A 117,577-nucleotide genomic window follows, 5' to 3' on the forward strand; every position below is an offset into this window, starting at 1 on the left:
GTTGCTTATTTGAATCAATAAAGTTATTTTGTGTTGGTTATCATCCATTTTTGTTATTGCCATGTGTTTGTTTCTTTTACATGTTCAAAAGAAATATCTATCTAAAAATACCTCCGTGATGTTCTGCGGTTCACTTCAAAAACAGATCAGAATAAAAAAAAATTTTCTTTTCCAGGATCACACAAAAGTAGAACTTTTGTACATTTGCATGACTACAAGTGTTGTCATTTTTAAATACGGTGTGAGTTTAGGGAAGTCTTGGACTCCCAGGACGCCCTGTTAGTGAAGACAAACCCTGCGTATATAACAGAAATACAACTTTGGGTTCTTGTAGCTCTGCAGGCTCCTCACTAAGTTTGAACAGCACGCTTAGATGCTTAAAGGAAGTCATTTCATGAAGGCTCAGGCGCCTACCAAGTCAAAGTCAAAGGTCAAAAGACCTTGCACTGGTTTATGCTGAACATCCGCTTCCTGGCCTGTTTCCTGGCCTGGTTTACGGCCGTCCGCACCGCATGCTCAAACACTTGTTGCACGCCACGGTTACTCAAGGACGAGCACTCCAGGTAGCCTTTAGCGTGGACCTCATGAGCCACGCGTCTCCCCTCTGCTGCTGAGATGCAGCTGCCCCGATGCACCCCCACCTCCCGCAGATCCGTCTGGGTGGCCACGACAAGCACCGGCACCTTGGGCAAGTTCTCTCGAACCTCAGCGATCCACTTATGCTGGACGCTGGCCAGAGAGTTCGGGTTGGCCACGGAGTAGCAGATGAGGACGATGTCGGCATGCTGGTAGGATCTCGGGCGGATCTGTCTGAAGTTGTCGTTGCCTGCAGTGTCCCACAGCCCCAGGCTGATCTGAACCCCATCCATGTACACCTCCACCCCTGTGTTCTCAAAAATCGTAGGCTTGTAGGTGTCCGGAAAGGTCTCTGAGGTGAAGCGGACAAGCAGGGCCGTCTTGCCCACGGCACTGTCCCCGACCAGAACGCACTTTATGGACATCTCTTCCAGACCATTCATGGTTGCCTCTAATGATCCTCAAGATGTTTGTGGAAAAAGTCTTCGGGGTAGTGTCTCTGGAACTTATTGATCAGGTAGTCAAAGGCAACGATCACTCAACTGTGTGAGCTCTACTTCCGGGTGCAAGTGAAAAATCCATTCCTGGAGATTTCAAGTATCAGCTTGTTGAACTGACCTATAATGTCTCTCGCCTCTCACGCAGAGCAGGTATGTGGTCAGCAGTTCTTCAGCTTCACAAACGCTTCACATCACGTCTTTGCTCTTCAGGCCTCTCGGCTCGTCTCACCTCTGCTGGGTCTCAGCAAACATTGGTCCTTCTCTCTAATAATCATTCCGTCCAAACAGATCCAACCTCTCAGAGCTGAGGATGGAAATCTGTGAGGAAGAGAGGATATGTTAAAAACATGAAATATCTGATGTATTCATTTTAACAGAAACTGAGTTGTTTCAGAAAATCATTTAGTGAACTAGTGATGCCGTATACCCCTGCTAGGCCCCTCAGGTCCTCTAAACAGGGCCTGCTGCACTGTAAAATCTGACTAGTTGTTCTTACTTAAAATAATCTGATTGCCTTGAAAAAGGAAAGTAAATATAATGATTCATCTTAATTTATGTTTACTTTTTTTATCTAATTGTTAGTTAACTTAAAATGCAACCGTATTTACTTAATTTTGTGAAGTTGTTAAAACTTAAAATGACAAGTGGAAGTAGTAGGTGTTAGCAACTTCAGTAAACCAAGTTAGTCTGACTTAACTTGATCATCACAAAGATAATTTTGCAAAACATTAAGTTAGGAGATCTAAAAATTCTAATTTTTTTAAACTAAGAAAATAGGGGTGCCTGGTGGCTCAGTGTATAGAGCGGTGCCCCATGTGCAGGGGTTGTGTCCTGGCCACAGTGGCCGCGGATTCAATTCTGGCCTCGGCCCTTAGCTGCTGTCTCTCCTCTCTCTCTCCCCTTTTACGCTTAAACTGTCCTGTCCATTAAAGGCAATAAATACCCCAAAAAAAATCTTAAAAGAAAAAAACTAAGAAAATACAAACATGACTGAGTAGTTTGCAACCAGAAGAATATAGATATATCGCAAAGTAAACTTGGTTTACTGAAGTTACTAAAACTTACAAAGACTGATTTAATTAAACTTGTCATTTTAAACTTGCAACTTCAAAAAATGTAGTACATATAACTAACTTTAAATCAACCTTAACAATGAGACATAAACATAAATTACATTTAAAAAGGGAATTGTTAACCAACCTAAAATAATTTGTTCAATTGTAACACATAAATAATAAAGTTAATTTGTTTTTTCAAGTTATCAAGTTTGAATAACACAGCTGCTTGGAAACGAGTTGAGAAAACTTAATTCATTTATGTGTTATTGACTGAAGTAATTATTTTAAGTTGGTTAACTCTTTTTTCAATGTAAAACTTACAGTTATATTCATTTACATTTTTCAAGGCAATCAGTTTCCTATATTTTTTTTTAAGTAAAATTAACTTTTCAGATTTTGCATTGTAGTTGTATCTCAAGAGTGAAAACATGAGGGGACTGCACGTTTGTTGTCCTGGGTCCTAAACAGTACCACCCCCCCCCATTATTTATGCATATTATTTATATTTTATTACAGCACTTTTTTTCAAGACCTTTCCTGTTTTTATCCTTTTTGTTGGTGCTAATTTTAGGACATTTTCTTATAACTTTTTACTACTTTCTTGCAAATTGTTGCATCCTTTCTTGTTAGGTTACTTGCTACCTTCTTGCCATGTTTTTGAAAGAAATCAAGCCCATATGCTCAGGTTTCAAAGGGTTATGTCATGTATTCTGTTTTGAGCTGTGATTCTGACCATTTTTTATGTTTGTCTGTTAGTTTATGTTTATTTTTAATGTTTCTTTTCTCCTGCTGTAATGCCATTGTTGTACTCATACTTTGTTCATTTAACCTCTGTCATTTGTACAGTACTTTCTTGAAAGGTGCTGTACCAAAAAAAAGATTTACTTTATTTCATTTTTACTTTATTTCACTGAAACCTTATTTATATGTTTCTCAAGATAGTTGAGAGATTCTCACAACATGCAGCCTGTCGTAGAAAATTACAGCAGCATGACTCTTCATACATTTTGTATGACAAATAAAAAGTATCTGTTAAACAATACTGAGTAGGCCAACTATGTGTGGCAGATGACATCCACTTTTGTTTTTGTAACAGATATATTTCAAATTTACAAAGAAAGGTTAAAGCGTGAAATGTTTCAAACACGGAAGTAGAGATTTGTGTGTTAGGGTGTGACCCAGAATTCACAGCTTGATCCTGAAAACTTAACAGAGGGTAATTAAGAACCTATCGATGTTTTCTTTAATATCAAGCTCATAAGTATGACATGTCTGTGTCCATTTACCCTGTCTTCCTCATAACCAGCCCTCATTCTACTGTTTGCACCATAAACAAACATCTGACAGTGGAAGAGGAGGTTACTGTATGTTATTGTTCAGTTTAGTAATAGACATCGATTTTAATGGTTTTCTTCATTATGATGAACAAAGTACTGCTGATAGTGTCTCGTGGTCTCACTGGTGTGTAAACTTGACAGTTTGACAGCTGTGTTAAAGCAGCAGCAGTAAAGAACCTCAAAACCACCTGCCATGACACACACACACACACACACACACACGGAAAGACCTCCATCACGTAAATGGGACACTTTAATCACTGTGTTTTTTCCACAATGTAAATGTCTAAATTACAATCATCGGAGGAAATCTTTTGTAATCTCATTCTGTCAAATAAATAAATATGAAATTAAAAAAGTTATAAAAGAAAGTTCAAACCCTCAAGGCAAATTGATAAAACTCTTCTTTCTGCATGTAACATGGTTTCCTTCTAGTTTACATACAATAAAATGTTTTTTTTACACATTTATAATGATCTTTTTGTTCAAATGTGAGAGTTAGAGTACACCTATGAAGTTAAATGTTGAAACAAATTTAGGTTTTTGCCCACATTATGGAATTTATTACATTTGCAAGGCTAGAATTAGAATAGAATAGAATAGAATAGAATAGAATAGAATAGTAATGTCAGCAACTCGGCATTGTATCAAGAAAAAGAAGAAGATAATTACCTTCCTTGTCAGTTTTGTCGATCTATAACAGGCGGATGCTGCTGCCGCCTTTGAAGCCTCACAGCGCGGACATAAAAACACACAAAAAAACCTTTAAACTCCAAGCTGTTATTATTTTAAAAAGTCAAACTGAGTGCCCTAAAATGCCATTTAATAAAATATAAACTGATTAGTTGCTGGTTAATATTTTGACACTTGTTGAACAATGCTGAGGCTGGTGAGAAGAGGAGAAAAGTGACAAAGTAGGAGAGAAACGAAAAGTAAGAGACATCCGCTCGCTGCAGTGTGGAGGAGTGACTCCTATCTGCTGCTCACCTCCCCCACACCAGCTGCACATCACAATACGGCTGCTTTTCTTCTGTGAATTTGTACCATTTTATCACAGAACAGCAGAGCTCACAGCTGGCACTAATTAAATATTTAAGAAGATTTTGTGCTTGTTGCTCTGTTCATACAGATGATGGAATCTGAAAAAAAAAGCCACCCCGAACTTAAGATCTGATGATTGTATATTATTGGATTTCTAAAGGATAACTCCACTGACTGATAAAAGTCTGTTTGTAGGTGTTATATGTTAACCCTTTGAAAACTAAGCAATCTGGCTTGCTTCTGTCAAAAAAATCGGAAGAAGAGATGAGCAACTTATCAAGAGATGAGCCAAAAAGTTGCATGAAATTTGTAAAAAGTTACAAGAAAATTATGTGAAAATAAGCTAAGCAAAATATTTCTGTCAAAATATATAATTTTTAATATATGAAACTCCAGCACAAAACTTTGTTTAAATGTCTTTAGCAAATGTTGAAATCATAACTGAAATGTTCAGCATCATATACAGAAACTTCCAAGCAACCAAGTGAAGTGAAAATTTAAATAAAAATGAATAAATTAAAATAGCTCCTTGAGGTTTTACAAAGTAAAAGTTCCTCCCATGCTGACACTTTCTTTGCACTTTTTAATTAATCAATTTTATTGGTGATCATTAAAATAAAATGCCAATACAGATAATCGGCAAAATGCCAAATATCAGCACCAGTAATCAGTCAGGCCGATAATCTGTTGACCCCTTACTTTTTGGATGATAAAAAATAATAATCCCATAGCTAATTTTCTGGTCTTTTTTTGTCACCTTTTACTAATTTATTGCCAAGTTTCTTGCTCAACACTTCTTGCCAAGTTGTTTTTTTCTTTTTCCCATGTTTTAACATAAAATCCAATAAATTTTCTCAGGTTTCTGAGGGTTAAATGCTTGTGAATGAATGCAGCACATGAATATTGATGTCGATCCAGGTGTTAAAGGTTTAATATTAGGTTTTTTTTTAAGCAAAACTGTATTGTGTTTTCTGACTTCAGAGAGAGATATAATGTAATCGGATAAACTGCCTCAAGTGACATCACTTGAGTCAGTTTCAGATGGGTCTAAAGACTAAAAATTTTAAGAGGAAACAAATCTGGGCGCGTAGAGTTAGAAATAAGTGAGCTTACCAGCCCTCTGTAGTCTGCTCCTTCTCTCTGCTTGAAGGAGGCGCTTGAGGCTACCATGGATGTATTAAGAAACCTGGATACAGCATTTGTGACAAGACACTGTTGTCAATTGTCCTAAAAACTATTTTTCCGTGGTATGTAATTACCTGGATCTAGAGGAGCACACTAGAGAGTAATGGGATCCCATTTAGTCACCTCTAAATCGAGAGTATTTCCCAGGATTTCGCAAACTTGTCAAGTCCAATAAAAGACATTTTGGTCCTAGTGAGAATAAATGTAAAATCTGGCTTTATACAGAAATTGTCCAAATTGTATATTATGTAGAAGCTATGAAACAGTCGCTATCATGTGTGATCTTTTTGTAATTTCTTTTTGAAAGCATCTTTGTAAATTATTCTGATTACTCTAATTTGCCAAGCATTCACTTGTGATGCACTATTTTGTGGAGTATTTTATTGTTTTAAAGTGATGTGTTTTTTTTTGTAGTTTTATGTTGTATTGTCTGTCTTGTGTCTTCTTTTTTTGTATCACTCCATATCATGTGCTATTGTGTTACGCTGTGTATTTGTTTCGACCTGCCGAGGGACTGCAGATGTGAATTAGTTCTAGGCTATACCCTGATACAGTGCATCAAATGGTAACATTCATGTATTAAACTGTACATGGTCCTTTATAAATAAAATAAAAAATGATTAATTAATTCATATAAAATGACTAAAAAAGGTTATCACTGTTCTGTGATGATTGTTTTGTTAAAATGGCAGTATCACAGGCTTATTTCTTCCACTATGATCCATACACATCGATGTAAACTCATACATGCGCAAGTTGTAAACTGTAGACAAATAGTTTATTTCACAATACAATATCCTCTTTAAAACCATTTGGACAGATGAATAAAAAAATACAATATTTTCTCTTCATAATTCATGTGTTCACAAAATTATGTACAAGAAGTAAAATTTGTCAACATTGTTGTTGCATAATTATGAAAAATATCACAAAGAAATACAGAAGCTATTTTAAATCTACAAAAATAGAGTAGCCACCTCATGAATACAACTGCTACATGTAAATTTGGCACAGTGGGCTAAAAAGAAGCTAGCAAGAACGGGCTGGAAACAATCGACATGCCTCGAAAGATAAAACCTTACAGTGAATTTTTACCTGAGTTTGACATTTTGTTAGCAGCTAAGCTGGGCCTTAATTAAATGAACAGTTGCAGTGTGTTGCAGAGGCAGCTGCTGAAACAAAGGAGACCGACTGCTGCAGATGTGACAGCGGAGGGTGTTCAGACTATTTAATGAGGTTGCTCAACCTATTTATTGGCCTTTTCATCATCTATCATCAAGAGTTTCAGTCTCGCCTCCTGGTGAACAAAACGCACTGAAACACTGCAACCAAAAGAGAAAACTCTCTTCCCTTCTGAGCATTTGGTAGAATTGGCGTCGAATAAAACGCTTAAATTGTGTCTCAAAAAGGACTCCATATTACTTAAAATCCGACAGTGCAACCTCGGCACAGACAGCGAGCAATCAAATCAAACTTTCATAAAATCCTCACATTATGTCTCAAACATGACTCCAGATTAGTAAATGCTGATGATTAGCGAGGATTAAGAGCACCTTTTTCAACATAGTGCCTTCAAAAGAGGGATTTTTCTTTAAAAGGCATGAAGATAAATGTAAAGCAAAATGTGCCAAAATATAGAATATTTTTTAAATATAAAATTTACATACATTCTAGCTTTGCAGCTGCATTAAAAGACCTTGTTTGTGTTTCACACCTATGCAGTTATCCAGTTTTCATTAACACAACAGAAAACGTTTTTTTTTTTTTTAAGATCTGAATTAGGATTTTGACTAAAATTAACCTTAATTTAAAGATGATTAATACTGGGATCAATTAATTTTAATTTCTAGTGGGCACATGACTGATGGAGAGAAAGGGAGAGAGAGAGAGACAGAGAGAGAGACAGGGGGGTTAAAAAACTGACAGAAATAGGAAATGAGAAGTGTACTGTATATACTGTAGTGAATGTATATCTGGCATTGTAGAAGGAGAGAGAGAGAGAGAGAGAGACAAAGAGACACGTGTGTGTGTGTGTGTGTGTGTGTGTGTGTGTGTGTGTGTGTGTGTGTGTGTGTGTGTGTGTGTGTGTGTGTGTGTGTGTGTGTGTGTGTTGTCCCCCATAGCAGCTTTAGCTTGAATCCAATAAACCAGGCTCTCGTCACTTCAAAGAGACCAACATGAGACCCGGCTTTGGCTCAGTGAACCTGACAGATGAAGAGATAAAGGAGAGAAGGTGGGTGACAGTGAACATGTTGTGCATGTGTGTTTTGCGTGTGTGTGTGTGTGTGTGTGTGTGTGTGTGTGTGTGTGTGTACCTGTAGTGTTTGTTGGTGAGGTAGTCTATAACAGCGGGGCGGATGCGGGCCACGCCCCCCTGGCTGTGGTTCCCTCTTCCTGTGATGACAGAGAGCTGAGGTCGACACAGACCCTGCTCGTAATCTACACTCAAAGAGGCCAAAGAAGGAAAAAAAAAAAAAAAACACACACACACACACACACACACACACACACACACACACACACACAGAAGACAGTTAGGAGGAGCAATGTGCATAAAGTTTAACAAGGAGACAGAAACACCAACTTCTGCAAATGTATCTAAACATGAAACAGTCACATCCTTAGTTTGACTCTAGACTTGAGGCGCAACACTGCTTTGCTAATCTCTATAGACAAATATCTGCATATGTGTGAAGAATCTGTAGGTGACAAGCTTTTAGTATCAAAAGTGTCCTAGTCTCTTTTTGAGGTGTGTTTGTAGTCCAAGAAGTACTGTACTAACCAATCACTTTTGAACAGGTGTAAGGCCATCCAGTACCTTAAAACTTGATCAAGCTCTTTGACATCCAAGCCTTAATATCTAAAATACAGTTCAAAAGTTAGGCAACATTGAGCTCTATGTGACTGTGATGCCATGCCTCCTGATGACACTGCCTGGGGGTAGCATGTATAAATTAAAAAGTAAAGGTCCTAAGATTGATCCTTGTGGTACACCACAGGTAACCTCATAATGTTTGGAGACATTATTACATAGATATAAAAAACTTTCTTCCACAAAGATATGAGGTGAGCCAGTTTAAAACAATTCCAGACAGGCAGATACATGCACTTGATCTATGTACATGCACTGGCCGCAATGAATCTCAGACCCCATCCGCTAAGTTATTATTATTATTATTATTATTATTATTATTATTATTATTATGTTATTTCTATCTGCTTATAGAGATGTATAATAATGTAATGACTGGCAAACAGAAAATAAAGTCTTGGTCTGGATATCTGCTTGCCACACTGGATCTGCCTGAAATATTGGCCGTCACCCCCAGAGGCTTTATCATCAAAGGACAATAGCCAATGGGCTGCGAGATTACTCTTGCTGTTAGGATTTTTTTTGTGCTTTAGACATAACTATAATGCCAGAGGGCATAAAAACCATCAAAATATAATTTAAATGACAAAAAAAGTGCCAGGAGAGGATCCCCCAGACCCCACAACAGAGGTCTGGTCTAAGCTCTAAATATCTTCCCACGCCCCTGCATACACCTGACCTCTGCTGGGATGCTGTGTCTGGCCCCATTTGAATATCCCTGATGTAAGACTTTCGGACATATATTGTGCAGTATATTATCCTTTACCAGTGGTTTTTTCTTGTAAGACCTTGCCCAGATGCTCTAGGGCTTCATCTACATGCAGCCCATGGAGGTCCAGGATGTTCTTGGGCAGCAGCGAGGAGTTGACCCTCTCAAAAATCTGAGCTGCTGCTCGGTGATTGGCCTCATGCATCAGCTGGCGATGCAGGTGTCCCTATGAAAGATGTGATGCATACTGATGAGTAAGAGGGACACTGAATGATTCTGTTTACATTAATTCAAATGCAGTGTATGTCACCACACCCAGAATTTCAAAATACCTACAAAGTTCTTCATAGTACTACAGTAGGACATTCTGCTCCTCACCTGTTGTGCATAAAATGAGGCCACTTCTTTGCGTCCTTGCCTATAGGCTTCGGCAGCCTTGGAGAAACTCTCGAGCTGTCGTCTCCTCTGCATGCTGGCCTCGGCCCTGAAGTCCTCATACTCTGGATCCTCCGTATCCTGATAGTCCAGTACAGTGGACTCGAGGGGCTTCTGCCTCTGACACATTCAATAAAGGACAGAGTAAAATTACATACTGTAAAAACAATGCACATAGCCACCGTGAAGTCACCCATAGGTTTGCGGACCAAAGAGAGTGGATCTGACTGAGAGGACACTATCGGCAGGCAGTCTTAGTCTTAATAAAATGTAAACAGGTGAGTTATATGAAAATTTATCACCCATACAATTGTCATGAATGTTAAAATTAGCTATAGAGAGAGAAACCGATTCTTAAACCAAGCTGTATCGATTGATTAGTTTATTTAAGTGTCATGCACTTAATTGTGACCAGCCCACATGGGCTTATAAGAAACTGATGATACCAATACAAAAAGGATACAAAGATGCTTGTGAGCCGTTTCTAATACGTCCACAGAAAAAAAAATTATACAATGAGCATTTCATAATGTACAAACCAATAATAGACAGTTATACCAGATGCAGTGTTTTCTGGTGTAATGTCCATGCATTTTATTCATTACAGACCCTAATGCTTTCCCTGCTGACTCTGCCAGTGCCTTCCTTCCCTCTGGAAAAACTCATATTTTAAGTAAAAATAAAACCAGCTGTAAACACATTTATCACTGCTGTAGAATTGGACATTTAATATGGGTACCAACTTTAAGTGATCATTCAATGAGATGCAGTTTTTGGCAGTTAGGCATCATTTTTCAGCTATCGAGGTTGCAGCTTGAGTGAAACATACTAATAACTAACCAGTGATGCTTTCTTGCAGATGCACATTTACAGTGATGTTTCTATTTTTACTGCAGACAAACTCTTACATTTTCTACTTTGTCCTAAATAGCAGCCATAATAGTTAACATGTTTGACATAGTAAATGGAGGTGTACATTTATTCTTTTTCACTGTTTGTTTCTTTTCACTTGTATTAGTGAATACCTTCTCCCTCTCCTTGCTGGCTGCTCTGAGGTGGTCAGAGTGAGGGGCCTCTGGGGCGACCACTGTTTTGACGGGCTCCTCGTCCAGTAGAGAACGAAGAAATAGCACCGTCTGCGTCAGGCTGTAACTACACAAAGAAAAAACACATATACAAGTCAGTCTTGGGTATAGAATAATGCTTGAGCATCTCTGTCAAACAAATCAAAGTGTCAAAGTTGTTTTCTCACTTGTGGTCTCTGAAGATGTCCTGCAGGAAATGCCTGTCGATGGTGGGGAAGAGGGAGTACAGCTGGTCCTCTTTCAGCGGGGTGGCTCCATCACGCCGGTCGAGGTCTGCACGACTTTGTCTGGTCTGAGAGGAGGAGGTTTGGAGAGGGGTTAGAGTGTGAGAGGAGCAACATTATTCCATAATCAAGTCCACAGGTGCAGCAGGTGTATACGTTACCTTCTTCATGTTCTCCTGCAGAGCCTGCTCCTCTTTTATAATATCTCTTAGAGACACATGTGGATGGGACACATTCCAGTGGTCCATGAACGGCATCTGACCACGGGCCTCTGGTTGACTGTCCAGAGACGCATCTGCACTCATTAGGAAATGTGCTGCCTGTGTCCGCTCTTGTGATCCAGTTCTGGCCGCCTTGGACTCACCCCAGTGTGCTGAACCTACACATTTAAAACAAAATGTGAAACAAATGAAGTCATGTCTGAAAAATGTTGTTCCCATTAGCATTTATTTGCTTGACTGGGACAAGACAGATAAACATCTGTAATGTATATGGGACATATCTTGAATCTAGGAATTTAGGATAACACAACATAACAAACATAAAGTTGAAACAGGTTCAAAAGTTAAACAACTAATATGAGAAAACCGTGCTTGTGTTTACATGCAGGTTTCTGTGTGTGACTGTAACACACTATTGATCATTTTCTGAGCAAAGGTATCATTACTTTATGCTCTATGGATTTTAAGTTTGTGTCTAAGATTGTGTGTGTGTGCGCGTGCATGTGTGTGTGTGTGTGTCCATGTGTGTGTGCGTGTGTGTGTGTGTGTCTGTGTGTGAACTTACTTTCCTTAAGCAGGTTAAAGGAAAGAGTTGCTTGTCTCTGCTTTTCCTGTAAAACAGATTTCGAAGTTATTTTAAGACCCACTCACAGTTATCAGACTATCAGGGTGGTACTTTATATTTGCATTGACATAACGAATCAGTCTTTCATCATGTTTAAAAGGAGCCATGTTTCACCCTTTAACCAGAATTGTGAGCTTTTCTTCTAGGTATGCATGTCTACCACAGCCTTACAAACTGTTTTCTAGTTGGTCTGGGTACAATGTATTCATGATAATAAAAACAATATAACCATGATAATAAAAACAATTTATCCATGATAATGCACAATAAACAAACAAGAGGCTGTGTGTCGCAAATCACAGTAAAAACCCAAAAGAGACACATATTCTGAATGTGCTGTAAGTCCAAATAGGGCTCCTGAAAGCTGGATAATATCAGCATGTTGTAAATGGAAAACGCTTAATTTGCATTTGTATTAAAATGGAAATATTTTCATATTCATAAAAATACTTTTAAAAAAATGACTGGTGTGCATGTAAAAGCGGTCACTGCCAAATAAATAACCTACAATATTGCTTTTTTGGCCACTTGGGGGCAGCAGAAAGAATTGTGAACACAACAAAATTGGCATATAGGACAGCTGAACAATGAGCTGAAATTAGCTGTAAAGCTCTATGGAGCTGCAGATTTGGGTGATTCTTCTCTGTAGCTTCATCCCTACAAGCAAACTTTTCACACTGTCATTTGATAAATTGTTTGGATAAATGTACTGATTATAGTGCCTTTAAAGAGCTCACCTGAATGGTTTCCTTCCACTTCTGGTGGAGCAATTTAGCCAGGTTCAGGTCCATCTGCACTGCATAGTCATCAGAGGGGCATGTGCCTGAATATTATGGACCGGAGTGGACATATACCGTTATGATACTTCTGAGTACAAGGGAAGTATAAAAATACTTACTTTTATTGGTCCAGCAATTCCTTTAATGAAAACAATGGCCTCAGTATGTTTCCAACAAGCTCTTCAGGTCATCTAATAGTGTGTTAAAGCTCAGTTCAAATTTGCAGAATCTCAAGGGCTGCACACAATATGTTTTGTAATTTTATAAAACAAACAATAGCACCCACATTATGTAGTGACTGGCCAGTTATGGAGATGTGAAATATGCAAATGTTACTGTCTGCAGTGGAAACACTGAACAGATCTACAGACTAGATGTCTGTATGGGTTACATACCGGTTCTAAGGGGACTATACTGAAAGTGTTTGGTGAAAACATGGCTTTACTTACCTAGGTCTACTCCGACAGGACCGAACAGTTCAGTCAGCTGCAGGGCCAGCTCAGTGGGTAGTTTAAGCTCCACACACTGAATGTCCAAGTGTCTGCTCCTTCTCTCCTCCGTGTGCCTCCTTTCAGTCTTCTTCTCCTCCTCCTTCTGTTTTTGCTCTCTCTCCATCTCCTCCAGCTCGGCCTGCAGCAGCCGGTGAACCTCATCCATACTTGCCATCTCCTCCTCCATCTCGAGTCTTGACTCCTCAATAATCACTCCATCATCTAAGCTCCCACCCCAAGCGCCGTCTTCCAGATCAGATGTCAATTTGTGTTCAGTGTCACCACATCCGTTTCCTTCGTTTGCTGCATGAGGCAGAGTAGGGTCTGTTTGAGGAGAAGCTTTTGAGTTTGAGGTTGTATCTAGATGATCTTTGTCTCTAAATAGAACAGCTGCACCTCCAAAAGAAAGCGCATCATCATTATTGGGGCTCTCATCCGATTCACAGGTTAACTGCTGAGGCGCCTCCTTAAACGCAGTTGGCTCTCCCTTTGGCTGACCTTCAGACTGATGCTCATCTAAGGTGATGCTCATCTTGCCTAAAGCTCCACCCAGATTGGATGTACTTTGCCTATCTCCCCACCCTGCACCATCCTCCTCCTCATCTCTAAAGAACCTCTCTCCAGAGTCCAACAGCAGGTTGGTGGTCCACTCTAGGTCCTGATGGCATTTATCATACAGATCCTCTAAAGTATCAAAGCTAACCAGTTTAAAATGCCGGCTGAGAATGCGCAAACTTTCCAGCCGGTCTTGTGTTGCGCCAAGCTCTTTCTCCTCCACCTGAGTGCCTTTCTCGTGCACCACGCGGTAGGGCACCTCACTATGTCCGCACGGGTGAACTGCGACTGCTGCGGAGACGGCGGAGGACAACTCCGGCACAAAGTGGGAAGAGTCTCCAGACAGTACTGTGATGTCGCTGGGGTGGCTGCCCGCAGCTGCATCGTCAGAAACGTCTTGATGATTGAGGCGCCAAAGAAGAGCGAAGTCTTGAGGTTCTGTCTGGGTGGGGTTGCCTGTGTCTATAAGGGGAAGTGGGGAAGGAGGCTGCAGTTCGTCAGGTTTAGATTCAGTGAACAGGTCAGGTTTAAGGGTAAAGTCAGTGCTACTGTGAGTGATGTTTATACATTGGACTGTGTTGTTAGGACATTCGAGAGGACTCGTTGAAGAATCAGGGCAGTTTTGAGTGAAGGTGAGGGCTAGTTTGCACTGTTTTCCCGATCTTCGACCCTGACGCTGCTTCCTCTCCTGACTGCCTCCACTGAAACCACCACTATCTGCCTCTACAGAGCCCTCACACACAGGACTCTCACTAATGTGACTCCCATCAGCCTCCGCTCTTGTCTCTCTGCCATGCTCTGTGCAATTATTCCTGTCCGAATCAGCATGTGCAGCAGCAGGCTCGGTCACACCTTCGATATTGTCGCTTCCCTCCTCATCATGGCATACATTTGTCTCCACAGTTTTGGAGATACCTAGTGAGTCAGCAGTAGAAGTAGAAAGATTTGTTGGATTGGTTGATTTCAAATCTTCAGACTGTGTTTCTCTGCTAATCTCTAACACAATCTCTGTGGTAGCTCTCGCTTTATTTTCAGTTTTAAATGCCTCCAAATTATCAATCCTCTCCTCTCTGACCTTACAAGAGTCAGCTGCCTTCCAGTCTAACACACAGTCGGGTAATTCACCTCTGCTGCTGTTAGATCTACTGCCGTGGGATTCCTCAATCCTGCCACCTGCCTCCTCATCTTTCTCTAGCTCCTCACCAGAGCTCACGGAAAGAGATGACGAACGGGACGACCCAGCGTGAATGTCAGCTACTCCTGTCTGGATAAGATCAAGAAGCTTCTGAAACTCTGTCACATTAGGTCCTGACTGCACTGTCTTTGGGTTATTTTTAGCTTCTTGAGACAGGCCTTCATCCTCTTTCCCATTTCTGTCTTTATCCCTTTTTCTTCTCCTAACCTGCCGCTGCTCAAGAGACCCTTCACTGGGCCAGTCTCCAATAAAATCCAACATCTCGGGCATTCCCGTCTCTTCCCCATCCCTCGCCATCTCACCCACTTCTGTTTCTTTTGTCATTTCTTTCTCCTTCGCTTTGCTGTCTGACTGGTTTGTGTCTTTCACCAAATCTGCAGGCTCCAACCCCTCAAAAGCAGACCTCCTGCTCGGCCTCTCTCTCCTGACTCTTTGCGCGATAGACTCAGAGAAAGCCACAGGCATTTCATCCCCATGATGATCTTCGCTCATCACGGATTCCACGATGCAGTCGGGGATTCTCTGATCTCCTCTCGGACGGTTCTGCTCTAACTGGGTGTCCAACTCAGAATCCAATTCCCCCAAATCCATGTCGTCATCGACATCAGACATTTCAGCGTTTTCCGAAAGTCTTCCGGTTGGTTGGAAATTGAGGGACTCTGTAGATTTGTGGGTGCCGTCTTCCGGAATTCCCATGTCGCTTGAGCGACCAATAGATGACACGTCGGGGAGGGAGGAATACAGCTGATGGCGGGGTTTCTTACACCCTTCCATCAATCCAGGCTGCCCTACAAGGTCAGGATGAGGTGTTACAGAAGACACCGGCCTAAAGGAAACAAGAGAGATATGAATGGTAAAACTGACATAACTAATAAATGTGCAACATATCAACAATTTGTCTGATTTAGCCCAATGATGTTAGATGATTCATGTTTATGAGATGATCTTAAATGTCATAATTTCCATTTATTTTAACCACAAAGTGTTTCTATTTTTCCTTTATACTAGAATTATCTATTATTTGACAACTATAAAAACAATTTTTCACTTAAAGGAATACTTCACTCATAAAATGATCATGTATGTATGTATGTATATCGAGCGCTAATTCCGCGTTGAGCTGAAATGGTTAAGAAAGCTTTGTTTTTCTTGCGTGCCCCTTTGTTTTTCTTTTTTTTTTAAAGATTATTTTGGGGGCATTTTTGCCTTTATTGGATAGGACAGAGTGACAGTGTGAGAGGGAGAGAGAGGGGGGGCAACATGCAGCAAAGGGTTGGCTCCAGGGTCGAACCCCACGGCCGTTGTGGCAAGGACACTGCCTTCATACATGGGCCGCCTGCTCTTTCCACTGAGCCACCAGACACCCCGAAAAAAAAGGTGAACATTCTTGATGAATTTAAGTCATGGGGGTCTGCTTTTAAAATCAACAAAACTATATAAAAACATCTGTTGGGAAATACTGAGCATACAACTAAATTAATCAAACTTATATTATACTGCACCAGTTGTGTGGGACTTAGATGGATGTTTTGATATGTTTGATGTTGTTAAACATCGACCCCATTTACTTAAATTCATAAAGATTTCTTAAAAGTTTTTGGATTCTTTGGTCATCCAAGATATGCGAGAAAAACAATGTTTTCTTCATCAATTCAACTTAAAGTATACAAATGATCATTTTGTGGGTGAAGTATTTCTTAAAGGTAACAGAGTGATGAACCTGTGGTGGAAAGAAATGAATACATGCCAAATTAAAAAGTAATAATAATAATAATTATTATTATTATTATTTCCATAACAGACATTTACAGTTTAAGTCCCTGCTAGAAAATAGATGTGAATTGAAAATAATCATACAACTGGTACAAATTACTTTTTGTAATTTTTATCAGTTTTATCAATTTAAAGTAAAAATAAAAATACTGTGCATCAATAGTCAACAGTCAGTCAATTCCACTGTGTTTCAGCTGTATAAATGTCTCATATTCACAATTCTAACCCCTCACGCTGAATTAATTCCATCTACACATCAACAAATCAACACATCTTGTGCAGCTTGCAGTTAAGTCAGTGGTAGTTTTGCAGTATTCCACATTGACTTCAAATGTCATTCACAGAATATTGACATGTATTCTTAAATTGCTATGCTTCTCCCCGTTATGCCAGTCACAATCGGGTACATAAATACAAAGAAGCTGACCGTCCTCAGACAAACGCTCATTGGTGAAACTCACTGTGAGCTTGTGTTCTCCACAGGAAGCTGCTGTCTCATCACAGGTATCTGTGAGCCCATGATGGACTGGACTGTGACGAAGCGCTCGTATCCACGTAGCATGCATCGGATCCTTTCCAATGGCACGTTGTGTGTGTTACGCCTGCATAGACATAGACACATAGACACACACACACACACACACACACACACACACACACAGATATTAAGCATAAAACTGAAATACGCATAATTGTCTCCAACATCATCTCGCTCTTAATACGTAAAATAGTAAGTGACATTCTACATTAAAAACAGATGCTGATGTAGTCCCTGTCTCTCTCACCGCTCCAGTTCTCTGGCCTTGTTCTTCCACCAAGTGTCCGGCTCTCTGAACAGCACCTTATATCCATGTTTCAGTGCCTACAACAGAAAGAAAGAAATTTTACAGTTCATAACTATACGGTCCGGTGAAATGTTATGTAACCCCACAACATTTTTGTTTAAGAAACTAAATGCTTCTGTCATACTGACCAGAGCCACATAGGGTTTCATCTCCCAGCCCTGCATGTTGGTGTTGTCAATGATGATGGGGTTGGTGCCCCTTTCAAAAGCCGCCTTGGCTGTGGACAAAGTTGGCACAAGAGAGATAAACCATTTAATTTTTACACACAAAGGAAAACAATAGCAATCAATCACATAGATAACACAATCTTTTCACTCTTGACTCTCCTGCTGCATCACTTCTTATCCCAACTGTGTGTGCGCGTTGTTTACCTTGTTGATGATTCCACTCATGGGCCTCCCCCAGAGCATTGGGGTCAAACTGATATTTTCCATCGCGAGTGAAATAGTCGTCAGTGCTCAGTTTTACTCCACCTGGGTTATGCTCTAACAAGGCTCTTCAGAGAAACACAGAGATAAAAGCAGCCTTCAGGTGATGTAACACAGCTTGTGATTGCAGCAGTAAAAGTCCACGACTTTTGAGCAACGATGTCTGTCACAGAGTTTCTAAATATATCACTGCCATCTTGACAGAAAACTACTTTTTTATATAGTTAATCATCTCACCAATGACATATCGGATCTGTTCTATATGATGTGATGTGGTCTTGTTTGGTAGCTATCTGTTTGGCAAATCATCACTGATAAAACATCTCTGGTTTGAACAGGGGCCCAAGGCACTACACACAGGTTACAAGTGTGTTAATTTTAACAGTACACTGATTGTTGCAAGGTTAAACAGAAAGTATATTTCCAGCGGAAAACTACACACTCGAACAGCATACACTATTAAAGAGTATCGCTAGTTGGAGTATCTCAGCATTCTTACCTTGCCAAGGTCGACTTGCCAGATCCTGGAGCCCCACGTAGCAACACCAGGACCGTCCCTTCCAAACGAAGCCTGCTGTGCTGGGCAGGAGGATATGGAGCAGCAGGCAGGGCCCAGGACTTTGGAATAGTAGCAGAAGGTTTGAGAGGTGCCTGGCTGATGGGGCCATGACTCAGCCAGGGAGAAATAAATCTGGGCTGGCGGGGCCAGTTAGGAGGCGTGTGCGCCACAGGGGTAATAAAGGCTGGCCCCAGGTTTCCATGGATACGGGGAGCAAACACTGGTGCCTGCAGATTCCAGGTTGTCGGCATGCATCCAAGCGGCACCTGATTTGACGCCTTAGATCTTGCTCCTCCGCCGACTGCAGCATTGTCTGACGCTGTGTGTGATGGCTCTAGTTTTTTATACACCTGGAAAGCCGAGGGACGTCCTGAAGCTGCCAGGTCCAAAGGAGGTTTCGGCTTGTCTTCGAGCGTCTCCGCCATCAAATGTGTGAAATCCACCATTGACTGATGCTCTTCAATGCGCTTGTCCTCCCAAGTGCTGAGGTGGTCGAGCGGAGAAGACGTTTCGGAAACATGCTCAGTCAGGCCACCTTCAGATGGCCCGCTAGATCCAGGCTGCAGGCTGGACTGGAGCAGCTCTGGGAGGACCTGTTGTGGGACTGGTGGTGGAGGGAAAGAGGAAAGGTTCATACCAACAGATAAATACTGGCTGCCAGAGTGCTCTTCCTCACCGCATTGTTGTGCGGTTAGTGTCTCTAGCTCCTGATCAATTAGCAGGTCCAGCTCTGCCGTCAGGAGGTTGGGAGAGAGAGGAGAGGAGGGTTGCTGTGATGGTTTAGAGAAGTCCGGGCCTGGTTTGGGTTCAGAGAAGTGACCTGGGCTGAGCAGGGCTGCAGCAGTGCGCTCAAAGCCGGAGACAGGAGACGGTATCGGGGCTGCAACTTCTGCCGCCACAGACAGCTCCAACAGAGAGTCCATCGCATTTTCAACTAAAACACAAACAAAAACCACAGACACAAAGAAAAAGAAAAGAGAGGTTGAATTTTCAAGTCATGATTCAGTGTTTCAAAACATAATTTTGATTGCAGTTGATGGCAATTTGCATTGATGAGCTCACAGTACAATAAAGTAAAAACACTAAAGGTCCAGTATTGTAAAAAGTCAGATTTCAATTTCTTTTTTGACATAAAGCAAAGTAAATGGGCTACATAAAAACTGTCAAAATGCTCAATCCACAGAGAAATGCACACAGTCTGAATAAAGAAACTGTGCTTTTAAACAATCGGTCAGGACCTCTATGAATTTTTGTGATTCCACCCATATACTACTATCTAAAATACACATTTGTTTTCCTGCCCAATTTATTTGTGTATCATGATGTAAAACTATTTTGGAGCAAACAGGAGCTTGAGATGCAGCTGCTAGACAGAGCCATGATCTGTTGGGAGACCAATGACAAGGAAAGTGAAGGAGCATATTTAGAATTAAAAAAAGAAAACATCAGTAAGCATCACGCAATGTGCTTCTTTTAATCTGGTGGGAGGATTTCTCTGTCAAAGTGGAAACATCAAAAATATGATGGGTTATAGTGTGATTTGCATTGCTCGCCCCACTGTTGCTAACTCAAGACCTCTCCATCGTTTGTATTTTGCTTGTTGGAATTTTTTGCAGTGTGTGTGAATGACATCAGCTGACAAGAAGTAAACATTGACTTACTGTTGCCTTGAGATGCAATTCCATTGAAAATCTATCTATTAAGATATTAAGTGCCAAAACAGTGCCATTAAAGTTATTACTCAGGCTGCAAAAAACATGCAGATGTGGAGTACCCAGAAAAACTCATCAATCAGAGCAGACTGGGCTTTTTCAGGAGTGGGTCTCAAAGAGACAGGCACTAAAACTGAGAGTTTCAGACAGAGGGTGATTACAGGTATATTCAGACAGCCAGTATGAGAAAAATACTGTGTTTTTTGAACATTAAAGCATGCAAACATGTTATTTTGAAAACTTAAATAAAGGTATGAGCCTGAAAATGAGCATCATATGGGACCTTTAAAATTGAAAAATAAAGAGTATGCAAAAGAAGCCTTGCTGCAGCAATGCTCTCATCATAAGTCAACTATGATGAGCATCATTTCAAACATACCATTACAATGACAAGAATAACAACCACACAATTGTTGGTTTTGGAGTTAAGGACAGGGGCACCCTCTGAGTAAGTGCTGTTACAGAACCTGGCTGTGCTACTTCTAATACTTCTCAGACTTTTAAAGAACTTTGCTGCCACTCTGCCCCTTATACAGCAAGCATGATAGCGCTTATGCAAAGAAACTGATTTTTTTGTGAGTGTAATTTTGTAAAATATACCTGACCTGGGATCAGTGACTGGGCCATGGTTACATGTTCTCCGTTGTGTCCCCCAGACTTTAAAACTGCCTTTTACTCTTCTATTAGCAATATAGGCAATTTGAACTAGTCTCTGCAGCTTTTGTTTAGTCTACTTCTGTTTCTATTCCACATCACTGTCTTGACAATCAATTGGTGAATCACTTGATGACACTTACTGGTGCTATGCAAGTAAAATGCAGACACAGGGATAGGGACACAGGGACTAGTGGCTCATCTGAACAGGCACAACAGGTGGAGGACTGTGCGTGGGTTGGCCCGCCAAGGAATGCAAGGTGCAGTTTCAGATGACTGCTGATACTGTCAATAATACACATGGGACCTCCACGATACACTAATGCAGTAAAATGCTGTTAGAAATACACTGCTAACAAGCTACACGGCTAACAGGCTAGACATATCTCCACGCAGGAGGCTGGATAACTGGTGTTCCGTATTTGGTGCTACCTTTAAAGTCACACTCGGACAGCACGATGTAAATAACTTCGGGGTCCAGGTGTGAGAACATCTCCTGCATGCTTTTGACGATTTTCTCCTTGTCGGAGCTGGACAGCGAGGTGCTGGAGGGAAAGTTGTTCGCCATGGCTCCGTCAAATCCCTGAGGTAGTCGGTAGTTCGTGTTGTGACCAAGGTTTCCCCCCTCTGGCGGTCCGCCGGGGACTCTAGCCGGGCTCTGGCCGTTTTTCTTCCTCCGAGGCATTCCGTGACCGGGCTGTAGCCGGCGGTTGCTCTCATTAGCGGCTACACGGAGCTAAGTAAGTAGCCGAGGAGCTGCATCGGGGAGTCTCGGAGCTGAAAACATGGTACTGTAGAGTAACCAAAGTGCAGTAACTCAGGGTTATGGTTTCTAACAGCACTCCAAGTGGTGAAAATACATCAGAAAGTGTGAACCGTGCCAAGTCCGCTAGAGAGGTTAACACCGGAAGTCAACATAGTGACTTCAAAATAAAAGCTTGTCCTGACACATGGTCCCTGTTTTTTTGTTGTTGTTTTGTCTATTTGTTGTTGTTTTTTTTAACAAAACAACTACTGTATATATTTCCTCTGAAAAGTAGTTAATTACAACGCAGTAAGTAATTTTTATCAGTAAATTCATCTGGAGTTCCGTCTAGTTTTTAAATTGGTTGATGGAACAACTTTGTGATTTTAAGACATGGTATATGTTAAATACATATGTTAGAGGCTGTTACTGAAGGAAAAAATAATCAATACTTTAGAATTATTTTTTATTAAATTGAACTCCGATTTTATACCACTTTGTGTTTACATATTACGGGTTGTGAGATTACTGTGACCCACACCCCAGTCATTTATTCTTTTTTTTCTGTTCCTGATGATTTAGGAACTTAGTCCTTTTTACAGGTACAGTAGACCCTACCCTATGAATGCACATAAGCAGCTAAACATTGTATATTATGTCAGCTGCTACTTAAACAATGAACCCCAACTAACGGGCGTTAGTTGGGGTTCTTTGCGGTAAATAAGCTTATTCAAATAAAAGCAGATGGTCTGCAGCATTCATCAAATGGGTAAAGTTGAACCACATTTTGATATTGTCAATAACTATCAATTGACCACCAGGTGTCACTATTCTCACATTTCATCACTTTGTGGAGAAAGTTAAATCGTTGAATTCATTTTAATCAAAACGATATAAAGCGATATCAATAGATGTATTAGTAGAAAATAATATTGCCGAACTGCCACTTAAACTACTACAGTTATGATAGTGATTAATATTGATAGATTAATATATTTTCAATTGTTTACCTGGCACCAAACGATTGAAAATTGCACCTCGTATATGTGAATGTAGCCTAGTCCTTAAAATTCACGAAAAAAAGTTGAGCAGTTTGCTAGTTAAATAAAAAATAACCCCACATTGTGGTGAAGGACAGAAGGTGATTTGAGTGCGCGAGCTGTTTGTTTTCTGTCTCCCGCCATGTATTTGGTGCTGCAGTACCTCTGAGAGACCGAGGGGGCGCTCTGCACCCAGCCTCCACACAGACAGCACTGACTGAACGGACAGAGAGCTTTGTGCCGAAAACTAAACCCAACCTGTGTCAGACTAATGAATTAAAACGGCCCACTTGAGAGGTAAATACAAAGGAGGAGACGCTTGGCAAACATCCTGCGGTTTTAGTCGTAGTTGTATACTTCAAAATAGATTCATTTTGCATTTGCTGGGTTGTTAAAAAATCATCTTTGGGGGCAAGTTGGTGGTGAGAGAGGAGGGCTCAGGGCGACGGTAGCAGCCCTTCTTCGCCTGTAAACTAGCGGCAGTACGGAGCGATGCGTTGAAGTTGAAAAAAGACAGTAACAAGTAAATTAGCTTGATTTTTAAACTTCATAAAGTAGTTGCATTTGTTGTAAACCACAGGAACTGGCCACGAGCATCGCTATTTCGGGCAGCAATGATAGGATACTTTACTTCCTCTGTGATTGTCTGTAGCTGGAGATGTGATGGGTACCTCAATAGTTTGCGGCCTAAGTTAGCAAAGTAGGCTAACCAGTGAGCTAGCACGGCTAACGTGCATTAGCCGCTCGCTGCTAGCATTACTTCCCGCAAAATGCTAGCTGTTAGCCATTGATGTTTGCACTGCAACTAGCTAGCTAGCTAATTTGATAACCTGTATGACAGTAGACATACACCGGCTGCTCTTGTGGTGTTATTAAAGTGGTTTTCCAACAACTTAGCGGTTCAAATAGCTGTAAGGTTACCGGAATAGCAATTGAGGTTGTTTCTGTAGCGATACCATGTTTCATGAGAAATTTACGGAAAATATGGAGCTGATGTTTAGCTGGGGGTACTTTAGCATGTGAGCTAATAATATGCACAATGCTGGTTTAATGTTGGCTTTCTGTCTGAAAAGTTTTCGGGATTAGAATATCGTTAAATATACAGGTGCGCTGTTGTAAATTTTAGTGCGCAAAATGTATGATTGGCAAATGAGAATGATGCTTAAAACAAGGTTTTGGTAAGTGCGGTAGCATGGTTGTGTTGAACTTTTGTTTTCTGACCCATAGAGGCCAGTAGAAGACCGTGTGGACCAGATACCAACAAGCATGGAGTTCCCGCAACAGCAGAAACCGGCGGGGGACGGAAAGATCATTTATCCTCCCGGAGTGAAGGAGATTACGGACAAAATCAGCAACGATGAGGTGGTCAAACGGTTGAAGGTATGTTGATGGAGTTTCTTGCTGTCAAGATGCATTTTCTGCCAGCCCCAATCTCATTTATCAGTGTCCAGCCTCTGGCACAATGCCAAAAACCCTCCTAACTTTGTAAACTGCTCCACACTAAGTCATGAGAGGCCTTTCTCCTCCTATGACAGTTTTCCAGTCCCCATTCTTTTCGTTGAGATCCTTCAGTCTGGAATCAACACTCATGTAATTACCACCAGTATTATGTAAATTGTTGTGGTATGATGCCGGGGAATCAGTTGTTCAAAAGTATTCAAGTCTTCAAGTTTATCATTAGTACATTTTATCCCCATGGGACTGAAAGAATGGGATGATCCCTAAATGTCAACACAATAAAAGCAAACATTGCACACTGAAGCTATTTTTACTGCAAATGAACAAAACAGTGAATCATGTTTGGATTTCTTTTTCAAAGAACGATAACATTTTATAACATGTAATATATATAATATATAATATATGTATGTATGTTTATGTATATATAGTTGTTTATAGAACTGTTATATTTAACAGATTTTTTTGTTTACCTAGGGGGCAGATTGGTACAACAATAATGATACTACTCATACTAAATTGTCATTTTGAATATTGATTCTAGCATCAACAGGATCAATTTCCATAATAGAGATTACTCTCTGTCTTCTACATTGTACCTATTTGTGTTTCATAAGGAAAACAGTCTACAAATAATGTCCCATTTCCTCTAATACATCTAGTGCATTTTCTCTTTGCTTCTCCACTGCTGTGTGCACTTTAACAATGTATGGTTGTGCGTGCATAGCGCTCTGTTCCAGTGAGGCTTAGGCAGAAGAAATGTACAGGTATGTAGTAGCCTAGTTTAACTAAAATTTGATTCCAAGTGGATCTTCAGCATTGATTAGTGATACATTTCAAACTGTGATTGTGAACTGTTAGCAGTTATTTAATTCAATTCAATTTTGTTCAAAACTTTATTAAGGACTCAGCTAATTGAGAGGTACATACACAATAAAACAAGAAAAAGAAGTCTTTAGCAGCTCGATTATTCACCTGACACATTGCTTTTACCCATATGTAAGTACATAGGACACTTGTAGTATTAACAAGTATTGGTATCAGTATTGATACCCGCTATTCTAGCTCCATAATAGTTGATATCAGATTGAAACCACATTTTATGGTATCATTTGCACCTAGTACCTAGACAAAACAAGTTGTGACCCTAACTTGATGTGACACTGTTAGGAAGCACTCGCTTGTTTACACATCTACCAGTTATGGAGCAACATTATCGTTCATTTGGAGTCGACTTAAAGTCCAGTTTGCACTTTGTTTAGCTCTGTGTTTGTTCTCTATCAATTCCTGGGAGATATATCTGGCTCATTAGCCTCTAAATGCGCCTCTGTGATCACCAGCTAGTCGCTGTGTCTGTCTGCTGTTGCTTAGCGTACAAAAAAACTGTCAGTGCTGCCAAAAATGACGCAATGAGAGCAGTGAGAGTGAACCAAAACAGTAAAGTTAAGGCTGCTAAACAATGAGCTGAAACTTGCTATAAAAGCTTTGTAAAGAAGAGACAAGCTTCAGATTTAGGAGCTCATTCTCTATGGGTTCATCACTACAAGTGATTCCTTTCACATTTTGTCATATTGTTTTCACATTGACTTTTGAAATATTAGTCGTAAAAATATTGATTATAGTCACTTCAAACATGGGTGTAAAACAGGGCTGGAAGCTAGCATCAGCTGAACACTGGTAAAATATACGCGTGGCTGCTGGATGTGTTTAACTCACCAGCCACAAAACAATTGCAATATTCTTAGTGGCTGATAGATTTTTGAATCCACCAGCCATAGTGGAAGGTGGACAAAACAACTTAATTTCTAACCCTGTTTGACATTCTCACCCTGATATCCACATCTCCACTTACCTTCCATTCAGACCCTCAGCATTTGTGTATCTGTTTTTACGGGGATGTTCTGAATCTTTTTAATCTAATTAGATAGTTTTCTATCTGTCTTTCTGCCATCCTAGAACTGTTTATAGAGCAGCATTGTGACCATAAAGCACACAACCCTTGGCCTTGGCAAGCAGGACAAATGTGTTGAATGGCACGTTGTTGACTTTGCAAGACAGATGTTCACACATCCATTTAACCTCTGCTGTATACTGCTGTGAGTTGGAAAGGCTGACATTAAATGCGTGTGCAGGAACCTAGCCGATTGAAGGAAGAGATTGGAGATTCCTGTTGTACTGCCAGCAGAGCAGTTAGTCAAAAGACGGCTTATTTTTTAAACTTCATGTCCCAGTTATTTACTCACTTTCATCTACACCCAGCCAGTATCATAAGGCATTCTGTGTTTTGGTGGAATGCTTGTGGTAGGTCAAAAAGTGTCGATATAGCACCAGGTAGGTCACAGTTCTCATTTAGTCCTCCCTATTCAAATTAGTACTCATGTCAGTATTATAACAAGAAGCAAGTAAGTCTTTATTTTCTTTTAATTTTTCATGAGTATCAACTAGAATATGTTTGAGCTCAGTGGAAAAAAATCACTTCTTTGTTAGTGGTGCACACACACATATATGCACAAATATATCAGTAGTCTGCAGTTGTTTGGGCTGACAGTGGAAAATTTTGTCATATTGCCCAACCCTACTTTGTGTGCTGCAAAATTCAGAATGCATGGAAGTCGTTAACAATCCTAGACTGTGGCAGAAAGGCATTGAGGACTAAATAATTGCAGAATAGGTATTTTATCTTGTGATAAATCACAAGTCAACTTAGTGAATTTCATTATGTGTTTGTGGTCAAACATCTACGGATGGATTTACATAACAAGCCAAGCTTAATACAGAGCATCATAATTTTTTTTGACTAAATTAAAAGGAAGAATTGGTACTAGGGACTATTCTTTTGAAAACATTTAATAGTGTACACATTTAATTACAGAAGGCAGGAACTCACTGTTGTTTCTTTTGAATTTAAAGTTAAATGTGATAAGTATATGTTTCGCATTATAGGCAAAAAGCAAAATAGTTTTTAATAACATTGAAAAAAAAAATACGAACCCTCATGGCCACTGCAGGAACTCTTCCAGGAAAGTCAACCCAAGTCCAAACCTGCCAACTGCCTGATTGTCAGTGGTGATTTATTAGTTGGTGATGGTTGGTGGGCCCACCCATTCTTCATGGTAGAGGAATGAGGATGAGTGAGAAATTGATCCATACAAGAATCTTGACTGTTATTCTGTATGAGTCTGAGCAATTCACAAATGCGTTTCAGCTGAGCACGAGCCCAAAAATAATGCTCTTTTATTGTTTCCATTGAGAATTGGTAATAATTGAGATTTGAATTCTTACCCAGATAATTAGATTCAAATTAATTTGTAAGATTGCTACCCCGGGAGCGAAACTCTGAATATTAGCTGTGTGTTGGAAAAGGTTTCAACTTTGTATACTTTATAACAATAATTTATCTTGGCTGCTTTCAAACTTCAAATGGAAGCATACAAATAATGCAGTGGATAAACATGGCAAGATAAAGATAGTTCTCCCAGAGCATCAATTTTCATGACTTTGTATATATATAGTTTTGTAGGAATGATGGTATGTTGTATGTATTATAATCAAATGGTAATTGTGGGTCATAGATCACAAGAGTAGTGTATAGTGAATAACTGTCATTCCCTCCCTACATGCAAGTAATGTAATAAAAGAGATTATTTCAGGCACCAACAGCCGTCATCAGAGCTTACATTGCTGGTGAAATAAGTCAAAGAATATTGTTTTATAGTTTGGAAAGTGTACTAGCTAACTGGGCCAACCCAGTGGCAAAGTATTTTTACCAGCACAGACTGGTCATGTACTCTTTGATCTATCAAAGAAAAGCTCTGTGTGCAAAAACAGAAGACACAACACAACATCTGCTTGATCAAACTGTGTTTTGTGGAGATGAATGTTTCAAACCAAATTTATTTCTCACAGGGAAAATCTGTTCATTTCGCTACAAGAATAGTTCAACATTTTAGAAATACCCGTAACCTTGCTGAGAGTTAATGAAAAGATGGAGCCCACTGTTGTTTTTAAACGGTAAATATGTCAAATTGAAGCCACAGCCGTTTGGAATCTCGTCATCACAGTGAGTTTGTGGTGGAGACTCTGCTGATTGCTGACACCATGTAACCTGCAGAGACTTCAGGAAATGACGGTGCCTGGCCATGAAATAATCCCCTGTGTAACCCTCTAAAAAGCTATTACTTGTTATTATCCCTCTTTGGGTTTTGCATGGTTAAAGGGGCTCCATGTGAAATTCAGAGCATATTAGTTATTCAGACACTGTTCTAAACATGAAAATGGCTGAGCCGGTGGCTAACTGCTGACAGTTTGAACTCCATGAACAGCACTAAACAACATTAACAGTGCTGACAGAGTTAATGGTGTTAATCAGGATCTTAATGTCCACAGTAACCACCTTTATAAGAGTGCAAAGCGGCGGCGATGAGCTAGTCAGTGTGATACAAGCACCTGAGTGCATACACGTCTAGACCGGCTTACTTCAACAAACCACAGAGAAGCTCGGATTCCAACATACACAAGCTGGTTCTACACACACATCACACCAAGCGAGTCCCCCCCCCTCCGTATATCTCCTCTGTAATTTTACACAGAACCAAACCTTGGTGGCATCATGACGCTGTGTGCATCGCAACATCCCGCCATCAAAAATAGACATGACGGGTGTGACATTTAACCACAATCTTTTGCCTCTAGCATTACTTATAATCAGTGCATTGGCAACAATAACAAAGACATAACATGACAGTCACCATCGTTTACTTTACTTTCTGTTATATTTCTGCTGATCTCGTCCTCTGAACACAGGGTAAGAAGCTCCCAAATCTCGTCATTTTCCCAGTTTGTGGATATTTATTGCTGCTGTTCTTCTTAGTATTAGCCGCTGTGCTAACAGCTGCTTTTTTAATATCTATTCTTTAATATCGGTGGGTCACACACAAACACGTCGTCAAAATGTCACACCTGTGCCACCTACAGAACAGTTAGGTGGCATAACGGTTTGATACTCCTGCTTTGAACAGGCAGTGTAAATGTAGCTACAGAAGTAGCCTGACTTAATTTACTCCTCAGGACACCAGTACTCCACTGTATCTTTGCATAGCAAATAGTGGTTTGGTGCAATATCAATGATCTGAAGGTCCCATATAGAACCTTTAAAGAATCAAGTTCTTGTTAATCAGTAAGCTTTTGAGGTGCTGATAGGTATGTTTTGTAACCTCTGGACAGAGCCAGGCAAGCTGTTTACCCATTTCCAGTCACTGTGCTAAGCTAACATAACTTGCTCCAACTCCATATTCCCCATACAGATATGAGAGTGGTATCGATCTTCTCATCTAACTTTATTAGTCTATAAGTCTATTTCCCAAAATGGTGAACAATTTATTTGTGGCCTAGACTTGTCTACACCAGTACAACAGCGCTGGTCGCATTAAAATGACTGGGATCCTGGTTCACTCTCTTTTTTCTTTTTTTTTTTTTGTCATGTCATGCTGTTGCCTGTTTGATCACAGCCAGAGGCTTCATACCCTGGTTAACCTGTTTGAATGAAGGAAGAGGGGTAACATGGGATGTTTTTGACTCCACCTCGGGTAGAGGAATGTAATCAGAGCTGTTTGTATGAATTACAGAGTTAAAATGTGGCGTCATTTTGGTTAAACATTAAGCGGAAACACTGTAATTGTTGTTAAATCTCTGTGCATCAACAGCCATTTCAAAACATGTCAAACATATTTTCACAACGAACCTAAAATCTGTCCAAATAAACTACAATACACGTAAGGTGCACACATACCCCACAGCTCTACAGGCCCACTCATTCGCCTCTGTGGAGAGAGCCTTCACCGGCTTGGTTGTGACTATTTCAGCTAAGCTCGGCTGAGGGCTGGAGGACTGTGTGTGTGTGTGTGTGTGTGTGTGTGTGTGTGTGTGTGTGTGTGTGTGTGTGTGTGTGTGTGTGTGTGTGTGTGTGTGTGTGTGTGTGTGTGTGTGTGTGTGTGTGTGTGTGTGTGTGTGTGTAGGAGTGAGTGTTGTGCTCTGCAGTCTGCTGGAGCTATTGGCCCATCCCCCACCCCTGCCGACTGCCTGGCTGTATAGTGAGCTCCACTGCTCTGCTTCACCTCTCTCATATACACACACTCACTCATCACTGTCGTAGAGGAAGTGGTAGTTTAAACTAAAGCATGGCGTCCTAGTGCTTATGCATAACAGCTGAGATGTTTGATAAGATTGATGTGCACGCAATTTCTTGAGACATCAGAGTTTGTAGTTTAACCTAGAAAACTTCATAAGTAAAATATTAAGAATATTATTTCCCCTTTTATTTTGACCATTGGGCCTTATTTGTTTGGTATGATGTAATCCAAATGGACAAAACTAGATGAATAAAATAGACCAAAGGAAGATAGACAACATCACATAAAAGCAGGTCTATAAAGATGGGCTGTAAGAAGTGATTTAAAGGGGTCATAGGTTTTGCTTAACAACATGAAATTTGGATCTAGAAGAGGTAATGTGAAAGGGGCTACAGTTGTATGTGCCTAGTTTCTATTTAAATAAAGTTAGATACAGTTAATTATGACAGCCAGAATCATGTACCACTATCTCAATGGCCTTTTGCAGGTGCTCCCAGTTCACATAAAAGTGCTGCTGTTGAAATTTTGATATTTTAGCTAGAGATGAAAAGAAGCTTTGAATCAGTCAATCAATCAGTCAGACTTTATTTGTATAGCACTTTTCATAGAAATGAACTGTAACATAAAGTGCTTCATACAATAACCTGCCCCCCCAATGCACACACTCACACACAAACATGCAAGCATGTGAATAAAAAAGAAGAAAAGAAATAGCACTCATTAAAACCAGGAACTGAGGAAATGCCACCATAAGTGAGGAAACACCAGAGGCAGGATAAAACCAATAATCAGATAGATTAAAAGTAAACAAATAAATAGATTGATAAATAACACGATAATAGCATTAAAAATAAATAAATAAATAGATGAGTAAATAAGTAAAATACTCAAACTGTAAATAAGAGGTAAATTAAAGGATAAAAGCACTAAGTAAAATAATGAATACATATGGTAAAAATAATACAGTGACAAAGAAAGAAAGTAATGAAACTGTAAAACAGACTTAAATATATATAAATAATAATATATTCCTATATTCAAAGATACCTCACTCCACGGAGCATCTCGTCTTCATCATAATACACTAGACAAGCGCTACAGAAAACGGTCAAAAAAAAAGTTGTGATGCAGACTTTTTTTTTCTTAATGTCAAATATTCAAATTGCCTTATTCATTTTGACTAAAGCCTGCCCAAAATGTTTCCCCTCTCACCCTCGTCCTTTGTGGCTCTGCTCCACAGATGGTTGTGAAAACCTACATGGACATGGACCAAGACTCTGAAGAGGAGAAGCAGCAGTACCTCGGCCTGGCGCTCCACCTGGCCTCAGAGTTCTTCCTCAGGAACCCCAATAAAGACGTGAGGTTACTGGTGGCCTGCTGTCTGGCTGACATCTTCAGGATCTATGCTCCAGAGGCCCCCTACACCTCCCACGACAAACTCAAGGTTAGGAGCCGTCCCTGGGTAACTGTGCAATCCTCCATCAAGCAGCAGCGTTTTTTTCAGTGTTGCTCGTTACACCAGTTGCAGAGATTTTCATGTAGATTTTATGTGCCATAGTTAATTAACAAGGACATGAACATAAAAGGAAAAAGTAATTCTATTATGTTATAAAATGATTTTATAGCTACCTCTCTAAGTCATTAGTCTCCAATTCATTCAGGCTCATCTTTTGGCAGTGCCATGAAAAAATGCAATAAAAAATGGTTTTATTGTACAAATGGGCAGTAGTAAGAGACATTTGTAAGTTTGCTGCGGGATTTCCATATCAAAGTGGCATCTACATCTAACAAGTGTTTCAAAATCACAGCGAGATTTCTAACGTTGAGGTGAATGTTGGCTGACATCGTGATTAACTTTGTCTGTGCTTGTTCTGATCAAATCAGCTATGCTAAGAGCTTGCCAAGAACTTTCTTTTCTTTTCCAAGCACTCACCAATACTAACATGAAAACAATAAACTCCATTGGTTTCCTGTCTCATCTCCAGGACATCTTCCTGTTCATCACCAGACAGCTGAAGGGACTGGAAGACACAAAGAGCCCTCAGTTCAACAGATACTTCTACCTGCTGGAGGTGAGACACTTATTGTATAGAAAACACCAGGACCTAAACTTGTGTTTTGTTGATTGTGCAAGGAAACAGCAAAACGAGCAGCTGGTGACGGAATAACTTGTCGTCGTGTGTTTCTCTAGAACCTGGCGTGGGTGAAATCATACAACATATGCTTTGAACTGGAGGACTGCAACGAGATCTTCATCCAGCTTTTCAAAACACTCTTTTCTGTCATCAAGTAAGGCAATTGTTATTTGCTGCTGTGTTCTTTTGTGTGAAATCTCTCTATATTTTATAATCAGGGTTAGGGAGTAACGAAATAAAAGTAACTAAAGCCGGTTTTACCTAGAGATCACACTATAGGGCCATAACCAAGTCCCCCCTTTATACGACCCCTGCATTTTTACACAGAATCAAACAATGGAGGCCTCGTGCCACGCAATCAAAAGAGCCATGACAGGCGTGACATTAAACACATGCTCACGTGCCTCTTGCGTGACATATAATATACACGGCAGCAGAGCTCTATAAACAATAACAAAACCATGTCAGTGGTAGTCATTAATCTTCTCTCTTATATGACAACTGATCTTGTTCTCTGCTCGGAGGATAAGGAGCTCCTGAATCTCATTGTTATACTAGTTTGGGGACATTTACAGCCGCTGTTTTTCTTCTTTTTATTAGCCGCCATGCTATCAGCTGCTATGTAAATCTCCCACGGTGGGTCGCACACATAAACACCTCATCAAAACGTCATGCTCGTGCCACCCACATTCACATCTTTTCTACTACACATTTTACACAGATTTTGTTTTGGTGCTGTTACTACCTCAGTTTCCAGCTCAGAGGCGAGACCACTCTGTCCTCCCTTTCTGCGATTGCACATTATATACACAACAACGGGGAGGTATAACAGCGTAATAATTCCTGCCTTGAACAGGCGGTGCAAATGCCGCTTAAGTCACGTATTTCAAGTACAAATAATAAACTTTATACACTTACAGTTATAGTTTTAATGATTGGTATTCTTTTTTTTCCTTTTTTAAAGGCTCAGCCAAATGAGTGTATGAGTGATAGTGAGTGGCATTCTGAATACAGATACTGTCTTTAAAAATCAATTACTTGAAGGAATGACTTTATTTGTTTTGTTTTATTTGCTCAAACACCGTGCTCTGACTGAATGCGCTGCATGTCAGTGTCAGTTTGATTGCACTGTCTCTCTGTTGGAATATTCCAACTGCCAACAAGCAATGCAGTGCTGCTGTTTTGAGCTGAACTTTCGTCCGATGCCTTGTGTCTATTTATTCCTATGGTTCGCATTGAAAGCTCCATAATGGACAAAGATCAGTGTGTTCATGTAGTTGAAATGAGGAGTTATCTGCACAACACCTCATTTATCTGCGAAAACCTAAATAAGGTGGCAGCTGGCTGGAGGGAAATCACAAGGGGGCTGAAAGTATCTGCTAAATGACCATTACTAATAACAATAACAACCTATTTGCTGTTGGTATGTCACTTCCAGTAAATATTACAATAACAGAAGCATTTTCAATAGATTCAGTGTGGGCAGAGACCTACATTTGCTCGCTGTTAGGACACAGTATAAACTTCATATGAGGCACGAATTTCTTAAGAACAGATTTTTTATAAAGAGTGTGCTGTGCACCTGCATAACAGAGTAGATGCACGGAGAGGACAGTGTGATGTTTTGTGCGCATGAAAAATATTACATCCAGATAAATGAGCTTAGCGAGATGATTTTGAAGTATTCAGAATGTGTGACTTGGTTTGAGTAATCTAAATAAATACATTACAAATTACATTTTAGGGCATGCATGTAGTGATCTGTAGTGAAATACACTTCAAATGTAGCCCTCCAAACACTGTAATAACATTGTTTTTCCTTTTTATATTTCAGCGCATCCTTCTGATAGCGCTTAAATCTGTTATGTCGCGTATAGATGAGCTTCAATTTTGCTTTCGGCTTAACACGTTTTGCTTACTTAAAAACATGCTGACTGATAGAGGTCTAGGTCTATATTCAGTCTTGTTTCTGTTTTTCTTTCATTTTTGTGCCTTGCTCCACAGTAACAGCCATAACCAGAAGGTGCAGATGCATATGATGGACCTGATGAGCTCCATCATAATGGAGGGTGACGGAGTCACGCAGGAGCTGCTGGATACCATCCTCATTAACCTCATCCCTGCACACAAGGTGGGACACACATTCATATGCGTTAAGTTATTGTGTGTTTGTATTCATTTCGTAGGTTCATAAATTGAATTTAACTTAATGTTTATTTAAAAGGGACAAAGCATTTTAATGAACAGAAGTATAACATAGAAATGTTAACATAATACATTTACAGCCATAGTCCTTTGGCAGGTAACAGACAATAGAAATATCAAAAAAGAAAGAAAGACAACATTAAAGAAAAGGGGGGGGGGGCACTAAAGATCACCAGATGTAATTATACATTATCAATTCATAATTATCATGATACTTTAAATGATCAGATATAATCATGCAAGTGTGTTGTCTTTTCTGTAATAAAATGTGGATGTTTTATTTTATATATGTATAATAGGTTAAAACAAAACAGTGGATACAAATCAAATCAGATCATGAAATTACCATTTGCAGCACAAACACTGAAATTACTCTGGTTACATTGTGAGATATGAGCAGAACATTATCATTCTTTGGCATTTCTTCACACCCTCTTTGCTTCTTAGAAATGGAATCCTTTTCTGAGCACCCTTATCACTCTAAACTATCATGAACTGTGTCTCTTTTTTCCTTTATCTTGTTTCCTTCCCATTAAAACAATTTATTTTATTCTATTTTAGTGTAATTTTAGCTTATTTATTTGTGCACCAATTATCAGTTGATTTACAGTGTTTACAGTCTTGCACTGAATTACTAAGTGGTAGATGTGTGAAACACAGTTTCGTTTTTATGTTAAGCATAAAAATGACAAATTCGGGGCGCCTGGTTGCTCAGTGGATGGAGCGGCACCATATACAGGCGTTGTATCCTCGCCGCAGCGGCCGCAGGTTAAATTCCGACCTCGGCCGTTTGCTGCATGTCGCCCCCCTCTTTGTCTCCCCCTTTCTCGCTCACACTATCCAGTCAAATAAAGGCCATAAAAGCCCTCAAAAAATAATCTTTAAAAATGACAAATAAAAGGAATCTGAAAATCTCTTAATCGGTGGACAACAGCAACAATGAGCCTTGCATTCAGTGAATGTTTGAGTGAAATCTTCATTGACACTTAAACTAACTAATCAGTTTTAATCTTTCCTCTGAACAGAATCTGAATAAGCAGGCGTACGATCTTGCCAAGACTCTGCTGAAGAAGACCGTCCAGACCATCGAGACGTGCATCGCAAACGTGAGTAGCAGCATCACTCATTCGTTTCCAGTTTGTGTTTTTCTTTTCTTCACTCTCGTCTTCAGACTCTGTCGACGTAAACTGCCGTCTGTATCCAGAGTACATGCTGTTTGATTATGTAGTTATCTCATGCTGTGTTTTTTTTCTTCCTTAGTTCTTCAATCAGGTTTTAGTGATGGGCAAGTCATCAGTCAGCGACCTATCAGAGCACGTCTTTGACCTCATCCAGGAACTGTTTGCCATCGACCCTATGCTGCTTACCTCTGTCATGCCACAGCTGGAGTTTAAACTTAAGGTTAATACAACACACACACACACACACGTCTTACTCAAAAGATTACCATTAATCACACAACAGGTAGTTTTAAAAGTATGAGTGATGTAATTTTGTGTTGTCATCGTTGAACCATTTGTGGAGAAGTATTAATGATTAATGGACAAACTGACATGTTAAAGTTCAAGCAGTCTGTGTTTGGGGCCTTTTAAGCTGGTTTAACCTCTCAGTGGTGTCAGATAATACCCGTCTTGTGTTATTATGGTAAAGCGACCTTTAGCCAGGCAACCCAGAACATCTATTTTTAAGAGTGACAAATGTTTTTTTAGACTCACAGATTTGTGGCACAATAAATGCATTCATTAGTTATACCTGGATATCTTCAGAGGGGAAGCTGGAGCCGATCTTAACTGACACTGGATGTGAAGCGGGTGCACTCTTGATAGCTATTTAATCACAAAGCCGAAACATGGAGACAAAAAAATGTTAATATGTGTCAATTTGAATGTTGTTTTCTCTGATTCTGTTGAAGCTTCCCAGCTATGTGTGCAAACATGCTAGAGAGTTGTGCAAGTTCTCGATCAGAGCACAATTTTAACAGTGTCTCACTGTTTTGTTTGCTTTAGGGGAGTGAGCAGGAGTAAATAAACTGAGTTTGAAAAAGAGCCAAAAAAAAGGCAGCTTCTGTTTCTATGTTTGTTTGTTTTTTGCAGAGCAATGATGGCGAGGAGCGTCTCGCTGTTGTTCGGTTGCTGGCAAAGTTATTTGGGGCCAAAGACTCAGAGCTGGCTTCACAGAACAGACCACTGTGGCAGTGCTTTTTAGGACGGTGAGTTACATCAACACTACGCAGAAACACTAGGCAGACACACACACACACACACACACACACACACACACACATATACATTAAGTGATTATTTAAAGAGATCCAGTTCCATCAAAAGGGAGTCTTTAAAAAAAGTGATAAAATTTGTTATAGAATACAAAGTGGAAATTTCTATTCATGGATAAAAAGGTTTTTGTAAAGAAGTACCTCCTTGATAGCAGTTCAAGATCTGATAAACTCATGAAGCCACAGTAGGAATTCCCCCCCATTCAGATAGAAAAATGATAAAATTAGTCTGATTTTTATACCATTAAGTGGTTGAGGCAAAAAAGGAAAGCTGATAATTGATCAGGATTGGTTGAGGCAAATAGTTGGATGAAAAGTTGTCTGAATTGACAGCAAATATTGAAGGAGAACAGTATGCAAATGAACCCTAGTCTTCCTGGTAGAGCTGTTACTAACAATTGTTTTTCATTTGGCAGGTTTTCATTAAAACCTTTAATAGAAATTAAAGACATCAAATTGCATAAGTTGACTACCTGCTTTCTCTCAGTGTGTAATTTATTTAATTTTGTCATCTAATAACCGCTGTTTTCCTCCAGGTTCAATGACATCCACGTTCCAGTCAGGCTAGAGTGTGTGAAGTTTGCCAGCCACTGCCTCATGAACCACCCAGACCTGGCCAGAGACCTGACAGGTGTGTCTGCGCTTTCCTGTCTCGCTGTGTCTTCTTCCCTCTACTCTTTAATTCAGTGCTTTCACATTTAACTCTGAACAAAAAAAATGTATTTACACATGTTTGTCTTTATTCACAAACAGAGTATTTGAAGGTACGCTCTCACGACCCAGAGGAAGCCATCCGTCACGATGTTATTGTCACCATCATCAACGCCGGGAAGAAAGACCTCAACTTGGTTAATGACCAGCTGCTGGGCTTCGTACGAGAACGGACCTTAGACAAGAGGGTGAGACAACTCTGCACTCACAGGTGGTGCATCAGTGGAGCAGATGTTGTGATAGCCATGAGGGAGATGAGTTAGATGGCATTTTGGGTAGTCTTGGAAGCAGGTGGATTTACTGATTTAAATTTCACATTGGAGCCCTTTACATCATTTATTCATATTGTTATAGTAACTATAACTACATTTTTTCATTCAGTAGTTCCTAACTTTGGAGGCATCTCACCCACAATAACATTTAGATTTGTTTAGTTTTTGGGTTTTTTTGCTAAAAACAGAGCCTCATCCCCACTGTACCACTCAACAAAGAGAGTAACATCGGTCACACAGAAGATCACAAGTACATAGAAAAAAATTCAATGTGACAGTGATAATAGGTAAGACACAAAATTAAACAAGTAAGAATTCCAAAATTTCCTAAATTTAACAAACAAAACAAAACACAAAGCAAAAAAGACAAGAAACAACAAAAATAACAATTTCAAGAAAGAGTTACAAAACAGGGGGGTCAGTATTGCAAAACTGCAGTATCAATTTCAATGTTTTGTTTTATGCATAGGTTAAAAAAAAGTTGCCATGCAGCATAAAATCTCTACTCTTGCAGAGTGGTAAATTTTCTCCAAAGTCAGGTGGTTTAAAGGGCTTTAATCCATAGCTTAAAAGTTGTTTTTTTTTTGTTTATGGCATAACTGTACAAGAATTTCTCTCTACACCAGGTTGCTTTTTTTTTCTTTTTAATACCTCCATAATTTTACATTTGCTTTCTTCTTCTTAATGAAGTTCTGTCTTCTGGATCTGTTTTTTCCTCCCTCTGCTGCCTCCCCCTGCAGTGGCGTGTGCGTAAAGAAGCCATGATGGGCCTGGCTCAGCTTTATAAGAAATACTGTCTGCACCACGAGGCCGGCAAAGAGTCCGCCCTGAAGATCAGCTGGATCAAAGACAAACTGCTGCACATCTACTATCAGAACAGCATCGACGACAAGTGAGCATAAACACGCATATGTAAATACTTGAATGTTGAAAAGAACATCATTTTAGCCCTATTTAGCATTACTTAAGGGTGCACTGCAGTGAGACACGGCATAAACGTTTCGAGAAACCACTAACTAGTCTTCAGAAAGCTGAAGGTACTTTGTGTCTGTTGTATAATACGTTTCTTTGATGCTTTTGTGAGACTTCCACTGAAGTTAGGGAATATGCTGAATGGTAAGACTAGTGATACTTCTCTGGTCTAGACTAGTTTATTTGTACAGATCATTTTTTCTCACTTTCACATCATTCACGTAAACTTTCCCCCGTTTGTTCAGGTTATTAGTAGAGAAGATCTTTGCTCAGTACATGGTCCCTCACAGTCTCGACACAGAGGAGAAGATGAAGTGTCTGTACTACCTGTACGCCTGCCTGGACACCAACGCTGTCAAGTCAGTAAAAACACCTTGTTAGAAAATATAAAACTGCACAATATCAAGCATAAACAGCATGAAAACAGACAACACACCAACAGTTCAAGAGATTCACATCAACGGGGCAATATATTTATCGTCGTCTATTTTCTCACTTCTCACCCGAGTCTTCTCTCTCTGTGTATTGTTTCCTCTCAGGGCTCTGAATGAGATGTGGAAATGTCAGAACATGCTCCGAGGACTCGTCAAAGAGCTGCTGGATCTCCACAAGCTGCCAGTGGTGCGTTGACACACACATTTACACACACGACTGTCCATCTCTTACATGTTTTTGATGCGACATATCTGACATGTTTCCCTGTCTCACCCCTGCCAGTCGGAGGCCAACAACACAGCCATGTTTGGGAAGCTCATGAGTATTGCCAGTAAGTGTGAAACTTGCTTTATTTATTTATTTTTACTTTTTTTTACCTCTTGAATCTTTTTATTTTATTTGTAGTTTTATTGCTTTCATTGCTTCTGTTGTGGTTGTTTTTGCACTATTTTTTTGTATTATTTAATATTGACATTTCCCATCCTGCATCTTGCATTATTTGTCCTCTGGTTTTAATTTGATCCTAGCTCTACCCTAGATTTGTCTCGCTTGTGTTCAGTAGGACTGTTTGGCTTTCCGTCGTTGTATCGCCATCTTCACTTTGTAAACTCTGGTTTTTAAGGTTTCATATAAAGTTATTATTATATTACTTTCAGTGTACATACTCTGCCATTTCTTCAAAATGGTAGACGTTAATTACGCTTTACGTCAGTGACATTATAATTTGTCTTTTCTTTCTGTTCACAGAGAATCTGCCAGACGCTGGAAAGGCCCAGGACTTCATGAAGAAGTTCAACCAGGTTCTCGGTGAGGACGAGAAGCTCCGAGTCCAGCTGGAGATGCTCATCAGCCCCACCTGCTCCTGCAAACAGGCTGAGATCTGTGTGGTGAGACAAACACGCATCCTATTATGTGTCTTCAAGTCCTTAAACTCTTAAAATGTCTTTAATTACATCTTTGTCAAAAAAAGGCCTTAAAAGTCATTAATAATCTTCAGTTTGAATTTGTGAGACCTCAAGCATTATCTAATTTAATGTATCTTATTATGTAGTTACCTCTTTTTGTCACGCTGAGTCAAGCTGCAGGGGACTACTACTCACCTCTGTTCTTACCTGCAATGCTCAATTAAGAAAAGAAAAAAAAAACTTAAATTTGGTTAAAAATTATCTTTAACTTCTTAAAAAACACAAGACTTGAGTGTCTTACAGCTGTATGCATTCTGCTTTAGCTTTACTGTCTCACAGACAGTCTGCCAGGCTCATTCTCTCTCTTTTACTTTAACAAAGACAACAGTGCTGTGAGTTTGTTTTTTAACTTTTATTTACAGGAGCCGGGTTTCCATTAACCCTTAAATTGCACAAATTGAAAATGTGAAAATAAAATACGCCTAATAGAAACATATCCATTTTGAAAAAAATGCTCATTTATCCCAAAAAAGTTTTTCCACTTGCATGAGGTGGTATTTCAGGCGATTCTAAAAAGCCAATTTTTCAGAACTGCAATGGAAATACTTCACACAGATTTCTATAGGTCACATGAATAACAACAAAGAGTCCCATGACATTCAGGCATAATGCACCAGGCGCTATACAAGGTGTTATTCCATCACATAATACTTTATGTTGAGCAGATCATCCGGAAGTTTTGAATCCACAATTCCTCTGTGAAATCGTGGACTTTCACCTCCCAGAAATCCCTCATTGCCTTTCCATTATTGCACATATAACACGCCTGTGTTGCCCTGGATTGGAAATAACGATGGCTAGTGTGGTGGCTGCAATAGAAATAAAGCTGCTAATGTTTTAAACATCCATCATGCTTCTTTGAATGTTATCAACAGCGGAGAAGTCGCAGAACAATGCTTACATTTTTGGCAAATCTGTAATGGAAACCCGCCTAATGTAGCTTTATATCCCCGAAGACGTGGTTTTTTTTTCAGTGATGTTTTAGAGACAGAAGGAAATTGTGGCAGTTACTGATAATGCTATATTTTACATATATTGTCAAGGTGCAGTCACATAATGAAGTCTATATTGTAGTAGCAGGGAGTGTTTTTAATCTCCATAATGATAATCAGCTATCACATTATTTTTAAAGACCTGTTAAGATGATCAGTGTTTGATTTTAAGAAGTCAAGAAGTCAAACTCTGGAATATGAAACTGTAATCTGAGCACACATTCAGGGTTAAACAATGAAGGTACTGTAGGTAGGCTGTCCTAGATTTCGAAACACAAACCTCAGAATAAATGCACACACAGAAAAATGAAATCCATGAATGCTGGTGTTTACGGTGTGCTGTTTGTACTGCGTGTAGAGGGAGATCACTCGGAAGTTGACGTTCCCCAAGCAGCCCACCAACCCTTTCCTGGAGATGGTCAAGTTCCTGCTGGAGCGCATCGCCCCCGTCCACATCGACTCAGAGGCCATCAGGTCAGAATCTGTCCTGACGTGTTCAGCACACTAAGTGTTTATAGTTCAGTTTTATTCTCTTAAATTTCACAACCGACCGAAAATATAAGCGTATGTTTAGGTCTTAAATATTGATACCAATAAAATAAAAATAGATTTGAAATATATTTTGTTTCAAAATAAAAGAGATAAAACTGGATTTTTTTTTTTTTTTTAATCCTTTCCATCAGATTGAGGCTTCTTTTTGCGCAGTAAACAAAAAAAAAAAGAAGCAGAGCAGCTCTCTGCCTCAGTGATAGGGAGCTTCATGTTACCCTGTGTCTGTGTCATTGTGTAATACCAGTAACAGGCTGTTCTCATTCACTGAGACACCTAGTGGTGGAGAGGTGTACCTGCAGGCCTGAGGCAGAGAACAGGTTTAACCCTTTCTGCTTTATGGAAAAACACCAAAAAAGAGGAAACACATACACTGAATCACTTCTCGTGCCTTAATTTAGGCTGCAATGTTGTCCAAAAGTGTCAGATTTGTTATGTAACACATACTAAGATTGTTTTGATAAAGAGATAGTAATTTCGTTTTTCTTTCAGTGCTCTGGTGAAGCTGCTGAACAAGTCCATCGAGGGCACAGCTGACGACGATGAGGAGGGCGTGACCCCAGATACCGCCATCCGTTCTGGACTGGAGCTACTCAAGGTACAGAGCATGAGTAAAGCACACTGTGATAATAGAAGTTAATACCCTGAATGTATAAAGTGTGTGATCAGTAGCACACTAATACTGAAACACAGTTCACTTGTATCCATTGGCCAGTTCAAATCTCTGATCACCAATAATTCTGTCACAATCTGCAGCTGTCTTCAATTAGTTTTTTTTTCTATTTTTTCTAATCTCATTTCAATTGTTTTAATTTATTTTAACTATATTGTTTTAATTACTTAGAATTGGTTGGATTATTTTGTATTACTCTTCTCATTGTGCACTTTAACTTTTTTTGTGTGTGTGATGTATTTTTCTTGACCAAATGAATGCTGTGCATACTGTGAATGCTGGATTGTGCTTTTTCTGTTGGCAACATATTAATGTTGGAATGTTTGTCATTTCTACTCTTTTTCACTTCTTTCAGGTCCTGTCGTTCACCCACCCCACGGCGTTCCACTCAGCAGAAACCTACGAGTCTCTGCTGCAGTGTTTGAAGATGGAAGATGAAAAAGTGGCAGAGGCAGCCATTCAGATATTCAGAAACACAGGACAGAAGATCGAGACAGAGCTACAACAGATAAGATCGTAAGATAGAAATGACATCATACCTAAAAGCGCAGATGATATATTTAAACAAAAAAAAAATCACACTTACTGGTCCACATCTGGATTGAATGAAAGAAATGATCTGCTCACTGGTAATCATCCAAATATGTATTATGTTTCCATTAGGACTCTGATTCCCATCCTTCATCAGAAAGCAAAGCGGGGAACACCTCATCAGGCCAAGCAGGCCGTCCACTGTATCCACGCCATTTTTAACAACAAGGAAGTGCAGCTGGCCCAGATTTTTGAGGTAGGGAAACATCTCTTAAATGACTGATTTGAAGGGATTCATTTTGTAAACAAATAGACGATAATGTTTTAATTTAACTGCATATTACATCATTTTCTTGTCTCCTGTTTATCCATCCTGTATGTCTTTTTTTGTCAGCTGACATTTATGCATTTTTCCTGCAGCCTCTGTCACGTAGTCTGAATGCAGACGTCCCAGAGCAACTCATCACTCCACTCGTCTCCCTGGGCCACATCTCCATGCTGGCCCCAGATCAGTTTGCTTCACCAATGAAGTCCATTGTAGCCAACTTCATTGTCAAGGACTTGCTCATGAATGACAGGGTGCGTGGAGATCAAACATGTGCATTAAAACAGATAGCTGGACACAGAATTGCACACTTTTTTAAAAATGTTATGGATATCTGTTTTTAAAGTACAACTTTCAACCAATAAGTAAAGAGTATGAATGTGACTTTTATGTGCTTTTAAATCTCCAGTCGGTGGGGAACAAGAACGGGAAGCTGTGGACCACTGATGAGGAAGTTTCACCTGAGGTCCTGGCTAAGGTAAGAGGCAAACACATCTGTGGCCCTTATTTCAATTCTAGTCCAATTTGATTTGTCATTTGAGGCTTACATATATATGATCTTCTGTTTTGTGTCTTGTTTGATGTTTTTGTAGTAATTAAAATAAAAATCAAGTTGTAAAGATTCAGGGATGTCACTTTTAGCCTCATTTTCACCGCACAAAAAAACAACGATAAGCAATTTGGTTTGATTTCTTTCAAAAACATGGGGGAAAAAGCGATGACCAACTCGGCAAGAAATGTCCCACAAATTGCAAATAGCAAAAGGTGATAAAGAAAGTTATTTTTATAAAGGGGAGGGGTTGGGAAATTATTAAACCTGATGAAAAACGAGGGGAAAAAGTATACTTATATGTTTTAAACATTTTCTGCACTTTTGGGGCAATTTTTTGTTTTTTTGTAATTCAAATTTATTTTATTTCTTGTTTAGTTTCAGGTAATTTTTGTACACATTTTTTTTACTAATTTCTTGCCTTTTTTGGGGCCATGTCTTGTTAAGTTGCATACCTTCCATACCTTCTCCCAAGTTCGAAAGAGATACTGATTATGTAAGAGATACAAAGAGACGTAGCCACCGTTGAGTTTCAAAGACCTCTGTCCATGCTGCTTTCAGTCTTCTTTTTACTGTTTACTTGTTCTCCAGCCAGTCTGTAAAGTGGAACGGATATACCCAAAAAAAGAACAAAAAACACACACACACACACACACAGAAAGACATACTCGTGCTGCAGAGCCATGTACACGACTCTGCTCTAATGGCAGTGGGAAAGCAGTCTATGGCCTCTTTTTTGTGTTTGAAAAACCTGCGTGCATGAGCAAATTTTGGTGGAAAAAGCATATTTGTCTAAATATTCATGCTCCTCCTGTTTCCCCAGGTGCAGGCCATCAAGCTGCTGGTGCGTTGGTTACTAGGAATGAAGAACAACCAATCCAAGTCGGCAAACTCCACCTTGCGCCTGCTGTCAGCCATGCTGGTCAGCGAGGGAGACCTCACAGAGCAGAAGAAGATCAGGTAGCTTAAATATCACAGTGGAGCTTTTTAAAGCATTAAGGTCTAGTGAGGGAAAATTCTTTATTTTAGATTTGGGCAATAGATTTATCAGTTGTAAACCGATTTAAATGTTTTCGTCTCACGTTATCCTTCTTCCCCTTTTTGTTATTTCTCCGTCCTCACAGTAAATCAGACATGTCTCGTCTGAGGCTGGCTGCAGGTGGAGCAATTATGAAGCTGGCCCAGGAGCCCTGTTACCATGACATCATCACACCTGAACAGTTTCAGCTCTGCGGCCTCGTTATCAACGTCAGTCTCTCTTTTACATCACTTTCTTAAAATGCCTTTTGAACAGGAGACACTTTGACATGTCACAGTAGGAGAAGCACAGGTATAAATTATCAAATGAGCGATTGTCTGAATTCCATTGAGCTGCTTTGTCTTGGTACTGTAAGTACTGAGTCAGTGTCAGAATGAAGCCATTATTAATGTCATTTTGCTTTTCTTTGATTGACAAGTCAAAAGATCTGCTGTCAGAAAGGCCCTTTGTAATTTGCACCATGAACTATAGGCTATATGTACGCAATGACAACATTATTATTTTTACATCTTACTAGAATTAGTCACAATTTATTATATGACTGAAAGAAAAAATTCTCATTAGCTGATAATAATGTTAATAGTGTATAGTGTAGTGTCTGTTGATGTTCTTAACCCCTTAGGGCCCACCTTAATATTACACACCCTCATATTGCTCTGCGCACAAAATGTGCTTTTCAAAATCAAGCTTTAAAAATATATATATATATATAATAATTTTCTACTGTCATTGTGTTAATTTTTTTAACCAACATTAGTCCTAATCATAGATAGCAAATATTAATGTTGAGAATTTTAACCCTCCAATTACCAGGTTTTTGCCATGATGCCACCATGTTTTAAATGAGAAAAACACAACAAAAACATTTTCAGTATACTACATGCTGAGCATATTTTTGCATATTATCACAGCCTGGGATATGTCAATGATTAACAGCAACTTTGATTGTGACAGTTAACCAATTGGAAGTAGCATGTGTTTCAGCCTTAAAGCAAATATGGTTAAAAAAAAAAAAGACATTATCGGGTGGAAAATAGTAAAAATGATAAATTCCAAGGCAAAAGCCCAGAATTACACCCAGACATAATACAGTGCATGCTTTTATGCTTTGATGGCTGTTGGAAGTGCAGTTTGGATGGGTTTCAATGGCGCATTTTTTGGCACCAAAATTTATGCCATATGCCTGAACACTACATCATCATCTACAACCAAAGTTATCAGAAAATGAAGAATGAAAAGCGTGTAAAATGCACCAAACAGTCCCTAAGGGTTAACCTGACTGATTAACTTGTCTGATTGAGTGAGTAGAGTTTGACTGAAGTGTTCTCCCTTCATCGCACAGGACGAGTGCTACCAGGTCCGTCAGATCTTTGCTCAGAAGTTGCACCTGGCTCTCGTCAAAGTGCTGCTGCCCCTGGAGTACCTCGCCGTGTTCGCCCTGTGTGCCAAGGACCCGGTGAAGGAGCGCCGCGCACACGCCCGACAGTGCCTCCTCAAAAACATCTCCGTCCGCAGAGAGTACATCAAGCAAAACCCACTTGCTCAGGGTCAGTGTTCAACCTGTGGATGTTTGCACACCGAGACTTTATGTTTCACAGCTGCTGTTGTCACTTTGGAGAACATAACTTCTCAATGTGGGCTTTATTAAACAGTAATTTAGACTCTGAAAGACAACAAAAGCCAAGTTTCTGCCCGCATTCAGGAGAAGCAGAAGGCAACCTTTGCAAAAGAAGAGAAAACATGTTGAAAATATGGCTTTTAAGTTCATGTCATATCTGGATTTTGATTTTCTTCTCATAACTCAGCACAGAGAGGATGTATTTTTAAGTCTTCAGTAGAGCAGAAGATAGACTGAAGTTTAACCCTTTGAAACCTAGATTGACATGACTTTTCTCTTGCTGCATCCAGACGCCTTTTACAAGCATTGAGTAAAAACCAAGTCATAAGTAAATAATAGTATTAGTAAGTAGTGATAGTAAAATATAAACTTTTGCACACTCAGAAATTTGGCAAGAAGTGTCCCACAAATTGCATGAAATTGGTAATGTCGATTCTTTTTTTTAAAAGCTAAGGAAAAAATTCCCAGAGAAATATGTATTATTGTAGTTATCATAATAAGATATTTAAAATTATTCTACAGAATTAGTATAATTTTTAAGCAGTTTTTTCAGGTCATTCAGTATTTCTTCTCTTTTTTTTTCTTTTTTTAAAACTTTTTTTGTGTTTGTTTTGTTTTGTTTTTTATAGTAATCTTGTACTTTTTCTAAATCTGTTTCCACTTAGTTTTTTCTCACATTTTATTTTTTTTATCATTATACACAATTTTGCATCTCAGCCAAATGGAAACGCCTTTTTTTGTGCAAAATTTTTTATTGTTTTGTGATATTATGCGACATCTGATTTTATTTATTTTATTAATATTATTTTATTGTATAGATGCATGAACATTTACAGACATTATAATGATTTATTCTTTATCTTTCTACAGAAAAACTCGTCTCCCTCCTTCCTGAGTATGTCGTCCCCTATATGATCCACCTGCTGGCTCACGATCCAGACTTCACAAAACCACATGAATATGAACAGCTCAAAGACATCAAAGAGTGAGTGAAGGCGCACAGTGTTTTGCTTATAAATCATGAACTATCTCTAAAATTTGATGGTATCAGCTGCGAATATGTGTTTACATTTTCTTTCTTTTCTAATATGGCTTATGATGCTAAAAAAGATCCAGGTGCTGAAGATAGAAGCTGTGACATGTTTATTGTACCTCTGTGTGTAGGTGCCTGTGGTTCATGCTGGAAGTGCTGATGACCAAGAATGAGAACAACAGTCATGCCTTTTTAAGGAAGATGGTAGAGAACATCAAACAGACAAAGGATGCACAGTGTCCTGATGATGCAAAAGCCAATGAGGTGAACACACACACACACACACACACACACACACACACACACACACACACACACACACACACGTGCTTACTCAATATGGCAAACAAACAAACAACAGAAAAGCATTAGAAACAGTAGCCGAGCGTTTTATCCTACTATCATTACTCGAAACAAAAACTTTTTTTTCGTTGTTCTTAAGCATGCAGCTTTAGGAAAACAGCTGGTGTCCATAATGTTTTAGAATTATTGAAATGATTATGGAGAATTGATGTCCAATGGGAGGCAGTCTGTGTAATGAAGGCAAAAAACAATAAGCTTAGAACTCTTTGGCTCCTTGGGACAAGTCACTCATCCTCATCGAACACTCCTAACAGTGTGTGTCATGTTGTCATGGTTGCAGAAGCTGTATATTGTCTGTGATGTCGCTCTCTTCGTGATCGCCAACAAGAGCACTGCGTGTCACCTGGACTTCCCTAAAGACCCCGTCCTACCCGCCAAGTTCTTCCTCGTCCAGGATAAGGCAATACACACACACACACACACACACACACACACACACACACACGAGCAGATATTTAATTTATCCTTATGGGTTTAAAAAAAATGATTTCAGACATCATAAGTGAAACTTGTAAATACATCTTCTCCTCTCCGCTATTCTTCTTAAGAATATCTCATCCACTCAGTGCTAGATAAATCAACAAAGTCACAAGCTTTGTTGTGCAGCTGTTCATGCTAATCAAAGCCTTTTTGCTCTTATTTCTTTAAACAGGATTTCAAAAATGATAAGGAGTATCTGACGACAGAGATGAGACAAATGCTGCTCACTGGAAAGGTAAAAGCGAAACACTTGATGCGTTCATGACCTCAGTCAGTATGGAGCGCCACTCAATGTTGCTCCTGTTTACTGTGTAACAAACATCACATGTTGTAATGCTCGACATGTCAGTGAGTGAAGTTTAAGGCTGCATCCAGCATTTAGGAGCCTTAGAGCAAAAATGATCCCCGTCCATAAGAGCGTTTTAGCACTGCTGCAACTCTAATCTCCATCCATAGTACTTAAACTTTAATTTCATATCACAAAATGACTCAAACTATCGTATATCATTTTGCCACCTTTTGAGATATGATTTATGTATTTGTATTTTTTTGTAATGTGTATGTATATATATATTTCATTATTATTTATTTATTTATTTTAAGTAGCCTAAGCTAACTGAACCTGGTGCATCAGTACCGCTAATAATAAGCTGACAGATGCATATCAGAAATCAGAAATTCAGATAGCACTGTCACTGAGTCTGTGCCCAGACTGCCACCACCACTTCAAGATGCTTTATTAGCCAGGTGAGCAGACTCGGGTATGAGCATCAATATCACATCCTGTGGATTTCCGCAGAAAATCCAGCCTGCTCTCATGACGTAAATCAGACATTTGGCTGTTATAGTTGGTGGAGAAAGTTGCTTAAGGGCTCTATTTTCATGTTGTGCTATAATCTATGGACCCATTGGCATACAAAACAAGAAATAAAACATTCAAATTCTGCAGAATCCTTAACATAAGTAAAAGCAGTAATACCATACTAAATGTACTAATTAAATGTACAAAATTATTGGCATTAAAATATACTATAAGTATTAAAAGTAAACATATATATTATGCAAAACGGCCCATTTCAGAATAATATGTTTTATATTATTGCAATTTAAGATGTCAAAAAATGTTTGTGGAATTAAAAATGTAGTATTTCCATGTGAGATTAAGTAAAATAGAAGCATAAAGTAGCTGAAAGTGGAAATACAATTTGGAGGTACTTTAAAGAGGTGAGATTTCTAGAAAGTTATCAAAACTAAGTAAAGTACTTGAGTAAATGTGCTTTGTTACTTTCAGCGCTGCATGGTTGTAGCCGTTGTGCTAGCTATGTTAGGAGTTAGTCGAGCATTATGTTTGACTTTATAGTTGATTGAATATGTTTTGATGATTTTTAAATGTAATTGTTCATTATTTGGTGTCATATAATGGTTTGCATGCCTGTACATTGAACTCTTAATTCCTGAGTACTTGTACACACAACATTAATGTCTGAACTATCAAATGTTATCGGTATAATACTGTGAACTACACCCTCTGCAGCCTAAACCAGCTCCAGTGTTGGGAGCTGTGAACAAGCCTCTGACGGTACCAGGGAGGAGGATCTTCACCAAGACCACCACAGTCTCAGACACAACCAGTAACACCAGCACCAACTCCTCCCCACTGAGCTCCTCAACTGTCAACAAGAACAGGTACACACACACACACACACACACACACACAATGGCACATCATCACAAATAATGCTTACTGCAACTTTTTAAACATGTCTTGTAGTAACAGCAATGCTGCAACCGAGTCATCAGAGAGCCGAGCGCAGGAAAACAACGAGAACCCTGTCATTAAAAACGAAGAGGTGAAGAAGGTAAGCTCAGCCGGATGTCGCACAGAATCATGTTTTATAACAAGATTCAATAACAAAAAAAAAACAAACAACATCACACACTGAAGCTGTACAGTCTTCTACAATCTCTGATAACTTTCTAGAATTCTCACACCTTTAATCGATTTTCAAATGCCTTCAAAATTTAGCAACGGATATTTTATGCAGACTCATCAGCAGGCAAAGTAATGGTAAAAACTGCAGGGGCACAGCAAGCTGCAACTGTAAAACCACGCATCATGAGACCTCCTTATCAGCTTTTTCCATAACAGACTCTAAATGTGGAACAACCAAAAATAAAATCAGCACAAGATATTAAGATTTTGAACAAAAGTGTTGGCTGAAGCATAGAAAGAGATGTGAGCATTTTGAACTATTTTATGATAATAATAATTTATAATGTCTTATAGTTGAGTGTTGCAAGTGTATGTAACCTGATATTGGTATCTTTTTTTTTACTGCACCTGAATGTTGTAATTCTGTGTAATCTTGATGTAAATATTTACCTTTTGTTCTTTTTACCTTAACTATAATTGTATGCAAACTATTGTATGTAACCTTTGTGTCTTTTTTTTCTTTTTCTTTACTCAAAGCCTAATTAGGGACAGGAGTTTGAAATAGCAACAGTTATGGTCTATATGTGAAACATCAGTCACTGCAGCTCCTGACCGAGCTCCCCTCACTGTCCACCTCACTGTCCCCCTCAGGAGGAGCCAAATCAGAATGTGACCCCCGACGCTGAGACAGAAGCGCCCGTCAAACGGCGCGGCCGTCCACCCAAAACAGCTGCTGCTGCTCCTGCAGCGGCTGAAAAAGAGGGCGCGGCGGCACCGACGGGAGGTGGAGCCGGCAGAGGCAGGAAGAGAGCAGCCGACCCCAACTCGGCAGATTCAATCAACATCAAGATGTCAAAACAGCAGCAGCAGAATGACGAAGGGACAAAGAGACAGATTGACCTACAGAGGTGAGTCTCGTCAGCGGGATCTATTAAAAAAGATGTGTTGCTAAAAAAACAAGCAGGACACAGGCTTTAAGACAGAATTTACTTTGGAAGTGTATCTTATCCTAGCTTTGACAAAAACAGTGATGAAAAAGGAAAGTGACAGAAAAAAGGCTCGGCAGTTTGTCTTACTGAAATCTAATGAACCTAATCCTGAGACTGCACAGAAATCTTTCAGATGTCAACTTTTTTTCCCTCCTCGGGTGATCTTTTGTGAGCAGACAGAATGAAAAAATGAGAAAGCGAGAGCCTGCAGAGGAGACAGGGAGAGCCGCAGGGACAGTCGTCGTCCCTCTGGACAGTGAGGGCGACACAGAGATAGAGCTGGAGTCCAGCCCAGAGGGCGTTATCTGTGACAGGACGGACAGACAGAGACCCCCCCTCACAGGAGAGCAGAGCAGCTGTGCAGCCTGGTCCCACACATGTAGCCAGGGAGACACCAAGTCTGCGAGGAAGGGAGGTACCAAGGAGGGGAGACCCTTCTGGCAAGCAGTGAGAGTCCAACATGAGCTGGCAGTGAGTTGGTTTAGTCCAGGATGTCTCTAAAACAGTGTGTCTGCTACAGGATCATATCAGAATGAGCAGGTCTCACACCTCGTCTGGATTTTGAAAAATAGTTTAAGGAGCAGTGTGAAGGATCGGGATTATTGGCAGAGGTCTCATTTTCTGTGAAACAAACAGACCAGGTGAAAACATTGAATAACGTAGTTTCACGTCACAAATCTGTGTTTGTCCAACACTGCTGGGCTCCGTGCAAACAGCCTGCAGGCCCTGAACCTGCTAATGAGCGCTCACCTTTTTACACCTCGACATCCTTGGTTGTAGTTGGGTTGTAGTTGGTTATGTGGTGTTAGTAGTGGTGATGGCAGCAGAAGGAGATGAAGATCTATCACCCCTGGCCACACCTCAGGTCCAGTGATTTGTCTCATTTCAAATGTTTGCTCTGCTTACTGCTCGCAAATTTCATCACGGCCTCCAGAAATTCACCACGCTTTTCTAAAGGCTTTGCAGCGTATTCATCAAGCTTTTCATTCTTCAGCTTCTACAAGCAAGTCAGTGCATTCAGAGGGTCGCTTTAGAGTCGTTAGGTTTCTTTAAACGTATCCACAATACAAAGGTGTTGAGATTTTTATTAAAAAAAATAAGATAAGTAAAAACACAGTGGTGTAGACCGTACAATGGAATTCTTACTTTGCTTGTCCCCTTAAATTAGAGTTATCAGTAGTATTAGATAGTATTGTTCAGGAGTCTGATGATCTGTGGTTAGTACTTTTGATTAACTTTTTTTTGTTTTGTTTTGGGTTTTTTTTTTAAAAAAAAAAAAAGCAAGTACTCTAATACTTAAACTCAAGTAATAATCTGACTTCACTTGTATTGGAGTAATATTTGACCAGGAGTACCTATACTTTAACTCCGGTAATAGGGTTGTGTATTTTGTCCAGCACTGGTGAAACTGTGCTGAATGTATATTTGTTCTGTGCTGCTCCCATGAATCCTACACACTGCTCCTATAAGAAAAATCTTCTTCTACAAGCAGCCAGACAGAGATGCGTGATGAAATCAGGGTTAGGTTGTAGTTCAGTTACAGTTTCAGTCAGTGGTTTAAAGAGCAGACAGCTGAGTGGTCTGACACTGAGTCCAAACTTTGTTGTTGTTTTTTTTTTTTCAGGTAAAGAGGAAACCGCTGAAGGTAAAAACCAGACTGTAGAGATGGGCCAGACTCTTCCTCTTACCTCCTGACCCCTACGTACACGCTCCTCTCTGACTCTAAAGCTTTCCTGGACACATTATGGACCTTTCTTAAAACACACACATACACACACATGCAGACACACACCACTGACATCCTAGAAGGTTTTAAGTACCTTATAGTCATGATTTGAAGTTCATTGTATGTAGGTCTTACTCAAAAAAAAAGTTATTATTTTTTTTTTCTCCTTTGTGTTTGTTGCTCTTTGCTTCTTTTGTGGAGCCATTTTTAAGAAGAAAAAAAACAAAAAACAGGATGGACATTTTACAAACGTTTTAATCTGGTTATGATTGTTGCTTTTTTAAATTCCCTGGGGAAAAAAAAATCCTACTGTATCTCCTGACCTCTTCCTCCTCGTGTCTCTGTTGCACAATGTTTTTTATTTTCAAGCTCACCAGATTTACTTACACAGTTGTATTTTGTAAATACCCACGTGCAACTTTGCAGTTCAAACTTTTTGAATATCCAAGACGTTACGAAAATGGCTGAAATATGGGAACATCAAAGCATAAGATTTGTGCATTTAACAGATGTACCGACACCAAAATTTTATAAACTTTGGTATGTTTAGGTTTCTAACTTTGGTATGTTGAGGTGCTTTAGCTTGGTTATAGCGTCACAAGGCCCCGTAGAAACTCTGCAGCCTCTTAACTGCAACCTGTAATGCTTTTCAAGGCCTTTTGGTTTGTTTCCAGTGTGTTCATGGGCAAATTAAAGCTGGCAAACATTTCTGGATACTGTGCTCCAAGCTCATCCCCAAAAATGGTCCGGGGGGGGGCTCTGAAACCGAGCTGGGTTTGAATTTTTTTTTTTTTTTTTTTTACTGCTGAAGTTCACGTTGGAATGCATAAATGATATATTACTATACAAGTATGTGTTCAGGTTTTTGTTCCTCTTTTACAATGAGATATTTTTTGTACTTCTGTCAGTTATTTTGCCGGGTAAAAGCCTGCTATGAAGCATCGAGTGAGTGCGGGTTGTGTTGATGACAACTTATTTTTGATGTAGTTAAAAGTTTGCCTATTCTCATGATCATATTTAATTTTTTTTTTCCAGAAAATAAATGCCTTTAGATGTTAACCATGCAGTGGATTTGTCCCTGTCACCGGGTTTATGAAGTGCGGTTTTATAAACACATTTTTTTGGACAGAACTATTCAAGCACCAGTAATATATTTTTTCTTTCCCTACTTGCTCGGCTTTTTCAGAAATAATTTCAGCTAGCTGGCATACATAAAGGAGCAGACGTAACCCAGGAGAAAATGTCCCTAAACCACGTCATCTTGATGCATAATATATCACGTTTACATAGACAGCTACAATCCTAATCCTGTTACTTTGCATTATGTGGAAAGTCATCTGTTACAACAAATTCCATGACTTTCTAAAATCTTCAATGATTTTTTTTTTTTTTTTACTAATTCCATGACTTTTCCAGGCCTTGAGAATGAGATAATGAAATTCCAGGTTTTCCGTGACCGTGGGAAACCTATTAAAAAAAACACCCAAGACACAGAGAAGTTGATTTTCCACTTTTTTTAATCAAAGAAACATGACACTGTCACAATAAATAACCATGCTTTTTTTTAATATACTGCTGATGCTCGCTTCCAAGGAAACAAAAGAGGAAAATAAGTCTCAATCCAAATGGAGAAACCGAGATGCAACAGCCCCTTTTTCTACGCTTCATCGTCGTGCAATATTGTACATCGTGAGAACACCAGGAAGACGGGGAGGAGGAGAAAGGGGCCTCTTTTTTTTTCTTTTTTTTTTTTATCCTTTCTTTTTCTTACAAAATATAGATCCAGCCATCAATGGTGCACTCTAGTGATAATGAGACGGCTCTTTATCAACAACTGGACTATTTACAAGTCGAGATGGTGCGTACGCATTCTGCCGCTGACTGTGAACCCTTTTGGGGGCTCTGGGTGGAAACTGTTCAGCGTCAGTGGAGAGGGAGCACATTAACCCCGGTGTAGGACTGTAATGTGCCACTGTGTCGGCAGAGGCTGAGCTGGAGGGGCAAGCAAAAGGAAAATTTGTTTTCAAAAGAAAGGCCATGTGTGAGGATTCATCAACACCCCACGTCTTTACACTCTGAGCATTTCACAGTCCATGTACCTCAAATCAAAGTGAAAACACGGTGCGGGCCTGCCATCTGCTGCAGAGGAGTTCCAGCCTCTTTTAGACATCATTCAAAGACCTCAATGAGCATTTTATTTGGCTGCGTAGTAAAGCATGTTTGGGCGTACAGGACACCACCTATACACCTCTCTCCATTTATATATGGCCAAAGTTCTGATTGCTGGATTGGATCTGTGATTCATGGTAACGCTGTCCCTCTTGAATGATCCACATCAGGATTGAGAGGGTGAGCAGATCCTTTAATCCGTGGCTGAGAGTGATTGCTCTGAAATGAGTGAAAAACAAAACCACAGCATTGCAAACATTCACAATCACTCTTTCCTTGAGGTGTGTTTCCTGTTGGTGCCGGGCGAATCTGAAGAGAAAATATTCCAGCGACATAATTCAACAGAAAAAAAGGCTTTGGTTCCCCACAGATGCCACACTGGGTGTGCTTAAAGTGGCCCGCCGAGCAGAGCTTCAAGGTGTCTCTTCTTTCCGCAGATTGAAAAGAGTCTTTCCAAAAGTGTGAGGGGATGTCGAACGAAGCAGACGCCCTCCCGTCACCACGTCATTTGGCCAAATGAAAGAAAAAGGCAACACAGAACATGCAAGGACAAAAAAAAAAGACACAAGGCTGGATTGTGGTGGAGCAGAGAAGGTGGTATGTAATGTGACCTTCGGGGGGGCCTGAGCCGGCTGTCACCTCCTGTCCCAGGCAGGGCAGGGTTTTAGTTGTGCCACCCCTAAACAATCTCACAAATAAGAAAAAACAACAGGAGATTGAGCAGGCAACTGCCAGGTGAGAAAAAATACAAAAAAAATCATCAGTATCAGGTTGAGAACATGAAAAGATGTTTTACTGTTTACAAGATATTTTCATGTTAAGACAAAGATGTTTTGTTGTTCCCAGAAACTTTTCTTGATATAAAAAGAAAGTCTGTAATACCAAGAATGTTTTTTTCCTAAAAGAAAAGTTTGTTATAAGTTTTGTGTGTGTGTGTGTGTGTGTGTATATATATACAGTAAGTTTATTATATCAAATGTTTTTAGACAAGAAGCTTCTTGTTTTAACATGAAAAGTTTCTTGTTGTAGAAGAAAGCCTGATTTTTGAAGAAATATTTCTTGTTATACCAATAATGTTTTTTCACAAGAAAAGTTTCTTGTAAAGGAAAAGCTTTCATTTTAGAAGAAAAAATTCTTGTAAAAGAAAACCTTTTATTTTAGAAGAAAAGTTTGTTTTAACATGAAAAGTTTCTTGTCGTAAAAGCAAACGTTTCATTTTATAAGAAAAGTTTCTTGTTACAACATGAATGTCTCCACAAGAAGAAGTTTTGTGTTCTAACAAGGAAAGTTTCTTGCATGTTGGAACATTAGTAGTTTGCACTTGATTGTATGTGTAACTGAATCATTTGCTCCAGTATTTTTCTTTGGGTGCTGTACTTAGTCACCCACCAAATTGTTTGAAGAAAATTTTCTTGATATAACATGAAAACATATTCTTGTATAACAAGAAACTTTTATTGCAACGAAAAAAATTCTTATAACATCACAATATCTTGAAAAAAAATGTGAAAATATGTTTTTAAAACATGAAACTTTTCACGTTATTACCTGATACTGATTTGTTTGTTTATTTTCTGGCCTGGCCGTTCTACTCTTAAGTAATTTAGATTTCGTGTGGATCGCAAAGGCATAAAAAGATATCTCTTCATATAATTGTAAACTAGGCATAGTTTATATTTAAAATAATTTGTTTTACAGTGCCGTGTAAGAAAAAAAGTATATCCCCGTCATATTTTCAAATTTACACTCATCTATTTACAGAAAACTTTTTTTCCCTCTGTGCAGATGTTTGGAGAGTGTCTGTTTGCTCTCTAATTCTACAGACAGAAAAAAATAGATAACTTTTGCAGGTGATTGATAAACTCGAGGAAAAACCCATTACACTGCTCAGTGCAGAACACCATCCAGTCAAGTTCACTGAATCCAGCATGACCTTTTCAGTATTAAATGTCCACAAAATAAAAGAATCTAACATGAGGTCCAACTGGTTGCTGGAGGGAGTTAATGGTTATGTGCTGTGCGAGCAGTCTGCAGGATTTCCTTCATACCTGAACCTGGAAAACCCACCAGGCAGTGGCAGTTATTTGATTCTTTGCGATATTAAAAAGGAACAAAAATTTGCGCAGAAAGAAAAGATTCAGAGCCAATATAAATAAAAGGCGTGGAAGACAAGATGCATGAAATCGGTGGCTTATTACAGGGATACACATTTGGAGTTAGTGGAGGAAAAAGACAGCTTAATGGACAGATTGAGTCAGAGAGGCAACAGGGTAGTGTGCATATTGGCCATTGTGGTGCTACCGGTGTGTTTGTAGCAAACTCGTTGTAAAAGAAGGCTCAGACTGCTGCGGTGATGGGGTGGAGTCTGTAACAAAAGGCGATGGTGGAATGGATGGCGGGGGGAGGAGCTGATGCTGTGATGAAGGAGTTTGGGATCCTCACACCTGGCTGCGCTTCAGTTGCTGAGCAGCAGCTCTGTCGCCGCTTCCACGTCCCAGGATTTTGAAGACAAGGCCGCTATTACTGCATTCTGTTTGAATAAAAAATTATTGTAATTTGAAAATTAAACATGACAACCTTTTGAGCAGCTTTTTTTTAGAAACCACAAATGAAATTTATTCTCTCTGTGGTGATTACGTTTGAAGAAAATTCACCTTATTCAGAGTAAATTCTTTGACATTTACCACAGCGAGGCTGTAGTACCCCCTGCTCACTACTGTCAAACAAGGCGGCAGCTGATTATATAACTATTCTAATTATCAATTAATCTACCGCTTATTTTTGTACAGTAAAACAAATGCCTATCAGATGTTCTCTGAGTCAAAGGCTACATACTCAGATGTCTTGTTTCATCTATCAGCCTGTGAAAACAAATTTTTTTACTTCATTGTAACAAAAGATGAAGAAAAATTTAAAATATTTACATGTGATAAGGCCTCCTGTGGCACGACTATTTTCAAAGTGGTACCTTGAGCCCTGACCTGAAGTTGTGGGAATGAAAAAGGGTTCTATGGGTACCCACAAACCCCGCCTAAACTTAACCCATAAATCAGTAAATCTTTTTCTGCTTAAAATCACTGCACTCCCTCAAATAAAAGCTTTTTATGTCTTTTTAAAAATAGGAGCCTATTTGAACAGCAACGACTTGCCGAACACATTTATTGATACATAACACATTGAAAAAGTACTGTTAACATGTTAAATGTTAACGTGCACATCAGATAATTACCCATATTAACTTTAAATTAAAAAACCACACTATATCACCATACCCTTCCATAACTCTCCATATTGACATTGTTTTCAAGTAGTCTATAAACTTCAGCAGTAAATAAAATTCCTGAAATTCAGTTATGACTTTTGGTTTTGGTTTCTGTTCAATTTCAATGAAAACATTTTTTGGGGCACCACAGCTTTTTGCTGAAAAACTGCTTACGTAGTGTTGTCACCAAACTGGAATGTCTACTTTTTGATACAATACCTTGTCAAATATCCATATTTAACACTCATTCAAACCATCAACTTTTATTTAAAAAAACAAAAATGATATAACATAACAATTTCAACTTTTACTTCCTTGGTTAGCAGCAGAGAACAACGGAATGACTGTAGCAAATATTAACTGAGAGAGGTGCTAGTACGCTTGTGTCAATACTCGATAAATCAATATTCTTGACAACACTACAAATACTATTAATCACTTATCAAAATTGTTACCTATTCATTTTTAGGAATCGACTAACTGTTGCGGCTTTACTATCAAACAAACCTGCAAACAAACATATCCTTGTTATGGAATAATAATAAAGAGAGTGAGTGGTTCTGACCTTATCAAAGCCCATGGCACAGAGTTTGTCTATTTTGCGTGTGTAGTCGGGACAGGAGACGGGAGCGCCTGCGTAGACGTGAGACCACAGCCTCGCAGTCTGTTTGAACATCTCTGGGTTCTGCTTATACTGAGGATGCAGAGAGTAAAAACTCAGTGAGGTTAAATATCAAAAGATTCAGCAAACAGTGAAGACAGACAGAGTGTTACAAACATGTGTCTCACCTGGTTTGCTACTACTGCATCCTGTGGATCATCTGGTTCTGCGGCAGCGAGCAGAGCCTGTAGAGACAACAGCACCGTCCGCAGGGTCATAGCAGCTGCCCTGAGTGAGACAGAGTCACAGTTGGAGCGGGTTAATTGAGGGTGTTTGAGACACACCGAAACATTGACAACAACAGGTCATAAGGTTCAGAATCGTCTCACTCACCACTGGTCTTTTAAAATGTCCAGACATATTGCTCCTGTCACAGAACTGATATTAGGGTGCCAGATCTTTGTGATGAAACGCACCTATGTAAAGACAGGTGTGAGAGGTTAACAGGATAACAATGGGATGATTTTGAGAGAAAAAAGAGCCACATGTGATGTACAATGAGTACATTTACACACACACACTTGTATCCTGGGCCCTGTTCTTTAAATTTGGCACTGCTAGTTCAGGCCAACATGCTGTTTTTAGGCTAAAACAATCGTTTATTTGTTCTCTGAAAGCAGTTTTAGGATGGATTTGTTCATCCTGCACTCTTACTCTGAAATGAAGACAAAATGAGACTTGAACTCATGATCAGCATTCATATGACTGGCTGATCATTTGACAACAGTTACATGAAGTTGGTGTGTTGGGAGCTCTCCCAGCATGCACTGGTGGACAGATTAATGGACCAGTCTTGTTTTATGTGTAAACTTGTATCTTTACAGGTGTCATTTTGTCCTACAGTGTGCTCCACCATGTTTCCATGATTTCAGGCTGTTAATCATGAGATATTATCAGTAAATGTTGTTAGACTACAAGTGAATTTGGTGCATGGTGTGGTGAGGATCTCCTCAACTGACATGCAAGAGACTTTTACAGTTAGTAATTATCATAGCCTATTATTAAAATTAAACCTGTGCTTAAAAAAACTCTTACAAAGCAAATGATGAACACCTTTCAGCACAGTGACTAATGCAGTTCATGACTTAATAGGTTTTAGCATTAAATACCAGATTTTGTTTTCATTTTAAAATAAACACCACTGTGGCTCAAGTGGTCTTCTTACACTCACAATCTTTGAGCCGTGTTTAAGTATTTTTACTCAAAGTATCACAAACTACATTTAAATTGGTTCTTATTTACATAGAGACATTAATTTTGTTTATATTATATCAGGTAGAGGTATAGGCAATTCATTATTATGACAGTTTAGTTGTGATAATTATACCAGTAATCTAATAAAAGCAAGCTATTTGTATTTTAAACTCACTCAACTTTCATTCATATGGTGTGTAGTAAAATGCTTTGGTCATGATCCAGTCAACTCCACGAACTAAACAGATTTTAAGAAACTTAATACATTAACAAATATATTGATAGTGCAATGTAGAATTGCTGTGACAGAAGATTTTTATTCCCATTACCCTACATATGAGCCTGTTTCCATGATATATTTAAAATTTCAGCCTCCTTTATATAGCGATATTCTACCTGTAACCGGGTTTCTGTCTGCGCACAGGTGTGTCATTGGTGTGTCTTAAAATCTGAAAAAAAAAACCCCTCTGTTTTTGTATTGAATCAAATCATCAGTTTAGGATGAACATAGATTTATTTTCTGGTTGCATTTATCATTACAGTTTATTCTCTGCATTATCTGCTTTAAACTTTCTCTCTCATTTTAGCATGAAAATTGTCACTGGATTGTTACTGTGTCTTTGATCACTGTTATTTTTTACTGACAAAGTACTATGTCACTAAATTTGAGGACACATCTGTGCACATGGCAAACGGTGATCGAATATCTACATAAGATGTTCACAGGCCACATTAGATTACTTCAGCTGGCATCTTCAAATTCCTTAAAACCGGTTAAAGAACACGTTTAAATTCTTGAAACCACATTAGGTTTGATAGTGTCACTCAAGAGGGACGGGGAGGTAAAGAACACACAGATAGGAGCAGCACTCACCTTTGGCGGGTTAAAAGGATAGGTTTCTGGGATTTTTATTTCAAGTTGATATCTGCCCCCTTGTTAGAAAAAAAGAACATTTTTCGGCATGACAAATCATATAAATGTAAGTCTTTTATCAAATGTCTTGTCAGTTCGTTGTTATGTTGGTCTGGGACAATACCTTCATATGGTGTGTCTGGGGGACCTGCTATCTCCCCTCTCAGCTCTGTGAAGTTCTCATCCACCAATTCTACTTTTATCTGGTTTTTACTTGTCTGTGGGTTGGGACAAAGGAGAGGGACACAATAAATTAACCCCTGTGTTTCAAGGAATGACAGCCAATAAGGTTATGTCTTGACATGCCTCTATCAAGTATGAAACCACATACTTTTACATAAAAAAAATAGTAATAATTGAAGCTACAGGCTTTGAGACATAACTGTTATTTTCTGCAAAAACAAATATTAGTTTATTCCACATGAGGAATCAGGGCATTTAAATGAGTTAGCATCATAGATAGCTTGCTACTGTAGCTAAGCTAGCAAAAGTTGACATGAATACAAACCTACAATAAAAAGACTTGACAGGCATTAACATGACAAAATATACACTTTACACAACCAAAACACTGCCCTAATGAGACCTACAGTTGAAAAGCGTTGAATAAATATGATAGTTTGGTGAACGTTATATCATAACACCACAGGCTAATGCTAACTGTGGATGAGATGTCAAAATAACGCTACCGTTAGCGAGCTAGCAGCTGCTAACCCGAAGTGTCAGTAACTAATTAACGCTAGGAGATACCTCTGGTAGGTTGTTTAAGGCGTGTGCGTTAGCCCACGAAAGCTAGAGTTGTTTTTGTAAGGTAATTACGCAAAGTTATGTGGGACTGTGTGTTAGAAACCGAGGGCCTGTCAGTTGACAAAGCCGAATCCCCGGTGTTTCCTGAACACACCCACCTGACACAACAGGAGAGGTTGGACCAGACACTGATATCGAGCTAAAGCTAGCTAAAGTTCTTCTGTTTAGGCCTGACCTGCTGCAACACGGGACCGGGACCTGGCGTTAGGTAATTTTACTCTGCCATGACGGATACAAACATCTTCATATGTTAATTAAGTTGAAACAGCGCAAAGGGAGGAGCTCATTGGATGTAAATATGAGCCAGAAACGTTACCGCACCTCTTCGCTTTTGAGAACTTCTTTGAACTCCCGCTTGATCCTTTGGACCGCGATGTTAGCCATGGCTGTGTGGTCTTCTGTACCGCTGCTGCCTCGAAGCAAGACCCGGGGCCCCTCTCTCTCTCTCTCCTCTCTCTCTCCCTATGTTGTCTGTCTGTATGGGGAAACACTGCCTGCTCCGGTGCTTTCCACAGTTACGGCGCTCTCCTTTCACTTTCACCGTCCACCGCTTCTTTTCAGTCCAGAGGCAGCTCACCGTACAGTCTCCAGCCTGCTCCCAGCGTCAGTCGGTCCAGAACATGCTCACTCAGTGCAGCTACATGGAGTTCAGACTGGAAGGTTCATGACTGGGCTCTGTCACCTGCGTAGAGTTCTTTTCAAACTCACCTTCAGGTTATTTCTCATCATGTGCTGAACACATCGGTTGATTACTTGCACTGGTAAGCGTTAGCATCTCCATTCATCTGACTGTGATGAATTTCATCATATTCTTTAATTTTTGGATTATGTAGGAAAATATAAAAGTAAGGGTAGAAAGCAGGGGTAGCCGGATTATCGGCCGGGCCAATTATTGTGGCCGATATTTGGCATTTTGCTGATTATCTGTATTGCCGATAAAATTAACTAAATAAAAAGTGCAAAGAAAGTGACAATATGGGAGGAAGTTTAACTTTGTAAAAGCGTAGGGAGCTATTTTCATTAATACATTTTTGTTTAAATTCACATGGTGTTATAAATAAAAGTTGCTGGGGACTTGCTGTTTATGATGTTGAAAGTCTCAGTTTTTATTAAACATTTGCCAGAGGCATTTAAACAAAGTTTTTGTTGGATTTTGTTTCATTCAAAATTATGAACATCTACAGAAAGATTTTAATTTTTATTGAGAATGCATATTGGTTCCAAATATCGGTTTTCAGTGTCATTACCTCTAATAATTGGTATCTATTTACAGTGCAGACACTTCAACTGTGGTATTACAGCCTCATTTTCATCTCCTACTCTTTCTGTGACAGCTGAGCTGTTTTCACCACAGACACTTGAAATGAAAATTGTTTTTATGGCTGTTGTGTAAAAAGTGAAGAAATCAGTCAGCTGATGAGCAAAGTGCTTCATTGTAAAGTTGCTCCAATAAACGTTCAGTGAAACAATCTTACTGATCTATTATTAATTTTTTGGCAGTGGTCAAAGAAGTACTTAGATCTTTAACCAGGGTCAAAATAGCAAGACCCCTGGAAAAATATCTGCAAATGTCTTGCATTTTAAATCTTACTCACATTGCCATAGAATGCCAACTCTTACTGTTATACTTTTATAGAAGGTAGGTTTATTGGTCATTTTAAAAACCAAATTTAAAAAACGAAATTACATATTATATCATATTATATATTATATCATTGAATTATTATTGTTGTTGGATTTGACATGACGTTTTGTTTGTAAAATTGTATGCACTTTTAATGTAAAGTAAATACAGTTGCTAGATATCTGTAGTGGGGTAAAAGTACATTTTCCTCTTCAGATTGCAGATTTTGCACGCCCTGTACGAAACGGTACAGCTTTCTTATAAAACTGTTATGTTGTACAGCTTTAACATGGTTTGTCTAAATAATAGCATATCTTTTTTCATATTTTTTTTATGGCTTGCTTATTTCCATTTCCTGACTTTTGCAGTACTTTGCCTTTATTCTTTCTTTTGATGTGTTTATTTTATGCACCAAACACCAAGGCAAATCCCTTATAAGTGAAAACTTTGCAGTGGACCTTATTCTGATTCTTCTGTTTTTGAGTTGAAGTAAAAAGTAGCTGTCAATGTAAACACTCAAATACAATTTTAAGGTATTGTACTTAAAAGTATAGGAGTCACATTCCACTTCTGTGTGTTTGGTTACACAACTGTACAGATGTTGTGGCTCGGCTCGTCTGCCTCTCTGCGTTGATAGGCAGCTAGACTTGTTTGTTTACTATCCAGACCGGCAGAATCGTTTCTGCCCGCGATTGGCTTAAAGGTCCGCCCATCAAATTTCTGAACCAATAGGAGACGTTCTCGTGAATCTACCTCCGCAGTTCCCGGATGTCAGTGGAGAAGAATAGCTGGTTGGTCTCACGTGCACCAAACAAAACACAGACGGTGGGTTGACATGTCTGCAGTTTAATGGTCTCTGTGCTGCAGCAGTGCAGCCCGGGCCCTGGACTGAAGACTTCTAACGCTTTTTAAAACCCTTCGGAGACCAAGTAAGTCGTGTTTCGATGCCGTTTGCTTTCACATCTCCCTCTAACCATGTTTATTATTAACAGTGAAAAAAGAGGCAGTGCCGTGGGTTTTCTCTTGCTAGGTTAGCAGCGAGCTAGTCTAATGTTAGCTAAATTAGCTCGAAAGCAGTACTACGTGGATGTAAAACTCAGTGGTTGGTAAGCAAAAAGTCCTGATAGCTGTCCTTGAATGTGTTTCAGCAGGGTCGATGTAAACTGGCTTGAATTCGTTTGTTACTCACTCAAGAAATATGCAGGAAGACACCCATGGAAAATATAACGCCGTCCTGTTTTGACCTAACTATTACAACTTGGTTAAAAGCTAGCTGTGTAAGTCAGCAGAGTTAGAATCCTATGACAGTCACGATTGTCAAAAGTTTAATCATTTTGTGGTGCAGTACAGATATCTTTACTTCTCTGAGCATATAAGTATATTGTAAAAATAGAAAACTTGTTTGTGTTTTCACTTAATTGTGGTATAGACCAAATCTGTATTGGCTTTTTGCAAATATACTGTTACAGGCATTCACATTGGCCATTAATATCAAGGAACTGTGGAACAGAATAGCCAAAGGTGTATCTAAGGTTATGTAGAAACATTGAATCAAAACTCAGTAGCTTTTAAAGTCAGCTGATCCATGTTCAAGTACACAGCAGGGATGAGATTTCATTTCTCTGGTGCCCATGGTTCATTTAATACTTAAACTGTGCAAACAAGGTGGTCAACATAATGTGCAAACAGACAACCCGGGGTGCCAAAACAAACACTGTACAAACATGAGAATTCTGCAAAAACAAGACAAAATAAGCAAAAAAAAAAAAAAAAAATCTCATACATTACATTCTTTGTAATTAATTTAATTAATTTCCAAATGGAAAATTTACTGCTCTGTATAAACTGTACCTTGAACATACTGTACTATTAAAAAAAAAATCTTCAAAAGCAATATATGTTGATTAGTATAAAATAACAAGGGAATTACCTGAAAATAAGAGAAAATGAGTTCAAGAAAGTGCTTAAAATTATCTATCTATCTATCTATCTATCTATCTATCTATATATATATATATATATATATATATATATATATATATATATATAAATAAAGCATATGCATATGCATAGGTATAAAAAAGCCAAAAAATATTTCATACTAAAATATTTCTTTTTTTTTCTCTCTAACATGATTTTGAATATATAATTGTGAGAATTATAAATGTAGTTTTTGGACTTTTTTTTTTATTATTTGTGTGATAATAACTTATAATCTCCCACTGCAGTTTTTTTTTAGCCAATTTCTTATTATAATTTTTTTTTTTTAACTTTTTTTTTTTTTTTTTTAGCAATATGCTGGACTTTTCTTGCCAAGTTGCTCATTGCCTTTTTTTTTCCCATGTTTTCGTTAGAAACCAAACCAATCTCCTCAAATTCCAGGGGTTTAAATGCTCCTAAAAGGTGTCTGAAAGCAGCACACCAAAACTGATGCTGATGGAGTTTCTAAAGCGTTAGACTGTTACAATAAAGTACATCGCTGCAGGGCAAATATGCATTCACATAGTGTTCAAAAACTTTACAGGGGGCATATGGTGCATTTTGGCATGTTGTACCAAAACTCAAATGCAGAGGAACCTGTGACAGCACTCACAAAGCTGGATAACATGCAGTGAGATATTATAGCCGGCAGCTGAGTGTGCTGCTGTCCTTGGCTGAGCAGTCTCCTCCCTCTAATCTGTGTGTCTCCTGTGAAACAACAATAGAGCACAGCACTGACAAGAGGGAGCATTAGGTTTCTCTCCATTGTTCATGTACGTCCTACAGTCGGTACTTTTGCTCTGTTCCAGGGTGGACACCCTTTGTTGAAACATGGCAGAGGGAGGCTTTGACCCTTGTGAGTGCATCTGCACCCATGAGTATGCTATGAGGCGCCTCATCAACCTGGTAAGTCTTGGAACTGAGTATCCTTCACCGTCACTTGAAATCTCAAGTGGCAGACCTCTGACAGTCGAAGTGCAGGGACAGGTCAAAGTATTCCAAGTATGCTGTGTGAAGCAAAAATACTACCTGCTGAAGTCGAGAGAAGGGAGCAAAGAGATTAACGCTTGACACAACTTGGAAGTAAATGTAAGTCTCAGCCAAAGAGGAGGAAATGAAAAGCCGCCTGCTGACACGGAGCCAACATATCCTGGTTCCTGCTTAGTGTTTATCTTGAGAGCCTATCAGTTCTGCCTCATGGAGGCGTTTCACTCTGTTGTACTGGGTGCTGCCATTTTTTCATTTTGCTTGTGAATATTCTCTGGCTCTTCATAATAAAAAATATTCATATTGAGATAAAGAAGGAATACAGGTCGTTAATATGTTTTTTCCAGTCTGCAGGTGTCCTAATTAGCTTTTTGTGTACAGGTGTAGCTTGCGTGGCGAGCTGCAGCTGGCTCAGAGCTTGAACCCACCCCTGGGGGTTTCTGATTTGCATGCAGCAGGAAAGGGTGTTGTCAAAATAACTGAAGAATTTACACAGCATTTGCCAGTCAGATCATAGAGTATATTTTAGGAGGTGGGTGGAGCTGACACGGATGGTTTGCATCATCCACTTGTGAATGTGTACAGTTGGGAACATTGACGTGTGGGTCATTTGTTTCATAGGCCTAATGTAACTCTTAAGGTTTATGTCAGTTTTATTAACCGAGTGTTTATAGACTATCTGTGTTTTCTCTCTTGTAAGACCAGTGTAGAGGTAATCACAAAACAAATAAGTTATTCATTAAAGTCATGGTGTGCATGAATTACTTATTTATATTTTTGATTTCCCTCTTGTATGACACCTACCTTTTTCCTTGTATAATTTCTATTTCAGCTCAGGCAATCTCAGTCCTACTGCACAGACACAGACTGCCCTCAGGAATGTATGTATGACCACATCAGACCTCTTGTTTCTTTTATTTTATATTGTGTCATATCCTGTTCTGGAATCAGGGACATTAGTGTCGATTACATGTGTGAAGTGCACCAATGTGTTCTGTTTTCAGTGCCGGGTCCTACTGGGCCAGTTGGCGGAGGAGGTGAACTGACCCTCTCCATGGTTCTCATGGGATGGGCGGTGCTGGCTCTGCTCCTGTTTCTGTTTCGCCCATCCAGTCTCAGGGGTACCCGTCCCACAGGCAAACCTACTGGACCCCACAATGTCAGTATAGATCACACTCCACCTGCATAACATAGGGGTTTTCAAATATAGCTTCACTACTGCTCTGCCTTCTTTATTATGACAAAAAGTACCACATGGACAAGAAATAATCAGACATACGTAGAAGTGAATGTATTGAAAGGTATACTATGCAGCAGGATTGGGTCGGTTTTAAAATTTTCAAACCGGTTTGATATTGAACACCTGATTAGTATACCAAGTTAAGTATGCCCTTAACTTAGGGCCACGCTGTGGCATCACATCGCAAAACATCGGTCCACACTGAATCCATTAAATGCTTGCCTTTGCTATGTTATGTAAACAAACCTCGTAAATATCAGCTGTGCACTTATGATCACACTGGATATAGAACCACTGAAAAGATGGATGAGTAGCTTACTTGCTTTTTTTCCTACGTTTGTTTGTATCGTTACTTTTTAAAACAGAAAACACACATTTTATATTTTGATATTTTGCATGCTGGAAATTACAAATATTATAGGCAACAGCAAGTAGCCTAGCTTGTCAATAGCCATCGGTCATTTACCACGCCAGAAACTCTCAGCTCTTTGGTGATTTCCCTCCAGTCAGTTGCCAACTTGTTTTGGTTCTTGCAGTGAAATAATAAGGAGGTATCATGAGATAAGAAGAGAAGATAATTCCTCAGTTCAGCTGCTCATCCACTGTGGTACTTTCAAAGCAAGCAATAGGAATGGCGGCAAATAAAAACAAGGTGTCGAATAAGCTAATCTCAAAACGGTGTGCCGTGTTACTCGCAGTTGGTTACACCTCTTTAACAACACCTCTTTTTTAACAGCTTCATTTCCAAAATGTTGCCATTTTGGCACAGTTTGCTTGAGAGACTAACTCTGCCTTGTCTCCTCTCATCACACCCCTTGAAAACACACAAACTTTCTAGTAAACAAACAGTGTGTGCTACTCTGCTTTTTCCACCTCCACTGAAATTTAATCACCTTCGTGCTGCCGACGCTCGACTCGGCAGTAAATTTCACACGGCCTGTCAGAAAGTAGTCGCTGCTTTAGTTTGTTTTTAAAAAATGTTAATCACATTGTCATATTTCTTGTTACTAATGCAATAGTTTGATTTAGCATTGTGACATCATTAAAAAAAATCAAGCATAGAGCAGAAAAATATCACTGCCACACCCCTCCAGTGTTGTTTGCGAGGGATAACTTCTGTATGAGTTTATCCAATTAGTTTTCGGGAAATTCCAGCAGTGTATCTTTAAGATACTGAAAATGACCCTTCATTGTGCTCCATTTCAGTGGTTCTTTATTTGTCTCATGCTACTTATAAGGCCTTTCAAAATTATTTGCTCCTTTGTTTTCAAAGCTGAAAGACCGAGAAATATAAGAAAAATAACATACAAGGAAAACAATTTTTACAAACAGCATATACCTCACTCACTTTGTGACCACACACTTGGTTCATCAAAGTATGATGGAGAGCTGAGCAGGACCCATTGTTCATGTTATTGTCAAATAAAGATCCTGGGTCATATATTTTATTTTTACAAAATGTCAGGGTTCCCACAGTCATAGAAAACCTTGAAAAATCATGGAATTCCACAATCTCATTTTCCAGACCTGGAAAAGTCATGCAATTAGTACACAAATTAAGAGTTTTTCTTGTCTATAATGAAATCAATTGTTTCAACAATCTTTCGGGGATAATCGTCCACATCATGTAACATAACAGCCAAAATTATTTTCTGTAAGTTAGCTGTTGACACGTAGCAAGTAGCTCTAATATGCATTGACCTAGGGATGCAAGATACACTGTTTGGGCATCAACATTGTGTTGCACATTAGTCATATCAAATGATGTGCAATCAAGTCAAGTAAAGCACATTAAACAACTTATTTGTGGCTTGATACGCATGGAAATCTGGCTTAGTTGTCATTCACCATGACTAACACCAACCAAGCCTCCGTCCTCTTTAGCTGCATTTGTTATGGGAAGTGAGACTCTCCTCTGTGTGTGTGTGTGTGTGTGTGTGTGTCTGTGTGTCTGTGTGTCTGTGTGTCTGTGTGTCTGTGTGTGTGTGTGTGTAGCGCTGTAACAGGGCCAGACACAGTGAAGTACATCCTTTTCCAAAATGGAAATTTCAGTCCATGAAAAGTTATGGAAAAGTTTTAGATGTTGTCGATGAAAATCTGTGGGAACTCAGTTATGTATTTGATGTGTTATTTATGGTTTATGTTAGTTATTTATGGGTCAAATGTCCAGTCACAGCCACAAATAACTGAGGTCAATTTTTCCAGTTTTTAGTTAATGTTATTGCTGTTGTATTGTTGTGTTAGTGAGGGTGCATGAACACTATCAGGACCCTGAAACTGAATGAACTAAATGGAATTCAGCCGTCATTAATTCTGTTATGTAAGCCTGTGCTTTCACTCTAATGTGTCAAATTGTCTTCCATAAAAAGGAAATTTTGTTTATATGTAATTTAAGAAATTTGACGTGCATCTGCTACATTAGTGTGTCAGCATTTTTTTGGTTTGTTTGACTGTGTAATAGTGAGGACAGGCCTAGTTTTGAAGGACAGAGTGTATTTTTTAATTGATCACAGACCAATCTGTTCAAGAACTGTTTTATTTCTCTATCAGCTGTGACCGGAGGCATTGTGTTTTTGGGGTTGTTCATCCCATTCTTGTGAAGTTAATATCTCAGAAAGGATTTTTTTTAAAATTGACACAAGTGTCCACTTTGACGCAAGGATAAACTTAATAGACTTTGTTGGTCTGAGGTCACTGTGACCTCATAAAGCACATTTCTACACTAATTATGACAAGATTTCACACAAATCTCTATTAAGACAAAGTGATGACATTATCTAACCAAATTATAACCGAAATAGCAAAGGTAAGCTTCACTGTGACATCATAATGTTCTGCTGAAACTCTTTTCTTGCCATTACTCAATGTCATTACTCAGTAACAGAAGCGGAGATGTTTGGTCAGATACTTTACTCCTTTGCTATATGTGTCTAAGCAGCATGTTTCTCATTGAAAATGATTCACTGGAATCATATAAATCAATATAAGGATAACTTCCATTTCGCCAAAAATTACACCTAATACCTTTTATTAAATTAAAGTCCTCATGTGTACTATATGAATCTGGACAGACATGGATGTAAACTGAAACTTGACTTGCTGGTAGAAGCATAAAACCACAAGTAATTCTAAGGTTGTTTTTCTATGCTCGTCAGGTTACAGGAAGCAACACTCTAACCAAATGCAGAAGTCTTCCATACATCTGCTATGTTTCGGTGGCTAGGTCAATATATGTAAAGCGTGTATATCAGCACGTATTTCTCTAAGAAAGGAAGCAGAAACTAAATGTTTCTCATGTGATGTGAACCAGAGCTGTGTTTGAATGTGACACAGCCTCGGCTCTGTGTGTACACAAATACTTCAAATACTTCAACATTTTCACATGTGTGTCAAAACTTTTTTTTATTCAATCAGTCAGCACTTTTCATACAAGCAAAACTAGTACCTGGGTACATGGGTAAAGAAAGCAAGACTTTGTAATTAATTAAAGAAATAAGAGTATTCATTATAACCAGGACCTGAAGTCGCTCTACCGTAAGTGAAGAAACACCAGAGGCAGGATAAAACCCAAAGATAAAAACTACTAAATAAATATAATATTAATAATAAGTAAATAAATAAATAAAACACTCTAAATAGTAGATAAAAGGTAAAAGAAAGGATAATAGCACAAATAATAGATTAAAATGTTAAAAATAGTAAAACAATACACCATCTAGTAAAACAACAAAACAGACTAAAATGAATAATAAATAGTTAACACATTGATCGTTAAAGTTTAATTAAAAGCCAAACTATAAGGTGAATAAAGGCATAATCACGGTGCTGGTTTCAGGATGGCATCAACACTGTTTTTTTCCCTATTGTTAAGACTTTTCTTTTCTTGTTTTGGGTCGCAGAGGGATGGCAGAGAGCCTCCAGCACCACCTGTTGACTAACAGCGGAGGGTACCGGCACGCACCCACCTGCTCTGACTGGAGCTGCAGTTAGGGACTGTGACCTGGACAGCACCATCTCCCCATCATTCACATATCTTTTGCTTTTTTTCTTATTTTAATGTCATTGTGTTTTTGGGGTAGATCTGTCTTTGATTGCTTTTGCTAGAGCCCAGCTGATACCGAACTGATGAGGCCAATATCGATGTGAAACGTGAAAATGCTAATGTTTTTACATAGACATACAGCATAAACAGTTTGGGCACACACTGGTGAGAAGAACCTTTGATCAGGGACTGTCTAGGAAATTTAAATAACAATACATAAAAACACAATTTTGCCACAAGCCAAACTTAAATTTAAGAGACATAAGTACTAAAAATATTGTTTCTTTTATCTGCAGATACATACAAGTCCGTTTGACTGACAATACTGGCCGATAATACCAGCATGTGGTTATATCAGCTGGGCTCTATGTGAGAGTCACGACGCCTTTAATCTGAAGGCGGGGCATTGCTCTTAGTCACCCGCCCATCTGGTGCTGACTGATGTGCAAAAAATCAGATGTGAACTAAAATGAAGGAATGTGTCACATGGGAGGGAGGAGGGGGTTAAACAGTTCTTACTGAGTGATCTCGGGTGGCGTTTTTTCTCTGAAACATTCCTGTCTTTCCACTATACATTTACATCTCTAAACAGTGCCAGTTATGATGTCATATCATGTAATGTTTTGATAGCATATTTTAACCAGCAGAACGATTAAATATAATACATTTATATGGAAAAACTAAATTCTGAATAGAGTGCTGTAGGGATGAAGTTTAATTTGTAGGTCGACACGGAAGTTAGCGTCACACTGGTTCTCTCATCAGAAATCCAGTGGGATTTTTTCTTTGGATTATGGCAGAAAATAAGGGATAGGGGAGTAAATCAATAATTTCATATTTGCTGATATCACAAAGTTTTGAGTTCAATTCAATTCAGAGGCCTGTGATTGATATGAGACGATATCAGTAAATGTCTTCATCATCTTTTTCTTCGCCTTGCTGCTAGCACTGTTTGAACGTTAAGGACTAAGTTTTGTTCAGACGAAAAAATGAGTTTGCAGCCGTGCCATGGGAATTTCAAAGTAAAGGCGTATGTCAAGAATGACAATATGTATCAATATTTTCACTTTATACTGTTGCAGAAAAAACAAACACTAGATTATGCTCTGATAAATATTTAATACAAACACTCCTGAGGTAACATTTTGAGCTAAATGCTTTTCATCAGACAAGTTAACACAACTTCAAATACTTCCTTCCCTGTCACATTTTATAGGAAGTATTTAATGGTGTGTGCATCGTTAACTTGTCTGATGAAGAACATGTAGCTAGAAACGTCCCCTGGATGGTAATTGTATTAAATATTTATTGCATAATCCTTGTGTGGATTTTGGATTTTTTACTCTTGTATTACCTATTTTTTTTGTCATGTGGATGTGCGTGCTTTCGTGAACTTTTTGTTTCACTTTGCATTGTTGAACATTGAATCAGTGTTGGTCCACATCAATTCATCGTTACACCCCTACTCTGTGACAAACAAAAGTTTATAATACTTGTTCGATGTTTTTTTTTTCCAGCACGATAATCTTCACAAATAAAAACCACTTTCATGATTTTTAAAGCGTAAATGAAATCCCCAGAAGTGAGGCTTGTGACACTCTGCAGTCTCATTTAGCCACTTGTGAGGAATTGCCTTTTTTTTAAAGACACATAAAAGCTTCAAAATTCAGGAGTGGGGTGTGTGCAGATGCATTTTATGTTGCAGAACAAAAAACTGAGAGTCTCCTAAGCTTGTGTTAACAACAGAGCTTATTTCTAACCAAAAAAATCCATTGACCTCAAAACGAGAGAACCGGGAGGGCTAAAACGCTAACTAATTTCTGGGTTTTAGGACTAATTTCTGCAGCACTCTATGAGGATTACAGTAACGTGGCATATTGATTTTTTTTAAAGCAGTAAATTTTTTTTCCTGTTGTTTACATCCAGACCTCTAGTAGATGACATATTCCAGCAAATAGTCCGGTCTGTTGTATGAACTGTATTTCCAAGAACACGTCTGTCCCTTTAAGTAACTGTTGGTTTGTAGTAGAAGTGATTGAGACGGCAGTGACGGGTCTGTTGAAGAAGCTTAGATTTGACAGTTAAAAGCTCACATTTCATTTCACAAAGTTTAAATGAACTGGGTTACAGGTGCACAGACAGGGTTTATTAAATGTGGTCATTGTAAAACAATATACTCAGCACAAACATTTTATTCATATCAAAATGATTCCTTGTACTGTAATTGTTTAGTAGTTAAAAGATAATTGTACTCTGACGTAATAGTAGCAGATAATCATATTTTATTAGCACTTTTGTTGTCATTTATGAATGAAGGCGGGTTGTTCATGATCTTTTCTAACTGAGAATCACAGCAGCATATATGGGAGTAAATCCAAAGTTTCTACTGCACAGCTTCTATATGATAATATGTCAGTGGAAAAGGTGCAATATCAAACAGTGCCAATGTAACTTTAAAGTTCTGGTCTTAGTGCTAATTCAGAGACAAACGTCTTGTGAAAAAAAACAGCAATATTTGAGCTCATTTTTACTTTGAGATAAGAAGACGAGAGACGGATCTGCAGCGGAAGTCTTCTTTCCCGTTTTTTCTCATCCGGGTCATTTTCTTGTTGATTACTCTTGGTCCAGAGCTCTGTTTTATACATGACGAATCTTACATCTAAAGGATTTTATAGAAGGTTTATCCGCTTGATGAAAAAGTTGAAAGGAAATTAGTGAACAGAAAAATGGAAACCTCAGAACAATATAAAGTGAATGTTGTTTTGTTCCATAACATGTATGTAAATGACACAACTTCACCGCAAACCACAGCCTCAGAGTTACTGAAGAGAGTCGATCCTTTGATACAATCTCAAGAAAAACTGAACATTATAATGAGTGGTATCTTTTTTTAATGTCTGTCGTTGGCTATAGGATTGTGGTACATGATAGAGAGTTTTCTGTTTTTCTAGTCACTGACTGTATCTTTGTCGTGCCCCTGTCATGGTAACATGGCTATTTTGTGTCTGGGCCCTGGATTATGTTCCAGGGTGCTTGTGATATCAGACGTTACATGGTTAGTCTTTAAATTGAAGTGTCTTTCTTGAATACGTGGTGTAACAGTTAAGAACTTGGATATGATCATCACAACAGTCTTCAATGGCTACTCTTTATTACTGAATCAGCAAAAGTCCTCTAAATGTCTTTACATCTTTCCAAACTTGCTTGGAAGATGGCACAGAGGAGATCTGAGGAAGGAAAAAGTTAAGAAGTTGTGTATAATTAAAGGGAAAGCCATACTGGATTGTTGAGATGAACAAGTGGATGATGTGGTACCACAGAGACCTTGATTTACACTGTTTCTGTCTAAGAGAAAAAGGGCTTCAACTATGCACTTTTCCTATAACAAAACAAAAAATAAAAAAAAATCAGTCTTACTGCCTGACTGTTTTGTCATTAGTTTTTATATTCCTGCATTCACTAAGCCAGATATAAACTATATAGTGCTGTCAATTAAATATTTTATTTTCTGACTTTTAACACAATTACCTGTAATACTTTGTATTTTCCCAGTCCATAATTACAACAAAGTAATATAAGTACATAACAAATGGTATTATGCAACTAAAAACATTTTCTTAGGAAAATGTTTTGCTATTTTAAGCTTTTTTCATACATTCACTCTGCTACATTTGTAGGAAATTATACAAAAAGAGTTAAACGTTTATTTACAACGTGAAGATTTTAAACTCAAACATTCGTTGATCCTAAAAAAACATGATGCTCTCTTAATGCTCTTAATTATTACTTGCTCAATTATGACATTTAAATGCTGCTTATATATAACTGCATAATAGCAATCCATTAATGCATTATATAATAACGAAACACTGATTAGAATTCAATTTTTTTTTAAAAACTTGATACTTGAGTGCATTTTGCTGATAACTGCTGACACTTCCATAATCTTAGAAAAACTTGATTGCAAAAATGGAAAACATGAAAACTTATGTTTCAAACACTGATGTATCACTGTACAACTGTGATGGTGTTTTTACAGCTCTGCTTCCAAGCTTTGCCAGATATTTTTAGATGCCCGTCTTCCATAATAATGAGAAATTCTTTATTGATATTAGCAGTATCAATAAACTTTTCCCAAATCATGTTAAACAACAAAATGTCATTGTTGCTCTAAAATATCATCCAGCTTTAAAGAAATATAGGCTTTGCTTTATGCTCCACCAATGAGATGCACTGAGCCTACTTTCTCAATAGCAGACAGACAGGACACAATTCTTCTTCTTAGATATTGATGCTTTTTCTGTCAAATATTTAAATAGAAGCATGATTTTCTTTTCATTTCTCATGATGTGACGCAGTGACTCCACTGTAACACCAAAGTGCGCTCCGGACACGCCTTTGCATATTGGATTTTAGTGATTTTGATTCGTAGTGATCACTTTTATACGCACGCGCACACACACACACACACACACACACACACACACACACACACACACACACACACACACACACACACACACACACACAAAGGCCACACATTTTTCAATGGGATTTTTGTAATTTTACTATTATTTAATTGTGATATTTGAGTAGGTCAGAGAGGTAATATAGAAAATGTCACCTTCATATTTAACACTTTAGATTTGTATATGTTTTTGTTTTTATTTTATTCTGAACTTTTTCAGTGGGGGGTTGTTTTGAGAAATCTTCTGAGCATGCGCAGTAGTGAAACGGAACTGTTTCCCAGGGTTACCGTCAACAAGTCGGTTAGCCCACTGTAGCTAACGTTAGCTATATGACAGTATACCTTTATCGTTTACATATATATGGTATATATGTATGGTATGTATTGAAATAAACATCAGTCATTTGTGCAACTAAACGCAGCATAACGCTAATATAGCTATAACTTTAGCATGGGAAGCTTTGCAGTTAGCTAAATGCTACAGTGAAGTGGCAAACAGCAGCTAGCATGCTAATCTCAGTGAACGAAACCAGAGGAAACTGTTAGTTACTAAATATAGTTTGCAAAATGACAACTCAGCAGTTCCTGGCTCACACAAAAAGTCCGAAAACATCGAGAAGAACAACATTTCAGGTAAACACTTTATTTTACGCAGTTTGGATGTCATTTCAAATGAGAAAATAGGGAGTTAAGTTTAATACACAAAGTGTCGTGTAAACCTGAAATGATGTGGTTTTAGGATGAACTCCAGGCTGCTGTCTCCGCCAGGGCGAGCAAAACACAAACAGACCGATACTCCTACTCAGATGATTTCAATGAAGATGAAGATGGTAAGAAGCAGAGCACTGAAATACATGAATATGACTGTGTTGTGCGCGAGATCCTCAAGATGATGTTAGCCAGTGTGGGAAAGTAACTAATGCTACATTTATTCAAATTTAAGAGACTTTATTGCCCACATTTGTCTTTGGCTTCACTCAGACACAGTAAAGATACATACAAACACATAAAACAATACAACATTAAAAACACACAAGTGTAAAATATACAACATACATCAGTGCAAAGAGGCAGGTAAGAACAATAAGTAATAGAAATAGAAATAATAACAGAGAGCACTTTTTTAAAATAATGGGTTTCCCTATTACAATTATTCTGTGTTCACTTCTTGAATGACATATGGAATAAGTTTTTCCATTCTGTGCTACTTCATATTTCTACTCTACTACATTTTGAGACCAATATTGTACTCTTTACTCCATTAGGCTACATTTATTAGAAAGTTTTTGTTACTTGTTACTTTAAGATAAGTAGTAGGCCTACAAAATATAAATAATCTAGTGTATAATCATTATAAGTCAACCCTTAAAAACAAGAGGAAAAGTACAAGAAAATAACCTTAAAAATTAGTTATTAAAATAAAAAGACAGGAAGAGGCAGTACAATTAAAGCAAGTCAAGCAAGACTTGGGGAAAAGTGCTTAAAATTATATTAAATCTGTAACATAATTTGAGATATGTAATTTTTCCAAAGACATTTTCCCTAGCATTTAAAAAAAATCTGAATCTACAAGTTTCTTGCAATTTTGTGGCACAATTCTTTCGAAAGAAATATCACCAATTTACTCCGGGTTTCAATTTTGAAACACTTGAAAGGCCTCTGAAAGCAGCACAAGAAAAGTGATGTCACTCCAGGTTTCAAAGGGTTAAAGTCATCACTGATTAGAATTCAGTAATAAAATAGATTTTGTTCTGAAATGTGCTGCTCTGCATAATAAGTACTTTTACTTTTGGTACTTAAAGTATATTTTAATGCTAATACTTGTGTACTTTTACTTGAGTAAGATTTTAAATGCGCGACTTTTACTTTTTACATATTTCTACACTGTACTGTTGACATTTTTAGTAGAGTAAAACATCAGATTTTTTCTTGCACCACTGGCCAGCAGCCATCCACTCAGGAAGGGATACTAAGATGCAGTTGAAATTGGACCTTTAGTTTAGATTTTGTTTTGTCAACTTAATATGTGGTTTAATGGTAGGTCCTGTCTTGTTATTTACTTGTCATTTTCTGTGTTTTTGCAGATTTTTTGAATGAACTCCTCAAATCAAGAAAAAAGAAGGCTAGTGCACTTAAGACTGGGAGGAGTAAATCCAAAAACAACGACTTTGAAATTTCCGATGACGAAGGCAAACGTGGTAGGACGAAGAAAGTTTCATTTCTGAAAACCCAAAGAATCAGCTCTCCCTCTGAAGACACAACAGCATTAGAGTCACGTGAAAACGAGCCGCCAGACTCTTCCACCGGGCAACACGATAACTATAATGACTCATTTTCCTCGCAGCGCTCCACAAACGCCAGTGAAGATCACATACGATTGAAAAGCAGTAATGGGGAGTTTAACGATCCTCAAATCACGAGAGAGAGCTCAAGTAAATCTCTGTCATACCAAACATCAGGTGACACTCTGATGGACATGCCTCTGCCCTTACCATCTGACAACAGTGTGACAGAGACTCCAGACCCAGAGGAGAAGAGCAGCTCTGTTTTGGAAGAAAGATCCCAGACTCCTCAGTTATCAGCAGCTGACCTCAAACGCATATCCTCAGCAGGTCTGTTAACACTGTGTCATGTTTAAGTCACACAGGGCACATTACATGTTACTTTTCCAGATTGGCCTGCATATTTTTTAATTTATATTTCCAACATTATTCAGATACTGATAGGGAGCCACCCAGGCCTAAACCGAGGCAGAGGACTCTTGGGTTGAGCATTCAGGCTGCGGAGAAGATAGCAGAAGATGCTGAATCTCAGGATCTCAGCAGGACACAAACTTCTTCTGCATCAATCCCCCTCTCCACTGACATGTCCAGCAGCATTGCTGTAAGCAGCCACATGTCTTGCTGATTGGTCATTCAGTATTTTAAAGGGACAGTATACCCCCAAATTAAAAAAATCCTATTTTTTTCTCTTACCTGTAGTGCTATTTATCAATCTGTATTACTATATTTTGGTGTGAGTTGCAGTGTTGGAGATATCAGCTGTAGAGATGTCTGCCTTCTCTCCGATATAATGGAAGTAGATGGTACTCGGCTTGTAGTGCTCAAAATGACAAAAAAAAAAAACATATGCAAAACTCAACAGCAATGTCTTTTTCCAGAATTTATGATCCAGTTACTCAATATAATCTACAGACTTTGTGAGCAGTTTCATGCAGGAAATGTTTCTCATGCTTGTGACATTAATGCCAACCTCCTCACCCTAGCTGTCATGTTAGCTAGCTAAGGGGTGCCGATTGAGATAGACACCCATTGACCGTGTCAACGCAAAGAAGGAAGTGTGCATCTACTGCTAATGAGCTAGCTTACCTTATACCTCGACAAATATATAAAGTAAGGTTTTATATTCATAAAAAAATAAGCAGTATTCTCAGCTCTGAAATGCTGAAGGTGTCTGCTGAAAGAGAGGAAACAAAGAATGAACCACTGCGAAGCTAAAGAGCCACATTAACGACTAACTCAGTAGCGCAAATCATACACACACCCTAAGTGGAAGAATGAAACACTGCGCAGCAACAGCCCATTGTTCAGCAGCTAACGTTAGCACAATGCTCACCTCCACAGCAGTGATCAGTAACCTCAGGATCAAAGACTGAAAGGTACCTTATGACGGCTTGTGTTTAGATGATCCTGACATTTAACAGAGTTGTTTAATCATGTAATTATTATGCTAAAAGAGTCAAAGGAGCTTGTTTAACGTAGCAAACTCGTCACTTACCCATGGGATGAAGAGATAACTCTGATGCTATGCACTTAAATTTCAGCTGACATAGTAGAGGAGGGTTATCGTAAGGAAGGCTTCATTGTGTCATGGAGCCATGATGTCAGGCCTGTCAAAAACATCCAGCACACAAAATCAGTGAAAAGACAGTTAAACTCCACAGTGCAGTGCTGTAGCCTATAGATAACAGACTTTTCAGGTTTTCAAAAAGTGTAGCATTTCTAATGTGTTTAGAAGAAATCACTGATTTGACTTTAACTGGACTTCACTGTTTGCATCTTGTGCAGTCACACGCTCAAGCCTCTTTTGTATCAGTAGATGCACATTTCCTTTTGCACAGTGATACAGCTGGTGGGTGTAGTTTGGTAGAAAAAAAAAGTTTCTACATGCTCACAACAAGGTCTGTCGATTATCTTGAGTAACCGGGTCATGGTTTCTATAAACAGACATTTTTTTCAATCTTCATTTGACACTTTGAGCACCACAAGCCGAGTGCCGTTGTCACATTATATTGGAGAAAAGGTAGACATCTCTATGGCCGATATCTCCAACACTCTGTAATTCACAGCAAAACAATCTAGATTGATAAATAGCCCAACAGGTAATATGTATTTTTGATTTTGGAATGAACTGTGCCTTTAAGTTGAAACATCTTCTAATTGGAGCCTGTCTTTTTTATGTTATTATACTGTAGTGGACAGAAGGAGACCACACAGTTTCATTCAGCCCCAGCAAATCCTCCTGGAGCAAGAGTGAGCAGTCACAGCTTTCCACCAAGTCCACGGTTGATTCTGGATCCAGAGGTCATAATCAGCATCCTCAGCACCATAACCTTACTGTTTAATGGTATTTTTTAGCTCATTAATCCTCTTGATATTTAATTTGTTGTTTTAGATGGCTTTTTTTCTGATGACAGCAAAGAGCAGGAGAGGAAGTACTCCACATCATTTGAGGACTTTAATGTAAGTCACTCATTTTTAGGTGTGACTGTCATGTTGGATGTGCTCTGTTTATTCTTAGTGGCAGTAACTGTCTTAACTGTCTTCTTTCAGGTGGACTCTGGAGATCACTCACAACAACACTCTCATGCTGATGAAAAATCATTTGATACCAGGTTAGTGAACAAACTACAATAACAAATATGTAAATATATGTCCTCGTAGATGGGACTTAATTGACAGGTTTTTTGGTTTTTTGTTTGTTTGTTTTTTTTCAAATTAGGACATCAAGTTCTCTCTCAAAGACCACTCAGAGACCTCAGAGTGTGTGCTCCAGGAAGGTGGAATCAAAGTATTTGGGAAGCCTCAAACTTCTGGATCGTAAAGTTTCTCTACAAGAGTCTCAGCCTCAAGAGGCAGATTCACTCAGAGCTGCAGTTTACCAGGTCAGTGTGAGAATGAGCCAAGAGTCCACATTGCTGCAGTTAAAAACGTGTGTTCTGTGGTTTTATGGGTAAAGACTATATGAAGTACGTGCCGTTCTGCACAGCACTATCCAGAGGAGCTCCATCTTAGTATACAAGTATATAAGATACTAGAATATACTTACAAGTAGACTATTAAACACTCCATTTATCATTTTCTGTTTCTACGTTATTCTTTGATTTAAAGACATTGTTGTCAGGTATCAGATACAGAAGAATGGATCCTAAAGAGCCAATTTGGGCTTGACATGTACTTTTCCTTCTATACTGTAAGAAACAAATTTAGGGGAGTGTTTTACAGTCTTGCCAGTCTTTCAGAAAAAGAAATCCAGGGCAGTTTTATCTACTCTGCATCTGGAAAACAAAGATAAGGATGTCTTCTGCGCACTTACATGTCAGTAGAAGGCATCAGTGTACACTCTTAGAAGGAAAGGTTCCAAAAGGACTCTTCCTGAAGGGCTTAGGTTCTACACGGGACCATATGCTTCATAAGAACCATCTATGAGGAAAGGGTTCTTCAGGGGTTCTTTGGTAGAATAAAGGTTTCATTAAGATCCCTTTTCATCCAAAGAACCATTTTTGCTGTATCTTTAAAAAGCCTTGAAAGGCATTTAATTCCTTAATCTAAAAAATAAGGCATTAATTGGTAATAAATTGACTTAAATGTATCTTTCAAAAGTCTTAAAAATGCTCAGACATGAAAAGTAGGATTTCATGGATAGTTTTTTCTGATGTTGCTTAGTGAAATCTCAAAATATTTGATAACATCTATTTTTTGGTTAAATGATGTAATAAATGACTCTTCATTCATCATGATGGGAATCCAAGCAGTGGAATTTCACATGCAGAGTGAAAAACACAAAATCGTCAAGAAAACCAGCTGGAAACGGCAGAAATTTCCCACTTCTATTGGTAAACCAAAGAGATACTATAATGATAATATAATATGTTCATTGCCTTCCATGTGATTCACTTGACTTGGGGTGGGTTCTAGATGAAACTTGGAATATAAGAGCATTCTCGGTAGAAGCCCCTGGGTGGGTTCTTTTTTATTTTATTTTTTTTAAATATACCACAACACAGTCACAAATTGACAGTACAAAAACACTAATTTACATTATGAATAACTCAAAAATAAATTAACAGACAACAAAATAAATGTATAGGTAACAATTTACATAAAAATGTGACTAATAAAGTTAAGTACAACAGTATAATAAAAGGAGAAAAAAAATGAGAGACAGGTATTTACTAACCATAACAACATGGTCTATTGTAACAGTAGTGTGGTGAAAATGGGGAGCTTGTGTAGGCCATTATTCAATCGTATAATATTGCCATATTTTATCGAAAAAAATGTATTCCAAGGTTAAACAAAAATACACAAGCTTGCCAAAATGTTTGCCATATGCATGGGCACAGCCAAAATTATCCAAAAAAGGAAAGCGCATAACATGTGCCAAAGAGCACCTAAAGATTAGATGGAGTTTGTTTGTTTTTTTTTCAACGCAGCACCTGGAAAACAAAGATGTGTGTTTTACACTCTGATTATTTACCTGTCAGTAGAGGGCATCAGGGCATCTACGGCGCATTCTGTGTCAACTAAAACCCCTACTTACTAACGTGTCCTCCTGACAGGAATGGCTTCAAAAGAAAAAGGAAAAGTCAAAAGAGAACATGCAGCTTAAGAAGAAAGAGGAAATGCTCAAAGAAAGAAAGAAAAAGGTGAATAGTCTATTTGTAAATTGGAAATACTGCACTGTTGTAGAACCATCTAAAGAAAAAACATCATATATGCATCTTTCAAAAGCAAGAAGAGGCCAAAAAGGAGGATGCTGTTGCTTCATACGAGGCTTGGAAGGAAAAGAAAGCAGAAAGTCTCAAAGCAAAAGCCAAAGAAAAGCAAGATTTGATCAGAAAAGAGCAAAGAGCAACTGAAGAAAAGGAGGAAAAAAAGCAAGCCGCCAGCCAGGTATGTTGATTGATTTGTTTGTAATAAGTTTGTAACAGTGTGAGAAGATAATCAGTGATGTTATAAACGTTACAGGTGTTTGAAAAATGGAAACGTGAGCATGACCATCTGCTCAAAGAAAAGCACAGAAAACAAAAAGAAGCTGAACGTAAACTTCAGGTTAGACAACAAGAAAAGGAAGAAGAAAGAAAGAGAGACAGCAAAACTGCTTTTTCTGACTGGTGGGTGTAAATGACTTTTTTATCTATAGATTTTTATCTATATATCTATAGATTTTTAAAGCAGGCTTGAAATATTACCTGCAATGACCTCTAATAGAATGTTGACAGAAGAAAGTGAAGTGTCATTTAGGGGTTAGAATTACGAGGCTAAGATTGTGTAAATGTAATGTAAATGACATTTAGGTCAGCATTAATAAATAAATACATAAGTATCTATATGGCTGTGATATAAATCCTGAAATAAAAAAAGAGGAAATAAATATGTAACTGAATGTTAATATAAATGTATAAGTAAGAAAGTAAGTATAATTTAATAAATAGATAAATAGGTTTTTATTTTATTTTATTTTATTTAAAATTTAATGGAATACTTTTTTTCAGGCGATTTTTATTTCCCCTGTCCACATTTTTTTAGCAGCTCACAGCACAGGCTTATTTATTTAGTTATCTACTTATTTATTTATTATTAACTTCAATGTCATTGCATAGATTAGCAGTTTGGTGCACTTATAACCTATTAGTACTGTCCCATCATACTCAAACCTACTTGGGTGTGAATATAATCAACCACTAGATGGCAGTCAAAGCTTGATAATTAGCCCTATTTCATTCATTTACACTTTTGTTACTGTTGTTTTTTTTTCTTAAAATGTTTAAGGCATGAGAAGAAGACAGGTGTTCTCCATGAAAAAGCCTCAGTGCAGCGGGAAGAAATCAGAAATAAAGCAGAAGAAGAACGCTACATGAAAGAAGAGAGGGATAAAATGGCTTTAGAGACGTACGAAAACTGGCTGGTGAGTAGTAGTATAAAAATTAATGGCATCAAAGGTGGTGGCTCTATATTTGTTTTTGGGCGTCTCTTGGGGGGGATTTCCTTCATGACGCTGACAGTTTTTTTAAAATGTGCTAGCAGTGGCGATCCTAGACTTCGGGGTCCCCAATCAAAGAAGCCCATCGAGGCCCTGTCCTAATGGTATCCAGCTGTCATACAGGAACTACATGGGGCCCCACTTAGTTTTTTTTTGTTTGTTTTTTTTTTTTTGTGCAGTGGTGGCACACTGCATTGTGCCATTATGATTTAAGGAGGTTTATAAATGTAATTTCAAATGTGCCGCTATGAGTGGTAATGTGGGAAAGTTGTTTGTGGGAGCCCTAAACATTTGCCTGGTCTGCCTCTCCTGACAGCGCAGCTCTGTCTGCCAGGGCTCAAGGAAATGTTTATATTGAAGTCATCTGGAATATTTCAGATTTTTCTTTTTGCCCCAACAGGTACGAAAAGATCTGGAACAAAAAAGGCAAAAAGAAGAAAGACGAATACAAGCGATACTCAGAGACAGTCCACCACCTCCATGGAGCCCTCCCAATAAAACAATACCATATGGAAAGTGACATAAAATGTTGCATACAATCCTTCAGACCTTTGTGGGTCCTATGTTACATTTTAAGCTGTATGTTTTGTAATCTATGTTGTGTTTCAAGCATAATTGACAGCAGTTTTTATTTTTTATATTTTTGTTTGGGTTTTTATTAGCCAGGAGCTCTATTTTTGTATGTTTTTTTAATGAGATGTTGTAGTATATTTAGAAAGTTGGAAATAAGAATATAGGCAATAAGAAATATTAACATAAATGTTTCATATAATTGGTTTGCAGATTCCCTTTATTGTTAGCTGTTGAACTGTAGTTGAGTTCCACATCAAGTTTGTTTTGTCTTTAGATCACGAGGCTTCAAAACATCACACAACCTTAGAAGCTCATCTGTGTAACACTTAGAGGTATTTTATGTTAGATGTGATTGAATTGGTGAATTTATTTTGTTCTGATTTAAAAATGCTGGTCATTTTGCATGTCTCTTTTTTTTAATTTTTGTCACATTAATTGCATTTTTTTTATATGATCCAAAACATCTACTTTAACATTTCAACAACAAACAAAGTCTCAAAGAATGTCTTAAGTGAAGCAACAAAACAACAAACTTTATTAATAGTATTTATCGGTGCAAAAAATAAAAATCTTGGAGCACCAATTCAATTTTGGAATATTTGTTAAATATTGTATACTTGTTGTGTGTATGTATGATTGTATGTGTGTGAAGCATGGGGACAATAAATGAATAATAATGCAAATTTTTAGAAAAAATATTATATTAAATATTATTTTTAGAATAAAACAGCTGGGTGGTAATTGTAGTTAAAAAAATAAAGTAATTAAATAAAACTTAGATGTGTCAGCTATTGTATTATGGAGAGTCCTGTTGGGAATGGGGTGGGGTCACTGACTGCATTTTGGATTTACAATTCAGACAGTAAAATCTAATTGTCATAATGACTGAGTGCTGCTAAGGAATTTGTTTATGGCCTGCTGTTAGGTCTGCTCCTACGCTATTATCCAATAAAAGACTCCCACAAGGCTGGGAAATGTTCAGATCCCATTACCTGTGACAATGCAAACTGAAATGTTTCTTAAAATATGTAAGTGCTGCAGTTCCCTCTCTAAAATAAATACCAAGGAAGCTACAAAGACCCCATTTGTTGCTGTTATTTATATGGGCATTGGGCACTATATTCTGAAAGTCGTTTAAGTGATTTTTCATGCAAAAATATTCTGTGATTACAGCTTCACAAATGTGAGGATTTGCTGCATCTAACAATTTAAATATTTGTATTCTTTTAGAGTACTTGCAATAATATAATCAGAATTTTGAATTCTAAAAATAAAATAATCAGTTCATCAAGTTAATAATCAGCAGATTAATTCATAATAAAAATAATTAGTTGCGGACCCTAGTTTTAACAGGAAAATCCTGGTTTTTGCATTACTGCATGATTGATAATCGAATGATATATATATATAGCATATCAGTCACAAGGACTTAAAAAATGTATTTTATTTTATCAATTTATATGTTGCATTGAGTGCTTTTACTCTCAATTCTAAAAGTCGTTTTCGTCATTATACTTCTACTTGAGTCACATTTTCAATGCAGGACTTTAACTTGTGGTATTTAGAGTGTGACAATAGTTATTTTGCTTCAGTAAAGTTTGTGTAAATATTTTCTACCTGGTAAAAAACAAAACTAAACTAAAAACAAACAAACAGCCATTTAATTTAATAGTTAAATTAAACATATTACTTATATTTACTTATATTTACCTTTTTTCAAGGTAGTTGGTTTCCAAAATGATTTTAAGTAACATCAACATGTCAGATTGTGAAGTGTAGAATCAGTATTTTTACTTAAAGGATCAGGACACTACACCACTGTTAAGATGTTCTGTGTTACTATTAACATTAACACACACCTTATCTCCTGTTTTTGAAAAATTACTACTATCGTTTTTAAAAAACAAACAAATTCAGACCGTTTATAAATTGCTCTTGAGTATCTTTGTGATTAAGAATACATTTTGGTGCTTTTAGTCTGAAAATATCACACCGGAAGTATCCCTGGGCAGCTGGATGTCATGGAGATTGAGGTTGTACTCTGGCAGAGAGAAGTACCTCAGCCACTTTATGTAAAGGTAGCACTGCAGGAAAAGTTGGAGAAGTGAGAAGAAGCCTGGCGGTGTGAGTTTGTGCGTCGAGTGGTGGTTTAGTCAAAATTACATTTGTCGTTTATAACCGTTTACAGCTCCGGAAGCGACGGCGGTTCGGACACATTAAAGAAAGGAGCTAACATAATCTGCGCATTCCTGAAGTTGACTGACTGTCGAGCTGGCAGAGGTAATGTAATGTTAGCTAACGCCTGCTAGCTAGCTAGCGCCACAGAGACGCCCATTCATTTGTGTCTTGTGTGGAGTTCGGTCGCTCACTGTTAGAAAACAGGAGGTAAATGTTTCTGCTAATGTGTAATGTTAACTACAAGCAGTGACACTTGCTCTGTAATACAGCTAACGTCAACTAGCTGAGAGGTAACTGAGATAAAAGGTCATTTTTCATCTGTTGGACGTGGCTGAGCTGCAATAAAAGGCTCTTTATTTTCTCCCAGGCTGTAACGGTGCGACTGGTACTGCAGCACTGATGAACCTTTGAAAGATGAACATGTGAAAGACTGAACTGGGTGTCTTAGAAACTATTATCGATATGTCAGAAAGAAACCAATTAATTTTGCTGTTTGTAGTTAATCAGTCCTTGGAGGTAATCCATGTTACATTGTAAAAGTTGAGACACTTTTTAGCACAGTGAAATATGGACAGATGAATGGAAATGCACTTTTACGTGTAGATTATGGCTTCAACTATTGCTTTAAGCATGTTGTGTATTTGTGTGGTCTTTTTTTTTAAACTTTTTTTCTGATTTTCTCCACATACATATTTTTGAACTGAAAGATATTTATATTACCCTTTAAATCGTTCTGTAAAGACATCACATACTTAAATACACATTTGTTCTAAAATAGCATGTGCATACTGATGATCAAAATTAAGTTTTCTTTTATGATCCTTGTCACCTGAACCAATTAAGCTGTTTCTTGTTTTCACAATCAAAGGTGACTATAATTGCATTTGACCCACCAACAATTCAGATAAGAAAACTTGATTGTTTCCTCAGTGGAAATGTATGTGAATATAATTTATTGAATAAACTGTGACATAAGACAGAGAAGCTGAAAATCCTCATTACAGACCTACTGGAATAAGTAAAGATTTTGCAGTTTGGCTTAAAGAGATGGATCAAAATAGTTGGCTTTTTTACCCCTGTCGATCTTTAAATGATAATTTGACCAACCCTATAGTCTTGGCAAGTGATTTCAGCAGGAATTTTAAAAACGAGTACTTAATTGTAAGATTGAAAACAAACTAAAGTAACTTTTCATGCATTTTATAGCGAATCAGGAAGTAAATTTTAATTTAGAGTTTATCTTCACATTGCGGTATATTGGAATATACAAGTTGATTAGCATTTTGCAGATATATTGTATCAGTGTATATCGACCTATATGTACCTAGAGATTGCAGCTCAGAAACTAGATTTTAGGAAATTTAGTAACAGAGTCATTTGTACATGATTTGTTAAGCAGACAGCACTGACAAGTAGATTACCACATTGTAAAATGTCCCTCTCAGTTTGTGGTCAGGCTTGCTGTGGGGGGGCGGTCAAAGGGTACAGATGACCCTGGCTCGGGGGATGGGCATGCAAAGGTCTATGCACCATGGGTTGGGCTGGAGTGGGTGTAGATTAAGTGTTCAGTGTTAAAAATGTGCCTTCCTCTCTGCATTGCACAGACTGTGGAGATTAGCTATGACACATACGTGCAATGTTACATACATGTTGCTTTACACTGCATATTTTGTTTATTTTGTCAAAAAACTTCTGACTTTCCTGACTGAAAATGTTGGACATTATCTGCATATATGAACAGATCTATCATTTTTGCCGTATACATCAGTGCAGTTAAATCACTGTGTCCAGTCCAAAAAAATAAAATTTTTAAATAAAAAACAGGGTTGGTTTTCGTCTGTGTTTTCAGAATCAGAATTATACTTTATTGATATCCGGGGGGATGCCAGCATATAGAATTATTCCAGTAGAAATAAGTATAAAAATAGAAATACAGTTATAGTAAACAGTTAGTACTAGTAAATAAAGTATGTATAATATGCTCAGTATGTAAGTGTGTAAAAAAAAATCAACGTACAGGAATACAATAATAGAATATTGGCACTAATATGTGAATATTTAAATTCTAATATGAATAATGTGCTGAATGTGTAAAATATAAAACCGTGCCATATGTTGCAATACAATGTGTAAAACTGGTATGTAAAATAATGAATGCACAGGAATACAATAGTAGAATATTAGCACCAATGTGTGAATATTTAAATTATAATATGGATAATGTGCTGAATGTGTAAAATATAAAACTGTGCCATATGCTGAAATACAGTGTATAAAACTAGTATGTAAGTTAACAAATATAAAGATATAAATATGTGTGCAGTGCTATCAAATTATATATCATTTTGCTGTTGTTGGGTGCAAACCTCCTATCTCTAAAATTGCTATTTTTCAGGAATTAGGAAAAAAACGCTGCATCTTTGAAAGGATCCAATAGAAATTTTGGTTTAGTAACAAGCTTTTGTAAATACATTTCATTGGCTGAGAAATGGTAAATCCAACTGATAGACATCGAGGGTGACCAATAGACGTAATTTATGGGAAAAAAAATGTGGTGATACGAGGTTTGCGTTCGACAGTGACAATATTATGTATGTTTTCTTTTACAAAGTGATTATACATTGAAGAAATACTGACGTCTAAATCGAGTACTTGAGGACTGATGCTCATCCCTTATTAGTACTGGCCTGAGAAACCTAGCTATAATTCAGAAAGATCTATCAAGTTTATGATTTTTTTTTCTCTTTTCTCTCCTTACTCTACATTCCTCAGATGTTTCAGATAAAGAGGATCTGTTGCATTGGTGCTGGGTATGTAGGAGGCCCAACATGTAGTGTGATTGCCCACATGTGTCCAGAGATCACGGTGACCGTCGTGGATGTCAACGAATCCCGCATCAAAGCCTGGAACTCGGACACTCTGCCCATATATGAGGTATAATACCAGCGTACTCATACAATGAAACTGAGCTGAAGGTTTTCATAAAACATTAACTGGTCATATTTTATTAATGTTTTTCCTCTACATTCTTATCTCATTTTTGAGAGCCATATATCTTGAGGGAGTTAGTGGCTCATTAGTTTAACTTAATAACAGTGTTGAAAAAGTAGCTAGGCAACCGTTCCAGGCAATGTTTTTGAACAATATGACTCCTTGATGGGCTGAATGAAACATAAATTAGTTCCAGATTTCTCAGTTTTGCAACTTTCTCTACGTCAGCCTCGACCACAAGGTATTACATCATCATGCCTAGCTTAAAGGGCAGTCCATGACCAGTCATTGAGAACTCGTGCTACATTTGTAACTGTTTGTGACGTATTTGTCCTGCACGTTTGCTGACACACCCTCCCTGTCTCATTTTTCCCACTTCCTCTCACTGTAGCCGGGTCTCAAAGAGGTGGTTGAATCATGCAGAGGGAGAAATTTGTTCTTCTCCACAGACATTGACTCAGCCATCAGAGACGCAGACCTCGTCTTTATCTCTGTGAGTCCACTAGTTACCCTCACACACATTTACTGGCACACAGCTACGGAAATAAATCTGACATTTATGACACATGAGTGAATTCACTGGTTGCACTTCTTCCCCCGTAGGTGAACACCCCAACCAAGACCTATGGGATGGGGAAGGGCCGTGCCGCTGACCTCAAGTTCATTGAGGCGTGTGCTCGGCGGATTGTGGAGGTGTCTGATGGTTACAAGATTGTCACAGAGAAGAGCACAGTCCCAGTTCGAGCTGCTGAGAGCATTAGACGGATATTTGATGCCAACACCAAACCCAGCCTCAACCTACAAGTGTGTATTATCGCATAAGAAGGGAACTTTGCTCTTTTTTTTTGTTTTTAGTCATAAGGCTAGCAGTAATTAAACAAATAACAAGAAATTGTGTAAAGAATAACAACTAAGATAATCATAAATGGAAATATGATGTGAATGAAATATATGAAATGAATAAGATGGCTGTAAGAATTTTGAATCAAATACACATATTTAAAGAAAGATGAGAGAAATTGATCAAATATATAACATAACTATCTTATTTTTTTCTTTCTTCTATATTTGTCTCACCTGCTGACTTGGTAATCCTTTAACATGAAATTACTCTACTTATGAATATTGAATGGTTTCTGAACTGTGATCTATGGACTCTCCTTAATGGTTTATTATTATTATAATAAACCATTAAGGAGAGTCCATATATATATATATATATATATATACACACATATACATATAATTTTTTTTCTTGTCTCTAACATTTTTTCACACACACACACACACACACACACACACACACACACACATAGCCTTTGTGAATCATTTTTTGTATGTTATTGGTTGTTTTTTTATTTAACTCAAAAAAAAGAGGGGAACTTAAATATCTGTTGTCCTGCAAGTTTGTAAAGTTGTGTTCTGTGCTAGGTGCTGTCCAACCCAGAATTCCTTGCAGAAGGAACAGCAGTACGGGATCTGAAGGAGCCAGACCGTGTCCTGATTGGTGGAGATGAAACAGCAGAAGGTCAAAGGGCAATCAGAGCGCTGTGTGCTGTATATGAACACTGGGTCCCCAAAGCAAGAATCATCACCACCAACACATGGTCGTCCGAGCTGTCCAAACTGGTGAGTGTAGGGCGGCAACTAATAATTATTTCATAGGTTGTATTTTATTTTTTTATTTTATTTGGTGATTATTCACTCAGTTAATCAATTAACTGATTTGGCAATAAAGTGTTAGAAAAAAGTGGTAAATGCCATTAATCATTTCTCAGACCTTAAGATGACATATTTAAATAGTTTGTTTTATGTGACCAGCTGTCTATAACAGATCTACAGACTGAATCACTATGAAGTTTACAGTAATGTCTGGGTAGAAACCCCTTACATTGCTACACAAGGATGCACTGAGCAAACACTGCCTCAAATTTTAGCATCCTAAAAAAATCAGAATCAGTTTAAGTGTATGGTATATTTAGAACATTTTCACCTTTTTACCTCTCCATCAGAAAGCCCTCTCCAGTCGGGTCCTGAAGCTGCTTCTCAAAGCTACAAGAGTCCGTTGTCAAAAAGAGTCATTTTACTTTGCAGAACACAGAAGTTGCTGGTCTATGACCGCCTAAATCAGTTAGTGTTCAAGGTAAAACAGAAAAAATATTCCAAATCTAGCGTAAACTGATATTGTTTTTTTAGGTGGCTTAAATATGTTTGGCTGCAGCCCCTGTCCACAGCTGTGCATTGCTTAGCTTCCATGCTTGTAGATTTGGTTCATCAAAGATGTCAGCAAAGCTGAAACGTCATACTGTAGCTTGGACCACTGTATTATCTTTAAATGTTACAGTTATGACTGACCATGACAGCAAAAATGAACATGTCTGCTTTTTTCACGTGTCCACAGTTGAAATCAATTGCCATTTGTTACCCAAAGGTGAATGTTGTTGCTAGGGCAACATCGCTGTGATGCTGTCTATACCAATAAATCAGATGAAAGAGAGCACTTAAAGGTAGGGCTGGGCAATTCATTCATATTAAATCAGTCCTATTAAACACAGCCGAGATGAAACTATGGTGGAGTTATAAAATTTTTATCAAATTAAAATCAGAGGGCAAATAATGCAAGATGCAAAATGTAAAATGTCAGTATGAAATAATACAAAGTAATAGACCAAAAACAGCAATTAAAAAAGATAATATAAAACCACGGATAAAAGGAAATACAATAGATAAAACATAAATTAAAGAGTAAAGATATATTTTTTTAAAAATCAAATAAAATGTAAAAAAGAACGAAAACAAAAAGATGACATCACATAAAAGCAAGTCTATAAAAATGCGCTTTAATGGCTACATTACAATAAATTTATGTAATTTTCAAACTTAACCAGACTGTTCTAGCTGTGCTACCATTTGCCTTTACCCACATCCACATTACTGATAATTATTTACCAAAAATATCAGTGTGTAAATATTTTCTGAAAGCACCAATAGTCAGCCCAACAGCATTGTTGCAATATCAATACAGAGATATTTGGTCAAAAATATTGTGATATTTGAATTTTTTTTAAATATCACTCAGCCTTACTTACAGGCTGAATTTTACACTTTTAAAATGTCTGAGTCAGTTTTTATCTTAATCAAAGTTATTTAAAAAAATCTAAGGCATCCATATCAAAATTGTTGTTTACTTTATGTGCTTATGGTTAAAAAAAAAAAAAAAAGTCAGATTTAAGAAAAATAATATTCAAATATTGATATCCTTATTGGCCTCAAAAACCATTTACTGTTTGGCTATCATCCATGACCTGAAAATATTCAATTTGCTCTCTTATATTACAAAGCATCAAACATTTGACAAGCTTGAACCAGCAAGTTTGGGGCATTTTTGACAAAAACAGTCTGTTGTCAGAATAGCTCACATTAATTTTCTCTTGACTAATTGATCACTGATTTTCCTTTTGAGTGACCTCTGCTGTTTTGTAGACGTCATAACAAAACTTGGTGTGTGCTTGTGTAGGCCGCCAATGCGTTCCTGGCACAGCGGATCAGCAGCATCAACAGCATCAGCGCTCTGTGCGAGGCCACCGGGGCCGATGTGGAGGAGGTTGCCAAGGCGATCGGTATGGACCAGAGGATAGGCAGCAAGTTTCTCAAAGCCAGCGTAGGTAAGAAACATGCAAAAGATGTTTAAAGTGAGGTTTTATATAAAGTTACATCCATTTAAACACAGACTGAGCGTTGCCTCTAACACCTCGGTCAGGTTTTGGTGGAAGCTGTTTCCAGAAGGACGTGCTGAATTTGGTGTACTTGTGCGAGGCCCTCAACCTGCCTGAGGTAGCATCCTACTGGCAGCAGGTGAGAACTACACCGCATAGCACATCATTTTTCTTTTTTCCTCTAAAGGTGCTGATTTTCTAATGTCTGTGATTCTGTCAGGTGATCGACATGAACGAGTACCAAAGGCGGCGGTTTGCCTGCAGGATTATTGACTGCCTCTTCAACACCGTCACTGGTAAAAAGATCGCTCTTCTGGGTTTCTCCTTCAAAAAAGACACAGGGGACACAAGGTCAGTTTCATTTCATGTTTGTTTTTCATTCACCTCTCACACCCTTGTAGACATTTGTCCCCCTCCCTGTTCTTTGTTTTTCTGTTTCATTTTTTGTTATGTTGATCATTAACCTGTGAAATTGTTTGTATGATCACTCTTAACTCCACCTGAACACCTGCCGAAATAATGCAGTCCTGGTCAGAGTTAACACTAGAGTGTGTGTGTGTGTGTGTGTGTGTGTGTGTGTGTGTGTGTGTGTGTGTGTGTGTGTGTGTGTGTGTGTGTGTGTGTGTCACAACTCCAGGGAGTCGTCCAGTATCTACATCTCCAAGTATCTGATGGATGAGGGAGCCAAGCTGTTCATTTACGACCCCAAAGTCCTGAAGGAACAGATCATTCATGACCTCTCCCAGCCCAGCATCTCAGAGGACAACCCAGAAAGAGGTGTGTGCTCTTGCCAATTTTCAAAAGCGGCTCTGAAAAGCTTGCAAAACCTCCTTTTTTGTAACATTTATCTTTGGGTACAGGATACAGGATATGAGACTGAACCTAAGTTGTAATTTAGTCAGTGTCTTAAACCTCTAGGCTGATGGCACATAATAAAAACTACAGTGAATTCTTTTGAAAATATTTTTCTTAAAGTTTTAGAAAAAAAAATGTTACAAACAAAATAAAAACCAGCAGTTCAAGCTTATTAAATAATGACTATTTGTTGTTTGAAAATAGGGCTGCAACTAACAATTATTCTCATCGTCAGTAAATATTTGAGGAAAGATTTATTTATTTATTTGAGGAAAAACAATATTTTTCCTCAAATATTTTTTTAATCGATGTTAGAGAATTGTGGAAAATGTGTTTCCCAAAGAAGAGATGTTTTTTGGGTTTTTTTGTCAGAGGATAAAGAAGACAGGAAGAAAATTGATTTTTAAGCACCAGTTTGTATGGACTACATTAGCAGATTTGTATTTCAGTGGTTTGGAGTTAAACTGTGGAATTCTTTACAGTATGACATTAAGTGTTAAAAAACAATTTCTTTGTTTAAGAAGATGTTTTAAGACAAAATAATAAGAATATATGAAACTACCGGGTAAATTCTGTCCCCTTGTTAAAGGTGATTTATGATGTATAGCTCTTGATTTTTCTATGTATATATTTTAATAACAGTAACTGACAGACTATTTCTGTTGTTATGTTTGTTTTGAGAAAATTCATTTATTTATTTTTTCCTCTACCTGCTCTTTTTTGGTCATAGAATGTGTAGTTTTGAATATGAATCTGATTGTTGTGTGTTTACATGACTGGAACAAATGAAAATGAAATGAAATGAAAAGATAACCTCAAATGTGTTGTTTGATCTGCAACCAAAATGTATTCAGTTTACTGTCATAGAGTAAAAAAAACTCCAAAGTATTTACATTTAAGAAGCTTGAAATAGAGAATTTGACTTTTTTTCCTTTAAAAGACTTACTCAAACTAATAAATCAATTATCATATTAGTTGGTGATTAATTTAATTGCTGATTACATTTTAAAACAGGATAACCCATGTAGTTCCCAGTTATTCCTGATGCATTTAGCTGACACAAAGCTGAATTGTTTTAAATGTTTTTATAGATGGAAAAAAAAAGTCATTTCATATTTCTCTTGAATGCTAGGCTGTAGGTGAGAACTTGACACAGATTACTTTTTGTCCCTCTTAGTGTCGGAGCTGGTGACTGTGACCTCGGACCCCTATGAGGCCTGCCAGAGCGCGCATGCATTGGTCATCTGCACCGAGTGGGACATGTTCAAGGTCACAATCACAAATTGTCTTCCTGCCATCTAATAAATAGCATATTTAAAAAACACATCATAATAAATCACCATACCCCACTTATTCCACCACAGGAGCTGGACTATGAAAAGATCTATAAGAAGATGCTGAAGCCGGCCTTTATCTTTGATGGCCGCAGAGTGCTGGACCACCTCCACCCTCACCTCCAGAACATCGGCTTCCAGGTGAGTAAACAGAAAACACACCACACTGATACATCTCATATAAAACGAAAACAACATGAAACAATTGCCGCTCGGCCTTTATTATTGTAACACAATTGCAGAATAAATGTTTGCATTATACGTATCTGCAGACTACAGATACAGTACGTTTGCACATTATTATATAGCAGTAACATCAAACCTTTAGGTTTCAACAACACTATGATCGTGTAGTTAGGTTTAGGTACAAAATAGACTTGGTAATGGTTAGAAGAATATTATGTTTTGGCTTAAAATGCCAAGTTTTCGGGGCGCTGTCCCTGCAGTAAACGCTGCAAAAAACCAACCAGTTTACATAGCATTATCCCACCTGCTGCACCCCAGCAGTAAACTCAGAGGTGTCCTTCTTTTGGTGGCATTATTCTGGCAGGAAATGCAGCAATGTCTCTGTTAAAAAAAACCCCAACTGCTTTTCATTCCACTATACTTGCAGGAAATGCAGTGTTGTCTGAGTAAGAGCAATTGCTTTTCATGAAATCATCCCAGCAGAGAACACAGCAGTGTCCAGTAAAATAACAAGTGCTTTTTGAGCCACTAGCTTAGCAGGAAAGACAGCGACGTCTCAGTAAAAAGCAGCAGCTTTTCATGGCATTGTGCCAGCTAGAAACACAGTGATATCTCAATAAGAAAACAACTGCTTTTCGTGGTGTTATCCTGGCAGGAAACAACGTCTCAGTAAAAACAACCACTTTTCAAGGCACAATCCCAACAGCAAATGCAATGATGTCTTGATTAAGAACAACTGGTTTTCGTGCCACTAAACTGGCAGGAAAAGCAGTATTGTCTTGCTAAAAAACAGCGACATGTTGCTAAAAGAAAAAAAAAACACCCACGGTTGGTGTCTGAAAAGCTGTGTGAAACAGCAATCGGTCTCATGCGGTGCTCTGCAGCTTGGCAGGCGTCTCACCTAGGTGATGCGCCATCCACCATCCCCTCCACAGCCTGATGACATAGACCGCTCATCTGCTACATCACTAGAAACATTGAAATGCTACATTTGCAGACAGCGTTTTCTTCCTTCGACTGGTCTGATGACTACTGTGCTGCCTTTTTGTGTCCGCAGATCGAGACCATCGGTAAGAAAGTAACCGCAACACGAATCCCCTACACCCCGGCAGCGGTATGTCCTCGCATCACTGCCAGTGAACCTCCCACCAAGAAAGCCAAAGTCTAAATCTCACTTCACCTCCACACATGAAACACATTCCTCTGTCAACCTTTTAAATGCAGGTGAAACATTTCATTCAGGTTGTCGGTACGCGCCTAATGATCAAAAAGGCCAGAGCAGCGTGACTAAGTGCTGCCCTGCAGTCGGCCTGAGAGGAACAAGTCGAGCCTTCAGTCCAAATTAGTATGAATGTGATCCATGAATGAGTCTTCGGAAGAAGTTTAGTGATAAAACATCATTAAACATTTTTTTACATTTTAAGTCAAATAGCATTTATCAAATCAGACATTTCAGATGCACCGTCTATTTCAAATGAAAACTGTTAGTGTAAGTCTACTTTTTTACAGCATTTACTGTATAATCAAGTATTGTTGCTAAATTGCAAAAAAAAAATGATTTTATACTATTTTTAAAAATATTTTTTATAAAACCATCTTACTGTATGTCAGTCAGTATTTGTCCTCTGTATTACTGAAAACGGCAATGCAATAAAGTGCGACGTGTCTCCTTTATTTCTGTGCCTGTTTATTTTTACAAATCATTGGAAAGATTGACACAAAAATTCAGTTTTCCCGCTGTGGACTGGAGAGTTTCAGTTCTTTAAATATGAATGCACATGTTAAAGATTTGTTTTGTCTAAACACAAAATGAACTCACATGTTTTGAGGTGTCAAATTTTATTATGTTAGAAAAAGTAGTCTGAGCCCAAATTGGCTCTTCACACACAAAAGTATCACTTGGAACAATTTTTATACCTGACAAAAGGCCAACTTGGGTTCAAGTCATACTTTTTCCGATGTAATAGAAATGTGAAACAGTGTTTGACAGTGTTACTCAGCAATAACAGATTGTTTTTAAATCACGGAGCTGCTGCAGGAACCCTCAGGCCTCTTACTTCATTAAACCATCCGTCCTGAAGCAGCACACATCAAAGAGCTCCTACGCAGAGCCTGGGGTTAAAGGTCAGCAGCACTTTAGCTGGAGTCCAGGGCCCCTGAGGGGAAGGAGTTCGTGGTAGATTTAATTTAGGGGCCCCGAGGTGCAAAGGTGGCAAATTACAGCTACTGCAAACACCAGGTTGTATTTTCTCCTGGACAGAGTCTGCATCCACGTTATCTACATATCTGCAGGCAAGTAACTGCTGCTAGTTCTCTTTAGTGTCTCTCCTTAAAATGCTCGACCTCTGGGATGTCATGGGTGAACAGCGGAGGGCAAGTGCAAAAAGGAACAGAATGGTCCCTGTATTTACATGAGGTGTTGTTAATGTCACTTCTGTGCTCCTATTTGATGCAACCTGTCTTCTTTTTTTGACTCTCACAACTTCTTGTTAAGACGTACTGATAGACTGTATACTGTAAGTGATTCCTGTGCTACAGGATAAAGCTGATGTGTCCCTGCGAATGTGTTTGCTTATAGAGATAATAGAGACGAGACTAAAGGAGAGAGCCATTAGAAGCTGCTGCTCTTCATTCTGCTATAGTGACTTCTTCTTTTCTCTTCTGCAGCAGATTCTTCAGGAAGAACTCGCCTGTAAAGAGGAAAAAAAATAATTATTTAGTCTGACTCATGATCTAAATGAAAAAAATACTTTTACTATTACTTTTATGCATTAACAACAAACATGAAACTCTTTCTGTCGATATTTAGAATTTGGAATATAACAAACTCCAAAAACAAAACTTTATGTAAATGCCTTTATCAAATGTTTAATCACAACAAACTTTCAACATCAAATACAGCAAGTTCCCAGTTTTTTTTAAAGTTAAGTGATAATTTTAATTAAAAAAAGAATAAATAACAGTAGCTTCCTGAGGTTTTACAAAGTGAAAGTTCCTCCCATGCTGACACTTTCTTTGCACTTTTTACTTTTTTTATCAGCGATCATTGAAATAAAACATAGATACAGATAATTGGCACCAATAATCAGCCATGCCAATAATCTGTCAACCCCTACTGTCTGTTATGTTTTGTGATACATATTTTTTATAGTGTGGCAATATAGCACTGGCTAGATGTAAACAGTGACCAGAACCTGCATGTTCTCTTTTAGTTTCAGATGATTCTTCTGTGTTTATGTTGTGAATGGAGAGCAAACTAAATCCTTGATTTTTGCAGAAGTTCGCCTTGGTCCGTTATCGAGCAGCCAATGCAAGTTTAAGCCTTGATGGCAATTATGCAGTCAGTATATGTCCACTTTAAGTGTTTGTTTTTGCCACTGACAGGTTCAGATTGTTATTTTAAGTGTCTGGCAACATTATGGAAGGGATCCATACAGAAGTAGAATTTTTTTTTGGAGACAGTAAAATCCTTTTTTGTTAAACCAGAAACAGCCCCCAAATCATTATTACAAACCCACCAGAGAGAATTTTACCATTGTTTGACTCTGATGCATGTCAAAATGTTAGTTGTTTGCACCTTATTAAATATTTAAGTGAACTGTGTGCTCCAGTATTTTCTTTGGGTGCAGTCCTTGTGAAGTGGCCTATTGAACTGTTTGCTGTGAACTGTCAATCAGGGTCTGAAGCCCAAGAAATTCCTTCAACTGAAGTAATGTTATTAGGTATAGAATCTGCATATTTCACATCTAACTGTGGGAATTAATCATTAATTAAGGGTTTATTTCAACCAAACCAGAGTTGGTGAAAGTTGAACCAGGCCTTTTTGGTGAGTTTTGTTTTGTTTATGTCGACTTTGAATGAAGTGTGTTTCACGATGGTGAAATGCAGTTTGGTGGCTTTGGCTATCTTTTAGGGCTGTCCCAGGTTTCACAAAAGAGGTCTATCTCTGTAGGGATCCTTTCCATAATGTTGTCAGACACTTAAAACAACAATCAGCGGCAAAAAACACTTTTAGTGGACATTAAGTGATGGTGCAAACATGCTCTGAGTGGTTACATAACATGGAAATACAGGATCCGGGTAGGAAAATACCAAAGTTACCCTTTAAGCTATTACTGCACTCTCTGTGCAGTGTTTCACTTTTAATGACTCGCAATCCATAATATTTGTAGAATCGAAGAAAGTCATCCTACATGTCACTAAATTTAAGTAGGCTAACCATCACTTGTGCTTGTCAGAATTGTGTGAGATGGAGTGTGTTTCTCACCTGCTTTGTAGGAGGATCGCACCAGTGGCCCACTGGCTGTGTAAACGAAACCCATTTCATTCCCAACTTTCTCCCAGTGAGCAAACCTCTCAGGAGTGACGTATTCCTCCACCTAAACCCAAACACACACCCGCAGTGTGCAATAACGAATCAAATGTGCATTTTTCTTGTCATTTTGTTGTATCAGAAAATGAGAGTGTAATGTTCTTACTTTGAGGTGACGTTTGGTGGGTTGCATGTACTGGCCCAGTGTTAGACAGTCTACTCCTGCCTCCCGCAGCTCTGCAACATCACCACAACACTGCCGTCAGGAACTGTTAAACTTTGCATTCACATTTTTGGGAGAATTTCTATGTGCACACACCAGTCATGGTGTTGAGTATTTGTTGGTCGGTCTCGCCCAGTCCCAGCATGATGGAAGTCTTGGTAAGCAGAGTGGGTTTGACCTTTTTAGCGTGTTTCAGGACACTCAGAGACTGGTCAAAGTTTGCTCTGGGGTCACGAACAAACCTGGACACAGATGGGGACAGATGGACATCCTGAGCAATTTAAATAAATAATCAAAAAAAAGGTAAATATAAACCCCTAAACTGGAAATATGTACCCATATTACCATTCACAGTTTAAAACTTTGGCTGTGTGTCTGTCCGATTTGCACCTCAGCAATTCATTTAGTATTTATACTGACAGAGATGGCCCTGCTGTGCCCCCTGCTGGTCAGTGTGTGTATTAATGGCCTGCCTCTTATGGCCGAGTTTCTTAAAGGGACAGTTCTGACTGACTGTGGATCCTTTTGTATCTTTATAATTTGTATTTTTGTATAAAGTCTTAAAGTCAGTATATCAAAATGATGTTCAAATGAATAAAAATGTGAAAAACAAAAAAATAATTTGATATCAGGTTGGTGAAAAAGCTGCAATTACAAATATGTCTAACTTTTTTCTTTTTTTTAGATTAGCACATCAAGAGTAAGACCACTTAGAGTGTGTGTGAAGAGTGTGTGCTCCAGGAAGGTGGAATCAAAGTATTTGGGAAGCCTCAAACTTCTGCATCGTTAAGTTTCTCTACAAGAGTCTTAGCCTCAAGAGGCAGATTCACTCAGAGCTGCAGTTTACCAGGTCAGTGTGAGAATGAGCTCTTTTTATTTATTTACTGGTGTTTTGAGCATCACAAGCTGAGTGCCATCTAGCTCCATTATATACTACTACTACTACTACTACTAATAATAATAATAATAACAGATAGGACATCTATAGCACTTTTTTAAGTACTTAAAGACGCTTAAGAAGAGATGGCAGACATCTCTACAGCCGATACCTCCAACACTCTGCAACTCACACTAAAACTATCTAGACTATTAAATGTCACAACAAGTAAAAGGACAAATATGTATTTTAGATTTTTTGGGGTGAACTGTCCCTTGAATGTGGAAAAAGAGAATAGATGCACAGCTTTTAACTTTAAGCATTTATCATCATGTTGAAAAAAATTACAGCCCAAACACAAAGAAGCTGGTAAAATGGGAGGCCGGACATTGATGCTCAGTCGGTACCTTTGCAGCTCTCGCACCGTCTCCACATTGTGTGCGTACACATCCAGCCCTGACAGAGCGATCTTCTCCACTGCTGCCAGGTCACCGCGAAAATCAGGTGTCAGACATTCAACAAGGATCTGAGAGTTCCTAAAATGAGGATGACAAAAGTGCTTTTTTTTTTTTTTTTTTTGCTCAGACATTACAATGCAAGCACCCAAAGAATCCAAAGGAGATGAGAGGTTTTACCTTTCCTTCAGGTGTGAGACGGTCTTAGCAAAGTGCTCTGCCCCTCCATCAGCAAGATCTGCAAAAAGTAAATAAACAAAAATGCGTAAAAAATTACAGGCCATCGCTGCTGACAAAACTGTTCCAATATTTCTGAAAATGTGTCCTATTATTATGAATTTACATTTATTTTGTGGTCTTTTTTAAACCTTTTAAAATCTATTCAGAGGAAATGTTGTATTCTGTGAAAACTCTTGGGGAAAATATAACATGTTATACTGTACTAAAAATATTTGCTGATTTACAGGTCACATGACCAACTAGTATAGAAAACATAACTGAGCTCAGACTCGGATCTGATAAAGAAAAGGGAACAAAGCATGGTATGTTAGGAAAGAGTTGTGCAAGGTGTTTAATTTTCATGGACTTAAACTGAAGCTTCAGGTCTGTTACACAATCTCTGTGTGTGTGTGTGTGTGTGTAAAAATCAAAGATTTATCACTAGCACTGGTATAAAGTGACACCAGGGAAGAATGAGGCAGATACAGCGAGTTCATTTACCGTCTCTGTCCACTGAGGTGAGGACCACGTAGTCCAGCCCCCAGGCAGCGATGGCCTTGGCTGTGTTGTAAGGCTCATCTGGGTCCAGAGGTGGAGGCTGACGCGCAGTCTTTATCGAGCAGAACCTGCACCCACGGGTACACGTGTCTCCCATCAGCTACGTACAAACAGAGAGGGGAATAAAGTTTGTTATATGCAGTGGTGGATGATTCTATTCTATTCTATTTTAATTCATCTGTTTTTGTTTGTCTTTTAGTTTACCTTTTATTTTTTTTTATTCTTTTATTCTGTCTGTTTGAATTGTATTTGGCATTATTGTTTGGCTCTTATTGTTATGTTACCTCTGCAAGAAGCCTGTGTGTTTCTGCTTTGCCTTTTGTTTGTCAAAGCATTTTCTAGTTTTTAAAATGTGCTATATGTATATCTAAAGTTATTATTATAACAATAATAATAATTATTATTATTTTATTTTTATTTGTATTATTATTATTATTATATTAGTACATTTACTCATGTATTTACTTAAGTACAAATTTGAGGTATCTTTAATCTCTTGCCACTTTACTTCTACTCCACTATATTTTAGAGGGAAATATTGCGCTTTTTATGTCACTGCAATTGTTTGATAACTTCAGTTACTACCCTCTCTTAAAAATTACAAGTTTTGCACTCAAAACACATGAAAATATCCAATTGCTGCTGAAATTATAATTTGATTGAAAACATTTATTGGCAAAAATATATATAGACTTACAGTCTATGGCTCTAACTCCCAAAATGAAGACTTTTTGTTTTTCATTTTAATTATTTTGATTTTTTTTCCTGCATTAAGTACTTTTACTTTTACTACTCTATGTATATTTTACTGATTATACTTACATACTTTTATTTTAGTTTTATTTTCTTTTTTTGCAATTCTCTTTTCATAGGTTTATGTGAACATACAAAAAATACACAACCAAATGAACATGAAGACCTTTCAATGCTGTAAAAAGGAAAAAAAATATTAATAAATAAATAAATAGACAATATTTTAGTTTTCAATGCAAGAATTTTACTTGTAACACAACACGCAGCTACAACAGAGTCCCGCTCTTACCATGATGGTGGCCGTGGCTGTGGCGTACTCTCCTCCTCCCCAGCACTCCCCAATGTTAGGACACCTGGCCTCCTCACACACCTGAGAAAAACACACACACACACACACACACACACACACACACACACACACACACACACACACACACACACAAACACAAACACACACACAGTCGACACATATTTCAGCAGATATTTCAAATATAGAGAGATCCCACAGAAAAAAGACACTTAAATTTGCAATTTCAAATAAAATGTTTTGTATAATAAGGCAGGCCGTTTTTTATCGAGGTTATAGAAGAAAATACGTTCTAATTATCATAATTATATATTTAAAATATTTTTACAGAACTATATCATTTTGTGAGCACTTGTTTATTAGCTAATTTCTTTTATTTTAATTTGCCATATTTTTGTTTGTTTTAGGGTTGATTTATTTTTCAAATTTTCTATTTATTTTTATTTATTTATTTCCCTAATTTCTGGGTAATTTTGTCTTAAATTGCTCATTGCTTTCTTTCCATGATTTGAAAGGAATCAAGCCAATTTGCCCAGGTTTCAAAGTCTAGAGTCTAGATAAAGTTAAACAAAAAAAGAAATGATGTGTAAAGACCCTGCGATCAGAGGTCACAGGCACGTCGTGGACCCACCGTGTGCAGGTTGAGGTCTCTCAGCGTGTTCTTCAGCTTGTTGTAGTTTTTCCCGATGGGGATCTCTGTCTTCAGCCATGGAGGGAGACGCAGCCTGTCCCAAAAACAACAGCAGAGCCATTCACTGAATGTATCTGTAGATCATGTGGAGAAAGTCTTCTAATGCTGACTATGTCACTAAACATTGATTCAGACGAGCAACTATCAGAAAAGACGTGTGAGGGTATTTCTGGGGAGCACGCTGCCTCTAACAGTTCCCCTTAAGAGTTCGACAGCAATTAATTCTATTTATTCATTGTCTCTTAATCTGTTGTTGGTGTTTTTTTTCTTTAATTGCAAACCAAAAATGAGATAGGAACAATGGATACAGGTCAGTTAAACCCTTTAACACCTGGATCTACATCAGTTTTCCTGTGCTGCATTCAGAGGCCTTTCAAAAGTATTTAAAGCCTCTGAGACCTGAGAAAAAATGATTTCAACTCTTTCAAACACACAGAAAAAAAAACCATAAAGAGCAACTTTGTAAGAAATGTCCTGCAAATTGAAAAAATAAATAAATAAATGAATTTAAAAAAAAAGTAAAAGATGACAAGATGATCTAAAAATGAATTGGATGGAATGATTAGATTTGAACCACCCCCCCCCCCCCCCCCCCCCCAATGTTATTGAAAGAAATCAAGTTAATTTGCTTAGGTTCCAAAGGGTTAACAAATTACACAGGGGATAAGAGCGTTGATCTGGAGTGTGTGTGTGTGTGTGTGTGTGTGTGTGTGTGTGTGTGTGTGTGCAGTCCTAGCAGATAGTTTAGTGTGGTGGATTAAAGATAAAGAAACTGAGAAATGAGGAAATAAAAAAGATTTTTTAAAAACTCTTTTTAAATTTTGTGTTGTTGTATTTTAATGTTTTTGTCGTATTTTAATTGTTGTAATTTAATATTTTCGTTGTATCTTTATGTTTTGGGCTGCTATGGTTACTTAATTTTCTCTCAGAGAACAATCCATCCATCTATCTATGTATTTATCTATTTAGCTGAGACCACTTGGACTTGATGCTGAATCAGCTCAGCAGTCAGTCAGTCTGGCAGATAAGATTTGCTCTGCTCTGCTCTTTGAACCCTTGTGTTCACACTCTGCACTCACACAGGTTCTCCTGCTTGTTTCACACAGCTGTAACATCTGTGCAGCCTCACCTCTCTCCCTTCTCTCTCTTCAGGTTGCCTCTGTACTCCGCCCACTTGCTTTTCTCTGATAACTCCCCAGAGATGAAGTCTCCCAGATCAGGCCCGTCGTCACTCAGGAGCTGCTTCTTTCTGTCGGCTCGGTCTGGGGAGGATTTGGCCGCAGCTGTCAGACTGCTGGTGTAAACCTGCAGAGGAAGGACTGAGGGTTACTTCGGGTATTGACGCCCCTTACTGAAGTAAAAATATTGATACTGCAATGTAAAACACACCACTACAACTAAAAAAATCCTGCATTTGAAACCTTACTTAACACTAGAGCCTGACCGATATATCGGTCGACTGATATATCTGTGGACCGATATTATCAGCCGATATAAGCCTTTTACAGACATATCGGAGCATATCGGCATCAGCGTATATTATTTCCAATATGCACTGATGAGAAAACGTTTTTTACAGACCATATGATGCAGAAAACCATGTTTGGGTGGTTTAGAAATGGTCAGCAATTGGCTGATACTGAACAGTAGCTATTTATTTTATTGTATTTATTTATTTATTTAAATGGTCAGCAAAGATTTCAAAGGGCTAATCTACAGCACTGTGTCATATTTAATCAGATCAGAACATGTTTGTAGCGTGTCTGACCTGCGAGAACCACAGATCTCTAAAAAGTTCCATGGTGTCAGAAACACAGTCCTGTTTTCAGCTCTTTTGGTAATGCGTTTTACAGCCTAAGCATCGGCCAGCTTGTGCGTTTATGAGCGTTTATCAGCTGGTAAATCTTCATTAGGAACGTGTGACAACAGCTTCACGTAATAAATTTAGTTCTATTGCATATCACTAAAAACATATTTTTGTGCTGTGCAAAGGACAAATAATGAAACTGTTTTGTTTGCCATTTTTACTGATACCTTCGCAAAGGGACAGTCTCATTATTAAAAAACACACCTCTGGTGTGTCTTAACAGTCAAGTCAAGTTATTTTTTATTTACAAAGCCCATTATCACAAATCACAGTTTTCCTCAGAGGGCTTTACAGCGTACGACATCCCTCAGTCCTTACAATTATGACAAAAAGGAGAGCGAAAGAAAGCAGGAAGAGAGGGGAGAAATCTTACATCTATGGATGAAATGTTTCATTGCTCTGATGGATTAACGCACTGACATGAGCAAACTGAGGCAAATTCTCAGTCACTAACTTTAAATCCTGAGTCCTGAAACCCCTAAAATCAGACTGAAACGCTGAATTCAGGCTTTTTGAGTCTCTGTTCTGTTTTCAGATCTGCGACAGCTAATCAAAGCAGGTTTTGAATGGTTTGTCCGGCTTGGGAAGCAAAGGAGAATTTTCTCAGTTCACACAGCAACACTTAATCTTTCAGGTCATCACAAACATTCAAAATCAACACATTTGGAGACACGTGTTTGTCAGTGGACATGAAGGGGATGTAATCTGTAAAGTAACTAAAACGATCGGACCAATGTAGTGGAGTAAAAGGTACAATATTTATCTCTGAGATGTAGTGGGGTAGAAGTATATAGTTGCTTAAAATGGAAACACCCAAATAAAGTACCAATAGTTTGTACTTTACAGTAACTACCTGAGTAAATGTAACCAGTTTACATTCCAGAAATGTCCAGGAGTCTTTTGGCGCAGTCACGCACTGTCATAATGTACCATAACACTAATTTGGGAGGTTATAAACAGCCTGACTGTCTCTCCAGCTGACTTACAGAGCACAGACTGCGTACTTTGAGGCCCCTGACCGGGCTAACAGCGGTTAACATGGCCGTTAACTGATCACGCACATCTTCTGTTATACTGAAGAACGTGCGCGCAGAGTAAATACTCACATGTGGGATACATCTGGGACTCAGCCAGAGATGGTTTGTGGAGAAGCGACCGGCGACACAACAACTTTGTTTGAGTAGCGCCATGACTTTAGCTAACAGGAGACTGTCATTGCACAACAAGAGTCGGCGAGCGGCTGCTTTGGTCTGCTGCTGCGTTCACGTAATTGACGCAGGGTCGGATAATAGCACATCTCGTGTTAAAGGCGTGTCAAAGGTTATTACTAAGTAGTTTTTTAATTGTTAGTTTGTTTTTACTTACAAGTAATTTCCCCAAGTGTTTGGACCATGCGATGAGGGTAAATAAAAAGGAAGGTTAGGTACTACAAAAAACATAGATATAGGATTGAAAAAATACATTAAGATGTGAGAACAATAATTTAAAATTAGGCAACATTTTTCAATAAATAAACTTGGGTAACAACAGAAACAAGTGGGGGATATAAGTACAAAGTAATAGAAAATAGAAATACTCACGTAGATTACAAGTGCCACAATTTTTTCCAAGTTTTATTGATATTTACAAGAACATTTGAAAATCAGACAGCACAACAATAATTCGCACCTTATGCAAGCTCTTTAAAAAAAACTACAAGTACAAATGTTTACTTAAGTACAGTGCTTGAGTAAATATACGTAGTTACTCAATTTCCGCCACTGGTTATATCAGCAATAAAACTGAATGTTTATTTATTATTATTAATTATTATTGTTAGTAGTAGTAGTTCTTTATTCATTTATTATTATTATTATTATTATTTTTATTATTATTATACTACTACTATTATTTTAAGTAGTAGTAGTAGTGGTAGTAGTAGTAATAGTCGTAGTATTTATTTATTTTAACAATCACAATTTCACGATATAGCCCTGCGATAGTCTGGCGAGCTGTCCAGGGTGTACCCCGCCTTCTGCCTGATGACAGCTGGGACAGGCTCCAGCCCCCTCGCGACCCTTGCGAGGACAAGCGGTTACGGAAAATGACTGAATGAATGAATGAATTTCACGATCACTAACTGGAAAGTAAAATTGAGAAAGCTGGTGTGAACGCCCCCCCCATCAGCTGATTGTAATTACAGTCTTTACGAGCTATCATGAACGCAGCACAGCTAAATCGGAAGAAATGTTAATATCTATCCGATAAATAAACCTCTGTATGCTGGTTGATATATTTGTTTCCAACTTTCACAACTACAATATTTGTTTAATTGCCACATTTTTTCTCATAACTGCAACAGACATGTACAACGAAAATAATCTTGACGCTCCTCGACTGTCTAGTAATGCCTGATGATGAAGCGTGCGTGCTCTACAATTGCGTCGTGACGTCCTTCCGTCCTCCTTTCCTCTGCTACCGGCGAGGTGAGGATAGGCGAAAATCTGTTTCTGGGGTTTCATCTAACTCCATCTGTGTCAATTAAACAAGTTTTAGGTTTTATTTTTTAACCACCAGATGCGTACCGTATTGTGTTACACCACATAACCTGTATTTAGTCTTTATTTTATGTTTGTTGAGAAATATGTTAGTTGTTGTTCCAGTGATTCCGCCGTCTGACTGAGGCCTGACTCTGACGTTAGCTAATGGCCGCAGCGGTATTAACTGTATTATCTAGATTACATGTAGTTCCGCTGTTAATGACATCGTACAGGGTGTTGTCTAATTGTAAGTTTACTGCGGTAACCATGAGTGACGCCGGGTTCGCAGCTTAATGTAGCTTCTGCTAGCATTAGCGCTAAAGCTAGCTGTGGAAACGCAGTGTGGCTGTGCTCAGCTAGCTGTGCCAGGCACTGAAAGCCAGTGTCCAGCGACACACCTGCCGCAGTGTGACTAGAAATGTGTTGTGATGTGAACCCGAACATTGACATGTAGTTGTGTGATGAACGACATGCCGGGTCAGCCCAACTTCGCATCTTTGAACCTGAACTTCAGCATCAGTGTTGAGTTTGTAAAGTAGAGCTGTCACGCATCTCGGGGACCGCAAACAGACTCCAGAGCTTCAAACACAGCGTGTCTTTGTCTCCTCACAGAATGAAGACCATTCTCAGCAGTCAGACCGTCGACATCCCCGACAATGGTAAGAAATCAACTTGTTTTGCACACCATCATAATCTTGATGATGCTGTGTTTGATCTTATGTATGTGGAGAGTGGCGTCTTAACCCTGTGTGTGTGTGTGTGTGTGTGTGTGTGTGTGTGTGTGTGTGTGTGTTTCTGTGCAGTCGAGGTGAAGTTGAATGGACGGACAGTAATTGTCAAAGGGCCCCGTGGCAAACTCATCAGGGAGTTTAACCACATCAACCTAGAGCTCAGTCTGCTGGGCAAGAAACAGAAGAAGGTAAGATCTGACATCATGTAGAAAGTAATGTATTACGTAGGTTTTGATAGATTATCAGCCTGGTCAAATTTGGCATGTTGCCGATTATCTGGATCATCAGCGGTTCATTTTAATGATCATTTTTAAACAAATTTAAAAGTGTCATCATTGGAGGAGCTTTTACTGTGCAAAACCTCAGGGAGCTATTTTTATTTTTTAATTTGAAGTTCTGCTTGACATAATAAATCAGGTTGCTGGGAACTTTGTGTATCTGATGTTCAAAGTTTTTAGTATTTGTTAAATGTCTTCTAGAAGCATGTAAACAAAGTTGTGCTGCTTTCGGACTCCTTTCACACGTGTCTAAAGTCTTTAAACCCTCAGCTATTTAGTGCAGATTCTTTCAAGATCATGGTAAAAAAAAAAGTCAATGTGCATCTTGGTAATTATGTTCTACAAATTGCGAAACATAAGTAGATTTAGAAAAATTGTTTTTAAAAAGCTGAGGATAATGTCTTAAGCGTCAAGAAACAAAATGGAAAGCTAGGTTAATATACAGAAATTACAATTACATATTGTTATAAAATTATTGTAACTTATTGTTATGCACCATAACAAAGATAACGTCTTTTGTTTTAAACTTCTTTAAACAGATTTTCAAGTAATTCTTGCATTTATTTATTTTTTTTGCTAATTTTTGGGCATTTTTTTCTTTCATTGCCTTCTGTTTTTGAAAGAAATGAAACCAATTTTCCCAGGTTCCAAAGGGTTAATGAAGTTATACATTTGAGATATTAATAAATCCTTATTTTAGCTGTTAATCGCAGCCCAATTGGAGCAGATAGGGACATATTTAGAGTGAAAAAAATGTGACTTGTCTCATTACAAGGAAATGGAGAGAACAGCAAGGATCTCTTTTGTCAATGCAACAAACTTTTACTGTATTTTTTTAGATTGTTAAATTACTTTTTTTGTCTTCAATGAATTTAACCTAAAAAAACCAGAATTTGCTAAAAATGTCCAATACAATAGCCCAGCGAAGTCTGTGATGCCCATATCCAAAAGATTATTTAAAATTTACCTCATTAAAAAGGAAGAATATTGAAACGAGATGAATGTCATCAGTTGACAAATTTGTGACACGATGATTTACCAAATTGTTGACTAAGTTTTCTGTAATGGAGCGGTTCAGCACTGGTGCAGTGTGGTAAAGTGATGTGTTCCTCAGCTTCGTGTGGATAAATGGTGGGGAAACAGGAAGGAGCTGGCCACAGTCCGCACCATCTGCAGCCACGTCCAGAACATGATTAAGGGAGTCACACTGGTGAGTCTGCGCTTTCGTTTGTCTGATGCTGCCGGAGTTATTGATAAAGGCTGATTGTGTCGATGTCAGACTGCTTTGATAGCTCTGTGCGCAGCCTGTGTGGTGGGATCAGTGCGCTCTATAGTCCCAGTTTTTGTTCGGTGATGCTGGTTATTGTTGCCTTTATGTTTCGGCTCAGTGCCTCTCTCGGTTCTGTCTGTCTGCAGGGTTTCCGGTACAAAATGCGTTCTGTGTACGCCCATTTCCCCATCAACGTCGTCATTCAGGAGGGTGGAACTCTGGTGGAGATCAGGAACTTCCTGGGAGAGAAGTACATCCGCCGTGTCCGAATGAGGACAGGTGAGTCTTCTGCGAGTCAGAAAAATTGTAGTTAGGAGCAGAGATGCAAAAAATAAAAAAACGAAACAAAAAAACTCCTTTTTTCAGCTGGTTAGTTGGCTAGCGTGTGTGCTAGCTTACAGTACATCTTGTCTGTCTGGTTTTGCTGAGCTAGCTGAGAAGAGCATCTCTTGATCTCAGTGTTTCTGCTTGCCAGTCACTTCAGGGCTGTGCTTGTGACTTTGGTCTTGATAAGTGACAGCGAAACACAACGATATCATGTTTGATAAACGCCAACAAGCAACAGTGTTTCTAAACTGCGACTCCGGTGAGAGAGCCGGGGTGTCAGTGCAGGGTTGCAGGTCGAAAGCCTCCTGCAGACTGAGAGACGTTTGCAATCTTATCAGTTAAGTGCAGCCACACTCTGCGACATGGATCGTAATAAACTTCGGTACGGCCTAAAGTTTGATGTATGCAGACTGTGCGATGACATCACATACTGAATCGCAGGCTACGACCTCCGTCCAACTAAGTCAACACACGCAAACAAAACGTCGTCAGTGTGCACCATCGATCTACACTGCTGTAGTGATGAGAGCGAAATGTAAACAAACATGAATCGAGCCATAGTGGCATGAATGTGTCTGAAGACGAGGAGGAGACTGTGGATGCGGTTGTGGCTGTCTTTGATGGCAAGACAGTCACAACGGCCGTCCTTGATCCTCTGTTCTATGTAGGACCATCGTTAAAGAGCCACGACCCAAGATTTCCCCACGTTTCTGTCATGACGGTTATCTTTTGTCCTGGACAGCCCTAAATTGTACAGTGTATAACTGGGCTTAAGGTGAGGTCTTCATTTAGGATCCTTGTGGTCTGAGCAGAGATGCCGCTTGTTTTGTTTTGTGTTTTTCTTGACTTCATGTAATGCTTTTTTTTTTCCCCTCCACCATACACATTTTCATCCCTGTGCAAGGACTTTTGTGTGAGGTTTAAGAATATGACGATATTTTTCTGTAAAAATTCAAGTTCATAGATGTGGCATAAGAGTGGGAGTAAATTTAAGCTTTGTGGGAAGTATGGCTGCATATATTTTAGGATAGTTAGTGTTATGCTACTTTGTATGTTGGGGGATGTTTATGAGCAGAACGCTGAACCTTCAGTGCGCTCGCTTTACACAGCAGCTCCATCTGTGGCGCGCTTTATCTTTCAGTGCAGTCTGTTTAACCTCTCAACTTTATTTGATTTGTGACCGTCATTGTATCACATTGAATAATCACACAGTGGAAACTTTTGCACACAGATAACCTTTACCAAAATGTTAAAGTTCACTCTTGATGACACTTCAGGCGATCAGTGTGCAGTTTTTGTTCTGCATCCCATTGCATATTAAAATGAATTGTGTTGTTTTGTCCCCCGTCTCCCAGGTGTGAACTGTGCCGTCTCCGCTGCCCAGAAGGACGAGCTGGTGCTGGAGGGTAACGACATTGAGCTGGTGTCAAACTCAGGTACACTGTCCGCCTTTCTCCCTACATCTGTTCTACATCAGTTATTTTTCTCCACATTAAAGCAGAAGGATTAATAACACCACTGCTGCTCCATCCACACGCCCGAACCCGGCCGTTAAAACTCTCCTCAGCTAAGATGATGTGGGGATTGTTTGGCATTATTCCATGAACAGGATCCCTGATAGAATCAGTTCGGTTGAGGCATGCTGCCCTGAAGCCTGGCGTAATAATACTGTGAAAGACGGAGCAGGAAATCTGTTGGTAACATGTGGTTGGCAGATTGGCGAGTACCTCAACTCTGTAGACGTGGTAAAGTTTTTGTAGTCGACCCTGTTAAATTCTGGTTCTGTATATAGCCCCCTCTACCTTTCTACAGAACAAACAGAATATTCACCCAAACTGTCAGCACAGGTCTGACACTTCATTTTTCTGCCATATGGCAGCAGGAAAGCTTATCCTGCCATATACAGCAGAAGTCTTCCCCATTCCCGCTGGAGGTGCTCTGATAGTTGATTCACTGCTAGATGCTGTGAAAAGAATAGCAGCCATTATATGGCTTATTAAGTTAACCCCAGAAGTTGGTACTAAAACTTTCATTTTAATTGAACCTATACAGGTATACTAGTAATGCGTTTTCATTTCAAACAGTTACGGCGTATCAGGGCTGGGCGATAAATTGATTTTAATGCAAATTGTGGTTTAGGACAATTTTTAAGATAAAAATCTAGATTTTCTCTTTAACTCCCTTGGCTGCTCTCTTTGGGCTTCTGTAGTTCATTGTAGGCTGCACTCTCCTCTTATGTTTACCTCTTACAGATTCGCACACTTGACAACATAACAAAGCATTAATATCAATGAAGACCACGTTCCCAAAAAAGGCCCAGTCTCCTCAGTCATTTAGAACTCATTCAGCATCGTGGTGTCAAACCACAGCATGCTGCAAAGTTTGTTTAAAAGCTGTTGCAAATACTAAAACATCACGACTGACTTATTTCTACCTGCAGCCCAACATTGTGCATATTAATTGTATGTATTTTATACATAGTATTTTTCAATGTTTCTATTGCATTTATTAAATTCTAGATTTTTTTTTCTTGTCTGTGCATCAAAACACAAAAGCAAAGTTTTATCTGGCAGTAAAGTGAATCCTAATCAACAGAACTTGATTGTGAAGATGACTGAATTCTCAGGTTCCCAAATTTTTTTTGGATTGATGTGGTTTATAATGAAGCAAAATGGGAAAGGTCTGTGTGAAAGGTTAGATGTGTGATGAGTTATGAACAGAAAAGCTAGAAATGAACAGCTTTTATTGCCAAAGGAGACAAAGAAAAACAATATTTTACCATGAAAACAAATCAAAGATGAAAAACAAAAATAATTTGGCTCAACAAAATGCCTCAGCTATCACTCACTGCAGTTATCGGTCATGTTAAGATTTGTCTACATTACATATATTTAACAAAAGTCACTATCACTGCACCTCAGTTAAGTTTGTGTTACTACTTTTTACCATTTCCCGTGTCCACCCCCCACCTCCCACGTTAATATGTGTCACCCTCCTCACACAGTCGTGTCTGTCACTGGGACTGTGACATATTTGTTTTTCGGCTCTGTACTCAGCACATTGGAATAAACTGACTTTCACTCAAGTCTCAGGCACAGTGTCCTGATGCAATAGAAGAAATTTCTATTGACATTTTTGCTAATTCATTTTATTTATAGTGGTGATTATTGGATTTTAAGCACTTTTCATTGTCTGTCTGTGTTGGATTCCTCATCTACTGCAACCTAAATCTTCTGCAGGTACAAATACAGAAACCTGAAACAAAAGCTGAGATAAAAACAGTCGAGTGGTTTAGTCACCTGAGCAGATATTGAATTTGAGGAATTAATTGCCTGTACTGTAAATGAGTGGTATAAAGGTGATATCGAGACGTCATTATTTCATTACATGCGTTGTGTCTCCAGTGCTCCTCCCTCAGCCTGATCGCTCCTCCTCTCCCCTCCTGCCTCCTCTGTAACTGTTGTGATCCTGTGTGTGATGTGATGTGATGCTCACCAACCCAACCTCTCTGTGTTCCAGCTGCTCTGATCCAACAGGCCACCACAGTCAAAAATAAGGATATCAGAAAGTTCTTGGACGGTATTTACGTGTCTGAGAAAGGAACAGTAGTGGAGCCCCCTCAGTAAAAGTTCCATCTGCACTCGTCGAGGTTAGACAATGCCGTCGAAGCCTTCCTCATGGCCTCTTCTTATTCTCTGCATGTTCCTTCCACTGTCTGGTGTCTTTATGGCGTTACAAAGACATTTTTTGTCTTAACTGCTTTGTTTCCTCTGTTACAGGATGTCTGCTATTTTATTTTTGTAATGCAAACATGTTGTATTTGAAAGTTGCGTGGAGTCAGGTCTCGACGGGCTGTTTAATCATAATCTGCTTATTCCTAGGATTAATCATGATGTGTATGGCAGAAATGAAATGATTACTAATTATAATTTTAAAGAGCCAAAGCTAGAACAAGCAGATGGTTAGTATTTCTGCTTTAAAAATGATTAATTTTCTGTTTTGATTAAACGTGATGGTTCTATTTATTATTCCCATTTCCAAAAAATACAATTCTCATCTCAACAGAGATACTGAGTTGTGTCTCATTTCTTTAATAAGGAAACGGCAGTTGCACGAGCACTCTTTAGTTGTTATTTTAGGAGCAATGCATTTCCAAAATGTAACATCTTTGTTCTTGTTAGTTGCTTTTAGACGTCTGTCTGCCAAATGAGCGTAATGATGTATCACTAAATGGCAGGTTAGAAACCCGTGTGGGTTATTAATGAAAAGTTCAGTTTTGAGCACAGTTTTATGAAATCATTCATAATTAATACAGATATGCTTCTACTGTCATGCTAATATTGAGCTGTGTGTGTGTGTGTGTGTGTGTGTGTGTGTGTGTGTTTGTGTTTGTGGATTTCAGTTAAATGTCTTTAATACTAACAACAACTTGCCTGTAAAATCTGAGTAAATTAATATTTCAACATTTTCTTTTCTTGAGACGCAGAATGCCTTCTTTAACAGACCTTATGTCGGGCCTCAGTAAAATCTCTCTTCTGTTTTTCAGCGGCTTTGATCCAACAGGCCACCACGGTCAGAAAGAAGGACATCAGGAAGTTCCTGGACGGCATCTACGTCAGTGAGAAGACTACTGTGGTGCAGCAACAGGCCGAATAATTTTTCACCATGTCCTGATATGACCAATAAAACATCCAGTTTTTCCAGTGAATTTGTCCTCTGCTTCTTTCTGTCACTTTTTATTAGACTCAGGGCGATCACGACACTTTCAGAATAAAGTTGGCACAGATTTTAATGTGTGAATAACGTTAAACAAAATTACAGTAAATGTCAAGATATTGGTTCCAAACCCATGGAACATCATTTGGTGTCACATTTGTTAACACCCGAAGTGTTGTAGAGGGAATTAAGTAGTGTTAATTGTATGAGTAAATGCAGGCAAATAAGAAAAGATTAAATCCAATATTTAAAGAGGTTATTTCATCCTGCTTGTGTTTTGTTCATAACAAAGCTGATGGCTCTGTGTGTCCTTAAGACTTTAAATGTTTTTCTTTTTCTAAAATTTACTTGGTGGCTTTGTGTGTGTGTGTGTGTGTGTGTGTGTGTGTGTGGTATAATAATAGTGGAAAAAGTACTCCTACTTCTGGACCTGTTGAGTAAAAAGAGCAATAGAACCATTGAAAAATACTAAAGTAAAAGTCTCCTGTTCAAAATTAATTTAAGTAAAAGCACAAAAGCAGTAGCACCAAAATGTTGAGTTCAAGTTTAAAAAAAATAAAATGCATAATATAATAAACTTTATTTGTGCAGCATCTCTCAGAAGAAATGCAGCCCAACATGCTTTACAAGGAAAGAAATGCACCATATGCTTCACATAAAAAGAAATAGACACAATAAAACCTGCTTGTAGAAATATGATCAGAATAGAACACATTTTTTGTTTTTAAAAATTAATTTTACACTTGTGCCATGTACTGTTTATTTTGAAAGAACAATCAATAAAAACGTTTTTCATTTAACAAATTGCATTGCACATAGTAATTATAGTGCAAAATTCAAATAAATATAAAGATGCCAGGGGGCCTTAAGCTGAATAGATAGTAAATAAGGGGGGGAGGGCTTAAACAAGCCTTAAGGCAAATTTAAGGAACATTTATCAGAAAAATGGAAAGTGTCTCTTTCTTAGCCAGTCAGAATTGCAAATGCACTTTTTGTATGAACAAGAACAAGACAGGTAGCAAAACTCA

The 117,577-nt window shown here is 38.4% G+C and overlaps 9 protein-coding genes across 10 annotated transcripts in view; 5 read left to right on the plus strand and 4 right to left on the minus strand.

Annotated features, from left to right (window-relative positions):
• Positions 1-4,749, minus strand: part of rhoh (ras homolog family member H) — a 5,956-nt gene extending 1,207 nt beyond the window's left edge. The window contains exons 1-2 of the mRNA XM_042484239.1: positions 4,144-4,749; positions 1-1,394 (exon numbers count right to left, since the gene is read on the minus strand). The exon at positions 1-1,394 is cut by the window's left edge and continues 1,207 nt beyond it. Of these exons, the coding sequence (XP_042340173.1) occupies positions 432-1,019 (588 nt within the window). The 5' untranslated portion in view covers positions 1,020-1,394; positions 4,144-4,749 and the 3' untranslated portion in view covers positions 1-431. The remainder of the gene's footprint in view (positions 1,395-4,143) is intronic.
• A 2,830-nt stretch (positions 4,750-7,579) lies between these two features.
• On the minus strand, positions 7,580-21,715 carry n4bp2 (NEDD4 binding protein 2). The gene is made up of 16 exons (XM_042485300.1): positions 21,292-21,715; positions 18,434-19,427; positions 17,878-18,002; positions 17,635-17,723; positions 17,447-17,523; positions 17,123-17,263; positions 13,097-15,714; positions 12,606-12,691; positions 11,809-11,854; positions 11,184-11,401; positions 10,966-11,090; positions 10,739-10,865; positions 9,657-9,833; positions 9,336-9,504; positions 8,013-8,136; positions 7,580-7,901 (listed from the first exon to the last, which is right to left on the minus strand). The coding sequence occupies exons 1-16, from the start codon at positions 21,542-21,544 to the stop codon at positions 7,856-7,858; spliced, it is 5,415 nt and encodes a 1,804-aa protein (XP_042341234.1). The 5' UTR covers positions 21,545-21,715; the 3' UTR covers positions 7,580-7,855.
• Positions 21,716-22,840: 1,125 nt separating this feature from the next.
• pds5a (PDS5 cohesin associated factor A) lies at positions 22,841-54,060 on the plus strand. 2 transcript variants are annotated; one of them, XM_042484932.1, is made up of 33 exons: positions 22,841-22,941; positions 23,872-24,024; positions 31,471-31,674; positions 32,216-32,302; positions 32,422-32,519; positions 34,370-34,496; positions 35,596-35,676; positions 35,831-35,971; positions 36,664-36,779; positions 37,382-37,476; positions 37,599-37,744; positions 38,569-38,720; positions 39,046-39,159; positions 39,340-39,421; positions 39,518-39,566; positions 39,983-40,122; positions 41,551-41,666; positions 42,234-42,339; positions 42,770-42,930; positions 43,078-43,201; positions 43,366-43,524; positions 43,680-43,748; positions 44,644-44,780; positions 44,945-45,068; positions 46,202-46,406; positions 47,348-47,462; positions 47,642-47,774; positions 48,154-48,273; positions 48,526-48,588; positions 49,888-50,039; positions 50,125-50,212; positions 50,938-51,194; positions 52,900-54,060. In XM_042484932.1, exons 2-33 carry the CDS (start codon positions 23,911-23,913, stop codon positions 52,901-52,903), a joined length of 3,879 nt encoding a protein of 1,292 aa, XP_042340866.1. In that variant the 5' UTR covers positions 22,841-22,941; positions 23,872-23,910; the 3' UTR covers positions 52,904-54,060. The 2 variants fall into 2 exon arrangements, with proteins under 2 accessions (XP_042340866.1, XP_042340867.1); XM_042484933.1 differs by lacking the exon at positions 22,841-22,941 and adding an exon at positions 23,092-23,167.
• A 3,268-nt stretch (positions 54,061-57,328) lies between these two features.
• Positions 57,329-62,633, minus strand: ube2kb (ubiquitin-conjugating enzyme E2Kb (UBC1 homolog, yeast)). Its single transcript, XM_042484935.1, has 7 exons — positions 62,329-62,633; positions 61,325-61,418; positions 61,162-61,220; positions 59,427-59,509; positions 59,222-59,321; positions 58,998-59,126; positions 57,329-57,700 (listed from the first exon to the last, which is right to left on the minus strand). The coding sequence occupies exons 1-7, from the start codon at positions 62,389-62,391 to the stop codon at positions 57,626-57,628; spliced, it is 603 nt and encodes a 200-aa protein (XP_042340869.1). The 5' UTR covers positions 62,392-62,633; the 3' UTR covers positions 57,329-57,625.
• A 1,795-nt stretch (positions 62,634-64,428) lies between these two features.
• smim14 (small integral membrane protein 14) lies at positions 64,429-75,296 on the plus strand. Its single transcript, XM_042485287.1, has 5 exons — positions 64,429-64,560; positions 66,421-66,517; positions 67,431-67,479; positions 67,603-67,757; positions 71,738-75,296. The coding sequence occupies exons 2-5, from the start codon at positions 66,443-66,445 to the stop codon at positions 71,774-71,776; spliced, it is 318 nt and encodes a 105-aa protein (XP_042341221.1). The 5' UTR covers positions 64,429-64,560; positions 66,421-66,442; the 3' UTR covers positions 71,777-75,296.
• A 1,388-nt stretch (positions 75,297-76,684) lies between these two features.
• Positions 76,685-85,273, plus strand: map9 (microtubule-associated protein 9). Its single transcript, XM_042485801.1, has 13 exons — positions 76,685-76,981; positions 77,088-77,178; positions 78,433-78,960; positions 79,065-79,231; positions 80,823-80,931; positions 81,023-81,090; positions 81,181-81,242; positions 81,350-81,512; positions 83,190-83,276; positions 83,362-83,523; positions 83,599-83,744; positions 84,403-84,538; positions 85,014-85,273. Exons 1-13 carry the CDS (start codon positions 76,916-76,918, stop codon positions 85,131-85,133), a joined length of 1,905 nt encoding a protein of 634 aa, XP_042341735.1. The 5' UTR covers positions 76,685-76,915; the 3' UTR covers positions 85,134-85,273.
• Positions 85,274-87,211: 1,938 nt separating this feature from the next.
• Positions 87,212-98,118, plus strand: ugdh (UDP-glucose 6-dehydrogenase). The gene is made up of 12 exons (XM_042485280.1): positions 87,212-87,466; positions 90,137-90,298; positions 90,747-90,848; positions 90,959-91,159; positions 91,787-91,984; positions 93,873-94,020; positions 94,116-94,210; positions 94,292-94,422; positions 94,709-94,848; positions 96,104-96,195; positions 96,291-96,401; positions 97,504-98,118. Exons 2-12 carry the CDS (start codon positions 90,137-90,139, stop codon positions 97,612-97,614), a joined length of 1,491 nt encoding a protein of 496 aa, XP_042341214.1. The 5' UTR covers positions 87,212-87,466; the 3' UTR covers positions 97,615-98,118.
• Positions 98,119-98,268: 150 nt separating this feature from the next.
• lias (lipoic acid synthetase) lies at positions 98,269-107,945 on the minus strand. Its single transcript, XM_042485281.1, has 11 exons — positions 107,815-107,945; positions 105,971-106,146; positions 104,782-104,875; positions 104,133-104,213; positions 103,034-103,190; positions 102,494-102,551; positions 102,266-102,394; positions 101,078-101,223; positions 100,925-100,995; positions 100,714-100,825; positions 98,269-99,136 (listed from the first exon to the last, which is right to left on the minus strand). The coding sequence occupies exons 1-11, from the start codon at positions 107,896-107,898 to the stop codon at positions 99,075-99,077; spliced, it is 1,170 nt and encodes a 389-aa protein (XP_042341215.1). The 5' UTR covers positions 107,899-107,945; the 3' UTR covers positions 98,269-99,074.
• Positions 107,946-109,775: 1,830 nt separating this feature from the next.
• Positions 109,776-116,541, plus strand: rpl9 (ribosomal protein L9). The gene is made up of 7 exons (XM_042485356.1): positions 109,776-109,886; positions 110,031-110,146; positions 111,351-111,446; positions 111,653-111,785; positions 113,189-113,269; positions 115,353-115,482; positions 116,380-116,541. Exons 1-6 carry the CDS (start codon positions 109,841-109,843, stop codon positions 115,457-115,459), a joined length of 579 nt encoding a protein of 192 aa, XP_042341290.1. The 5' UTR covers positions 109,776-109,840; the 3' UTR covers positions 115,460-115,482; positions 116,380-116,541.
• Positions 116,542-117,577: the final 1,036 nt, after the last annotated feature.

Source organism: Plectropomus leopardus, chromosome 4 (assembly GCF_008729295.1).
Source record: "Plectropomus leopardus isolate mb chromosome 4, YSFRI_Pleo_2.0, whole genome shotgun sequence".
In the NCBI taxonomy this organism is placed as follows: Eukaryota; Metazoa; Chordata; class Actinopteri; order Perciformes; family Serranidae; genus Plectropomus; species Plectropomus leopardus.

Excerpts from the sequence above, each read along its gene's own strand:
- n4bp2 (XM_042485300.1), bottom strand. The coding sequence starts at position 21,544 with ATGCCTCGGAGGAAGAAAAACGGCCAGAGCCCGGCTAGAGTCCCCGGC. Across the intron at positions 19,428-21,291 it reads GTCCGAGTGTGACTTTAAAG|TTGAAAATGCGATGGACTCT; the intron begins GTAGCACCAAAT and ends TTTGTGTTTTAG. Across the intron at positions 10,866-10,965 it reads GACATCTTCAGAGACCACAA|TTACAGCCTGACGCAGACGG; the intron begins GTGAGAAAACAA and ends TTCTTTGTGTAG.
- pds5a (XM_042484932.1), top strand. The coding sequence starts at position 23,911 with ATGGAGTTCCCGCAACAGCAGAAACCGGCGGGGGACGGAAAGATCATT. Across the intron at positions 39,160-39,339 it reads CTGGACACCAACGCTGTCAA|GGCTCTGAATGAGATGTGGA; the intron begins GTCAGTAAAAAC and ends GTTTCCTCTCAG. Across the intron at positions 47,775-48,153 it reads ATGATGCAAAAGCCAATGAG|AAGCTGTATATTGTCTGTGA; the intron begins GTGAACACACAC and ends TCATGGTTGCAG.
- ube2kb (XM_042484935.1), bottom strand. The coding sequence starts at position 62,391 with ATGGCTAACATCGCGGTCCAAAGGATCAAGCGGGAGTTCAAAGAAGTT. Across the intron at positions 61,419-62,328 it reads AAGTTCTCAAAAGCGAAGAG|ACAAGTAAAAACCAGATAAA; the intron begins GTGCGGTAACGT and ends CCCAACCCACAG. Across the intron at positions 59,322-59,426 it reads GACATTTTAAAAGACCAGTG|GGCAGCTGCTATGACCCTGC; the intron begins GTGAGTGAGACG and ends TGTCTCACTCAG.
- smim14 (XM_042485287.1), top strand. The coding sequence starts at position 66,443 with ATGGCAGAGGGAGGCTTTGACCCTTGTGAGTGCATCTGCACCCATGAG. Across the intron at positions 66,518-67,430 it reads TGAGGCGCCTCATCAACCTG|CTCAGGCAATCTCAGTCCTA; the intron begins GTAAGTCTTGGA and ends TTTCTATTTCAG. Across the intron at positions 67,480-67,602 it reads CACAGACTGCCCTCAGGAAT|TGCCGGGTCCTACTGGGCCA; the intron begins GTATGTATGACC and ends TTCTGTTTTCAG.
- map9 (XM_042485801.1), top strand. The coding sequence starts at position 76,916 with ATGACAACTCAGCAGTTCCTGGCTCACACAAAAAGTCCGAAAACATCG. Across the intron at positions 81,243-81,349 it reads GAAAAATCATTTGATACCAG|GACATCAAGTTCTCTCTCAA; the intron begins GTTAGTGAACAA and ends TTTTCAAATTAG. Across the intron at positions 83,745-84,402 it reads AAAACTGCTTTTTCTGACTG|GCATGAGAAGAAGACAGGTG; the intron begins GTGGGTGTAAAT and ends AAAATGTTTAAG.
- ugdh (XM_042485280.1), top strand. The coding sequence starts at position 90,137 with ATGTTTCAGATAAAGAGGATCTGTTGCATTGGTGCTGGGTATGTAGGA. Across the intron at positions 91,160-91,786 it reads AACCCAGCCTCAACCTACAA|GTGCTGTCCAACCCAGAATT; the intron begins GTGTGTATTATC and ends GTTCTGTGCTAG. Across the intron at positions 94,849-96,103 it reads AGAGGACAACCCAGAAAGAG|TGTCGGAGCTGGTGACTGTG; the intron begins GTGTGTGCTCTT and ends TGTCCCTCTTAG.
- lias (XM_042485281.1), bottom strand. The coding sequence starts at position 107,898 with ATGGCGCTACTCAAACAAAGTTGTTGTGTCGCCGGTCGCTTCTCCACA. Across the intron at positions 102,552-103,033 it reads CACCTCAGTGGACAGAGACG|ATCTTGCTGATGGAGGGGCA; the intron begins GTAAATGAACTC and ends TACTTTTTGCAG. Across the intron at positions 99,137-100,713 it reads GCGATCCTCCTACAAAGCAG|GCGAGTTCTTCCTGAAGAAT; the intron begins GTGAGAAACACA and ends TCCTCTTTACAG.
- rpl9 (XM_042485356.1), top strand. The coding sequence starts at position 109,841 with ATGAAGACCATTCTCAGCAGTCAGACCGTCGACATCCCCGACAATG. Across the intron at positions 109,887-110,030 it reads CGTCGACATCCCCGACAATG|TCGAGGTGAAGTTGAATGGA; the intron begins GTAAGAAATCAA and ends GTTTCTGTGCAG. Across the intron at positions 113,270-115,352 it reads TGAGCTGGTGTCAAACTCAG|CTGCTCTGATCCAACAGGCC; the intron begins GTACACTGTCCG and ends TCTGTGTTCCAG.